Source organism: Mustela erminea, chromosome 7, assembly GCF_009829155.1.
Source record: "Mustela erminea isolate mMusErm1 chromosome 7, mMusErm1.Pri, whole genome shotgun sequence".
NCBI lineage: Eukaryota > Metazoa > Chordata > Mammalia > Carnivora > Mustelidae > Mustela > Mustela erminea.
Window position 1 is genome coordinate 103,849,372 of NC_045620.1, and position 144,179 is coordinate 103,993,550.

General features: G+C 43.6%; 1 long non-coding RNA gene and 3 gene segments (V, D, J or C); 1 reads left to right on the plus strand and 3 right to left on the minus strand.

Moving 5' to 3' along the window:
- Positions 1-20,402: 20,402 nt before the first annotated feature.
- LOC116596398 lies at positions 20,403-77,442 on the minus strand (the record flags this gene model as incomplete). The annotated part of the segment is given in 7 exon segments: positions 20,403-20,415; positions 21,229-21,233; positions 32,089-32,197; positions 43,746-43,953; positions 57,719-58,128; positions 60,625-60,848; positions 77,354-77,442. Coding segments are annotated over 5 exon segments (384 nt in total), but the record flags the coding sequence as incomplete, so codon positions are not given.
- On the minus strand, positions 66,249-78,045 carry LOC116596442. The segment is given in 3 exon segments: positions 66,249-66,745; positions 77,226-77,529; positions 77,932-78,045. Coding segments are annotated over 3 exon segments (375 nt in total).
- Positions 75,126-97,794, minus strand: LOC116596441. The segment is given in 5 exon segments: positions 75,126-75,295; positions 84,657-84,659; positions 90,443-90,522; positions 96,951-97,158; positions 97,553-97,794. Coding segments are annotated over 5 exon segments (495 nt in total).
- On the plus strand, positions 93,225-99,251 carry LOC116596459. The gene is made up of 3 exons (XR_004288120.1): positions 93,225-93,815; positions 98,297-98,581; positions 98,832-99,251. It is a non-coding gene; the product is annotated as an uncharacterized LOC116596459 (long non-coding RNA).
- The last annotated feature ends 44,928 nt before the right edge of the window (positions 99,252-144,179 follow it).

Sequence of the window (144,179 nt, forward strand, 5' to 3'; positions counted from 1 at the left end):
AGGTTTCCCACATGGGAATTATTTGAAGAGAAAAAAGTCACGATGTGATTTTTTATTTGGTCTTGAGAGATGTCCCTTCTGCCCAGTTTTCCATGCTGGATGCAGCTACTGGTCTAAATCTAACCAAAGCGCCTGTTTCATCAGTCACCCTGTTGGTCACTGAGGGACTGTGTGCATAGTTCTGAAGTGTGGGGAAACCAGACTACACCAGTTCTCTCTCTGACACCAATGGTGACTACAGATGTGGGCAAGTGAGTCCGGTCTGGTCGAAAGGTCCCCAAAGCCATGGCCATGGGCCCGTGAGAAGCTGCAGGCTTCCCACTGTCTCAGACCTGGGTGAGGAGCACCTTGCATGGTGTCCTGATAGCCCATCAGTGACTACTCCATGCTCCTTTCCTTTGCCAGAGGGACCTCTCACCACAAGTCTTTCTCACATGTGTTTCCTATGTGGGTCATTTCCCCAGAAATGCCCGGAACAGTATTTGATGGAGGGAACTTGTTTTCTGCGGACTCAAATATGTCATTTTGGAACCTTCAGTAAGTGCTATTTAACCTGTCTCCATGGAATCTGATGGAAACATGGGCGGCAGGAGGAGATGTGACATTAACCCTGGGTGAAAAGGGGAATCTCTGAGATGTAATCTTAAGTGGTAACAAGAAATAATCTAATGACATCTAAAACCAGTCTGGGCTCTTGGCTATAATAGCCAGACACAGCCAGAGCCCCCTCCTGGGATCTTCGTGGTACCTGTGCGCCCTCTTGTGGCCATGTCAAGGGAGACACCTGAGGGTGTTCTTTCTCCGTCTTTCTGATACCTTTTTCAGTTAAAGCCAACCTTCTTGTACATTGTCAAACACGATTTCTTTCTGATGCCTGCGCAAATCACAATTACTTTCCAGGTTCTTTGGCAGAGTGTGACCACTGAAAGCAGTTCAAAAGTGTTTGGTGTCTCCTAACTGTTGAAGAATGGTAGATCCAAGTGCTAACCCCTTTGAATTCAACTCCCTACAGCACTCAGTTCCAAAGAAGGTGACCAGGAGAGAAAATTAAATCTCTCTATTTGTTTTAGAAAGCTGATAGTTCTGTTTAAGATGAGAGGAAAGTCAAAAGAATTTTATGGCTCTAGCAGTAAATATGATAGAACAAAATGAAAGAGAAATAGTTTTCAATTATTTTTTCTGAATAATTGTAGAAAAATCCTTCCCCCCCGCCCATCTACTCTTTCTTCTCATGTGTCATAAGCAACCACAGCCCTTAGCACCCAACTTGAAAAGAGAGTCTGTGTGTTAGAATAAGAGAAACGGGATTTACTCCTTTTCTCTTCAGGGTCTCATGTATGCTTTCCTGGGCTTTTAGCACAGATGGTCACTGTGGAATTGGGTGCTGAGTCAGAGATGCTCAGGAACATTTCTGTCAGGTTTCCTGCCTCCACACTGTTAGACAACACATGTGTTGTGTTTGGCCACCAAATTTGGGGTACTTTGTTAAGGGGAAACTCATCACCCAAAATGGAGACTTGAATTGTGAGAAAAAAGAGTAACAGTGAGAAACATGTGATGTTTTCTTTTCTAACCAATCAGTTCTTTAAAACGGCTACTTTCACACAGCAGCCTTTAAGATATTTCAGTTTCAGAGAGTTTTGCTATTTTTCATGAAATTAATGTAAAATCTTTAAGAGTCTCCCACTCTGGCTGGTAGTTTATCTATCTCTTCACCTGTTGCCCTGAAATATATACCACATGTAAAATCACACATGTAAAATCTTATAGAAACGGTCAAACAGGCTTTGTGTTTTTCCGATACGACCTACAGACAGAAAGGGTAATACTCCCAGCTCTAACAACCTGGTCTGGGCTCTGGATGACAAAATTGCCCATTAGCCTAATTAGTCCCTCCTCCCTAGACACAAATAAAATGATCTAGTCTTGTCTCTGTTTTCAGAGGATATTAGTTTGGATTCAGTGAACCTGGAAGCCAGTGCGAAGTCTGTGTGATGGGGAGATAATCTTTTTTTTTCCCCTAAGATTTTATTTATTTATTTATTTGACAGAGATCACAAGTAGATGGGGAGGCAGGCAGAGAGAGAGAGGAGGGAACAGGTTCCCTGCTGAGCAGAGAGCCCAATGTGGGGCTCAGTCCCAGGACCCTGAGATCATGACCTGAGCTGAAGGCAGAGGCTTTAACCCACTGAGCCACCCAAGCACCCCATTCTTGAGGATGGAACTTTGGTGTCTGTTCTGTAGTCAGAGTGTGCCAAGTGAAGAATGTGATACTCTTACACACTCTGGGCACTGTGTTCTGTAGACTTTGTGAGTCCAAACAGTCCAAACTCACACTGTTTTGTACAAGCTCAGACACACAAAACATCCTGTTCCCTTAATGGACATGTTGCGGAAAATCTGAGGTGACCGAGGAAACCCAAACAGCACACGGAGAGATGGGAGAACACAGCTTTATTAATGCCAGTGGGCTCAGTGGGATCCTACCCAAAGACTGAGCTCCCAGCACGGTTAGGAGTGAGTTTTTATGGTTACAGGCAATGGGGGATGGTAGCGGGGTGTTTTCATGGTCTCTTAAGGCCTGGACACTTTCCCAGTTCCCCAAGGCCAAAGGGCCCTTTCATGTGGAAGTATAATCTATGTGGAGGTACCTCAGGAGAGTGCTAAATCACCTAGGGGCCTGTTTCTCTTTGCCTAGAGCAATATATACTTTTAATGCCATTCCGATCAAAATTCCACCGGTATTCTTCAAAGAGCTGGAGCAAATAATCCTAAAATTTGTATGGAATCAGAAGAGACCCCGAATTGCTAAGGAAATGTTGAAAAACAAAAATAAAGCTGGGGGCATCACGTTACCTGATTTCAAGCTTTATTACAAAGCTGTGATCACCAAGACAGAATGGTACTGGCATAAAAACAGACACATAGACCAGTGGAACAGAGTAGAGAGCCCAGATATGGACCTTCAACTCTATGGTCAATTAATCTTCGACAAAACAGGAAAAAATATACAGTGGAAAAAAGACAGTCTCTTCAATAAATGGTGCTGGGAAAACTGGACAGCTATAAGTAGAGGAATGAAACTCGGCCATTCTCTTACACCGTACACAAAGATAAACTCAAAATGGGTAAAAGACCTCAACATGAGACAGGAATCCATCAGAATCCTAGAGGGGAACAGAGGCAGTAACCTCTTCGATATCAGCCACAGCAACTTCTTTTCTTATTCAAAGAGGACCCGGCATCCGGTCTTTTTCTTCTGCCTCAGGAGGAGCAATGACTTATTATCTTATCTTAGTCAAATGGGATGCTTATTTGGTCTTTTCTTGGCCTTCGCAGGAGCAAAAGGAGCCACAGACAGAAAGAGGCTGCAGCCCAGAGTCTCCATCCGCCTCAGAAAGGAATGGAGTTTCTTTGTGATTAAAGATCCCATTACATCTTTGTCAGAGAACTGAGATTGACCCACCCAACAGAGGAGCTGCCACAAGTGGGTGAGCCAGAGGGGATTCCTGTGTCCGAGGCCCCTGGGACTAAATTTGTCTGTCTTTTCAGAATAACTACAATTGTTTACTCATTAGAGGACAACTCCTAGAGTCCAGGGAGGTCTAGGAAAGGTCAATAAATGTGCAAAATTTTCCCCAGAGTGTCTAGATTGTCTCAAAGCATAGGGAGAAACAGGTGTGTTTACATCCCTGCCTTTTCTGAATTTTCAAGACTTTCATCTGCTTCATATAAATCTTCATTCTTATTTGACTTATTTTGTTTCCCTTTTTTGGAAGTAAATGTAAAAATTTTATAGAGCTATACAACTCACCCATTAGATGAGAGAATTATGTGCTGGAAACAAAGGCATTTGTCTCTAAATGTTAGTTCTGCTGTGTACAGACTACCTGGACATAATAAGATAATAATTCCATTGCCTGCCTGGGCGTTATCTGCCTGATAAGTTTTTTACCTCCTCTAAGACCCTGTTCCATGCTCGCCTTTGCAGAAAGGGGAGTCCCTACTCTAAAGGTCTCCTAGAAGCCCCAGCTTCTATAAATTTAGTGATTTTTTTCACAGTCTGTTTGATCGCATAAGAAAGTCTGGTTCCATTATCATTGAAAGGGCCTATTTAGCCAGAACAACTCCATCTTGGTTAAAAGACATTTTGTTGTTTGTGCAGTAAAGCTTAAACTGACCCTGCCCCCCTCCCCGAGAAACTTACTTAGAAGCAAGTCTGGGAAACCAGTAAAATATGGTCGGCTAGTTCCTAATGACAGAGCCCAGAATACAAGGCCAGGTCAGCCAGTTCCTGATAACAGAGCCCAGAATACGAGGACGAGTCAGGCCAGATGGAGACATCCAATTAGTAAAAGGCACACATATTGTCTCCCTAACCACCAAAAAATGTAAACCCCACCTTTTGGGCCCCAAACTTGAGCGCCAGTTCTGACCAGAGTGATTGGTTAGTTCAAACAGCTACTATAGGGAAAATTGTAATTCAATTGGCCAACTGCGTGTGACCCAACATGACTATGCAATGTTGCAATCTCATTGGCTACCTATGTGTGGCCAGGCTTTTGCTCTATAAAAGTTAGTCTTTGAAGCTGGGAGGGATCACTGTCTTCGAAGGTGGCCTTGACCAGTCAGTCAGTCAATTCTTGAGCCTGTAAGCTGGGGGTGGTCACTCTCTTTGGAGACGGCCCTGGCCAGTCAGTCTGACTTCTAATGCTTGGCATAGAATAGAGCTTTACATAACTTTAACTTTGTTTCAGTCTCAGTCCCCTGGCCAATCAGTCTGACTTCTAATACTTGGTATAAAATACAGTTTTAAATAACTTCTACTTTGTCTCAGTCTCATTTCATTTAATAATGGACCTAACAATCATATGATCTCACTGATGTGTGGAATTTGAGAACCAAGGCCGAAGTTCATAGGGGAAGAGGGGAAAAAATCTAGAGCAGGAGACAAACCATAAAGGACTCTTGATCTTGGAAAACTAACTGAGGGTTGCTGGGATGATGGGGTGGTTGGGTGATGGACACTGGGAAGGATATGTGTTGTGGTAAGTGCTGTGTATTGTGTAGGACTGAAGAATCACAGATCTGTACTTCTGAAACAAGTAATACATTATATGTTAATAAGAAAAACAAAAAAAGAAAGCCTGGTTCATGTGAGACATGAGGATCCCAACTTTTAAATTTTACTTGAAGTTGCCTTTGAAAAGAGAATTTGAGGATTGAAAGAGAAAAATTGAAAAGAGAATTAGTATACTAGGAGAAAAAAGAAAATAATTGTCTTTGGATTTTTTAAGAAAGATTTTATCTACTTATTTGAGAGAGAGGTAGTGAGAAAACATGAGCAGTGGAGGGGCAGAAGAAGCAGATTTCCCTCTGAGCAGGGAATCTTATGTGGGGCTGGATCGCAGGACCGAGGGATCATGACCTGGGCCAAAGACAGGTGCTTAATGGACTGAGCCATCCAGGCACTGCTCTTTGGATTATTCTTAATTTAGAAAAGATAGTCTACTTGCAGAAAAATGGAGAGTACAAGCTAAGAATCCCCAACTCTATGCTTTTTCCACATTCAGGGTTTTTTTTTTTTTTGCCTTTAATCTTTTTTTTTAAAATAAATTAATTTATTTATTTTCAGAAAAACAGTATTCATTATTTTTTCACCACACCCAGTGCTCCATGCAATCCGTGCCCTCCATAATACCCACCATCCGGTACCCCAACCTCCCACCCACCCACCCCCCTGCCACTTCAAACCCCTCAGATTGTTTTTCGGAGTCCATAGCCTCTCATGGTTCACCTCCCTTTCCAATTTCTCCCAACTCCATTTTCCTCTCTAACACCCCTTGTCCTCCATGCTATTTGTTATGCTCCACAAATAAGTGAGACCATATGATAATCGACTCTCTCTGCTTGACTTATTTCACTCAGCATAATCTCTTCCAGTCCCATCCATGTTGCTACAAAAGTTGGGTATTCGTCCTTTCTGATGGAGGCATAATCACCTTACACCAGTTAGAATGGCAAAAATTAACAAAACAGGAAACAACATGTGTTGGAGAGGATGTGGAGAAAGGGGAACCCTCTTACACTGTTGGTGGGAATGCAAGTTGGTGCAGCCTCTTTGGAGAACAGTGTAGAGATTCCTCAAGAAATTAAAAATAGAACTTCCCTATGACCCTGCAATTGCACTCCTTGGTATTTACCCCAAAGATACAGATGTTGTGAAAAGAAGGGCCATCTGTACCCCAATGTTTATAGCAGCAATGGCCACAGTCGCCAAACTATGGAAAGAACCAAGATGCCCTTCAACAGATGAATGGATAAGGAAGATGTGGTCCATATACACATTCAGGTATTTAAAAAAAAAAAAAAAAAAAAAAAAAAAAACCTTGAAAATGCTTATACAAAATTTGAATAAGAGAATTTTACATCTCTGGAATAAATAAAATCAGATTAAATCATATAAGCTGAGTTTTTAAATCAGCTGAAATTATTTTTGACCACCTCTTTTTATTTAATTTGTTACCACAAATTGAAAGTTCAGAACAAGAAAGAGATGAGACCTGGATGAAGTACTTAGGGTCCATTCCCTGACTTCCAATAAACATACTGTAGACATGTATGGAAATGAAAATGACACGTCTGGAAATGAAATGGTGACTCTCTGACCTATGGGAGCAGCAGCCTCACAGGAGTGAACTTCAAACCCATTGGGTGTTTCCTGAGCAGCCAAGGATAATCCAAAATGCAAGCTCTGTTTGAAGTTTCAACTGCCCTCACTGTATAGTGCTTCCAGAAATCTGCCTACTGACTCTTCCAAGCACCTACGAGCCATGCAGGGAATAAGGATCAGATGTAAAATAAAATAATAATATAAAATAAATGAAATTTAAAAAATGCAAACAAAATAAATGAATTTTGAGTTCCCTAGAGCAGTCACATGCTGAATTTATAAAGTTTAACAAAAAACTACAGGCTTTGGGTGGCTCCGTGGGTTAAGCATCTGCACACGGACCAGGTCGTGATCTCAGGGTCTTGGGATCCAGCTCCCTGCTCAGTGGGGAGTCTGCTTCTCCCTTTTCCTCTGCACCCCCCCCCCAACTCTTGAACTCTCTCTCTCAATCAAATAAAGAAATAAAATCTTTTTAAAAAACCCACATGCTACAATAATTTTTTTAGACACTTCTTCGGACACATTTCCTCCATATTTCATATTCTTACCCTTGAAAATGGGGACCAACCCCAACCCATTGAGTGCTCTCTTACATTCTAGAATTCTAGCAGCCCTAGGTGAAATTTGAAACTGATTATTTGCACAAAACATTTTCTCCCAATGGTGAGAGAGGACTAGTGAGGGACCTCATGGAAAGATTAGAGGGTACATCCCTTCCATTGCGTTAATGTCTGTCTTTTTCTTTAAAGGAAGGAATCAGGTCACAGGCATCACTGACTTCTGGGACCAGACAATCCATCTCTAGGAGTGCTGGGAGGACCTGGGACCAGGTGGCAGTAGAGTCAGGAGCTGTGAGTGGGGCCCCGGACAGCAGAGAGTGCTACAGCAGGTTCTGCTACAGTCCAGGTGGTCATGCCCTTGGGGCCAGTGAGGACACAGAGGACTGGAATGATGATATTAGCCCTCAGGACATATGACACTTGGAGGTCACTCTGGTTAATAATCATAAAATACACATTCCCTCTGAAACATTTCTGTGATAGACCATCTTGTGGGCCGCAAGTTATGTCAATACCATTAAATTGATACAAGTCATAAAAAACTGTATTCCACAGAAACAGAGGAATATATTCAAAATCAGTAACAGAAAGGTATCACAAAAAGTCAAAAATGTCTGGACACTAAGGAAGAGAACCCTAAATAAAAGTAGGCTCAAGGAAGGAACAAAAAGAAGACTTGCAAGTATTCTGAGGTGAAAGAAAATACCGCATTCCAAAATTTATGGGGGTCAAGAAAGCAGTGGATTTTTAGCTCTGAATTGATAACAATAACCATGCATATTGGCCAAGAAGGTTCAGATCAATTACCCAAACTGCCAGACTGACATATAAGTAACGGAGGAGAAAATTAGCCTAAAACACAAGAGCCTTTCATGAAGAGATGTGGGACAATGCAAGGAACACGAGCTTGGGCTGTGATACTGGAATGGGATCACTGTCGGAAAAATGCACATGAGCAGCTTTCCAGGAGAGGTCAGAGTGCATGGGATATTGAGTAGCTGCTCAGCGTGACTTCAATGACAGGGAGGTCCACTAGGACCTGGAAGTCATATGATTATGGTGGTGGACAGAAGAGACACTCCAATGAGCTTTCATTTACTCAAAACCAGGAACATACATTGCAGGCAGCCTTCCCCTCTCTGATGGTCAGTGAGGGTGATCATCCTGGTGAGGTGATGATCCCTTCAGTGTCCTAAAGGGATTAAGTGTCAGTGGTGAGGTGAGGACACTCTAGGGTCTCCTCCCAGTGAAAGGACTTGGGCTTCCGAGAAGCCATGGTCTACAGGACACAGAATGGATGCTCTGGGAAAGTCATGGCGGTCATTCTCTGCAGGTCTGTGGGGTGTGAGCACCCTCAGTGGGAAGGGAGAAAGAGGCTCTGGGAGGCTGTCCTGCTGATGTCCTGAATCTGTTTACACAGAAGAGGGTCCAGGGGCTGTGATGAAAAGCTCCATGGCCTCTTCCTCAAAGACTCCACAGCCATTTATACTGAATTTGGGCTAGGCTTGGCCTCTGGTCACTGCTGCTGATCCTGCAGCCCTGAGAGGCTGACCCTCCTTGGGAGGTTTTGTTTGGGCTATTACACTGTAGACTCCCAGGGTGTCCAATTCACAGAGGATGTGCAGCTTCCCCAGACTCCACACCAGTGACTGTGGGATAGAGCCAATAGAATTTGAGAGGGATGTGTGTCTCCACTGAGAATATGTGTAGGAGGACTTGTCACTGTTCCTATGTGTTATAGACTCCTTAATGTAAGCCATTGTAATGTGCCATTTCCTACTTTCCATTTTTTGACTTTCCAATTAAGAATACATTTTGATTGTATTCATTATGGAATTGAAAACCTTGGAATAGGATAACATGTCTAACAGTTCAGTTAGTTAAGCACAAAAAGGATTTTTTGTCCTTGAAATCCGTATACCACTTTACTTCTTTATACCAAGTGATGATATGTAAGTGACATGTCATTATTTGTTCAGACATAATTTTAGAGCATTTTTGAAACAGGATATAGTCAAAGGATATATGTTTTACAGTTATTATTACATTATTGGTATCATCTTCATTTCTAGGTAATGGCCATGACATGTGAAAACAGTACATTGCTAAAAATAATTTTGTTTTCTTTTTATGGCAAAATAGTACCACAGTTGTCCTCTCAAAAATAATGTGTAGATAAGAAGAATGAAAGTAATCTCCTTCCTGGGAGAATGCTGGACACTTTGGGCAGTCAACCTCTGCAAAAGAAACCAAAACAAACAAGTAAAATGTGGAAGTCATACTATCCTGAGATCAGAGAACTGTGGGAAAAATGAGCATTCAGTGAACTAATTATATTTCAGACTCAGACAATCTCTTCCTAGTGGAAACCACATTTTCTGACTGTCAGAGACCTGCTCTGAGGGTGCTGGAGAGGAGATGGGGGAGGGAAGCCTGAGAGCAAGAGGCTCCCAGGATCCCCATAGTCCCACAGGGCTGTGGGGCTTCTAACCTAAGAAGGGGACTGGAACCCTAGGTGAGAAATCAGAACTTTTGAGGAGAGAATTTTCTATCCCTCACAAGGACTAGACACACAATAGACCTCCTGCTGAAGGAAAAGGAAGGACCCAGCTCTCCATGACATTTTTCTTGCTGCCTGCCTTGACCCACTCCAGATGCTGGACCTCCACAGCTTCAGAGGAGAACATCTATCAGTAAGTGGGGGCCTCAAGTTTATAGGCCATTGGTCCAATTATGAGAAGCTTCTTTTCTATTTCAAGAACCCATCTGCCTTCTGAATAGGGATCATGGTGTCTCACTTACAGGCTCCCTCATGCACATTCCAGGATGATGCCTGCTTCTTCCAGTGGGGTCCATCTCACCTCCACGGACAGCCCTTGCTTTTGTGGGCTTTGAGGAGACATCACTGAAGATGGGTCCCTACCTGTATGCCAGGTGGAGGTGGCCACGATAAACTCTGGGCAACCTGATGAGAACCAACTCAGGGGACTATGGCTCTCTGATGAGAGGTCCCAACTCTCAGGCTCCAAGGCTATGACCTTCAGTCTCAGGTCAATTTTTTTTTTGCTTCCCACATACACAGCCTCTCAGGACTCCCTCTTACCTTCTCCATGCTGGTGGTCCAGAGCCATTGTCCTGCTTTCCACTGCAGAAATACAGCATTAACTGCTTAGAAGGCTTTCTTTGTAAATCCTCAAAATGTACCCTGAAGATAACCCAACTGGATGAGTCAGAACCTCCCCTCAAAAATATCCAAGAAGGAGAAAAACCTACAAACTGGGGTGAGGAGACCCAAGTCTCATTCTCTATACTGTATCTGACTTTTCTTGACCAACATTTGATTTTAAGAAAACTAGGAGGTTAATAATATATAGAAGGATATGAGGCTGCTTTGGTGCTTAGGATATGAAAAAAGAAGTGAAGACAGGAAGAGAGTAGAATTCTTGACTCTTCCAACTCTTTAGCTTTCTCTGGCCATGGACACGTGTGGCTAACATGCTGGGAGCATCACTTACTATGGTTTCCCATCTTTATGCCTCCAACTCCCACAAACACACACAAACTTAAACTTATAACTTAGATAAGGAACTGGTCTGGGATAAGGTTTTACATGGATTCTGGATTTCTGATTAATCAAGGGTCTGGGTGGAGAAAATTGCAAGATCACCAATTATGAGATCTGGAAAAAGTACTGTAGATGTACAGAAGGAAGGGCATTTTGTCAGCAGAACTCAATGTTTTGTCAAATTTCAGCAGGGCATCCACCACAGGTAAGACACCAAAAAACAAAAACAGAAACAAAATACAAGAAACCCCCACACACATATACACACACACACACACACAAACTTATACCTACACACTTGTCTCAAGTTCCATGAAATTTGCTCATTATGTTGATGAGTGACACAGCCATAGTGACATGGGTGGAGGTCATGTGTATGCCCAATGGCATGAGCCCACTTCCACCATCTCCATTGGGGTAGACGTAATTATGAAAACCTCTGGGTATCTGAGCTCCCAGAAACAGGGACTAATACCACCATGCACTTATTCCATGAGGATTTCTGCAGTGGGAATTAGTGAACTAATTTTGTACCTCTTTTCCATTCCTCTGGAGAGGGTGTGATGCATCAGTCCTGAGATTAGTAATGTTCCAGATACAGTTAAGCCTTCCTGACCCAATGAGGCTTAGCTGCCATCATCATCCAACAGTTCACAGAGTTTCTGGTTTACCCATGAGAAAATTGGTTGGGAAAAGAAACCTACTTTGTAACAAAGATTCATGTAACAATAGACTAGTGACTACAGCATCCATTATTCCTACCATATATGACATCACACAAAGGGGTGAAATCCTGTAGACTCACACTCTCCTTCAGACATGTTAATGTATTTTGTTAAAGTAACCATGAGTGAAAGAATTAATAGGTTGGGGCACCTTGCTGGCTCAGTCAGTAGAGTATGTGACTCTTATTCTTTGGGTTGTGAGTTAGCCCATGCTGGGCGTGGACATTATTTATAAATAAACAAAAAAAATCTGTTAAAAACAAAACAAAACAAAAACACACAAAAAAACACAAAGAATGAATAGGTTTTGAAACCAAGGGGTGGAATTAAGAGCAGGATCTCTATTCATCACAACCAGTGACCAGCTGGGGAAACCCTGAGTGACCTAAAGCAGTAGAGACACTTCCCTTACCAAGGGAGCCTGCCCACCTTTGGTCTGTTACCTTAGAGACAAAGAAATCTTATCATATTTAATCGACTCTATTTTGAGATTTGTGTGTAACAGCCACTTAGATTCTCATTGGATTCTCCTTGGTGTCCCTCTCAGTTCTTTGGGATATTTTGTTTTGAGTGCAGCATCTTTGGGAAACAAGCATCACGTAGGATTCCTCTACCTATCTCAACATGCTGAGGAAGTTTAGCTTTCTCTCCTGTCTGACATCAAAGCAGAAATTCTAAATCACAGAGTTCTGTCAATCATCATGTCAAGATGACCATGGCCCTGCTGAACCTCGGGTCTTCTTACTCTCACTATTTCCTCCCAGTGCTTCTATAATCTCTATCCAACTCATCATATACTTATCAATATTTTAAATTACTTGGACTCCAGGATGCTGGATTTGTAGATGCTTTTTCACATACTGTCAAAGCTTCCAGAACTGACACATTGCATTTAATAGCCCTCGCCGTGATATTCATTATCTTGGAAGAAACAATCATTATCAATACACTTTATTTTCTTAACTAGAAATAAGACCAGTTTTCTCTCAATATAATCACTCTTCCTTCTATAATATGTGGGATGACATAATGATATGAACAATTATTAGGTCAGAAGTCTCTATGCAGCATTCTTTTCTTTTGATAAGTCTGGCCAGGTGTTTATCAATCTTATTAATTCTTTCAAGGAATGAGCTACCAATTTTGTTGCTCTGTTCTACTGTTCTTTTGGCTTCTATTTCATTGATTTCTATTTTAATCTTTATTATTTTTCTTCTCTTGCTGGATTTAAGCTTTATTTGTTGTTCTTTCTCCAGCTCCTTTAGGTATAAGTTTAGGTTGTGTATTTGAAATCTTTCTTATTTCTTGAGAAAGGCTTGTAGTGCTATATACTTCCCTCTTAGAACCACCTTTGTGGCATCCCAAAGATTTTGAACAGCAGTGTTTTTACTTCCATTTGTTTACATGAATTTTTTAAAATTCTTCTTTAATTTCCTGGTTGGCCCATTCATTCTTTAGTAGGATATTCTTTAGCATCCATGTATTTGAGTTCTTTTCAAGTTTCCTCTTGTGGTTGAGTTCTGCTTTTGAAGCACTGTGGTCCAAAAATATTCAGGGAATGCTGATACCAATGCTGATACCAATCTTTTGGTATCAGTTGAGGTCTGACTTGTGACCCAGGATGTGATCTGGAGAATGTTCAGTGTGCACTACAGAAGAATGTGTATTCTGTTGCTTTAGGATGGAATATTCTGAATATATCTGTAAAGTCCATCTGGGCCAGTATGTCATTTAAAGACCTTATTTCCTTATTGATCTTCTGCTTAGATGATCTGTCCATTGCAGTGGGGAGGTGATAAATTCCCCTACTATTATTGCCTTATTATTGATGTGTTTCTTTGGCTTTGTTATTAATTGGCTTATATAATTGGTTTCTCCATGGTAGGAGTATAAATATTTACAATTGTTAGATTTTCTTGTTGGATAGACCCTTTAATTATGATACAGTGTCCTTCCTCACCTCTTACTATAGCCTTTGGTTTAAAATCCAATTTGATATAAAGATTGCCACTCCAGCTTTCTTTTGATGTTCATTAGCATGATAAGTGGTTTTATACCCCTTCACTTTCAATCAGGTGGTGTCTTTGAGTCTAAAATGAGTCTCTTGCAGATAGCATGTTGATGGGTCTTCCTTTTTTTTTTTTTTTTAACCTAATCTGATACCCTGTATCTTTTATTTGGGGCATTTAGTCCATTTACATTCACAGTAATCACTGAAAGATATGAAATTAGTTCCACTGTATTACCTATGAAGTCACTCTTCCTGTATATTATCTCTGTTACTTTTGGGCTCTCTCTTTGCTTAGAGTATCCCTTTCAATATTTCTTGTAGGGCTGGCTTGGTGATCACAAATTCTTTTAATTTCTGTTTTTCCTGGAAACTTTTTATCACTCCTTCTATTTCGAGTGACATCCATTCTTGGTTGCATATTTTCTCATTTAGCACCCTGACTATATCATGCCAGTCCTTTCTGGCCCTGCCAGGTCTCTGTAGATAGGTCTGCTGCCATTCTAATGTTTCTTCTCTTGTAGGTTAAAGACCTCTTGTCCAGAGCTTCTTTCAGAATTTTCTCTTTGTCTCTGTGATTTGCAAGTTTCACTATTATGTGTCAGGGTGTTGACCTATTTTTATTGACTTTGAGGGGTGTTCTCAGGGCCTCTTGGATTTTGATGCCTGTTTCCTTTCCCAGATTAGGGAAATTCTCTGCTATAACTTGCTCCAATATACCTTCTGCCCCCTCTCTCTTTCCTGTTCTTCTGGGATCCCAATTATTTTAATATTGTTTCACTTTATGGTATCACTTATCTCTCAGATTCTCCCCTCATGATCCAGTAGTTGTTTATCTCTCTTTTTCTCAGCTTCTTGATTCTCCATCATTTGGTCTTCTATATCATTAATTCTTCTTCTGCCTCATTTATCCTAGCAGTAGAGCCTCCATTTTTTATTGCATCTCATTAATAGCCTTTTTTCTTACAACTTGGTTAGATTTTAGTTCTTTTTTTTTTCCTCCAGAAAGGGATTCTCCAGTGTCTTCTATGCTTTTTTTCAAGGCCAGATCATTATAATCATTATTCTGAAGTCACTTCCAACATGTTACTTGTGTCCATACTGATTATGTACCTGGCAGTCAGTACTATCTCTTGTTCTCTTTTTTTGAGTTAAATTTTTCCATCTTCTCATTCTGTCCAGAGAAGAATAGATGAACTAGAGAAATGGCAACAACAGCCCCAGAGAAATATACACTAAAATCATAAGAGACCTGAAACCAGGGGAGAAAAAAGAACAAAAGAAAGAGAGAAAGCAAAGAAAAAAAGAGTATAATCAGACAGGTGAGCAGAGCAGAGTGATACACTGGATTCTCTGTGCATTTTGGTCTGTTCTTTAGAAAACTAGATTCCAAATGTGTTCAATGTATAAATTTTCTATACGTTTCAAAAAAAAATACATTAGTCAGGCTCATTTCAGTTAATGACAAAATCATGTGAAAATAATATCTTTAGTGTTCAAAATATTTTCTTACAACAAAGGAGCACCAAATTCATCATGTCTACTGCAGTGTTTCAGTTCAATATACTGAACATCCTTACCATTTATGAGAAAAAAAAATTCCTGTATACTCTGGCTTTCCTGTGATATACAAAGTTAACATTTGTCTCTATCATTACTTTTTGATGTTTACTTTCAAAGTCCACTCTTGAAATTGCAAGAATCCCCTTTTCACTCAGGAAAATGTAATTGAGAGACATCAAAGACACTTGGCATCAGAATCTTAAAATTACTAAGCATTTGAAAATGTTTATTTTTATTTTATCAGAATTAGACATTTTTACTGATTTTTCTCACCCATACTCCCACTGAGGACAGCTTGTATAGAGCTCCCTCTGGAACATATTAATGGAAAGAATAATGTAACTAGTAAAGAATAAGAAATGAGAAAGTAAGAAAATATCAATATTAGCAAATATGATCCTGTGAAAAATACAGCCCACACTATTCATTCCAATAGGCATTCACATTTTCACCACAGATCTATGTCACTTGTCTCATTATTAGAGCAGCTACATTTATTGGAGAAACATGGGCATGGCACAGAAGATTAGGAGGAGCCCTCAGGAGCTCCTCCTTTCACCATAACTAGTTCCTCATGGGACAGGACCCCCTAAATTCCCTGGCAGGGTGGCTGTTGGGACCTCAAAGTGTGGAACCTGATCCCCAGCTGCAAGCTGCTCCCCTGGGGCCTCCAGCTCCTTCCTCTCACACAGACTCAGAGAACGTCCTGTGAATTCCCCAGGGAAGCTACTCACTGGGGCAGCCAGGACCCCAGGCAGGAGGTTTGTGTTCGAGCCTGAACCATTGTGGGAGGATTCTATAGATTTTGCCCACAGTAATAAACTCCCACATTGTCAGCCTCCACTCTGCAGATTGTCATGGTGAAATCTGTCCCTGACCCACTGCCACTGAACCATCTGGAACCCCAGAGACATGATTGGAAACTCTATATATCAGGCCCTGTGGAGACTGGCCTGGCCTTTGCCGGAACCAACTCAAATAGGTGTATCCATCACTGTGAAGGAGGCTCTGACTGGCCTTTGAAGGAGATGGAGGCCTGCTCTCCAGGGGTGATGGGACAGTGACAGGGGGTCTAGATCATCACAATATCCCCACTGGATCCCAGATAGGGAAAGAGAAGTGCCTGATCAATCCAAATATAGTTCAGTTGTTGTTGTTGTTGTTTCTGTTTTGTTATTTATTTTAACTAAAATACTGCTTTTTTTTTAAACTCTATTTGAGGCTTAAAACATGAACCAGCTCTGCACATTCAATAATGAACCTGAGATTCTTAAAATAGAGAGAAGCCTCTAAACATTGCCCCCCCCCCACTGTCACCTTCTCTATCACAGTCTTCACTAGAGCACAGGTCCTTCACTCTCCCAGATCTACACATCACCTGCCTCAGGCTGGAAGTCAAGTCGCACACCTCCTATAGGCACACAGAGTATGCCTGGAGAGCAGCTGTGCCCCCAAACTCACTATCCTCACCTCAACCTCTTTCTCATTATCCCTCTGTCCTTACCAGGGATCCAAAGCATTAGCAACCCAAGGAGCTGAGCAGGGAACCTCATTCTGAGAAGCTGAACTGAGGGGTCCTGGTAAATCAAAGCAAGATTCAAGCTGGTCTTTTATGTCAGACTTACAAGCAGAGGTCTTCCCTAGGAGACACTATGCAAATCCCCTTCTGGGTACAGCAGTGGGGAAGGGACAGGGAGGAGGACGGAAGGGCCTACCCTTCAGCAAAGTGAAATAAAAGTTCTTCTGTGTTTGGGGAAAACCCAGTAAAGTCAAGTCCATGCTACATGCAGCAGTGGGAAGAACAATCCCTCTGTGTAATGTATGGATCTCAGCCAGGACTCCGTGTGTATTGTTCCTCTGCTCTGAGGAAGTGTCCGGGATCTGATCAGATGTGTGTGTCCGGGGTCCATCTCTGGACAGTGAATGCCATGTTGTCCACATTTTTCCACCTAATCTGGGTACAGAGACAGCTCCCGCCCCACTAGTTCTGGTCAGTAGCATTTCCCCCATAACAGTTTGGAATTGAGCTAGTTCAAGAGTTTTCTCATAGTCTCTGTCATCAGGTCAAGTGTTAAGAATGATAGATTTGGGTGTTAGAAATGATCTTTTCCTGAAAATTAATGAATTAAATTTCCTAAATTCACTCAAATCAAAGGAACTTGACAATGAGGAAATGGTGTGTCTATTGCACAGAGACCCACTAGCCTAGTGTGGGATAAGAGAAAAAGTAAAAGAATATTATAACTCAGTCTGTGAATATGAGAACATGATATTCTGGGAAACCAACTGTTACAATATGGTGCATGGTCTGCCATGCTTATCTCTCTCCATATAAACATCTAGATACAGAGATAAAATTAATCCAAAAAGTTTTCTCAGAGAAATAATCCCCTTGGGGTGATGAGAAATAAGGAAGAGACTAAGGAAGAATAACTGATTTTATATTAATTGTATTTGAGTGGTGCTTTGAAGAACTCTGCCCATACTGACTCTTTGTTATCAAATAGAACCAGGGCCTGTGAGGATATCCCCAGTTCTTGTTAGCACTGTGTGAGGCTCTCACTTGGCCTGTAGGTTGGGTATTCACTACCACGAGTCTGCAATTCAAATGGAGATTGCATTTGTGAGAAGAGCAAAGACTACATCCATTATTTAATACCTCAGGGAACATGGACCCATCTCTGACAAATTCCTGAAATTTGTTTCAATAAGGTCACTATGGAATGGGTTGCTGGGTCAGAGCTGCTCTGGGGTGTCTGTCTACCATACCAGCTTTTATTAAGTAGGGAAATAACCTGATTTTATTTCTGATGTAAGCATATTGCATGATGCAGGTCAGGTTGAACAGAACCCTCCAGAACATTACTACTCATGTCAAATTAGCTGCTTTTGTCCTGAAAAATCAAATTTGGGAGCAATTCAAAAAACACATTTTTTCCATCCTATTATATGCTAGTGTCCACCCCAATGTCAGACTTCATTTGTGAAGAACACAAATGGACATATCTTGTCAGGGTTCAACCAGAATTCAACCAACTCAATAAGAATGTATAGAAACAATCCTTAATACATTTAAAATAGTTTTACAGAACTCATAAATTCAATTTATAAGAGATTTCTTTTCTCTTCTTTTCTTTCAGGCATTCATTTTCTGATTTCTACCATCAGTGTATTTTATTAGGAAGGCTGGAACTGGAAAGACACAGACTCCTACATGCTAATAGAAGTATGCATTTGAGATGGAGAGGAGAAGTGAATTGGGGGAAATTGGAGGGGGAGAGAAACCATGAGAGACTGTGGACTCTGGGAAACAAACTGAGAGTTTTGAAGGGGAAGGGTGGGGGGTTGGGTGAGCATGGTGTTGGGTATTAAGGAGGGCATGTATTGCATGCAGCACTGGGTGTGGTGCATAAACAATGAATCTTGGAACACTGGGAAAAAAAAATAAAAGAAAAGATGCATGTAAATTTGACCCTAAAGAAAGAAAAGAAAAGAAAAGAAAAAAGAAAAGAAAAGAAAAGAAACACATATTTGTATAGATGTCATCAGAAGCTAGAAGGGAGACCTAGAACCACTCTCCTTATAATGATAAGAAATGATTAGGGCGGGGTGCCTGGGTGGCTCAGTGGGTTAAGGGCTCTGCCTTTGGCTCAGATCATGATCCCAGGGTCCTGGGATCAAGCTCCACATCAGGGTCTCTGCTCAGTGGAGAGGCTTCCCCCCACCACCTCTCTGCCTACTTGTGATCTCCGTCTGTCCAATAGATAAATAAACTCTTTAAAAAAAAAAAGAAAAAAAGAAATGATGAAGGCAAGGAAACCAAAAACCTAAACTACTATAGCAGAATGAAGGGGTAAGGCATACTAATGAAATAATGTCACTAATGAAATGTAGGACCATCCACCCCACACCACAGCTTCTCCCAATGACCAGGATTCTTGCCCCAGAGTTCAGAGTCAAAAACTCAACAAAATTCTTGCTCAAATAAGTTCTCAACATCGTTTTAAAATGTTATCCTTAAGGACTTCCCAGCAGACATTCAATCAAAACAGTCCTGAAGAATCTTACGTATTCCTGTAATTGTTCATAACTGGAACTTTATATCCATTGCTTTGAAAAAGTTTTGTTCATACTGGGTGTTATACATATAAGGTATAGCATCATCACGATAAACCCATGGATCCTAGGATAAGGAGAGAGAAGTACAAAGTTCAAACATTCTGAGCCATTTTCATGTTGCCCTTCTGTCATTTATTTGATGTGAGATCATTGTGTGTGTGTGTGTGTGTGTGTGTGTGTATTTGAGAATATCCCCACAACTATTCAATTTTATGAAGGAACAGATTTTGTAAGGTGCAAAAGGGCCTCTAGGAATCGCCTAGACCATCCTCTCATTTCTTCACTGTGGTGGTCACCAGAGCAAGCTTCTTGCTCCTTTCAGATTCTTTCTTATGTTGACACATCTCAATACTATATGCCCCATCCTTGAGGGAAAGACATCATATCTAACAAGCAGTACTTTCCATCTAAACATGGAGAACAATGGAGCTCCCAGAGCTCATCCTTCCCACCCCATTCTCCTTTCTCATCTCTCTTCTGCTCTGACCTGGGACCCAGAGCATGTGCAGTCCCAGGAGCTGAGCAGGAAACCTCATTCTGAGCAGTTGAACAGATGAGGCTTGGTAAGTCCAAGCAATATTTGAGCTGACTTTTTAACTCAGACCTGCAATGAAGGATCCTCTGTAAGGGACAATATGCAAATTCCCAGGTGGGTGGAGCCATGTGGACAGAGCCATGAGAAAGACAAGACTCTCCTGTGAGCACTGTGAAATAAAATATCTTCTTTTGGTAGTATGTTGAGAGAACAAGATGGCGGGGAAGCAGGAGGAGGCACCGTTTCAACCTGTACCCTAAAGTCAGCTGATTACCTACCAAAGAACTCAGATCACCCATGAAATCAGCCTGAGATCAGAATTATACACGTCTGGATCTCTACAGGTGTAGAAGATGCCAGTGAGCAGGTAAAGTGGAGTGGGAACATCGGACTAATATTGAAAGATAAACAAAAGGGGGACGGAGCCACCAGAGGCCACTGATTGGAAAGTAATATCCCTAATACAAGAGTGCCCTGCATCTGAGGACCAGCATTAACCTGGAGACTGGTTGAAAGCACTCAGAATGAGCAAAGGATCATGGTGGTGGTGGGGAATTGTGGGAATCGGGGTGCTTAGGGACAGGGGTTTAAGTCCCCGGACCTAGGACAGCCTCCCCTGGCACTGAGCCAGAGAGTGCAGCGGAGAAACCAGGTCTTGGTCCCTGAGCTGCCAGCATGGCGGAGAATATGTGGGGTCTGGCTCCTTTGGGGGGCTGGAAGCCTCACTAGATGGCAGAATGCCCAGCTGTGGTAACAGAGCCTGAGACGCACATGCCTCTCACCCTCCCCTGAGAGAGGTGTGTGCAAGCCCGGCACTCTTAGACCCAGAAAGACCAGGCACCCCCAGCCCGGGCCAGCAGGAAAATCTCAGTGTGCAATTGCTGCTTGGAACCTCTCTGGCGGTCTGGAGCTGCCCAGACAGCCGCTGCTGCCATGGTTTGGGGTACAAGCAGAAGATCCTGTGTCCCCAGGGACCCCGACTTGGAACCTGCTCTGCCAGTGGCCAAGGGGGAATTTATATGGGCTCTACAGCACCCACAGGAGACCAGACTGAGGCTTCTCTCTGAGAGAGAGGTCAGAGTGCAGTTTGCTTTCCTTTAAACCTACAAAAACGATCAAAAGCCGTCAAGGCGAGAGAAAAAAAAAAAAGTGAACAAAGATAAAAACTTCCAGAAAACAAAAGCCTGAAAAAAACAGTTTCCTCAGAGCCCACCCCCTTGAGCGGGGGCGGGAGGACTTAACTCAGGGAACATCATTGACTGAAAACCCTCGTGGCAGGACCATCCCCCAGAAAACCAACCAGGAAAGAAAAAAAAAAAAAAAAGACTACAAGAGAACAACCACCACTACACCATAGGACAACTTTTATTTTTAACTCTTTCCCACTATTCTGGTTTATTTTTTTATATAGATAATTTTTAACCTATTTACCATCCCAGTGAGATGTCCAGTACATCAAATTCCATAATAACCTTCTAACCTGAACTTTTTGATACATACATCTGTGTTTTGCTTTTGCATTTCTATTTTTTTTTATTTTTTTTTTTTACTTTTAGTTTAGTTTAGTCTAGTTTATTCCTTTTTTATTTTTACTTTCTAATATTCATATAGAGTTAAACTTCAAGGTAATCCCCTTTCCCCAATCAATGCTACCCCTATAGGTAAACCAATTTGTAATCCCCCTTTATCTTAGGAAAGTTGAGTCCTTTAACAAAGATATCAAGATACATCCAGGAAGAATCAAAACAACCTTCCTCGCCCACACTGAGAATTTATAACCACACTCTCATCTTTTTCTTCCACCAGTGTTTCTGTGTTTTTCTGATAGTATATAAATCTTACCCTTGGGGTTCTTTTTGACGAAGTTCTTACTTTATTTGCATATATATATTTTTTTCTCTCTTGTCATATACTTTTATCAGTCTTTTTGTTTGTTTTTGTTTGTATACTTTATAAATCTTACCTTGGGGCCCATTTGGGCTGAACTTTCTCTTTTATCTTCCCTTTTTTTCCTCTCTCTCTCTCTCTCTCTCTCTCTTTTATTTTCTTTTTCTTTTCTTTTTTCTCTTATTTGGATGGGGAATCCTGATTGCTCAGAAGCGTTCCAGGGTGCACCTTGACTGCACCATGGTCAATACATCCAGCTACATCCATTCAGTCATCTCTCACCAAAATGACTAGGAGAAGGAAGGCCCAACAGAAGGAAAATACAGAGGATGGACCTTCTGCAACAGAGCTAATGGCTATCAACATAGACAATATGTTGGAAAGAGAATTCAGGCTAACAATTATCCAGGCAATAGCTACGTTGGAGAAAGCCATGGATGACCAAACAGAATTGATTAGGGCTGAACTGAAAGAGACCAGGGATGATGTTCACAATGTTAGGGCAGAACTGAAAGCTACCAGGGATGAGGTTCACAATGCTCTCAATGAGTTCCAATCTAATCTAAATTCTCTCAAAGCTAGGGTAACTGAGACAGAAGGTAGAATTAGTGATCTGGAGGACAAACAGATAGAGAGAAAAGATCAGGAGGAAGCCTGGAACAAACAGCTTAGAAGCCACAAAAACAGAATCAGGGAAATAAATGATGCCATGAAATGTTCCAACGTCAGAATTAGTGGAATCCCTGAAGGGGAGGAGAAAGAAAGAAGTCTAGAAGATATAGTGGAACAAGTTCTTCATGAAAATTTTCCCAATCTCACGAATGGAACCAGCGTTCATGTACTAGAGGCCGAATGGTCTCCACCCAAGATTATGGATTCCAAAAAAACAGCAAGGCACCTGATATTCAAATTGAGAAATCATAATTGTAGATACAATCTCTTGAAAGCTGCTAGGACAAAGAGGCTTCTTACTTACAGAGGAAAGCCCATCAGAATAACGTCAGACCTGTCCAGAGATCTGGCAAGCCAGAAAGGGCTGGCAAGATATCTTCAGGGAACTAAATGAGAAGAACATGCAGCCAAGAATACTTTATCCAGCAAGACTGACATTCAAAATGGATGGAGGGATAAAGAGTTTTCAAGACTGGCAAGGCTTAAAAGAATATGTAACCACCAAGCCGACACTGCAGGAAATATTAAGGGGAGTTCTACAAAAGAGGAAAAATCCTAAGAATAGCATTGAACAGAAATATAGAGGCAATCAAAAGAAAGAAAGACTTCAAAGGTAACACGATGTCAATAAAAACGTATCTATCAATAATCACTCTCAATGTGAATGGCCTAAATGCACCCATAAAACGACATAGGGTTGCAGACTGGATAAAATGACAGGACCCATCCATATGTTGTCTAGAAAGAGACCCATTTTGAACCTAAAGATACACCCAGACTGAAAAAGAAGGGATGGAGAAGCATCTTTCATGCCGATGGGCCTCAAAAGAAGGCTGGGGTAGTGATTCTCATATCAGACAAATTAGATTTTAAACTAAAGACTGTAGTCAGAGATACAGAAGACACTACATAATTCTTAAAGGGACTATTTACCAAGATGATCTAACAATTGTAAATATTTATGCCCCCAATATGGGAGCAGCCAATTACATAAGAAAACTGTTAAGATAAAGAGCCATATTGATATGAATAGATTAATAGTAGGAGATCTTAACACACCTCTCTCAGAAATAGATCATCAAAGCAGAAAACAAGAGCATTGAATAACACATTGGACCAGATGGACCTCACAGATATATACAGAACATTCCACCCTAAAACAACAGAATACTCATTCTTCTCAAGTGCACAGGGAACCTTCTCAAGAATAGACCACATACTGGGTCACAAATCAGGACTCAACCGACACCAAAAGACTGAGATTATTCTCTGCCTATTCTCAGACCACAATGCTTTGAAACTGGAGCTCAATCACAAAGAAAAGTTCAGAAGGAACTCAAACACCTGGAGGTTAAAGACCACCTTGCTTAAGAATGCTTGGATCAACCAGGAGATCAAAGAAGAACTGAAACAATTCATTGAAACCAATGAGAATGAAGACACTTCAGTCCAAAACCAATGGGATACAGCAAAGGCGGTCCTATGGGGGAAATATATAGCCATCCAAGCCTCCCTCAAAAAACTTGAAAAATCCAGAACACACCAGCTGTCTCTACACCTTAAAGAACTGGAGAATCAACAACAAATCAAACCAACTCCACACATAAGAAGGGAAATAAGCAAGATTAGAGCAGAGATCAATGAGACATTAACCAGAGATACAGTAGAACATATCAATGAAACTAGAAGCTGGTTTTTTGAAAGAATCAATAAGATCGATAAACCATTGGCCGTACTAATCCAAAAGAAAAGACAGAAATCCCAAATTAATAAAATTATGAATGAAAAGGGAGAGATCACAACAAACACCAAGGAAGTAGAAACAATCATCAGAAGTTATTATCAACAGTTATATGCCAATAAGCTAAGCAACCTAGATGGAATGGATGCATTCCTGGAAAACTATAAACTCCCAAAATTGAACCAGGAAGAAGTTGACAACTTGAATAGACCAATATCTAGTAACGAGACAGAAGCAGTGATCAAAAACCTCCCAAAAAACAAGAGCCCAGGACCTGATGGATTCCCTTGGGAATTCTACCAAACTTTCAAAGAAGAAATAACACCTATTCTGAAGCTGTTTCAAAAAATTGAAGCAGAAGGAAAACTTCCAGACGCTTTCTATGAAGTCAGCATTACCCTGATCCCCAAACCATGCAAAGACCCTACCAAAAAGGAGAATTTCAGACCAATATCACTGATGGATATGGATGCTAAGATTCTCAACAAGATCCTAGCAAACAGGATCCAACAGCACATTAAAAAGATTATCCACCATGACCAGGTGGGATTCATCCCTGGGCTGCAAGCATGGTTCAACATTCACAAATCGATCAATGTGATAGAACAAATTAATAAGAGAAAAGAGAAGAACCACATGGTCCTCTCAATCAATGCAGAAAAAGCATTTGACAAAATACAGCATCCATTCCTGATTAAAATGCTTCAAAGTATAGGGATAGAGGGAACATTCCTGAACTTCATCAAATCTATCTATGAAAGACCCACAGCAAATATCATCCTCAATGGGAAAAAGCTTGCAGCCTTCCCATTTAGAATATCTCTTCTTGGGGCGCCTGGGTGGCTCAGTGGGTTAAGCCGCTGCCTTTGGCTCAGGTCATGATCTCAGGGTCCTGGGATCGAGTCCTGCATCGGGCTCTCTGCTCAGCAGGGAGCCTGCTTCCTCCTCTCTCTCTGCCTGCCTCTCTGCCTACTTGTGATCTCTGTCTGTCAAATAAATAAATAAAATCTTTAAAAAAAAAAGAATATCTCTTCTTTTACAGAATCATTTTGGACATGTATAATGGGGTCTTGTATTACTTTTTCCTATGAAACACATTAGAACTTCAGAAGTCTCCATTGTGCTTAGCTGTGTATCTCATCATCTCTTGCCCTGAAATGTCCAGGAAATGAAAAGTCTCACAGAAATTATTTTATGGTCAGAGAAGGACTTTGAAATTTTCCTATACCAACTGTACACTGAAGGCTTCCAAATGCTTTGTTGGAATCCCTGTCTCCCTCATGTCTCCAAAGCACACTGCATCCTGGACAACAAAACTGACCCCATCAAAGCTGGTCACTGCACACAACACAAATAAGTAACAAGCATTTATCACGGGGGTAGAGAAACACCTACCCTGAGGTCCAGGAGGGGAGCAGACTTAGGGAAAGCCTGCATCGCACTGTAGCCATTCTACTTTTCCTATCAGGAACAAAATGCTTCTGCATTACTACTGTGACTCTGCAAACATCAAGCTGCTTGAGTGAGGTCAGAGAATGGATACTGAGGTGTGCATATTGGAAGCAGTGGAGGCCCGTCCTATAGTGGCAATGTGAGGGAGTTCAAGTGCAAGGCAAGAAAGCAGCTGGAGGATTGCAGGTCATGTCAGCATACTCACAGCTCACTCGTGGGATGGACAGATAATGGTCCATGCCTTGCTGACTCCCACAGAGAAATTGTGTTCATGCTACTCAGTATGTCTTTCATGATGAAGTGCTATTTGAGCGAGATGCTAGGTGGGAATGGGATGCAGAGGAAGGCCTGGGGCAACAGGCAGAAGCGTTCAGTCCTCAGGGAGTGGCTAAGGCTTAGGGAACTCGTGGATCCATAGATTTAGTTAGTTGTCATGTGTTTATCATGGTGAAGGCAGACACAATGTACCACACATGTTCCATGGGATCTAGTATCTGGAAGCAGGCAACCATCTCCAATGTTGTTCACTTCCTTAAACAGACAAGGGATTGTTTTATTTTGTGAATTCCAACCTTCATTTAATTCCCCCATAACTCTATAACTAATATACCATTTAATCAAAATATTATCAGAGCACTATTGTCAATGGGGCATCTGTAAGGCATATATACCTAGGCAATGTGCCTGGAATTTGGAAATAAATTAGTCATCAATTGTCATTTTGATGATGGCAGGACCAACATTTCTTCAGGGATTTCCTTTCCCTTTCCTTAAAGCATTTGTGTGATCATGCCATGTGCATTAATGGATTAATCTAGCCTCAGTGTTTTGTAATGTACTACCAAAGTTTTACCCACATATTATACCTGAATTTGAAATAAAAGGCATTTCCAGGTTCAGGTAGGATGGAGTAGATCTTACAGGAACTACACTACCATTACAACAAATGCAGAGGAGAACAAAAAAAAAAAGTTAAAGTCATGTTTATGATGACATCCGAGAGCCAAAGAAGAAATGAGGACCAGATGATCTACAATTCCAGAGAGAGAAAGTGTGTTGTAGGTGGTGAGATGTTCTCCTGTCATTTTATACACTCGTGGAATTTGCAAAATCTGAAGGTGGGCATATCCTGTGGCTTGGCCCAGGCAGGGGGCTCTGCTGGGGAAGAGAACAGAGCTGAGCTTGGGCAGCTGCAGAAAGCTGCTTTAATAGATAAGCCAGGAGCTGAGACTTGACCCCCAGGGTCAGTTTCTCCTGGGAATATCTGCTGGAGTCTGAGATGAGAAATGTGGCTGGGCCGCCAGGCCAGAAAGACAGAGTAAACCTTCCACAGTTCCCTACATTTTCCCCCTATAATGCTGCACTGATTGTCCCTATGTCTCAGACATGAACCTTAACCCCTACCACGGCATCCCCTGCCAACCTTCCCACCCCTTGCTCTGTCTCTGTTCACCGTCCTCTTTGTCTATATGGTTTGTCAATGATCATTTTTATCAAATAATACCAGGTATACACTGGGGGTAGAATCAAATTTTGGAATCTCACCCATGCTCTCCTGGCTTGAATAAGAATTTATGATAAATTCTAAATTTCAAAAGACCATAAAATTCATTAAAAAACACATATGTAAAAACTCTTAACACAGTCTAGGAAATAGTTTTTTTAATATGATGCCAAAAGAATCCAATGGAAAAATCAACAGGTGGGTTCTGTTAGTCTAAAATCTTCTGCACAGCAAAAGAAACACTCAACAAAATGAAAAGGCAATCCACAGAATGAGAGAAAACATTTGCAAAGCATATATTAGGTAAGATGTGAATACCCAAAATATATTTAAAAAATCATACAATAAATAGCAACAATAATAACAAAATTCTCAATAGCAAATACTCAAAAACAAAAAACTCAATAGTAACAATAAAAACAAAACTATTTGATTTAAAAAATGGGCTGAGGAACTGAACATATATTTTTCAAAAAAGAACTACAATGGTCAGCAAGTACCTGAAAAGATTATTACTAATCATCAAGAAAATATAAGTGAATAGCACAATGAAATACCACCTACCCCTGTTGGAATGGTTATCATCAAGAGACAAAAGATAACAAGTGTTGGAGAGGATGTGGAGAAAAGGGAACACTTGTACATTGTTGGTAGGAATGTACATTGGTGAAGCTACCATAGGAAAGCATATAAGGTTACTCAAGAAACTGAAAAGAGAACTACCATATGATCTAACAATTAATTACAAGCCTGCCTGTATCTCCAAAGATAAGAAATCAGATTACCAGAGATATCTTTACTCCCATGTTTATTGCAACATTTTTCACATTACCAAAAATATGGAAATGAAACAACGTGATTGTCCTTCAGTGGATGAATGGATCAGGAGGTTGTGGTATATGTACACAGTACTTATCAGCCATGAGAAAGAATGATGTTCTGCCATTTCAAGAAATTGGATGGACCTTGAGGTCATATGATGAGTGAGAGAAGTCAGAGAAAGACTTCAATGGTATCACCTATGTGTAGAATCTAAAGGAGCTAAACTAAAAAAATTTAAAAAAGGGGGGGTAAGGTGGGAAACTTGGGGAAATGTGGCTTAGGAGTATGGCAAACTTAAAAGTAGAACTGCCAATTATTTTATCAACATAATGAGATTATTCAGGAATAGGAGAGGACAAGAAATCTATGACAAATCCTAGGCAAGTGCAAAGAGACAAAGAGAAGGTCACTTTAAATTATGGTTTAAGAGGATATTGAGAGGCCAAAAGTACTATGGGGAAGAACAAGAGTCCCACTGGCAGCAAGCTGTGGTTCATGTGTTGTTGCCTGCCTGGAGAAGGAGGGATCTTTCTTCGTTTTTTTAAAAGCAGGGGATAAAATTCCTGTGTGAGAATATCCTCTCATCAAATTTTTTTTCCTTTCAGCTCTATTAGATTTTATGTTTTTTAAAAGTTTTTCTCTGAATTCCAGTTAACATACAGTGTAATATTAGTTTCAGGTGTACAATATAGTGATTTAACACATCCATACAATAGCAGGTGCTCATCACAGCAAGTGTACTCCTTGCTCCCCATCACTATGTCACCCATTCCTCCACCCCTCTGCCCGTTGATAACCATCATATTGTCCTTTATAATTTCAAGTCTGTTTCTTCTTTCACCTTTCTCTCTTTTTCCCCCTTTGTTCATTTGTTTTGTTTCTTCAGTTACACATATGAGTGAAATCAAATGGTATTTGTCTTTCTCTGACTGACTTATTTTGCAATAGCTTCAATCCTGTTGTTGCAATGGCACAATTTTATTTTTCTTTATAGCTGAATAATATTCCATTATATATACATAGATTATATATGTATATATTCCAATATATATTTTTATATATATAAATATCCATTGTATATAAATATATACCACCACCACTTCTTTATCCATTCATCAGTTGATGGACACTTTGGCTATTTCCATAATTTAGCTATTATAAATAATGCTGCTATAAAAATTGGGTTGCATGTATCCCTTTGAATTAGTATTTTTGTATTCTTTGATTAAATACCTAGTAGTACAATTGCTGGATTATATGATAGTTTGTTTTTAACTTTTGAGGAACCTCTCATTAATGCTCAATAAACAGGATGAAGGAAGACTGTCCATTGCATTCCCCTGTGTTTAAAAGGTGTCTTTTTCTTGAAAGGAAGGAACACTGACAGGTTCATTCAACTTCTGGAGGCAACAGTTTCTAAGACATAGTCAAGGAATACTGATGTAGTCCTCAGGCCAGGTGACAGGCAGCTTTGAGTGGCCCAGAGAAGCCCTGGGCTGGGCTCTGCAGTAGGTCAAGCCTGCAGTACAAATAGCCAGGACACCTGGACCATGAGGATACAGAAGACTTGAACAACACTATCCACCATTTTCATATCTTTACCATTTAAGATAAACTCCACCAAGCAATAAGAGAATACATACTCTTTTCAAAACATTTGCTGAGATAAATCATACTTGGGGCACCAGGTAACTCAATAAGCTTAAATAAATTCAAATCATACAAAGTATATTCTCTAAATCCAAGGGATTTGTACTAAAAATTAGTAATAGGAAGCTACAGAAAAATCTTCAAATACATGGAAACTAAAATAACACCCTACTAAATAAAACCTGGGTCAAAGCAGAAATGAAAATGGTAATCAGATAGTATTTTAAAATAAAGAAAGCATAGCAGATCAAAATTGGTGAGTACAAGAGTGAGAATTTGTCCTGAATTTATAATGCTAACTATGTTATCTACAAAACTTATTTATTGTTCACCTCTGTTTCTACCTTGACACAAGTCAAAGAAGCAGAAATGAAAACAACAACAACAAAGAGACCTTTGCTCTAGGAAATTTACATTATAGAAATGTGGGATTTAATGTGTACATGTCTGGGTTAACAGTAGTGAACTCCTATCAATCTGGAAGTAAAGTCATTCATTAGAGACTTCAAAAGTAAGAAGGCTGAGTCAACAGGTAAACTGTAAAACTGCTCAGAGACAATTCAGTGATAGGGAAGTCATGATAGGGTTATCACAGAATATCCTTATGGCACTGTACATATGTGAGTCTCCTGTGAGCTCTGACTTGCTCAAAAGCCAAAACTGACACAGTGCAGACAGCTTTCCATTCTCTGATGATTAGTGAGGATGATGATCATGGGACAAAGGCACTAAACAGTGCCTCAAAATGAGTAAGTGGAAGTAGGTGATGTGCAGACATACTAGGGTCTCCTCCAAGTGACATGACTGGGCTTCTGAGCAGCATAAGGTCACAGGGAACCAGAGTGGATGCTCCAGGAAGGTCATTGTGGTCAGTACCTTCAAGGTCTTTGGGGCCTAATTGCCCTCAGTGGGGAGGGAGGAAGAGGCTCTGGGAGGCTCTCCTGCCATTGTCCTGGCCCCTGTTTACCAAAAGGAGACCCACTAGTCGTGACAGATGCCTGCATGACCACTACCTCAAAGGCTCCACAGCCATTTCCACCTGACCCTGCCTTCAGATAGATGGTCCATCAATTCTCCTGCCAACCTAAGAGGCTGAACCTCCTTGGGAGCTTTGTGTTCAAGGCTCTAACACTGCAGGGTACTTTGGTGTCTTACTCACAGAGTATGTGTGGAGTATTTCAAGCTTCCATTCCAGTGAGTATGAGGAAGAAACTGTCCCAAACCCATAATCACTGAAATGGGCTGGACCCCAAGAGTCCAGGTTGCAATTTCATGGAAGAAGAGTTGAGGAGGTTGCTCTGGTTGCTGCTGGAGTCACCTGTGGTTGTGTGTTCATTGCAGTATGGAAGGGTGTCCCTCACCTAACACAGCATGATGACATTTTCTCTTGAAGGTGCAGAGATGAAAGCTGGGGACAGAGTTATCAGAATGTGGGCACTGGTTTCTAAAGGAAGGAAGGAAGCCGAAAGGTTCACAACTGTTTTCTAACTGAAAATATCTTATGAAAACCCTAAAAGGAGTTGACTATTCTCTAGTAAATATATAATGAATTCAATTTTTGAAATTTCTTTATAATATAAGATCAACCATGTAGTTGTATACTATAAGGAATTAAAGAAGAGCAAACTAAACCCAACGTTAGCAGATGGAGGAGATTACAGACATTAGAAAATATATTAATAAAATAAAATTAAAATATTGAGAAAATATACTACAGTTTGGTTCTTTAAAAACAATAAGATGGGGGCACCTGGGTGGCTCAGTGGGTTAAGCCTCTGCCTTCAGCTCAGGTCATGGTCTCAGGGTCCTGGGATCAAGCCTCGCATCGGGCTCTCTGCTCAGGAGGGAGCCTGCTTTCCCCTCTCTCTTTGCCTGCCTCTCTGCCTACTTGTGACCTCTCTCTCTGTGAAATAAATAAATAAATAAATTTTTAAAAAAACAATAAGATTGGCAAATATTTAGCTTGCTGAAGAAAAAAGAGGGAAGACTCAAATTACTGAAATCAAATTTGAAAGTGCAGACATTACTACATTTTACAGAAATAAATGGACAGTAAGGGATATTACGAAACATTGTACATCCACACATGGAATTTTCCATATGAAATGAACGAATTCCTAGAAATATACAAGCTGACAAGAACTGACAATGAAGAAATAGAAGAAAGGCAAAGACCTATAACTGGCTGGAGAATGACTCAGTAATCAAATATGAAAATTGTCAAATACCAACAGAATTCCATTTTCATTTCCAGGAATGGCCTCTCTTCTCTGGCTTTCCCGCTGAGTTTGACTTCCAGCCTTATACAAGGCAGGGAGGATCAGATGAATTTTCATTCAGCTCCTCCCTCTGTCCTGGCTGGTGGCTTAGAGCTCACCTATTCTCCCTGACAAGCATGTCATGTCAAGGTTGTTTCAGGTGACACCCATAAAGGATGGTGCTGCAGTGCAGCCTTATTCATGGTCCAGAGCCTACAACCTCAACCCAGTCCCTTGGGGTCTCCAATGTCTTCTTATACTGACTGAGAGAATCTGCTGTGCCTGCTCCACAGACAACACATGTGGGTAGCTGGGCCACAACAAGCAGGGAGTTTGTGTTTGGGGCTGAATCACTGTGGGAGGATCATGTGTACCTTGCATGCAGTAATAAACTCCCATATCGTCAGCCTCCACCCTGCTGATTCTCAGGGTGAAATCTGTCCCTGACCCACTGCCACTGAACCTGCCCGGAACCCGAAGGAAACGGTAGGAAACCCCATAGATCAGAAGCTGTGGAGACTGGCCTGGCTTTTGCAGGTACCAATACAAATAAGTGTTTCCATCACTGTGTAGTAGGCTCTGACTGGCCCTGCAGGAAATGGAGGCTGGTTCTCCGGGGGTGACGGGCAGGAAGAGTGGGGTCTGTGTCATCACAACCTCCCCACTGGACCCTAAAGTAAGAAGAGAGAAGTGCAAGGTTAAGTTCAAATATTGTGGGTAATTTCCATAATTTCCCTTTTGCTCTTTATTTCAGACTAACAGGCCTTTTAAGAGATTTTGATTCAGAACTCAAAACTTTCCAATTTCAAAAAAGAACTAGAGATTGGCAAGACATAGCAGGAGCTTAGAAGTCACCTAAGCCCTCCCCATCTTCAGTGCCATGAAGTCACCAGAGTACATACAGGTCCTTTTCCCTAGGATTCTTCCTCTCCCACAGATCTAAAAGTCACAAGCCCCATCCCAGTAGGAAGATACCCATCTCACATGGAAACAGAATTAATGTGGGAAAGAGCGGTGCCCTCAGGGTTCATCCTGCCCTCCCATTTTCCTTCCTCCTTGGGCACCTGTCCTTACCTGGAAACCAGAGCATGAGGAACCCCAGGAGCTGAGCAGGGAATCTCATTTTGGCAAGTTAAAGGGATGAGTCCTGGTAGGTCAAGACAAGTTGAGAATTGACCTTTTATCTCAGGCTGGCAAGGGAGGGTCCTCCCTAGGGGACAACATCCCCTGTGGGTGCAGCCAAATGGAAAGAGCCTCCCAGAGAAGGGTATGACCTCTCATGTGAGCAAAGTGACATAAAAGATTGTCTTTGCTTGGAACAAAACTAATAGAGATGTAATCTATGCTACCTAAGCAGTAGAAGGGACATATTTAAATGTTTCTTTCTGTTTCCCTGTTACATTTCTAGTTCTTCAGCTTTTTCCAGGCCCATTTTACATTTCATTTTAAAAGGCCAACCCTGAGTAGCCACAGCAATCTTGAGAAAGAAGAACAAAGCTGGAGATATCACAATCTTAGCCTGCAAACAATACTACAAAGCTATAGTAAACAAATCAGTATAGTATTGGCATTAAAATAGTAATAAAGGTCAATAGAACAGAATAGAGAGCCCATAAATAAACCTGTGCTTATATAGTGACTTAATTTATGACAATGGAGGCAAGAGTACACAATGGGGACATCTGTTCAATAAATGGTGTTGGGAAAACATGACAGCTACATGCGAAGGAATGAAATTGGATCACTTTCTTACACCACAGTCCAAAATAAACTTAAAATGGATTGAAGACCGAAGTGTAAAATTTGAAACCATGAAATTCCTTCAAGAAAACATAGGCAGTAATCTCTTTACCATTAGCCTTAGTAACGTTTTTCTAAATACATATTTTTAGACAAAGAGAATAAAAGCAAAAATAAAATATTGGGACTTCACCAAATGAAAAACTTTTGCACAGCAGAGGGAGCCATCAACAAAACAAAAAGGCAACTTACTAAATGGGAAAGGATATTTGCAAATAATACGTCCAATAAGGTACAATATCCAAAATATATAAAGTTCTTTTACTACTCACTACCAAAAATCCCCAAAGAATCTGATTAAAAATCAACAAAGAATCTGAATATACATTTTTCCAATGAAGATTGGGGTTGGCCAACAGACACATAAAAAGATCCTCAACATCACATCGGGGAAATGCAAATCAAAACCACAATGCAATATCTTCTTACACCTGTCAGAATGGCTAGTATCAAAAAGAAAAGAATTAACAAGTGTTGGTGGGGATGTGGAGAAAAAAGAACCCTGTGCAATGCTGGTGGGAATGTACATCGGTGAAGCCACTGTGGAAAACAGTATGGAGTTTAAACAGTAAAGAGTTTCCTCCAAAACCAGAAATTAAAATTCTCCGTAAATTAAAAATAGGAATACCATACTATCCAGTAACTCCACTACTTGCTATTTGTCCAGAGACAATGAAAACACCAGTTTGAAAAGATAATATGCAACTATATGTTTATTGTGGTATTATTTATAATAGCTTAATATGGAAGCAACATAAGTGTCCATCAATAAGTGAATGGATAAAAAGAGGTGGTATACACATACAATGAAATATTACTTAGTCATAAGGGACAATGAAATCGTGCCATCTGTGACCACATAGATGGACCTAGAGGATAGTGTGCAAAGTGAAATAAGTCAGACAGAGAAATCCAAATGCCATATGATTTATTTGTATGTCAAATCTAGAAAGAAAATGGTAAAATAACAAAATGTAGAGCCCAGACTGATACATACAGAGAACAAACTAATGGCTGCCAGAGAGGCAGGAGGTGGGGAGACAGGAAAGATGAATAAGGGGTGAGGGAGGTACAAGCTTCCAGCAATGGAAAGAATAAGTCACGGGGAAGAAAGTACAGCCCAGGCAATAGGGGCAATGGTATTAAAATAGTGTCCTCTGGTGACATATGGGAACTGCACTGCGGTGATCAGAGTGTAATGTACAGGTTCTTGAATGACTGTGGTGTGCCCCTGATGGTGATGTCACATTGTATGTCAACTAGACTTCAAAACATAAGTAAATAAAAGAAAATAAAGAGGAATCATAAATAAGTAAAGGAGAGAAAAGAGACTGACGCCATGGACTAGTGGAATAAGAACTAGTACTCTTATGTAAATACTTTTTATTACATATTTCCATTTATTTTGACATCATTTTACACTTAAAAGAAATTTCAAAATTATTAAGATTGCTTCCATCCACTCTCTCTCCAGCTTTCCCTAATGGGAACAGCTTACATAACCTTACTATAATTATCTTAGCCAGGAAATTAACATTGATACAATGCTATTGATTAACTAATTAATAATCTTTCTTTGGTTTCACTAACTTTTCCACTAAAGCCCTTTTTATGTCCTAGGATAAAATCCAAGAACCACACTGCATGTAGTTCCATGTCTCCTTACTTTCCTCCAATCTGTGATGATTATCTCCTTTTTGTGTATTCATGACCTTGAAACCTTTGCAGTGTACTGGACAGTTCTTTTTGGTTTGTCCTGCTCATCGGGTTTGTGTGATGTTTTCTATTGGTTGGAATAAGATTTTCAGTTTTGCAAGAATATTGCAGAAGGAATATAGCATCAGTGCATCATACTAGGAGTTACCTGTGCCAACATTTCTGATTACCTGGATAATAAATGAAGATGGCTATTGAAAACCTTTTTGTAAAGAAGCCCTGGACAAACACATTCAAAGGAGCTACATTAAACATTCTCCTTATTTGGTCATATGTTGAACTTATTGGGAAGAGCGTATTTCTGTCTGAGTCTACCTGTGTTTTTGTTTTTCAGATGTAGTTATGTTTATACATGCAACCCAATCGACAATATTGAAGAAATAAATTACGTTAACTCTTAAATGTCAAATGTTTCTCTGATGGTCAATGACAACTTGGATGTTAATAGCTTGGAGAAAGGAAAAGAGGAATAGGATGGATGAAAACATGGGACTTATGAAAAGGGGATTTATTAAAATGCCCACCAATGCTTGACTGTTATTGTGTTGTTCATATAAGTGAAAAGAGTTTTCTACCACCTAATGTGCTGCAGAAATAAAAAATCTAGTTACATAATTCACTGAGCTGCTCCCTACTAGGGAGATAGAGACACAAATTTCATGGTAGGATTGGTGCCTTACCAGGATTCACAGAGTTAGGACCGTGTTCTGACAATCTCCCCTGAAGACTATGTAATCCTACCTCTAGCACTTTTTTCAATAAAGAGATGATCTTCCACCTGTTATTTCTGATCTGATCAATGAGATTGTGTCTTTTGATGATTGCGCAAGGTAGAAATGAGGGGAGGGAGCAGACGTTGTGTACAGCAGGGAGGATGGCAGAGCAGGGCCGATCAGACTTACTGGATATAGTGAGTCTGACTTGGGATTTTGGGAAAAAATACTCTCCCTGAGGCCCCAGCACTGCCTATAACACAGTGAACGTGCACTGAGGCTGGGAGTGTGGCAGTGAGATCAGGGCCGAGCAGACCTGTGCTCCTGGTGCCAAGGAGAGCAGGGGTCATTCCTTCAGGGATCAGCATTGCCTGATCCGAGGAGAAGAGAGCCAGCATGGAACCGTCTGTGAGCAGCCTCAGCCACACTGTCCTAAACACTGGTTGTCTAAAGAGAATGTACAGATGCCTGGGATGGTCCAACTGTGGGGTCAGTTGGCCAGACCCATTTTGGGGGTGAATAATGTGTCTCCCTTCTCACTCTGAGGGTTCCCACATGTCATGGAGGATCAATATTAAAAGAGAAAAAGTCACAAAGTGACTTTTGATTTGGTCTTGAGAGATGTCCCTTCTGTCCAGTTTTCCATGCTGGATGCAGCTACTGGTCTAAATCTAACCAAAGCCCCTGTTTCACCAGTCACCCTGTTGTTCACTGAGAGGCTGCGTGCATAGTTGTGAAGTGTGGGGAAACCAGTCTACACCAGTTCTCTGGTGACTGCGGATACAAGCAAGTGTGAGTCTCGTCAATGGGCTCTCAAAGCCATGGTCATGGGCCTGTGAGAGCCTGCAGGCTTCCCACTTTCTCAGACCTGGGTGAGGAGCACCTTGCATGGTGTCCTGATGGCCCGTCAGGGACTACTCCACACTCCTTTCCTTTGCCAGAGGGACCTCTCACTACAAGTCTTTCTCACGTGTGCTCTCTGGGTGGGCCATTTCCCCAGAGTTACACTCTGTCCAGGACAGTGTTTGATGGAAGGAACTTGTTTTCTGCTGAATCAAATGTGATATTTTGGAACCTTCACTAAGTGCTATTTTCCTTGTCGCCATGGAATCTAATGGAAACATGGGCGGCAGGAGGAGATGTGACATTATCCCTGGGTGAAAAGGGGAATCTCTGAGATGTAATAATAAGTGGTAACAAGAAATAATAATAACATTATAACATCAGACTGTGCTCTTGGTTAATGCCAGACACAGCCAGAGTCATCCCGGGATTCCCGTGGTACCCGTGCGCCCTCTTGTGGCCACGTGGAGGGAGTAATTCTGAGGGGTTTTTTTCCTGTTCCTGGAAAGTATCATTTCTAGGATAAAGTGAACTTCTTTCTTGTGTATTTTCAAACATATATTATTTATGAGGCCTGTAACAAATAATAATTGCTTTCCAGGTTCTTTGGAAGAGCGTGGAAACATGAGGTAGTGATGCATAGTTTTAAGTTCTGAATTGTGATTTCCCCATCATGTTTGGGATCCAAAGACCTCTGAGGCCATCCAAGATTTGGCTGTTCCACAGCTTAGGAAAAGAGTGACTGCAGAGTCACAAGAATCGGAGTCCAGAGCGATTCAGTCCCTCTGTGCATATATTGCATTTCATTTTGATCTCTCAGTGTGCTGTCTGGGGCTGACTCCAGACTCTCCCACTGGCTGTCCCACTCCCCTGGGAAGGACTGTGAGCAGAGTGATGGCTGGTCTTCAAGTTCTCGGTCTGAGTGGAACTCACCTTCACTCCTTTCAGCGGTCTTAGTGGGGCAGGGTGGTGACTGCCCGATGAATATGGAGGGAGGGGACACCCTCTTCTGTGTCTTACACTGATCATATCTGGCAATTTTAAGGAGGTTTAAACCAATATATGCTGAAATCACAACCTGTTTTCCCAAATCTATATTGAATAGAGTCTGAATGGCAAGAGTAGCCCCTTTCTTTGCTGCTTTGCTCCCCAGTTCCACAAAGGTTATGGGCCTGCCATGTTTAGGGCTTTGTGGGTGTCCTCTGCATGTGTCCCTTCACCTCTCAGCTGGTCCCCATCCCCGTGCTGTCCCAGTACTCCAGCTAGTCCAGCAGGTCTCCCAGTGTTTGGTCTGAAACTGAATGAGTGCTCTGCTCAACCTGTAATGGAGGACCTTACAGTTTATGAAACTATAATTCAGATAATTCAATGAAACCACTGTTTTGAATTTTTTTTTATTATGATATATTAGTCGCCATACAGGACTTCACTAGTTTTCAATGTAGGGTTCCATGATTTATTGCTTATAACACCCTAGTGCTCATTGCAATACGTGCCCTCTCTAATCCCCATCACAGGTTAACCCACTCTCTTCTCCTCTAAAAACCTCAGATTTTTTCCCAGTGTCCATAGTCTCTCTTACTTCATCTCCTCCTCCAATTTTCCCACTTCATTATCCCTTCTTTCTCCTAATGTCTTCCATTCTATTCCTCATGTTCTACATATGATTGAAACCACATGATAATTATCTTTCTCTGCTTGGCTTACTTCACTTAACATAATCCCCTCCAGTTCCATCCAAGTCAATGTAAATGTTGGGTATTCATCCTTTCTGATGCCTGAATAATATTCCACTGTAAATTATGAACTGCATCTTCTATATCCATTAGTCTATTGAAGGGCATCTCAGTTCTTTCCACAGTTGGGCTATCATGGGTATTGCTGCTATGAAAATTGGTGTACATGTGTTCCTTCTTTTCACTACATCTATATCTTAGCAGTAGTATAATTGCTGGGTCATGGGGTAGCTCTATTTTTAACTTTTTGAGGAAACTCTATCACGTTTTCCAAAGTGCCTGTACAATTTGCATTTCCACCAACAGTGTAAGACGGTTCCCCTTTCTCCACAACTTCTCCCAACATTTGCTGTTTCTTGCCTTGAGGATTTTTGCCATTCCAACCATTGTAAAGTGGTATTCAATGTGGTTTTGATTTGAATTTCCCTAATGGCTAATGATGCTGAACACTTTTTCATGTGTCTGTCAGCCATTCGCATATGTTCTTTGGAGAAGTGTCTGTTCATGTCTTCTGCCCATTCTTTGACTTGATTCCTTTTTTTGGGGGGGAGGGTGGGGGTATTGAGTTTGAGAAATTCTTCATAGATCTTGGATAGCAGTCCTTTATCTGTAGGCTCATTTTCAAATATCTTCTCCCTTTTCATGGGCTGCCTCATATTTTGTGGACTGTTCCCTTTGCTAAAAGAAACCACTTTCCCCATTTTGCAGGAAGATTGTCCATTTGATTATTTATAGGAGATTACCACACACTTTAACAAAGACCTTTGGGAAACTGGTGAACATTCTGTCTAGGTTTTCTCTGTTCCCTGAGTTTCTTTCTGAAAGAAGGAACAGAATTTCATTTTTGAACATTTGTTGTAGATGCATTATGTGGTAAATCCAGATGGAAGTATTGTAGTAATTAATTTACTCTTCAGGCAATCCTATGATTAGGATGATTAATGTCCTCCTGTATGGATGAGAAAATGGACACAGTTGTCTGAGGGCATACTGTTAGCACCCAGGAGCATTCAGAGTCAGAGTTTATACTCGGGCATTCCAGCTCCAGAGCTCACACTGCCCCCTGGATGCTGCTTTCATTTATCCTTAGAGCACCATTTGAAAGTGCAAAAAATGTAACCTGCTAGTAGGGCTCATTTCCATGTTCACAGATAGGAAGCCAGAGAAGATACAGCTCCTTGTGGTACCAAGGTGCCTGCTGTTCCTTGTACCCTGGGCACAACTTGAGTGTTTCTATTGTGTGTATTGTGACCACTGTTAGGTCGGCAGCCCCAGGAATGCAGGAGGAACAATAAAAATGGCCCTAGGCCGTCATATTCCAGGCCGTCCTCTTCCTATACCCATGACTCTCCTGCCAGAAGGACATATGCCAAGGACATGTCACCATAAGTAAACCAATACCTATGCAGGAAAAAGGAACATCAGTACTCCCCCCTACCCTCCAATTACCAAAAACCTTACCTTATATGGCTGTAAACCTATGCCCTGTCTTAATCCAAATAAAAGACCCACTCGACCCCCTCCCAGGCGTGACTTCTCCAACTCACCTCTCTTGAGTCACAGAACCTCGCCCGAGGGAGCCTTTAATAAACCTTGCCTTGTGTCTATCTTGCCTGGTGTCCTGTGTATCTCACCTGTAAAACCTTACAGCTGCTGTTACAGAGGAGCTTGTTTGGGTGTAGAGCTTTGCTTAGAGCCAAAATCTTCTAGCAGTCTCTGTCACTGCATGTTAAAACCAAAGGAGAGTTTTCTGACTTCCAAACCTGGATTTTAAAAATAAAGAAGCAAGTCCAGAAGAACGAGAGCACTTAAAATTATATACCATATTCCAGAATACATGAATAGATATTTCTCCATACAGACCCCAAGAAATGCAGGAAAGATGCTCCACATCATCCATCATCAGGGAAATACAAATCAAGACAATGATGAGATAACATCTCACACCTGGCAGGATGGCTAGTATCAGAATGACAAGGAATCCCAAATGTTGGCAAGTATGTGGAGAAAAGTGACCCTGTGCCCTGTTGGTAGGAGTGAAAATTGGTGCAGCCACTGTGGAAACATTGTGGAGGTTCTTCAACAACCTAAACATAGAAGGACCATAAGATCCAGTAATTCCACTGCTGGGTATTTACACGAAGAACACAAAAACACTAATTCAAAAAGATACATGTGGCCCTGTGTGTATTGCTTCATTATTTGCAAGCCAAGATATGCAAGCCACACAAGTATACAATCACAGAGGAATGGATGTAGATGTGGTATATGTAAACCATGGTATCATCCTCCATCATAAGAGAGAATGAGATCTTGCCATCTGTAGTAACAGAGATAGAGCTAGAGAGTATTATGCTCAGTGAAATAAGACAGAACCAAATACTACAGGATTTCACTTATTGTGGAACCTAGAAACAAAGCAAATCAATAAGCAAAGAAGCAGAAACACACTCATGACTCCAGAGAACCCACTGATGGTTGCCAGGGGGAGAGTGGTGAGGGGAAGGGTGAAAGAGGTGAAGGGAGTCACGAGGTACACGGTTTCACTTATAAAATAAAAAGTCAGAGATATGAAAAGTACAGCGTAGGAAATATAATCAGTAATAATGGAATAACACTGGCCCCCGGGGACTACACTTATGTGGTCAGCATTGAATAATGTGTAGAATTGTTGAATGACTATGTTGTACTCCTGCAAAATGTGACAAATTTCATGTCGACTATGCAAACAAGGAGAAAATGAATAGTATTCCTGGACGATTCCACTGAGGACAGCTCAAGTCTGCCCCAGAAGGACAGATATAAATTGTGTTCCAGATAAGTTAAGCCTTCCTGACCAGAAGGCTCGGCTGCCATCACCACCCAAGACTTCACAGAGTTTTGATGGGAGTACTGGTTGGGACAAGGAGTCTACACTGAGAAGAAGATCATGTAATAATAGACTCGTGATTATGGCAACCATTAATGCTACCATATATGACATCACTCAAGGGAGTCTGCTGGGGTATGAAATCCTGTAGCTTCTGGAGACTCTCCTGCAAATGTGCTATGCATTTTGATACAGTGACCATAAGCACAAGATAAATGGGTTTGGGGGCACTTGTAGGCTCAGTGAGGAGAGCATATGACTCTTGATCTTGGGGTTGTAAATTTGATGGGTGTGGAGAAAATGTTTAAATATCTGTCAAAATAAAAGAAGGAATGAGTTCTTAAACCAAGGGCAAAAATTAAGAGCAGGGTCTCTAATCTCTACACAAGGTGACCAGCTGGGGAAAACCCGAAAGACCTGATGCAGCAAAACCACTTCCCTAACCAAGGGAGCCTTCCCACCCCAGGACAGTTACCTTAGAGACAGAGAAATCTTGTTCTATTCAGTCAACCCTATTTTAAGATTTTTGTGTTTCAGTCAATTTGATTGTGTTCTCATTCTCCTTGGTGTCCTCTCTCACTTTTGTGACATCATTTATGTCATTTATAACATCACTTTTTACTATTTTATTTTGAGTACATCACCTTTGAGATACGAGCATCATGTAGGATTCCTTTATCTACGTCAGCACGCTGAGGGAGCTGGACTTTCTCTCCTGCCTGACATTGAAGCAGAAATTCCAGATCACAAGGTTCCATCAATCATGTGGGAGCAAGAAGACTATGACCCTGCTGAGCATCAGGTCTTCCTGCTTTACTGTGTTTGCTCCCAGTGCTGCCATAATCTCTTTCCATCTCATCATGCATTTATCAATATTCTAAATAACATTTTGTTTTCTAATTTAATTTCATATAATTTTTTATCAGTGATCTAAAATTCATTGTCTACTTTATTAAGTGTCATAAACTCCAAGGTCCGTGGGCTCCAGGATGCTGTATTTGTAGATGCATTTTTCCACACACCGTCAAAGCTTCCAGAATTGACCCATTGCATTTAGTTGTCCTTGCCATGATATTCATTATCTTGGAAGGAATGATCATCTCTAATACACTTTATTTTCTCAACTAGAACTAGGATCCATTGTTCTCTCAATTTCATCACTTTACTTCCATCATACGTGTGATGACATAACGACATGACCAATTGTGGGGTCAGGGCTGATGTTGCTGCACTCTTGAATGGAATCTATACCATGCATAAATTTTCTATAGATTTATAAAACATTTATCATTCAGGGTAATTTTTGGTTAGTGGTCACATCATTTGAAAATAATTCATTTATTTTTTGTTCAAAATCTTCTCTTACTGTACTAGAGAATCAGATTCATCATATCTACAGCAGCGTTCAACTTCAATGTATTTAACACCCTTACTTACCATTTAGGAGAGAAGGAAAAATCCCATATACTCTGGCCTTTCCTGTGATGTAGAAAGGTAATATTTGTCTCTATTATAACTGTTCACTGTTTATTTTCAAAGCCTGATTTTGAAATTGCAAGAACCCCCTTTTCACTCAGACAAATGTAATTGAAGGAAATCAAAGACAATTGGCATTAGAATGTTATAATAACCAATGATTTGAGATGCTTATTTTGATTTTATCAGAATTAGATATTTCTACTGAGTTTTCCCACCCAGACTCTCCTGAGGGCAGCTTGTGCAGATTGTTCTCTGAACATATTAAAAGACAGATAGTGCAAGTAGTAGAGAAGTAGGAAAGGAGATGGTGAGAAAATACTAATATTACCAATATTAGCAAATTGTCCTGTGGTAAGTAGAGCCTAAGCTGTTTGTCCCATAGGTGTTCACTTTTCTGTCCCAAATCAATGTCACCTGTCTGGTTACTGGAGTGGCTACATTTATTTGAGACACACGGGCACAGCACAGAGTATTAGAGGAGCCCACAGGAGCTCCTCCTTTCACTATAACCAGTTCCTCATGGGAGAGGACCCCCTTAGTTCCCTGCAGCTTCTACCATGCCAGGCGGGAGGCTGTTGGGGCCTCAACATGAGGAGCCTGACGCCCAGCTGCGAGCTGCTCCCCCAGGGCCTCCAGCTTCTTCCTGTCACACAGACTCAGAGAACGTCCTGTGAGTTCCCCAGAGAAGCTGCTCACTGGGGCAGCCAGGACCCCAGGCAGGAGGTTTGTGTTCGGGCCTGTACCACTGTGAGAGGAGACTGTATACTTTGTCCGCAGTAATAAATTCCCACATCATCAGCTTCCACCCTGCTGATGGTCAAAGTGAAATCTGTCCCTGACCCACTGCCACTGAACCTGTCTGAGACCCCAGAGAAACGTTTGGAAAGCAAGTAGATCAGGCCCTGTGGAGACTGGCCTGGCTTCTGCCGGAACCAAGTCAAATAGGTTTTTCCATCACTGTGCAGGAGGTTCTGACTGGCCTTGCAGGAGATGGAGGCCGGCTCTCCAGGGGAGATGGACAGGGACAGTGGGGTCTGTGTCATCACGATTTCCCCGCTGGATCCTAAAATGAAGAGACACAAGTGCCAAGTTACATACAAACATTTTTAATGATTTCCATTGTTTCTATCTCTTATAGTTTAGCTAAAACACTACTTTGTTTTATTCCCATTACTTGGGGCTCCGAGCGTGCACCAAAAATGCACAATCACAATAATCAACCTGAGATTGGAGAGAGGCCTCTCATCATTGCTAACAGCATCCACCCCTTCTCTGTCACAGTCCCCACCAGAACACATGCCCTTGTTCCTTCTCGAATCTTCCTCATTCTCCCAGATCTACACATGCCCTGCCCAAACCTGAAGGACTAGTCACACACCTGCTACAGGCACAGGGAATACACTTGGAAGCATCTGTGCCCTCACAGCTCCCTCTCCACCTCCACTAATTCTCTTCCTCACCCCATTCTGTCCTTACCAGGGAACCAAACCATTAGCAGTGCAAAGAGTTGAGCAGGGATCCTCATTTTGAGAAGTTGAACTGAGGAGTCTTGGTAAGTCCAAGCAAGATTCAAGTTGGTCTTTTATGTCACACTTGCAGGGGAAGGTCCTCCCTAGGGTACACTATGCAAATCCCCTACTGGGTGCAGCAGTGGGGAAGGGGAAGGGAGGAGGTAGGAGGGGCTTAGCTTTCAGCAAAGTGACATAAAAGGTCTTCTGTGTTGGGAAGAAAATCACAAAACTCATCTCCATGCTAAGTGCAGCAGTGGGAAGAGGAATCCCAATGTCTGGTCCTTTAAGCTTGCCTTAGCTGTAAAGAAACAAGTGAGGATCCTCTCCCACAGGGTTCTGAGAGGGCAGGATCTGGCAACACCTTGATTTCAGACTTCAAGCCTCCAGACCTGGGAGAGAGTACACTTCTGTTGTTTGAGGCCACCAGGTTTGCAGTACTTTGTTAGGACAGCCCTAGGTAATGATGTGCCCACTATCCAACATGAAAATGTAGATTACAGGAAGTAGATTAATAGTGAGAATCCTGTTAGGTTGGATTTTACGACAGCCCCAGTTTTCAGAAACTCCTTTTTGCAAAAGTCTTTAAAATGTGTGAGTTAGGAAGTATTGCCTATTTTGGTGAAATTAGCATAAAACCTCTCAAGTTCTCCAAATTCTTTTTTTTACTTTCAGTTTTAATGAGATAGAAATGATATCCAGTACTCTATAGGTTGAAGGTGTATAACACAGTGACTTGACTTACTTTTTCTGCTACTGCAATTGATGCAATTTTGGAATGTTGGTGAGGTCCCCGGTTGATGGCCAAGAAAGAATTCTTGAGACATCTCTGGTGTAAAAGGGTGATTTTATTAAAGCCTGGGCACAGGAACCCTGGGCAGATAGACCTGCTGCCCTGAGGTGTGAGGAGCAACTGATTATATACACTGGGGTTGGGGTGAGAAAATATAAGAGAAGTTTCAAAAGGACATTTACATGCTTAAAAGAGGACTCACAGGAATCTGGAGGCCTTGCTTTTTCAAACCAAGTTTGTTTTTGCCTCTAGCAAGGTGTTAGGGTCCATGATCAAAGGAAGGAGACTGATACAAAGTGAAAGTCAAGCAAAGATTTATTTAGCACCCAACATCAAAAATCAAACCGACCAGTCAGGGCCATCTCTTACAAAGAAGCGATGACGACAAGGACACTGACCCTGACTACTTCCCTTACCCGATGATTCCCCCTATCCGACGACTCCCCCACCTGACATGGAAGCTCCTGGCAGTGCCACTCCCCAGCGAGGCCGCTCCCTGGCGAGGCTCATGATGCTCCAGATGACTACCCCAATGATCCCCACACTCCCAATGATGCTGCTCCTAACGACACTGACGCTCCCACTCCCAACGGCCCCAACGCTATCACCACTACTTCCCTGCCTCACAGACTAACCTTTATAGAGGTGATTGAGCCGGCCCATACTACAGGTGGCCAATGAAATTGCAATACACAGGGAAAACTGCACAGTCATGCTAGGTCGGCAGTACGGGTGACCAATTGAATTTCAATTTACCATAGTAAATATATGCACACCCCACTGATTGGATGTCTCCATCTGCCCTGGACTGCCCCTATATCTGTTGTTTGCAAGCAAGTTCCTCCAGGAGGGGCAGGATCAACCCAAGCCCACAATGAAATGGCTCCTTCTGGTCAACCAGGCTCCTACACAAGGCATTAACATGAAGACTGTTGGGAACTTCCTGGAAGAGCATTGTGCTCTGCCTCCCTTAGGTATTGGTCAGTGGACTGCAGGTTATGTTACTGTTATTCACGTTTCCCTCTGCCTTTCTTTCCCACATCATATATATAATAGAATATTATTCAGCCATAAAAAGATGGAACCAAGCACTTGTGACAACTTAAATGGACCTGCAGGACATTATGCTAACAGAAATAAATCAGACAGAGAAAGACAAAGAGTGTATAATCTCACTTATAAGTGGATTCTAAATGAAAGAAATAAACAAAAACAAAATTGACTCCAAAAAATCAGATTTATGGTTACTGGAGATATGGGCCTGAGGATGGGGAAGCAGATGAAGGTGTTGAAGAGGTCCAGACTTCCAGGCATAAAAGTATCTAATTCTTATTGGCTGTTTCATGTCATAATCTGTTAACCTAAGATATGCAAAAAAATGCAAAATATTTTAAGATTCTCTGTCAGAAAAAGGCTATGAAATGTTTCTGTACTATTTATAGACAGAAAGTACAACATTTGTAATTCTAAAAAGAAACTCTGTCACTCACAGACTTACAAAGTATACTTTGGCCTGGATAACAAAACCAACCCCCATCCAACACCAGTTACTCCACAGCACCTAGCAATAATGAGACTTTGTACAGGTTGAAAGAACAAGGAACATGAGGTCCAGCTCAGCACCAGTCTCAGAATCTCCAATCTCAACCATTGTCCACTGAATGAGGAAGGACATAGGCAGGTAGTTCTCTTTGTACTTTGTCTCTATTGTCAGATGCTGTTGGTCTGAGCTCCATAAAGCTGGAAGCCAGTGTGTGACTGTGTGTGACTTGGAAAGACTGTCTCTGGGCACTGTGTTCTCTAGAATTTGTCAACCCGTGCAGCCAGGCCCACACTGCTTTGGGTGAGATTGCAGACATGGAGGCCTAGTCACATCCTGGAAGCAATGGGAAGATCCTCTCTCTGACAAAGGGGAGTTGGTTTGTCCTTGAGGGAGATCAACAGACCCAGCAGGGAGCTTCCTGGGCAGCAGTGGGGCTGGAGTGCACTGCAGAGCCCTGAGTCACCTCTGACTGAGGCTGGTTGCTTTGGACAAATAACTGAGAATGGTCAACCACAAAAAGTGAACTTCATGGACAGCTTCTGGTGGCAGGGAACTCAGGAGAGACTCCATGAACATGTTTACCCGCTGAGTGTGCATGGTCTCTGGAAACACTGGGAGAAACAGGTGTCCTTACCTGTCTGACTGCTCTGGACCCTCGAGGCCACATTCCCCCTCTGCTTCACATGAATCAGCATCCAAATGTCTAACTCACTTTTCTTTCCTTTCTTGGGATAAGTTTAAATATCGGATAGCGATCACACCTGGTCCATAAAGATACATGTGGTGATCATGTGCTAGATGGAGGCTTCTTATCTGTGAACAAGAAACTCCATGTTGATCTGAGTCACTCACAGACTAACCAGACAGAGTAACGCAACAAGTCCATTGTCTGCCTGAGTATCCTCTGCCTCGTGAGTCCTTCATTTCTAGCATTCTGCTTAAGGATTAATTCTGAAGGAATGGGCATCTGTCCTCAAAAGAAGTTTTTCCTTCAAAACCACAGCCTGTGTGGAAGTTAATAATATTTTCCATCTCTTTGCGGGTGAGGTTTGTCTTTTGAACTTGTATGAAGTTCTGGCTGACTCAGAAATGGGGATGGGAAAAGACAGGAACATTCTCAAGCCAAATCAGGGATTCTAGCTAGTTAAGTTTTAGTTGAAGCTGCCTGTGGTAGGAGAATTTGCACCAATTTTTCACCAAGACCCCAGAAAAGAATTACTTTTATTTTTCATTATAAGAGACAGTCTACCTGAATAAAAATGGAGATTATAAGCTGAGAACTCTCAAGTTTTATGCTGCTTTTTCCTTATTCATCAGCTTCAGGAACCTATGCAATTCTTCTTGGAATTTCCACGAGGGAAATGTTAAGACCCTCTGCGAATCTGTATCAAACTCAATGGCTTCGACCGATTCCTGAAATCCACGGAAAGGCTCCTTCACCACTTCTTTTCATTGTCTTTTAACAAAGATGGAATATTTAAAACATCAGCAAGACAAGCACCAAATGATGGAGTTAGTGGCCATTCCTGATCTTGTAATAAAAATACAGTTTCCGCATCTGTAAAGGAAATGGTGATTTTCTGCCTTAGGAGAGCAGGAGCCACATGATGGTGAGTGTCCCATCTCCTCAGTCTCTGTTGACCAGGAACCAAGGATAACCCAAAGGTCAAATGTTCTTGGAAGCATTCCCTGCCAAGGCTTTCTATGCTTCCAGAAATGTGTATGTTGACCTTTCTAGAGCTCTTACTAGGCCAAGTAGGGAACAAGGATCATTAATAAATTAAAATAATCTGGAAAAACTGAATTCTAACCTAAGTGGAATGGACACGGGAGGAAATCACAAAACTGAACAAGAAGCTCTAGGTTATGACAACTTGTTAGAAACTCCCTTGGGCACAGCTCCCTCCTATCTCCCATGTTTCACCTAGGAAATTGGGAACATCCTCAACCTAGAGAGTGGCTCCCTCATATGCTGGATATTCAGCAACCCTGGGGGAGATGTCCAAGCAATTATGAAAATATATATTAATCTATTGTAATGGGGAATCTGCACCAAAATCACTTATTTAACACTTAAAAACAAGAGAGGCCTATTGATTTTATGTAAAAAGTTAAAGCAAATATTTGCTAGTCACTGACAATCCCAAGGATGGGAAATGGTTAATGGAAGTAACAACTTCTGTCTTTGGCTTAATGCTCGGGTTTCAAGATTTCCATCATTTGCCTTGGTTTCAAACTATATTGCAGTGTTGGTCCCAACAGCAGTTCGTCTCTACTCAGGATATGAAGAAGAGAAGGATCATGAACAACAACGTGTTACCAGATTTGTGTCAGTGATGACATTTACAGAGAGAGAGATGGACACCTAGGGAAAGAGAGCATGAGAGACAATGAGGAGACGAGGAACATAATTTGAATAAACATCCTCATAGCAATAGAACCTTCCAGGTGATAGGCAAATGAGGAACAACTTTGACCAGGACCTGCCCCAAGAAAGCAGCAGGAATTCAACACTTGACTTGGCTGCCCCCTAGTGTTCCATTGGTGTAAAGACCAGGCAAAAGCCAGATTTTAAGGACAGATAGTAACTGCACATTTCACACCCTCCTGAGTAGAGCCACAATGCAGAAATTGTGTCAAGACAAACAGAATTCCTTACAAATGTTATGGTATCTAGTTCTGCAGGTGCTGATGACATTCTGGATGTGGTCTTGTTGCTAATTTCCTCCAATCAGTATTGAGGCATGAGATGGTGGCATCTTTAGACTCTGGGCTGTTGCTGGAGCACAGGATGGGGCAGAGTTTCACAGCTGTAGGAGATTACTGTACACCTTGTCCGAAGAAATAAACCCCAGCATTCTCAGCATACACTCTGCTCATTTTCAGAGTGAAATCGATCCCTAACCTGCTGCCACTGAAACTGTCCAGGACCCCAAAGTCCAGGATGGAAGCCTAATAGATCCAGCTCAGTGGAGACTGGCCTGGATTCTGCATGCACCAAGACAAGTGTTTTCATTACTATGGAGGAGGCTCTGACTGGCCCTATAGGAGATGGAGGCTGGCTCTCCAGGGGTGATGGGCAGTGAGAGTGGGGTTTGCTTCATCATGATATCCCCCCCAGATCCTAAAATAATGGAAGGAAATGCAAGATGCACACAAACATCTTGAGCCATTTACATAATTTTACCTTAATAATTATTTCATGCTGAAATGTTTGACTGATTTCTCCTCATGTGCCAAAAATATCCAATTTCAAAAAAATTACAGACATTTTCAGGCACAAAGGGGTCTCCAGAATTCTCCTGCATCGGTGCTTTCTTTCTGTGGCACAGTCGTCACTACATCACAGGTTTGTTTGTTTTTTTTTTTTTTTTTTTGTCCTTTTCATTCTCATGATTTAATCTTTGTTAATTATTTCAGGTTAATCATTTTTTTAAAAAATTGATCTTTACCATAATTTTAAAAATAACCATTTCTACAAGGCACAAGAGTGATTCTTTCTTTTTCAAGGTCTTCATCAGACCTCTGGTCATTGTTCTTTTTAGGTGGTTCCTAACTTCGCAGGCTAAAGGTCAAATTCTGTTCCTTGGAGCATGAACAATATGCCTTTAATGCATGGTCAGAATACACAAGCCGAGCAGCGGTGTCCCTGTAGCTCATCCTCCCCACCCCATTCCTCTCTCTCATTGTCCCTCTGTACTTGCCAGGGACCCAGAGCACAAGAAGCCCCAGGCACTGAGCAGGAAACCTCATTTTGAGAAACTGAATGGATGAGCCCTGGTAAGTGAAGGCAAGTTTAGAGGTGACATTTTCTCTCAGATATTTAAGTGAAGGTCCTCCTTAGGAAACAATATGCAGATCTTTTGTGGGGAACAGCAGTGTGTAGAAAGAGACAACAGAAAGGTAAGAGGATGATCTTGACAGCAAATTCACATAAAGGATGTTCTGCGTTTGGAGGAAAAGCAATAAAGATACAGTACTTGTTGCCTAAAGAAGTTTGAAGACAGATCTGACTGTGGAAGTCTTGATCTGTGCTGATGACCCAGCACACTGGCCCTGACACCATAAGAGAGCACAGACACACTGATGATGGAGACATGTGTGTCTCGCTAGGTTCAACCACTGGGAAGTGAAGGGCTATCTTCTTGGTTTCCTGCAAGCTCAGCTGTAGAAGCACATAGGTCCCAACAAGTCTAGTATTGATCAAGAGAGGGTCTCTAAAAATGAGATAGTGCTCTGCTAGTGCAAGTCTTGTCCAGTATAGGTTATTACCAGGATAACTGTTGAAGAATGTGAAAGGCAAGCATTAGAACTGCCATTCCAATCATATAAAAAATGGGCAGAAGATATGAACAAACACTTCTCCAATAAAGACACACAAATGGCTATCAGACACATGAAAAAATGTTCATCATCACTAGCCGTCAGGGAGATTCAAATTAAAACCACATTGAGATACCACCTTACACCAGTTAGAATGGCTAAAATTAGCAAGACAGGAAACAACATGTGTTGGAGAGGATGTGGAGAAAGGGGAAGCCTCTTACACTGTTGGTGGGAATGCAAGTTGGTGCAGCCACTTTGGAAAACAGTGTGGAGATTCCTCAAGAAATTAAAAATAGAGCTTCCCTATTACTCTGCCATTGCACTCCTGGGTATTTACCCCAAAGATACAGATGTTGTGAAAAGAAGGGCCATCTGTACCCCAATGTTTATAGCAGCAATGGGCACAGTCGCCAAACTATGGAAAGAACCAAGATGCCCTTCAAGGGATGAATGGTTAAGGAAGATGTGGTCCATACACACTATGGAGTATTATGTCTCCATTCAGAAAGGATGAATACCCAACTTTTGTAGCAACATGGACAGGACTGGAAGAGATTATACTGTGTGAAATAAGTCAAGCAGAGAGATTCAATTATCATATGGTTTCACTTATTTGTGGAGCATAACAAATAGCGTGGAGGACATGGGGAGTTAGAGAGGAGAAGGGAGTTGGGGTAAATTGGAAGGGGAGGTGAACCATGAGAGATTATGGACTCTGAAAAACAATCTGAGGGTTTTGAAGGGGCGGGGGGTGGGAGGTTGGGGGATCCAGGTGGTAGGTATCGGAGAGCGCACGGGTTGCATGGAGCACTGGGTGTGGTGCAAAAATAATGAATACTGTTACGCTGAAAAAATATAAAAAAATTAATTAAAAAATGTAAAAAAAAAAAAAAAACCTGCCATTCCTAGTCACCTAGGGAGTTCAACACCAAGAAAGGACTCTGTCAAAGGACTCAACAGGGAAAACAGGTTATCTCCTACATAGAGAGCTATAAGTCCAATTTAAGTAAGAGGAAAATAGGAAAGATTTAGTATCATGCATGTATATAAAATTCCTGGTCATCAGTGGATGAGCGCATAACCCATCATCTTACCTCACACACATCAGATTCATCAAAGCAATTTCTTAATGGAAAGACATCTGAAGATAATGGTATAACATAAACAAGGACTATTTTTATATCTTTTCAATTTTTTTCTGGTTTCTGTTCAGGAAACTTCTCTTGTACATTCATACAGTCTTTCTCATCATGTAGAATAGGTCTTTTCATGGTTTCCAAGTTCTTGTTCCCTCTCTGGTAAAACCAAAGTCTCACCCCCTGACTAGTATGTGTCCCAGCCATGGCAGCGAATCTAGAGCTCCATAGAGATTTCATGTGACAAGAGCAAGAAGTGGAGCCGTGGTTTTATATGTCCTGGGGTCACACTTCCCTAGGACAGATGTTTTCCTGAGATTTCCTTCAAAGATAGCCACTTCTCAGGGGCATCAGATTACCATACAGTTGGTGATTGAAATAGGGTAGCCAACTGAATATTCTTCTCTTGTCATGATGCAGGTCATGATTAATTGAACAGCTCGTGAGAAATGGAGCTTATTTTAAATTGCTTCTCAAGGATAGTCGCTGTCCTAATAAAAGGGAAAGAAAAAAGGAAAGCAAAAAACAAAACAAAGAAAGAACCCTAGAGCAGTTGAGAAGTAGAGTGTGTAGCTCTATGTAAACTTGGGTATCTTAACCCAAAGTCATACAAGATTGCCACGGAACACAAGCAAATAAATAGAGTTCTAGATAGGCTTCTCAAAAAAAGCTTGCTTTGATTATCTTCTGGGAAATCCTCAGAAATTAGAATTTTTTACAAAAGATTTTATTTCTTAAGTAAGAGAGAGAGAGAGCACAAAGTAGAGGGAGTGGCAGACAGCAAGAGAGGTAGACGCCCTGCTGAGCAAGGTCCCAAGCTGGAGTGGATCCCAGAACCCTGGGATCATGACCTGAGCCCAAGGCAGACACTTAACCAACTGAGCCACCCAGGCACCCTGAAAATAAGAATTTTTAACAAGGTTGGAAAATACAGTTGAGTAAAAATGACACAAACTTTTAACTATTGACCTCTATGGTCAGAATCTGGGTAGCCAGTAAGAAATTAACAGTGAGGGGACAGGGCTCTAATGAGTGTCACATATTTCATTACTTACAGTTTTATTTACTTTTTCCTTTCATTACCTTTTGGAAATTTTGTGTCTCTGGATTTTTTTATTATGCTAACTAATTCAATTTAGGGTCTTCTGAAAAGTTTAGACTCCTAGTGAATCATGCTGGAGAATGGAGTCAAAAACATATGCAGCTTGAAAAGAAGAAAAATTGAACACCAGAACAAACATGAAAACAAAAAGAGAATAATATCACAGGTCTTTTTTTTAAGATTATTAATTAATTTATCTATTTGACAAACAGATCACTAGTAGGCAGAGAAACAGGCAGAGACAGAGGGGGAAGCAGGCTCCCCACTGAGCAGAGATCATGATGTAGGCTGGATCCCAGGACCCTAGTTCAGGACCTGAGCTGAAGGCAGATGCTTTAACCCACTGAGCCACCCAGGTGCCCCAATATCACAGGTCTTAAACCTAGTATTAAAGAATTATTCTGGAAGGGTGTAATTAATCACTTTTACCCACTCTCCAGTATGAAATACTGATTTATGGGAAAATGAGTAGCAGCAAAAAAGCTGCCATGCTTTTTTTCTATTATAAATGAATTTTTAAAATGTCCTTTATACAAATATTTTTAAGATGATTGAATTTCAGAAAGTATTGCTACTTCCTGTGAAAATTAATAAATACCTGTCTTAAAAGTTTGACATTTTAATTGGTTGTTTTATCTCAAAATCTGTAGCCCTTAAGAATACAGAAATGCAAAATCTTGAAAGAATATTTCTTTATTCTTTCTTTCTTTCTTTCTTTCTTTCTTTCTTTCTTTCTTTCTTTCTCTTCTTATTAACATATAATGTATTATTTATTCAATTGAAAAAAGGCTTTGAACTTTTCTCTGACTATCTGACAGACCAAATGTTCCCAATTCTAGACAGAGGTCTCTCCTATAAGTCAACACATCATGCCAGTGTCTGAGAGTGGGTTGGAACTGAGTTATTGCTGTGAGAGAATTCAGTCACAGGGAAGGTAAAAACTTTACCATAGCATATTCACATGGAAGGTGTATCTAGGTGGAACTCTTACAAACTTTGACTTGCTCAAAAGCCCAAAATCCCTCCAGTGCAGGCAACTTTCTGCTCTTCTGATGATTAGGGAAAGGGATGTTTTACTTGATGTATTAGGCAGCTCAGGCTGCTGTAACAAAATGCCACAGACTGGGTGCTTTCACAAGAGGAAGTTATTTCTCACAGTCCTGGAGGCTGGAGACTTTAAGATGAAAGGGTCAGTCTCTTCAGTTCCTGGTGATAGAACTCTTCATGACTTGTGGCCCATTGCCTCAGGGGCTCTGGTGGTGGGCCCCACCCTCTGAAGCTGAAGAAGCAACATCATTGACCTGGGGGGCCTTTGTTGGGAGTGGCTGTCTTGACCTTGTCTTATTCTATCTGGAGTCCCCTCCCTTTTCTTGAAGGATAGCACATGTGGGCACCCAATAGCTCTATGGTTGCATCCTGTAAAAGCCCTGAAGCCCAACAGTCCATCCCACCTCTTTCCCATGTGGTGTAAGCAGGCAATGTCTCTACAGGTATAATCCTATTTGATTCCAGCTTCTGCTGAGATGACTGATTATATCCTGGAGTCACACCCATGTTTCTTCCTCCCATGGAGACTCTCAGTTCACCCTGTGTGTTCTCTTTGGAAACTCTCTCATTTTTTTGCAGTATGAATTAGAAAAGATTTTTCCAAATCTCCAAGCCCCTGGGTTTGCTCTTTATATTTCCTTTTCTAATTTATTTCTCTGTGCCCATAGTTTACTATAAACAACAATGGGGACAGACCTAAGTTATACCTTCAATACTTTCTGTAGAAACAACCTCTGCTGAATATCCAATTTCATTGTTTGCAAGATCCACCTGCCATATCTCTGCTATTATTAGCTACTGTCAAAGAAGGATCACTATTCGGAGTTCTTTACTGACTCAGTTGAAGAACATGCAACTCTTAATCATTTGGAGTGTGCTGAACTAGAAAGGCAGAAATCTAGTTAGGGTGTTTCCTCACCCCCTCCATGTCCCAGGGCTCTGTGCACGCTCCTTAACATATATCCAGATCAGGGATACTGATCCACACCTCCACTGCTGATTGAGGCTCTGCTGGGCCTCCAGGTTCATGTGCGATGTCGCGTTGCATCTCCTTCAAGGCCTCTAGTGATCTCTACTGTGCGACCTCTTGAGAGCCCAGCAAGTTTTCAGAAGCTGTCCTCTGCTGTTGGGGTTGATGGTGAGGCATGACTTCAGGTCCACTTGCACTGAAATGTCACTTGGCCTTGATCATTACATATAAGAAGCCCTCCCATCCATCATTTTGCTGTGAAGCTGTGGTGGCTCAAGGCTCAGACTAGGAAGCCAGGTAGCTGGCTCTTCAGTTCTATGGTTCCTCCTAAGGACCACAGTAGGTTCCTTTCTAGGTTGCTATCACCAGCCCTCACCCCTGATGAGCATAAGCTAAGAGCAGAGGAATGTCCAGAAGTGAATGTCTGTTATGTCCCCGTTTCCTGAAGCCCACTCATTGATTTAAAGTTTTATTCTTCTGGGAAAGGAAAACAAAAATTCATTCTATTCTTTTTCCTCCAAAGGGAAATTCTATGCTCTACACCTTCCAGTTCATGATTTTTATCTTTATTTATTCATTTATTTGAGGATATTTGGCACATAATATTCCATTTATGCTATTTGTTGTTGTTGTTGTTGTTTAGGAAAAAACACAAGTTCTGGAATGTCAAGAACTGGCTTTTACCCTCAGCAACAGATAATGGAAGCAAGTCAGACTTTTAGCATTAGGATATTTGACTGCTCTGTACAAGTCTGTTTAGATGTCCAAACACCACAGCATTTACCATTTGTTCTCAGCCAGTTCCTCCAGAGGGGACTTTGGGTCGAATACCTACCTCAACCATCATCTTGGGATGAGAAGAAAAGGAATAAAAAGGAGTATAAAATTGGAAGGAAGGGAAACAGTAATTTCTGAATATAATTAAATATTACATTTTTAAAAGTTTCTTGAAAATAGCTAAATCCCAAAACTTGCTCAACTTTGATTACCAAGACTCTCCCTCAGTTGGGGGATTTATAAATTATTTCTTTCTTTATTTATTTACACTTTTAACTTATTTTTTTAAACAATTTTTATTTAAATTCAATTATTTAATATATGATGTATTACTGGTTTCAGAGGTAGAGGCCTGTGATTCTTCAGTCTTATATAATACCCAGATTTCATTACATCACCCACCTTCCTTATTGTCCAGTGCCACGTTAGACCATCCCCTCCCCCCCCCTCCCCTCCCACAATCTTCAGTTTGTTTCCTAGGATTAAAAGTCTCTGATGGTTTCTCTCTCTGTCTGATTTCATCTTGTTTTTAAGGTATTTTATTTTCATGCGACTAAATATAAATATATTATATTTATTTGTGACTAAATATAAATTGTAGGCAGGACAGGAGGAAATAGCATGAGCTTTCCCTCAGTTCTCCCAAGGGTCATGACTGGTTGTTCAGGAGGCAGGTGGACCCCCCACACCATGGCTGGTTCTTCCAAGCAAGACCATTGCCATGGATGGGGCCTTAACCCATTACACCTGATGTGAAGGTGAAGTGCTCATCCTATACACATACACCTGCTCTCCTGAGTCTCCAACATGGTTCTCTTGCACAGACTCAGAGAATCTGCTGTGGCTGCCCTTTAGACCAACAACACATGTGGGCAGCTGGGCCACCCCAGGCAGGAGGTTTGTGTTTGGGCCTGAACCACTGTGGGAAGAAATTCTAAGCTTTGCAGGCAGTAATAAACTCCCACATCCTCAGCCTCTACCCGGCTAATTGTCAGGGTGAAATCTTTCCCTGACCCGCTGCCACTGAACCTGTCTGGGACCCCAGGGTAACGGCTGGAGGCCAAGTAGATCAGAATCTATGGAGACTGGCCTGGCTTCTGCAGGTACCAATACAAATAGTTCTTTCCATTACTGTACAGGAGGCTTTAACTGGCCCCGTAGGAGATGGAGGCCGGCTCTCCAGGGGTGACGGACAGCGAGAGTGGGGTCTGTGTCAGCACTATCTCCCCGCTGGATCCTAAGGGAAAGAGAGTGAAATACAAAGTTCAAACATTATTAGCATTTTCATGTTTCCCTTCCATTATTTATGGTATGTGAGATTATTTCTTTTCTGTGTTATTTTGATGCATATTCCCCACATATTCAATTTTAAGAAGGAACAGATTTTCTAAGGTACAAAGGGTCCCTGGTAGTCACCTATACTACCCTCCCACTTCTATGCTGCGCGGGTCACCAGAACAGACTTTTCTCCTTTCCCAATCTTCCTTACCCTGACAGATCTCAGTATGTCACGCCCCACGTTGAGGGAAAAACATACACATCTAACTAGCAGATACCTTCCATCTAAACATGGAGAGCTCACCTTCCCCACCCTATTCTCCTTTCTCATGTCCCCTCTGCTCTTACCTGGGACCCAGAGCATCAGCAGCCCCAGGATCTGAGCAGGAAACCTCATTCTGAGCAGTTGAACAGATGAAGCTTGGTAAGTCCAAGCAATGTTTGAGCTGACCTTTTATGTCAGACCTGCTAAAAAGGATCCTCCCTAGGAGACAATATGCAAATTCCCAGGTGGGTGAAGCCATGTGGACAGAGCCATGAGAAGGGCAAGAGTCTCCTGTGAGCAGAGTGAAATAAAGTATCTTCTTTGTTTGGGGGAAAACCAAGAAAACCGTCATCAGGTTGCCAAATGGCATCAGGATCAGATTCTGAATATCCAGATCAGTATGTGGGAGATGAATGACCATCTTGCTTAGCTCCTTCCAGGCTCATATTGGGAAAGAGATGGCTTCTACCATGTTGGTATTGATGGGCAGAGTCTGCAAACACAAGAAGGACATGAAATGGTTGCAAAGTAGTTTGGTATCTCTTCTTACCAGGTTAACAGTTAAAGAATGTTGAACGGTTAGGCACAGTCTTTCCTTCAGATGTAGTGAATTAAACTGCGTGGAAGCATTCAACTTAAAAGAGTAAGACAAGGAGAAAAAAAAAATCTTCCAATAGAGACAGAGAGCAAAGGATCTGTTTAAGACAAGAGGAAAAACAGAATTTTATGTGTCAGGCAGTGAATCTGAAATTCCTGGTAACCAGTTGTTATCATCTGGTGAATATCCCATGATACTTACCTCACTCTATATGTACCAGGTGAATTTAAAAGAATTTTTAAGGGAAGAACTTCCTTGGGAGCACAGAGCAGAATAAACAGGGATAATTTTTTAGTATTTTTGTCTGGGGTTTAGAATATCTCTTCTTTTACAGAATCACTTTGGACATGTATAATGGGGTCTTGTATTATTGTTTCCTATGAAATACAACATAAGAACTTCAGAAGTTTCCATTGTGCTTGTTGTGTATCTCATCATCTATTGCCCTGAAATGTCCAGGAAATGAAAAGTCTCACAGAAATTATTTTATGTTCAGAAAAGGGCTTTGAAATTTTCCTATACCACCTGTACACTGAAGGATCAAGAATGCTTTGCTGAAATCCCTGTTTCCCTCATGTCTCCAAAGCGCACTGCATCCTGGACAACAAAACTGACCCCATCAAAGCTGGTCACCGCACACAACATAAATAAGTATGAAGCATTTGTCAGGAGTGGACAAACACCTACCCTGAGGTCCAGAAGGGGAGCAGGTTTAGGGAAAGCCTGAATCATGCTGTAGACACCCTCCTTATCCTATCAGGAACAAAATGCTTCTGCATTACTCCTGTGACTCTGCAAACATCAAGCTGCTTGCATCAAGAGAAGGAATACTGAGTCAAGTGTATTAGAAGCAGTGCAGGCCTGTGCTATACTGGCAATGTGAGAGAGTTCAAGTACAAGGTAGCAAAAGCAGCTGTAAGATTGCAGGTCGTGTCAGCATACTCACAGCTCACTTGTGGGATGTACAGATAATGGTCCGTGCCCTGCTGACTCCCATAGGGAAATCGTGTTCATGCTACTCAGTATGTCTTTCATGATGAACTGCTGTTTGAGCCAGATGCTGGGTGGAACTGGGATGCAGAAGAAGGCCTAGGGCAACAGGCAGAAGCGTTCAGTCCTCAGGGAGTGACTGAGGCCCAAGGAACTGGTGGATCCACAGATTTAGTTAGGTGTCACATGTTTATCGTGGTGAAGACAGACACAGTGTCCCACACATGTTCCATGGGATCTAGTATCTGGAAGCAGGCAACCATCTCCAATGTCGTTTACTTCCTTAAGCAGACAAGACATTGTTTTATTTTGTGAATCCAAATCTTCACTTACTTACCCCATAACTCCATAAATAATATGCCCCTTCATTTAGTCAAAATATTACTAGAGCACTATTGTCAATGGGGCATCTGTAAGGCATGTATATCTTAGGCAATGTGCCTGGAATTTGGAAATACACTAATAATCAACTGCCATTTTGATGATGGCAGGACCAACATCTTTTCAGGGATTTCTTTTTCCTTTCCTTGAGGTATTGGTGTGCTCATACCATGTGCATAAATGGATTGATCTAGACCACCAGTTTTACAACGTACTACCTAAGTCCTATCCACATATTACACCTGAATTTGAAATAAACGGCATTTCCAGGTTCAGGTAGGATGGAGTAGACCTCACAGGAACAACATAACATTGCAACAAATACAGAGGAGAACAAAAAAAATGTAAAAATCATGTTTATGATGAAATCAGAGAGCCATGGAAGAAGTGAGGACCAGAAGATCAACAATTCCAGAGACAGAAAGTATGTTGTAGGTGATGAGATGTTCTTCTGTTTTTTATATCCTCATGGAAATGCAAAATCTGAATGTGGGCATATCCTCTGGCTTGGTCCAGACAGAGGGTTCTGCTGGGGAAGAGAACACAGCTGAGCTTGGGCAGCTGCAGGAAGCTGCTTTAATAGACAAGCCAGGACCTGAGACTTTATCCCAGGGTGGATTTCTCCTGGGAACATCTGCTGAAGTCTGAGATGTGGCTGGGCCTCCAGGCCAGAAATACAGAGTAAACCTCCCACATTGTCCTGCATTTTCCCCCTCTAATGCTGCACTGATTGTCCCTATGTCTCAGACATGAGCCTTGGCCCCTACCACTGCATCCCTGGCCAAGCTTCCCAGCCCTGGCTCTGCCTCTGGTCACTGTCCTCTTTGTCTACATGGTTTCTCAATGATCATTTTTCTCAAATTATTTCAGACATACCCTGGAGTAGAATGCAATTTTGGACGTTGACCCATGCTCTCCTGGCTTACATAAGAATGTATGATAGATCTAGGTTAGGAATGAGGTAGGAACTTCACTAAACTTGGAGTCAGGAAAGATACACAGTGTCACTACAAGACCCACCATTTTCCATGTCACTGGCAGTATCAGCAGGGCATGGCCTGGGAGCCCAGGCAGTGGTCCCTTCACTCTGTCATCTCCCAGGAAGTACATCTGACTTTCCGTGTGGATTCAAATCTGGACCTCAACCCCATCAGCATCCCCTCCCCAACACACACGAGCCCCGGAGCTGGGTCTTGCTGAAAGAGCTGACCTCCATCACGTGTCTTCATAGTCGTGTTATGCCCCTGCGTGAAAACACAAGATTCTGATTACAAGAGGCACAACCTTAGCTTTTGTATTTTCTTGTATTCATCCAAATTCTGCTGACTAAGGCATACATTTTATGCTCATTCGTTGTTCCAAATTGTTCTTTATATATAAAATCCAGCTTTGGAATTCAGAAATCTCAGTTGACTTCAACTTGCTGAGATTTTTCAATGACTCTGGTGTTTGGTCTTTGTTTATGAAGTGTTTATTAAGATTATCTAGTTCAAAAATACAGAGTAGAACAATTTTTCTCAGTTCCTCCAATGAGGACAGTAATACACATCATTGACTGTCCCAGCAGGACAGAGATAGGTGCTAGGACAGAGTATATATAGGTGAGAAGGTGAAGGAAGAGAAGACAACTGTGTCTTATTATCACCAAATACCCTCCTGCTGCTGGATTCTGGCAACTATCAAACCTAACAAAACCAAAAATGTGTATTTTTTTGTGTGTAGCTCCCACCAATATCAGACACAATGTTGGGGCTGAATGAAATTAATTGATGAGTGTATGCTTGCAGCAAGGACTAGCATGAACTTTTACTCGGCTCTCCCTTCTGATGCCGCCAGTTGCTCAGAGGGAAATCGGGCCCCTCCACTCTGCCATGCCAAGGCTGCTGCCATGGAGGAGAAGTAACCTGTGGTGCCTAAGGGGTACCGAGCACAGGCAGGGTCCAGAATCCGCAGCTGCACACAACTCCCCAGAGCTCTCCAAAGCCTTCCTCTTAGATTATGAAAGTCTGTTTTGCTTAGTCCCCAGAGACATAATACATGTGAGCAGCTGGTCCCTCCCCCAAGCAGAGACATGTGTGTGGAAGGCTGACCCAGGGTGGGAGGATACTGTGTACCTTGCTGGAAGTGATAAACCCCCACTTCCTCAGCCTCAAAACTGCTGATCCTCTGAGTGAAATCTGTGCCTGCCCGCTGCCACTGCACCTGCCTGGGACCCTGGAGTAAGAGTAGGAAACCAAATAAATGAGGTCCTGTGGAGACTGGCCTGAAGGCTGCAGGAACTAGTGCATTTCCTTCACTGCAGGAATCTCTCTGCCTGTCTCTGCAGGAGATGGAGGCCGGCTCTCCAGGGGCGACTGACAAGGAGAGTAGGGTCCCTGTCATCACAATACCCCCATTTTAGTCCTAAAATAATGAGAAACATGCAAGATGACATACAAATATTATAAGCCATTTTCATCATTTTTTTAAAATTTTATTTATTTATTTGACAGAAAGAGATCACAAGTAAGCAGAGAGGCAGGCAGAGAGAGAGAGAGGAGGAAGCAGGCTCCCCACTGAGCAGAAAGCCCGATGCGGGGCTCGATCCCAGGACCCTGAGACCATGACCTGAGCCGAAAGCAGAGGCTTTAACCCACTGAGCCACCCAGGCGCCCCCATTTCCATCATTTTTTAAAGGATTTTATTTACTTATATGTCAGAGAGAGAGAGAGCACAAGCAGGGGAGTAGCAGGAAGAGCAGACAGAGGGAAAAGAAAGCTCCCTGATTTGCAAGGAGCCCAATGTGGGATACAATCATGACCCAAGCAGAAAACAGATGATTAACCGACTAAGCCACCCAGGCATCCCCCACTTTTATCATTTTATTTGCTAAATATTTCAGACTAATTTACTTTTTTGTGAATTTGACTTACATATTAAAAATACCCCATTCCAAGTAATTAAAAAATTTTTCAGACACAAGGGGGTCTCTAGAATTCTCCTTTTTCAGTGGCACAGGCTTCACCACAGCACAGGCCCTTCATCTTTTAGGTTCTTCTCATTCTCATACATTCAAACATCTCATGCCCCTTCCCAGACACCAAGAAATATGTATTCAAAAGTGTGCAGAGTAAACATGGAGAAAGCACTCAAACATGGTGCACCCCGAGCTCACCTTCCCCACCCATTCTGCTTTCACAGCTCCCCCTCTGTTCTTATTTGGGATCCAAGGCATTAGTAGCACAAGGAGAAGAAGAGGGAACCTCCTTTTGAGAATTTGAACTGATGCCTTCTGGTAATTCAAAGCAAGGTTCAAACTGTCCTTTTATCTCAGACTTGCAAGAGAGTCCTGCCCAGGGAACAATTATGCAAACCTTCCTCTGCTTGCTTCCATGTGCTTGTGGAGAGAGCCACCAGTGGATGAGAGGACCACTGATGTAAGCCAAGTAAAGTACAATAGTTTCCTCTTGGAAGAAATCCAGTGGAGATACAGTCTTTGCTGCCAGCAGTAGTGGGGAAAGAATCTTGCTGTCAAAGTCTAATTCTCAGCAAGGACAAAGTGCATATTTCCCCGAAATATGAAAGCATCAGAAACAATGACAATGTACATATGTGTGTGCGTGTCGGTCTCCTGGAAGTCTTTGGATACTGAGATGCCTAAATTATAACCATAACCGCTATTTCTGATTCTGTACCTTTGCTTGCTAACCCATGAGGAGATGGAAAATTACCAGCAAACTTTCTATAGGCACTCTGTAACCACACAACCCCCGCCCAGAATCGAACCTAGTAGAGTGGCCGCTCCCGGACCCCCACCAGGCTCTGGGCCGAGAGATAACAGCCATCTGGGGCCAGAGAAACCCCCACCCAGAATTGGACATAACAAAGTGACTGCTCCCGGACCCCCAACCCAGCTTTGGGTACGGGAGATAATAACCATCTGGCACCCCACGGCTTGACAGGGAGACCCCGGCCAATCCTGAGGTGACACATACCCAGCGGTGCCAACCAAGCAGTTTGAAGAATGGCAGCCCTTTGAGCTAACCAATAATCTGTTCCTAGCCTTTTCCAGCTCTGTAGTGCACCAGTCATATTATGGAGTTGCTGTTCAATTTTCCCACAGTATGTAGTGATTTGTTAGGAGATACTATGATGTATGCTAAGTCCCTGCCTCCCCAAATAGTGTATAAAAAGTGCTGTGATCCTGAGCTCAGGACCTCTTAGTGTAACCGGCAACGAGTGCACAGAGGTCCGGGTTTGAACTCGTAATAAATGACCCTTGCTGTTTGGCTTTGACTCTGGACTCTGGTGGTCATCTTTGCGGGGGGGTCTCGAAATTTGGGCACAGCAATACCTTGCTTGGCTTCTTCCAAACTAATCATAAGAAGAAAGCAGCTCCCACGTCCACTGTAAAGAACTGACAGTGGCTTTCCCATTACTGTAATGCTACTGTTTGACTTTCCATCAGTCTGACAGTGTTTCTTTCTCTGTCTACCAATGAGCTTGCTCTGTGGCCCAAGGTACAACCACTTCCTCAAGGAACTTTGAGTAATAAACCTTATCATTCCAAACTCCCTGAAGGAAATCAGATTACCAGAGATAGCTCCACTCCCATCTTTGTTGCAACATTATTCACAATAGCAAAGATATACAGACAACCTAAGTGTCCCTCTGTGAATGAATGGATGAGGAAGTTGTGGTATTGGCACACAATGGAATACTATTCAGGCATAAATAAAATAACATTCTGCCATTTGCAACCAATTGGATGGACCTTGAAGTCATTACATTAAGTGAGAGAAGTCAGAGAAAGACAAATATTCTATGGCATCACTTATATGTCGAATCTAAAAGAACTAAATTCAGAAAACAGAGTAGAATGGTGTGTCCAGGCACTGGAGATGTAGGGTAGGAAACCTGGGGAGATGTTGTTTAGGCGTATGATGAACTTAAAAGTAAAATGGCCAGTATTTGATCAATAAAATGAGTTTATTAGGAATAGGAGAGGACAAGAAACCTATGACAAATCCTAGGCAAGTCTGAAGAGACCAAGAGAAGGTATTTTTAATTGGGGTATAGGAGGAAACTGGGGAGGGTTATTTGGACCAGATGTCACTGGGGAATAACAAGAGTCCCATTGGCAACAAGCAGTGGTTTGTGTAGAATTGCCCACCTTGGGGAGAGGAGGGATTTTTTTTTCATTTTTTTTAAAATCAGGGAATAAAGTCCTTATTTGAAATTGTCCTCTCTTGTCAAAATAATTCTTTTTATTCCTTTTAGCAATATTAAGTTTTATTCTATTCTTAAGGTTTTTATTGAAATTGCAGTCACCATTCTGTGTGGTATTGGTTTCACATGTACAAAATGACAACTCCACACTTCCATACAATACCAGGTGCTCAACACTGTCAAACACCAACATGGATTCCATTTGTTTTTCCAAGAATGGCTTCAGTTGTCTGGATTTCCTGCTATATTTAATTTCTAACTGTACACAAGGTGGGGCGGTTCAGATGAACTTTTATTCAGCTCTTGCCTCTGTCCTCACTGGTGGCTCAGAGCTCACCCATTCTCCCTGACAGGCATGTCATACCCAGGATTTTTCAACTGACAAGTGCATAAAGGATGGTGCTGGGGTACAGCTGAGTGCCTTGGGGTATAGACCTCACAGCACCAAGTATTGCTTGAGTTCCCCATTATCTTCCTCTTATAATGACAGGGAGTCCTGTGCCTGCTCCCCAGATAAGCAACATGTGTGGGCAGCTGGGCTACCCCAGCTGGAGGTTTCTGTTCTAGGCTGAACCACTGTGTGAGGAACATGTAAACTTTGCCCACAGTAATAAACCCCCACATCGTCAGCCTCCACCCTGCTGATTCTCAGGGTGAAATCTGTCCCTGACCCGCTGCCACTGAACCTGTCTGGGACCCCAGTGAAACGGTTAGTGGCCAAGTAGATCAGAAGCTGTGGAGACTGGCCTGGCTTCTGCCGGTACCAATGCAAGTAATTGTATCTATTACTGTGCAGGAGGCTCTGACTGGCCCGGCAAGAGATGGAAGCTGGCTCTCCCGGACTGACGGACAGGGACAGTGGGGTCTGTGTCAATACAACTTCCCCACTGGATCCTAAAGGAAGAAGAGAAATTGCAAGGTTAAGTGCAAATATTGTGGGTAATTCCCATAGTTTTCATTTGCTCTTTATTTCAAACTAAACGGCCTTTTAAGAGACCTTGATTCAGAACTCAAACCTTTCCCATTTCAAAACAGAACTAGAAATTGGCAAGACATAACAGAATTCTCTAGAAATCACCTAAGCCCTCGCAGTCTTCAGTGCCATGAAGTCACCAGAGTCCATACAGGTCATTTTCCCTCAGGACTCTTCCTCTCTCACAGATAAAAGTCATATACCCCATCCCAGTGGGAAGACACCCATCTCACATGGAAACAAAATTTATGTGAGAAAATGGTGCCCTCAGGGTTCATCCTGCCCTTCCATTTCCCTTCCCCTTTGGGCACCCTGTATACCTGGAAACCAGAGCATGAAGAGCCCCAGGAGCTGAGCAGGGAACCTCATTTTGACAAGTTGAAGGGATGAGTTCTGGTAGGTCAAGACAAGTTGAGAGTTGATCTTTTATCTCAGGCTGGCAAGGGAGGGTCCTCCCTGGGGGACAACATGCAAATCCCCTGTAGGTGCAACCAAATGGAAAGAGCCAGCTGGAGAAGCATATGACCTCTCATGTGAGCAGAGTGACATTACAGACTGTCTTTGCTTGAAGCAAAACTAAATGAGATGCAATCTATGCTGCCTGAGTGGTTAGAGGGACATATTTAAGTGTTCCTTCCATTTTCCTGCTAGATTTCTAAATCTTCAGCTGTTTCTAGGCACATTTTACACTTGTATTTTAAAAGGTAGACCCTGAGTAACCACAGCAGACTTGAGAAAGAAGAGCAAAGCTGGAAGTATCACAATCTTAGACTGAAAACTGTACTATGAAGTTAGAGTAACCCAAACAATATGGTATTGGCATTGAAATAGACATAAAGGTCAGTAGAACAGAACAGAGAGTCCAGAAATAAACCTATGTTTATATAATCAATTAATCTATGACAAAGGACACAAGAGTACACAATGGGGGCCTCTCTTCAACAAACACTGTTCGGAAAACTGGACAGGTGCATGTGAAAGAATGAAATTACATCACAGACAAAAATAAACTCAAAATGGATTAAAGACCTAAGCTGAAGACCAGAAGTTCCAAAATTCCTTGCAGAAAACAGGCAGTAATCTCATTGACATTAGCCTTAGAAACATTTTTCTAGATATGTCTTCTTAGGCAAGTGTGGAAAAAGCAAAAATGAACTCTTGGGACTATACCAACTGAAAAACTTTTGCACAACAGAGGGAACCATCAACAAAATGAAAAGGTAACCTAGTAAGCAGGAGAAGATATTTGCTAATGATTCATCCAATAAGGGGCTAAAATCCCAAATACATAAAATACGTTTAAAACTAATCACTGAAAAACAAATAATCTGATTAAAAATGGACAGAAAATCTGAATAGACATTTTTCCAAAGAAGATCTGGGATGGCCAACAGACACATGAAAAGATGCTCAACATCATAAATCATCAAGGAAATGCAATTCAAAACCACAATGAGATAACCCTTACACCTGACAGGATAGCAAGTATAAAAAGGAAGAGAAAGAAGAGGGTGGTGAGGATGTGGAGAAAAAGGAGGCCATGCACTGTTGGTGGGAATGTACATTGGTGCAACCACTTTGGAAAACGGTATGGTGTTTAAACAGCATGGAGTTTTCTCAAAAAATTAAAAATAAGAATGCCACACAATTCAGTAATTCCACTGCTGGGCATCTATCCAAAAGAAAACAAAAACTCCAGTTTCAAAAGATAATATGCAACCCTAAGTTTGCTGCAGCTGTATAGTCAAATATGGAAGCAACCCAAGTGTCCATCAATAAATGAATGGATAAAGGAGAGGTCCTATATATGTACAATGGAGTATTACTCAACCGTAACAAACAATAAAATTTTGTCCTTTGTGACCTCATGAATGGACCTAGACGACATTCTTTTTTTTTTTTTAAGATTTTTATTAATTTATTTATTTGACAGACAGAGATCACAAGTAGGCAGAGAGGCAGGCAGAGAGAGTGGAGGAAGCAGGCTCCCAGAGGAGCAGAGAGCCTGAAGAGGGACTCTATCCCAGGACCCTGAGATCAGGATCTGAGCTGAAGGCAGAGGCTTTAACCCATTGAGCCACCCAGGTACCCCTAGAGGACACTCTGCCAAGTGAAATAAGTCAGACAGAGAAAGCCAAAGCCATATGGTTTTATTTGTAATTCGAATCTAGAAAGGAAAACAAACAGACAAACAACAAAATGTAGAACTCAGACTATAAATACAGAGAACAAACAAGTGTCTGCCAGATAAGAAGGAGGTGGGGAGACAGGAAATATGGGTGAGGGGACGGGGAAATACAGGCTTCCAGTTGTGGAATGAATAAGTCACAGGGTTGAAAGTACAGCCCAGGCAACAGGGTCAATGGTATCAGAACAGTGTCCTATGGTGACAGATGGGAGAAATACTGCAGTGAGTAGAGCGTAACAGACAAGTTCCTGAGTCACTCTGTTGAGTACGTGAAGCTGATGGAACACTGCATGTCCACTAGAGAGACTTCAAGGTGTGGGTAAGGAAAAGAAAAGAAAAGGGAATTCCAAAGAGGTAAAGGTAGGAAGAAAGATTCACACCATAGAGCAGTACCATAAGAACTCATACTGTTTTCTTATTTTACATATTTCAATGTATTTTGAAATCATTGGAGACTTACAAGAAATTTCAAAAGCATCAAGATCATTTCCATACAATCTCTCCAGCTTTCCTTAATGTGTACAGCTCACATAACCTTACTATAATTAACCTTAGCCAGGAAATTAACATGGATACAATGCTATTAATTAATTAATAATCCATATTTAGATTCACTAAGTTTTCCATTAAAGCACTGTGTCCTAGGATAAAAGATTGGGGTCTGGAGATAAAATCCAAGAAACTATACTGCATTTCTTTTTCTTTTTTTTTTTTTTTAAGATTTTATTTATTTATTTGACAGACAGAGATCACAAGTAGGCAGAGAAGCAGGCAGAGGGAGAGGAGGAAGCAGACTCCCTGCTGAGCAGATAGCCCGATGTGGGGCTCGATCCCAGGACCCTGGGATCATGACCTGAGCGGAAGGCAGAGGCTTTAACCCACTGAGCCACCCAGGCGCCCCACTATACTGCATTTCATTGGCATATCTCGTTAGTTCTCTAATCTGTGATGATTACCCCTTTTTGTCTCTTTCATGGCCTTGAAACGTTTGCAGTGTAATGCACAGTTGTTTGGAAGAATGTCCCTTTAAACAGATTTGTTTGATGTTTCTATTGATTGGAAGAAGATTTTCAGTATTGGCAAGAAATGGCAGAAGGAATATATCCTCAGTGCATGATACCAGAGGTTATCTATGCCAACATTTCTGATTACAAGGATCAATAAATGACTATGACTATGACTGTTGAAACCCTGTTGCACAGATGTACTGAACATATATAATCAAAGGAGCTACTTCAAACACTCTCCTTATTTGGAGAATAGTCAGTCTACTTCTCTCTGAGAGTACCTGTGTTTGTGGTTGATTTTCATATTTTAGTGATTTTTATAACTTGCAACCCAATAGAGAATATTGAAAAAATGAATTACTTTCACTCTTAGATGACAAATGTTTCTCTGAGTCTGGAGGCAGGAAAAGAGGACTAAGATTGATGAAAACATGGGACTGATGGAAAATGTGATTTAATAAAACACTCACAAATGCATGACTGTTACTGTGTCAATTATTTGGATAAATGAATAGAATTTGGTACCATGTAACATGCTGGAGAAATAAAACATAATAAATTCAGTTACATAATGCAGGGAGCTACTCCGTACTAGGGAGACTGAGACACCAATCATGTATTAGGATTGATGCACTATGAGGATTCACAGAGTTAGGACACTGTTCTGACAACCTCCCCTGGAGACTATGTAATCACACCTCTTCTACACTTTTTTCAATAAAGGGATGATTTTCCAACCTTTTATTTCTGATCCAATCGATGAGATTGTGTCTTTTGATGATTGTGCAAGGTAAAAATGAGGGGAGGGTGCAGACGTTGTGTACAGCAGGGAGGATGGCAGAGCAGGGCCAATCAGACTTACTGGATGTAGTGGGTCTGACTTGGGCTTTTGGGAAAAAATACTCCTCCTGGGGCCCCAGCACTGCCTATAATGCACTGAACATGCGCTGAGGCTGGGAGTGTGGCACTGAGATCAGGGCAGAGCAGAACTGTGCTCTTGATGCTGAGGAGAGCAGGGGTCATTCCTTCAGAGATCAGCATTACCCAGAGCTGAGGGGAAGAGCGTCAGCATGGAACCATCTATGAGCAGCCTCAGCCATGCTGGCCAAGACACGTTTTATCTAAGGAGGATATACACATGGCTGGGATGGTCCAACTGGGAGATCAGCTGGGCAGGCCAACTTTTGGGATGAATAATGAGGTTTCCCACGTGTCATGGAGGATCAGTATTGAAAGAGAAAAAAGTCACAAGGTGATTTTTTATTTGATCTTGAGAAATGTCCCTTCTGCCCAGTTTTCCATGCTGGCTGTAGCTACTGGTATCAATCTAACCAAAGTCTCTGTTTCATCAGTCACCCTGTTGGTCACTGAGAGGCTGTGTGCATAGTTCTGAAGTGTGGACAAAACAATCTACACTGGTTCTCTCTCTGACACCAATAGTGACTGCAGATGTGGGCAACTTGAGTCTGGTTTGGTCAAAAGGTCCCCAAAGCCATGGCCATGGGCCCGTGAGAGCCTATAGCTTTCCTACTTTCTGAGACCTGGGTGAGGAGCACCTTGCATGGTGTCCTGATGGCCAGTCAGGGACTACTCCACGCTCCTTTCCTTTGCCAGAGGGACCTCTCATCACAAGTCTCTCTCACATGTGCTCTCTGGGTGGGTCATTTCCCCAGAGTTACACTCTGTCCAGGACAGTGTTTGATGGAGAGAACTTGTTTTCTGCTGACTCAAATATGTCATTTTAGAACCTTCACTAAGTGCTATCTTCCCTGTCTCTGTGGATCCTGAAACATGGGTGGCAGGAGGAGATGTGACATTACCCCTGGGTGAAAAAGGGAATCTCTGAGATGTAATCATAAGTGCCAACAGGAAATCTAACTTCTAAGATGGGTCTGGGCTCTTGGCCATTAATGCCAGACACAGCCAGAGTCATCCAGGGATCCCTGTGGTACCTGTGCGCCCTCTTGTGGCCATGTGGAGGGAATCATCCCAAGGGTTTTTTCCTTGTTCTTGGACAATACCATTTGTAGGATAAAGTGAACTTCTTTCTTGTACATTTTCAAACATGTCTTATTTCTGAGGCCTGTAACAAATGATAATGGCTTTCCAGGTTCTGTAGCAGAGTGTGGCAACATGAGGTAGTGATGCATAGTTATAAGTTCTGAATTGTGATTTCCCCATCATATCTGGGATCTAAAGACCTCTGAGGCCACCCCAGATTTGGCTGCTATACAGCTTAGGAAAGGAGTGACTGCAGAGTCAGGAGAATTGGGTGCCAGAGCGATTCAGTACCTCTGTGCGTATATTGCATTTCATTTTGATCTCTCAGTGTGCTGTCTGGGGCTGACTCCAGACTCTCCTGCCGGCTGTCCCACTCCCCTGGGAAGGACTGGGAGCTCAGAGTGATGGCTGCACAGGAAAACTGGTCTTCAAGTTCTCAGTCTGAGTGAATCTCACCTCACTGCTTTTAGTGGTCTTAGTGGGGCAGGGTGCTGACCGCCCAATGATTGTGGAGGGAGGGGACACCCTCTTTTTTGTCTTACACTGATCATAACTGCCAATTTCAAGGAGGTTTAAACCAATATATGCTGAAATCACTACCTGTTTTCCCAAACCTATATTGAATAGAGTCTGAGGCCGAGAGTAGCCCCTTTCTTAGCTGCTTTGCTCCCCAGTTCCACAAAGGTGATGGGCCTGCCATGTTTAGGGCTTTGTGGGTGTCCTCTGCATGTGTCCCTTCACCTCTCTGCTGGTCCCCATCCCCGTGCTGTCCCAGTACTCCAGCTAGTCCAGCAGGTCTCCCAGTGTCTGGTCTGAAATTGAATGAGTGCTCTGCTCAACCTGTAATGGAGGACCTTACAGTTTATGAAACTATAATTCAGACAATTCAATGAAACCACTTTTTAAAAATTTTTTCTTTGTTATGATATGTTAATCCCCATACAGTACTTCATCAGTTTTCAATGTAGTGTTCCATGATTCATTGCGTATAACCCAAGTGCTCATTGCAAGTACTCATTGCAATATGTGCCCTCCGTAATTCCCATCACCGGCTAACCCATTCCCCCACTCCCTTCCCCTTCAAAACCTCAGATGGTTTCCCAGAGTCCATAGTCTCTCTTACTTCATCTCCTCCTCCAATTTCCCCCCTTCATTCTCCCTTCCCTCTCTTAATGTCTACCATGGTATTCCTTAGGAACTACATATGACTGAAACCATATGATAATTATCTTTCTCTTAAAGATATTTCACTTAACATAATCCCCTCCAGTTCCATCCAAGTCAATGTAAATGATGGGTATTCATCCTTTCTGATGGCTGAATAATATTCCACTCTAAATTATGAACTGCCTCTTCTATATCCATTTGTCCATTGAAGGGCATCTCAGTTCCTTCCACAGTTGGGCTATCATGGGTATTGCTGCTATGAACATTGGGATATATGTGCCACTTCTTTTCACTACATCTATATCTTAGCAGTAGTATAATTGCTGGGCCATAGGGTAGCTCTATTTTTAACTTTTTGAGGAAGTTCTATTATGTTTTCCAAAGTGGCTGTACCAAGTTGCATTCCCATCAACAGTGTAAAACGGTTTCCCTTTCTCCACAACTTCTCCAACATTTGCTCTTTCTTGCCTTGAGGATTTTTTCCATTCTAACTGGTGTAAAGTGGTATTCAATGTGGTTTTGGTTTGAATTTCCCTGATGGCTAATGATGCTGAACATTTTTTCATGTGTCTGTTAGCCATTAGTTTATATTCTTTTGGAGAATTGTCTGTTCATGTCTTCTGTTCATTTTTTACTTGATTACTTGTATTCTTGGGGTGTTGAGTTTGAGAAATTCTTCATAGATCGTGGATAGCAGCTCTTTATCTGTAGTGTCATTTGCAAATATCATCTCCCATTCTATGGGCTGCTTCTTTCTTTTGTGTACTATTTCCTTTGCTAAAAGAAACTATGTTCCCCTTCTTTGCAGGAAGCTTTTCCATTTTATTGTTTATAGGAGATTACCAAACACCTAACCAAAGGCCTTTGGGAAACTGGATAACTTCCTGTCTAGGGTCTCTCTGTTCCTTGAGTTTCTCTCTGAAAGAGAGAACAGTTTTTCATTTTTGAACATTTGTCGTAGATGCATTATGTGACAAATCCACATGTAAGTATTGTAGTAATTAATTTACTCTTCAGGCAATCCTATGATTAGGATGATTAATGTCCTCCTGTATGGATGAGAAAATGGACTCACTTGTCTGAGATCATACTGCTAGCTCCCAGGAGCATTCAGAGTCAGAGTTTATACTTGGGCATTCCAGCTCTAGAGCTCATACAGTTATCTCCTGGATGCTGCGCTCATTTATCGTTAGAGTGGCATCTGAAAGTGGAAAAAATGTAACCTGCTCGTAGGGCCCATTTCCAGGTTCACAGATAGGATGCTAGAGAAGATACAGCTCCTTGTGACACCAAGGGACTTGTTGTCCCTTGTACCCTGGGCACAACTTGAGTGTTTCAATTGTGCACATTGTGGCTGCTGTTACAGAGGAGTCATGTGATAAACTGGTTTGAGTGCAGAGCTTTGCCTAGAGTCCAAATCTTCTAGCAGTCTCTGTCACTGCACGTTAAAACCAAAGGAAAGTTTTCTGAGTTCCAAACCTTGATTTTAAAAATATTTGTGGAGCATAACAAATAGCATGGAGGACATGGGGAGTTAGAGAGGAGAAGGGAGGTGTGGGAAATTGGAAGGGGAGGTGAACCATGAGAGACCATGGACTCTGAAAAACAATCTGAGGGTTTTGAAGTGGGGGGGGGGTGAGAGGTCAGGGTACCAGGTGGTGGGTATTATAGAGGGCACGGATTGCATAGAGCACTGGGTGTGGTGCAAAAATAATGAATACTGCTATGCTGAAAAAAAAAACTCAAATCCAAAAAAAAGATTAAAAAAAATAAAATAAAGAAGCGAGTCCAAAAGAATGAGAGCACCTAAAATTATATACCATATTCCAGAAGACATGAACAGATATTACTCCATACAGATCCCCAGAAACACAGGAATGATGCTCCACATCATTCACCATCAGGGAAATACAAATCAAGACGATGATGAGATAACATCTCACACCTGGCAGGATGGCTAGTATCAGAACAACAAGGAATCCCATATATGTTGGTGCGGATGTGGAGAAAAGTGATCCTGTGCCCTGTTGGTAGGAGTGAAAATTGGTGCAGCTACTGTGGAAAAGTTGTGGAGGTTCTTCAACAACCTAAACATAGAAGGACCATAGGATCCAGTAATTCCACTGCTGGGTATTTACACGAAGAACACAAAAACACTACTTCAAAAGATACATGTGGTCCTGTGTGTATTTCTGCATTATTGACAATAGCCAAGATGTGCAAGCCACCCATGTGTTCATCCATACAGGAATGGATGAAATGTGCTATATGTACACCATGGAATCATCCTCGGTCATAAGAGAGAATGAGTTCTTGCCATCTGTAGCAACAGGGATGGAGCTAGAGAGTGTTACGCTAAGTGAAATAAGACATAACCAAATACTACAGGGTTTCACTTCTTGTGGAATCTAGAAGCAAAGCAAATCAATAAGCAAAAAGCAGAAACACACTCATGACTACAGAGAACCCACTGATGGCTGTCAAGGGGGAAGGGTCAGGAGATGGGTGAAAGAGGTGACGGGGGTCACGAGGTACAAGGTTTCACTTATAAAATGAAAAGTCAGAGATACAAAAAGTACGGCGCAGGGAATATAATCAGTAATGATGGAATAACGTTGGCCCCCAGGGACTACACTTATGTGGTCAGCATTGAATAGTGTGTAGAATTGTTGAGTGACTATGTTGTACTCCTGAAACATGTGACACATTGTATGTCAACTATGCAAACATGGAGAAAATGAAAGGTTTCCTGGAGGATTCCACTGAGGACAGCTCGCGTCGTACTCAGAAGGACAGAGATACGTTGTGTTCCGGATACAGTTAAGCCTCCCTGACCAGTGAGGCTCAGCTGCCATCACCATCCAAGAGTTCACAGAGTTTTGGTTTACTGATAGGAGTACTGGCTGGGACAAGGAAACTACTTTGTGAAAAAGATCATGTAACAACAATAGACTTATGACTATGGCAACCATTAATCCTACCATATATGACATCACTCAAGGGAATCTGCTAGGGTATCAAATGCTGTAGCTTCTGGAGACTCTCCTGCAAACGTGCTATGCATTTTGTTATAGTGATCATGAGCACAAGAATAATTGGGTTTAGGGGCACTTGCAGGCTCGGTCAGGAGAGCATGTGACTCTTGATCTTAGGATTATATATTCAGTGGGTGTGGAGAATATTTTTAAATATCTGTCAAAATAAAAGAAGGAATGGGTTTTTTAACCAAGGGCAGAAATTAAGGGCATGGACCCTATTCCTACACACAGTGACCAGCTGGGGAAAACCCAAGGGACCTGATACAACAGAACCACTTCCCTTCCAAGGAAGACTGCCCACCTCAGAAATGTTACCTTAGAGACAGAGAAATCTTGTCCTATTCAGACAACTCTATTTTAAGATTTTGAGATTTCTGTGTCACAGCCAATTTGATTGTCTTCTCATTCTCCTTGGTGTCCTCTCCCATCATTTATTTTTTAGTATTTTGTTTGAGTGCAGCACTTTTGAGATATGAGCATCATGTAGGATTCCTTTATCTACCTCAGCACGCTGAGGGAGCTGGACTTTGTCTCCTGTCTGACATCGAAGCAGAAATTCCAGATCACAAGATTCCATCACTCATGTGGGAGCAAGATGACTATGGCCCTGCTGAGCCTCGGGTCTCCCTGCTCTCACTGTGTTTGCTCCCAGTATTTCCATAATCTCTCTCCATCTCATCATGTATTTATCAATATTCTAAATAACTTGTGTTTTCTAATTTAATTTCATTTAATTTTTTTTCAGTAATCCAAAATTCTTTCTCTACTTTATTAAGTGTCATAAACTCCAAGATCTATGGGCTCCAGGCAGCTGAATTTGTAGATGCATTTTTCCACACACCGTCAAAGCTTCCAGAATTCACCCATTGCATTCAGTTGTCCTTGACATGATATTCATTATCTTGGAAAAGATGATCATCTCTAATACACTTTCTTTTCTAAACACTAGGATGCATTGTTCTCTCAATTTCATGACTTTCCGTCCATCATATGTGTGATGAGATAATGACATGACCAATTGTGAGGTCAGGGGTCATGTTGCTGCACTCTTGAATGGAATCTATTCCATGCATAAATTCTATAGATTTCTAAAACATATATCATTTGGGGTAATTTTTGGTTAGTGACCACATCACATGAAAATAATTCATTTATTTTTCGTTCAAAACCTTCTCTTTCTGCACTAGAGAATCAGATTCATTGTCTCTACAGCAGTGTTTAACTTCAATATAGTAAACACCCTTACCATTTAGGAGAGAAGGAACAATCCTATATACTCTGGCTTTTCCTGTGATGTAGAAAGGTAACTATTGTCTCTATTATAACTGTTTGCTGTTTATTTTCAAAGCCCAATTTTGAAATTGCAAGAACCCCCTTTTCACTTGGACAAATGTAATTGAAGGAAATCAAACACAATTGGCATTGAAATCTTATAATAACCAATGATTTGAAATGCTTATTTTGATTTTATCAGAATTCGATATTTCTACTGATTTTTTTCACCCAGACGCTCCCTGAGGGCAGCTTGTGCAGATCGCTTTCTGGACATGTTAAAAGACAGACAGTGCAAGTAGTAGAGAAGTAGGAAAGGAGATGGTGAGAAAATACCAATGTTAGCAAATGATCCTGCGGTAAATAAAGCCCACGCTGTTTGTTCCAATAGGTATTCATTTTCTGCCACAGATCTATGTCACCTGTCTGGTTACTAGAGAGGCTACATTAACTTGAGACACTCGGGCAAAGCACGGAGGATTAGGGGAACCCTCAGGAGCTCTCCCTTCACCATAACCAGCTCCTCACGGGACAGGACCCCCTAAATTCCCTGCGGCTTCTACCATGCCAGGCTGAGCGGCTGTCGGGACCTCAACATGAGGAGCCTGACGCCCAGCTGTGAGCAGCTCCCCCGGGGCCTCCAACTCCTTCCTCTCACACAAACTCAGAGAACATCCTGTGAGTTCCCCAGAGAAGCTGCTCATTGGGACAGCCAGGACCCCAGGCAGGAGGTTTGTGTTCGGGCCTGAACTACTGTGGGAGGATACTCTGTACTTTGCCCACAGTAATAAACTCCCACATCGTCAGCCTCCACCCTGCTGATTCTCAGGCTGAAATCTGTCCCTGACCCACTGTCACTGAACCTGTCTGAGACCCCAGAGAAATGGTTGGAAACCTCGTAGATCAGGAGCTGTGGGGACTGGCCTGGCTTCTGCAGGTACCAATGCAAATAGGTTTTTCCATTACTGTACAGGAGGGTCTGACTGGCCTTGCAGGAGATGGAGGCCGGCTCTCCAGGGGTGATGGGCAGGGACAGTGGGGTCTGTGTCATCACAATTTCCCCGCTGGATCCTAAAGTGAAGAGACACAAAGTGCCAAGTTACATAAAATATTGTTAGTGATTTCCATTGTTTCTGTCTCCTTTATTTTAGCTAAAATACAATTTTGTTTTATTCCCATTAAGAGATTTTGGGAATGTACCAAAAACGCACAATCACAATAATCAACCTGAGATTTGTCAAGTGGAGAGAGGCCTCTCATCATTGCTAAAACCATCTCCCCATCCTCTGTCACAGTCCCCACCAGAGCACAGGTGCTAGTTCCTTCTGGAATCTTTCTTACTCTCCCAGATCTAAATTTCACCTTTCCCACCCTGGAGAACAAGGCACACAGAATATACTTGGAGAGAAGTGTGCCCTCACAGCTCACCCTCCACCCCCACTAATTCTCTTCCTCACCCCCCTCTGTCCTTACCAGGAAACCAAAGCATTAGCAGTACAAAGAGCTGAGCAGGGAACCTCATTTTGAGAAGTGAACTGAGGAGTCTTGGTAAGTCCAAGCAAGATTCAAGTTGGTCTTTTATGTCACTCTTGCAAGGAAAGGTCCTCCCTAGGGGACACTATGCAAATCCCCTGCTGAGTGCAACCCTGGGGAAGGGGCAGGAAGGAGGTGGGAGGGGCTTAGCTTTCAGCAAAGTGACATAAGAGGTCTTCTGTGTTGGGAAGAAAATCACAAAACTCATGTCCTTGATAAGTGCAGCAGTGGGAAGAGGAACCCCACTGTGAAAGCGTGGATCTGCTCTGAGGACAGAGCGCATGTGCTTCGGCCCCTCTCTGAAGGAATCTGAGACCCTGACATGTAGACTTCTGTGGCCAGGGTCAGTCTTCCTCAGACGAATGGCCAGCTTGCTCACATTCTTCCACCTCTTCTACACAAGGAAACGGCTCCCACTCCACAAGTTCTGGTCATCAGAATTTTCTCCTAGTAACAGCATAGAGTTGAGCTATTTCAAGAATTTTTCTGGTATCCACTGTTATGGGTTAATTGTTTAAGAATGTTAGAATCATGAGGTGTAAACAGTCTTTTCCTCAGGTCATGGAATTAAATTTTATAGAGCAACCAAGCCAAAAGAAGTTGACACGGAAAAAATAATGTGTCTCTAGAGAGAGCCTAGAGACAAGCATAGACCATAATAAGGGTGAACAATTCCATGCTTCTGGCTGCGAATATGAAAGTCCTAGAGACGACTATAGTTGTTATACTCCGGGGTACACACACACATATATAGGTACACAACAAGTCAATCAAAGGGTTTTGAAGGGAATAATTCCCTTGGGATGATTGGACTATTTAAGAAAGGAATGATTTTATGTATAATTTTTCTCTAAGTGTGTTTGAAAAACTCCATACTGCCTCTTTGACATCAAATAGAGCTAAGTTCTATCAGGATATTCTGGGTTCTTATTAGCATTGTGTGAGAACCTGAAGCTCCTGCCTGGCCTGTCTGTGGGGAAGCCATAGCTATGATCCTATAATCCATGAGCAGAGTCCATGTGTGAGAAGAGCAATGACTGCATCCATTATTTTAGTACTCAAGGCATCCTGGGCCCATCACTGATATAGTCCTGGGTTTTCACTAAATATGGGCACTGTGGGATAAGGCCCTGAGTCAGAGCTGCCCTGGGGTGACCACCTATCTCACCAGCCTTCACTAAAGAGGGAACTCACCTAATTTCTCCTCATGTGCCAGCCTGATGCAGGTCATGTTGAATGGAACACCTCCTGACAAACACTGCCTGTGTCAAATTGCTTCTGTCAGACAAACAAAATTCTGGAGCCATTGAGAAAGCATATTTGGCCTTCTTATTATATTTGAGGTAATTTAAATTCAGAGTCAGGCTGAAGGACCAAGGAAACAAATTAACAAATACAAGTCCAGGTAAGATTCCACAAGAATATGTGGTCAGAATATTGTGAAAGGATCTCCATTTAAAATGGAACCAGTAAATACGAAATGGAAAATCTCACATGTGGACCCTTGCAAGAATGGAAATTGAGAACTGGAGACTGATTTCCATTAAATGCCTGATTTATGGAAGATGGAGATTTCTGTCCTGACCAATGAATATCTTCCACGAATAACTTCCCATCCTTAAGCCAGTGAATTCACTGCTTGGAATGTGGCTGGATTTTCCCTTCCTTGCATTCCTTGCCCATAAGTACAGCTTGCCCCAAACCCTCAACGGACGCACCTGTGGCTTGCTACAGCATGCACTTCTATTCAGTGTCCGGTCCTTTAAGCTTTCCTCAGTTTCCCTCATGGTTTAAGTTGACACTGTCTTCTGGGAAATCCACAAAATAGGTATTAAACACATGCTGAAAAAGATAATGAAGCAACAATTATGTTGACTTTTAAACCGTCAACTCTGTGGTACCAATCTCATTTGCTGAAATAAATCCTGGTTGAAGAGTTAGATGTAAAATTCTACATGTCCCATATTCTGCCAGTTAAAAAGATTATTATAGGTTTTTTTTTTTTAATTTCCATTATAAACATTTTTGGTTTCTTTGTCCTGGTCATTTCTTGATGTTCAACAAGGCAATTCTGGGACGTACTTTTGGTTTCTTTGTCCTGGTCATTTCTTATGATGTTCAACAAGGCAATTCTGGGACGTACTCCTGCCTTGGGAAGGTACCGATATTAATAAGTCTCTCTATTACAATTATCAGTAACATTTTGCTGTCCTAAAAATTCCAGATCTCTTAATTAATTGTGCCATGAAAGAACTCAGAAAGATAAGCACCTGAAGAGGAAAATAAAGTAACAAACAAAAAGCAGTTTCTATCAAAAATGTTAAAGGAAGTTTTATAGGACTCTTTTAAAATGTATTAAATTAAAAATTATATTTATATACTGTTATTGGTTGAACTGTGTCCCCTCAAAAACCATGTTGAAGGGTTACCCCTAGTATTCCAGAATGTGGCATAATTTGGAAAAAAAAGTCCTTGCAAGTATAATTAATTTCGATGCATCATACTATAGTATGCTGGGCCTCCATGAATATGATTGATAGCAGAAGGGAAGAAGAAATTTTCCTCTGCCCAAGGTTTTTCTAGCTGAACTAAGAAATTTACCTGACGAAGGCATGGATTGCATGGAGCACTGAATGTTATATGTAAACAATAAACTTTAGAACACTCATCAAAAACTAATGATCTGCTATATGATGACTAACATGCCATAATAAAAAAATTTTTTTAAAGAAATTTACATGACATAGATTAACAGGAGGAAAAAAAAGTAACAACAAAAACAGGAAAAAGCAGGAGAAAATATTTTGCATGTGTGTGAGGTACCCAGTAATGAAACTCACACCCTAAGAGATGACCAAGGCAGACAGTTTTCAAACCTTTCAGATAAAGGAAAGAAATCTATGAGGAATTGAAAGGCCAAAGAAAAGTTAACTTTGAGAACTTCAGTTAGTAAAGAATTCTAAGCAAGATTTGGACTATAGTAGTGACTTAGTGAAAAGTAACAAGGGTTGTTTCTACAGCCCTCTGGATTCTACATTCCCTATATATGACAATAAGGATGTCTTTTTAGCTCCTGGTCCAGGGAAGAATCCTTCCATATGGGAGATTTATCTCCTGCTTTCAGAGAAACACAGTGTGTCCTCCTTGCACAGGCTGCCCCTCAATGAATGATTATTTAAAATACTAATATACCAAAGTGGCACATTTTCAGTAGCCTGCACATAGCTCCTAGGTTGCCTTATCAAAAGAGGAGGAGAAAGAACACAGAGGCACACAACTACAGAGAAAGCAGACCGCCTGAAGCCAGAGGCAGACATCAGACTTATGCTGCCCCAAGTCAAAGAATGCCTGTGGCCACTAGGGCTGTAAAGAAACAAGTGAGGATCCTCTCCCACAGGGCTCAGAGAAGGCAGGGTCTGGCCAACACCTTGATTTCAGATTTAAAGCTACCAGACCTGTGAGAGAATACACTTCTGTTGTTTGAGGCCACCAGGTTTGCAGTACTTCGTTAAGGAAGCCCTAGGAAATGATGTGCCCACTATCTGACATGAAAATGTAGATTAGGGGAAATTGAGTAATAGTGAGAATCCTGTTGGGTTGGATTTTATGACAGGTCCAGTTTTCAGAAACTCCTTTTTACAAAAGTCTTAAAGATGCATGAGTTAGGAAGTATTGCCTATTTTGGTGAAATTAGCACAAAACCTTTCAAGTTCTCCAAATTCTTTTTCTTTTTTTTACTTTCAGTTTTAATGAGATAGAAATGACATCCAGCACTCTACAAGTTGAAGGTGTACAACACAGTGACTTAACTTACCGCTATTGTGAAATTGTTGTAGTTTTGGAATGTTGGTGAGGTCCCCAGTTGATGGCCAAGAAAGAATTCTTGAGACATCTTTGGTGAAAAAAGATGATTTTATTTTTTTTTTTAAGATTTTATTTATTTATCAGAGGGGTGGGGGGAGAGCGAGCACAGGCAGACAGAATGGCAGGCAGAGGCAGAGGGAGAAGCAGGCTCCCTGCTGAGCAAGGAGCCCGATGCGGGACTCGATCCCAGGACACTGGGATCATGACCTGAGCCGCAGGCAGCTGCTTAACCAACTGAGCCACCCAGGCGTCCCAAAAAAAAGATGATTTTATTAAAGCCTGGGGACAAGACCTGTGGGGAGAAAGACCTGCTGTCCTCGGGTTGTGAGGAGCAACTGATTACATACTTTAGTACGGGGGGAAGTAAAGATAAGAGAAGTTTCAAAATGATATTTATATGCTAAAGAAGACACCTAGGAAACAGGAGGCCTGGTTTTTTGCCTCTAGCAAAGCATTAACATGAAGACAGTTGGGAACATCCCGGAAGAATATTGTACTCTGCCTCCCTCAAGTATTTGTCAGTGGGCTGCAGGTTATATTAATGTTATCTACATTTCCTTCTGCCTTTCTTTCCCACATCATATATATAATGGAATATTATTTAGCCATAAAAAAGAAAGGAAAACCTACCATTTGTGACAACTTAAATGGACCTCCATAACATTATGCTAAGAGAAATAAATCAGAGAGAGGAAGACAAATAGTGTATTATTTCACTTACAAGTGGATTCTAAAATAAAGAAAGAAACAAAAACAAAATTAACTCCAAAAAAATCAGTTTTGTGGTTACTGGAGATAGGGACCAGAAGGTAGGGGAATTAGACCAATGTGGTCAAGACATCCAGGCTTCCAGGCATAAAGGTCTCCAATTTTTATTGGTTGTTCATGTCATAATTTGTTATCCTAAAATATGTAGAAAATATAAAATATTTTAAAATTCTCTCTTTGTCAGAAAAAGGCTATGGAATGTTCTGATACTATTCATAAACAGAAAGTACAATACTCCTAATTCTAAAAAGAACGTCTGTCTTTCATAGACTTATTAAGTGCACTATGGCCTGGGCAACAAGACCAACCAGCATCCAACACCAGTCACTCCACTGCACCTAGAAATAATAAGACTCTGTACAGGTTGAAAGAACAAGGAATATGAGGTCCAGCTCAGCACCAGTCTCTGGGAGTCTCCAATCTCAACCACTGTCCACTGAATGAGGAAGGACTTGGACAGGTGGGTCTCACTGTACTTTGTCTCTGTTGTCAGATGCTGTTAATTTGAGCTGCATAAAGCTGAAGCCAGCATATGACTGTGTGACCTGGGAAGACTGTCTTGTTGGGTCTGAGTCTGGTATCTTCTGGTATCTTTTGGTGGCATGGATACTACACACTGTGTTCTCTCAGCTTTGTCAACCCACATAGCCAGGCCCACACTGCTTTGGATGAGATTAAAGACATGGATGCCAGGTCAATTCCTTGAACCAAAAGGAGGTCCTTCTCTCTGATTAAAAGGGAGTTTGTTCTTGAGTGAGATCAACTGCCCAGTAGGGAAGCTCCCCCAGCTGCAGGTGGGCTGAAGTGGATCACTGAGCCCCAAGTCACCTGTGACTGAAGCTGGTTGCTTTGAACAAATAACTGCAAATAGTCACCCACAAACGGTGAACTACATGGACAAGCTTTCTTTCTGGTTGCTGGGAACTCAGGAAAGACTCCATGAACACATTTACCTTCTGAGTGTGCAGGGTCTCTGGAAAAACTGGGGTAAACATGGGCTTACCTGTCTGACTGCTCTGGACCCTCAAGGCCACATTCCCCTTCTGCTTCACATGAATCAGCATCCAAATATTTGACTCACTTTTGTTTCCTTTCTTGCTATAACTATAAATATCTTATATAGATCATACCTGATCCATAAAGATATGTGTGGGGATCATGTGCTGGATGAAGGGTCTTTGTCTATAAACATGAAACTCTCTGTTGATATGAAGTCACCCACAGACTAACTAGGCAAAATGACACACAACAATTCCATTGCCTAGGAAGGGAAACCTACAAACTCAAACCTACAAGCTGGGATGAGGAGACCCAAGTCCCATCTTCTATGTTGTATCTCAATTTTCTTGGCCAACTTCTATTTTAAGGAAACTTGGAGGTTAACCATATCTAGGAGAACATGAAGCTGCTTTGGTGTTAAGACATGAAAAGAGAAGTGAAGACAGGAAGAGAATAGAATTCATGACTCTTCCAACTCTTCGGCTTTCTCTAGCTAAGGGCACAGTGTGACTAAGACAACGAGGGAATCACTTACTATGGGTTCCCATCTTTATGCCTCTGACTCCTACAAACATAGAGCTTAGAACTCAGATAGAAAAAAAAAAAAAAAAAAGAACTCAGATAGGGAACTGGCCTGAGAAAAGGTTGACATGGATGTCTGAATAATCAAGGGCATGCAAGGAAAAAATTACAAGATCATCCATTTTAAGATATGGAAAAAGGGCTGTGGATATATAAGATGCAGTAGACTTGTCAGAGGAACTCAGAATTTTGTCAAAATTCAGCAGAGCACCCACCACAGGTAAGACACTAAACAAACAAGCTTGTACCTCTGAGAAGATGAGCTGTCCTCAACCTTTGTCTCAAGTTCCATGGGACTGGCTCACTATGTTCATGAGAAACAAATTCACAGAGACATGGGTGAAGGCCATGCATATCCAATGGCATGAGTCCACCATTTCCACTGGGGTAGAGATAATTATTGTCACCTCTGGGCATCTTAGCTGCCACCAGCAGGGACTAACTCCCCCAACAACCTAGTACTAATTTTGTACATCTTATCAGTTCCCCTGGAGAGGATGTGATACATCAGTCCCAGGATTAGGTGTGTTCTAGATACAGTTAAACCTTCCTGAACCAGTGAGGCTCAGCTGCTGTCACCATCCAACAGTTCACAGAGTCTCTGGTTTACCAATGGGAGTATTGGTTGGGACAAGGAAACTACTTTGTCATAAAACTCATGTAACAATAGACTCATGACTACAGCATCCATTAATCCTATCATACATGACACCAAACAAAGTGGTCTTGTTGGGTATAAAATCCTATAGACTTGAGAGACTCTCCTTCAGACATACTACATATTTTGGTATCATGACTATGAACACAAGAAAGAATAGGTTTGGGGACACCTTGCTGGCTTTTTCACTAGAGCATGTGACTCTTGATCTTTGGGTTATAATTTAAGTCCCACAATAGGTGTGGACATTTCTAAAAACAAACAAAAAAAAAATCTGCAAAGAAGGAAAGAAAGAAAGAGAGAGAGAAAGAGATAAAGAGGGAGGGAGGGAGGATAGAAGGGAGGGGGGGACAAAGGGGATTTGAAACCAACTGCTGAAGTTAGGAGCAAGGACTCTAATTACTTCAGACAGTGGCAAACTAGGGAAAATTCAAAGGACCTAATGCAGCAGAACCACTTCCCTTACCAAGGGAGCCTGCCCACCTCAGGACTGTTACCTTAGAGACAGAGAAATCTCATTATATATGTTCAACTTTTTAAGTATTTTGAGAATTCTGTGTCACAGCCAATTAGATTGTCTTCTGATTCTCCTTGGTGTCTACTCTAAATTTTATGACATCACTTGTTTTTTACTATTTTGTTTTGAGTGCAGTATACCTTGGGATAAAAGCATCATGGAAGATTCCTCTGCCTATCTCAACATGATGAGGGAGTTTGGCTTTCTCTCCTGTCTGACATCAAAGCAGAATTTCCTGATCACAGAGCACTATCAATCATGTGGGAGCAAGATGACTATGGCCCTGCTGAGCCTCAGGTCTTCCTGCTCTCATTGCATTTCCTTCCACCACTTTCATAATCTCTTTCCATCTCAACATGCATTTATTCTAAAATAATTGATAAGTGTCATAAGTCCCATAATTGGTGGGCTTCAGTCTGCTGGATTTCTGGATACATTTTTCCACACACTATCAAAGCTGCTGACATAATAGACTTAGCTGTACTTGCCATTCTGTTCATCTCCTTGGAACAGGCACTCATCCACAATACATTTTATTTGGCTGTCTACAAAGTTGGACATTTGGTGAATTCATTCCCTCTTATTTGTATCATATGTGTGATGATGTAATGCATGAGCAATTTCTAGGTCAAGGGTCACTCTGAAGCATTCTTTTCAATGGAATCTAGTCAATATGTAAATGTTCTAACATTTCTGAAAGACATGCTATTCAGAGTCATTTTCAGTTAACGACCACATCCTGTGAAAATAATGCTTCGACTTACTGTTCAAAACCTTTCTAACAGCAGTAGAGCACCAAATTCATCACATCTAAAGCAGTGTTCGGGTTCCATATGCTTAACATCCTTCCCATTTCAGAGAGAAAGGAAAACCTCATATATTTAGGATTTTCCTGTCACCTAGAAAGGTAACTTTTGTCTTGATCTTTATTTTTGGCTGTTTACATTCAAGCCACTTTTGAAGTTCCAAGAACCCCCTTTCACTCAGGAAGATATAATTGGGGGAAATCAAAAAGGAAATCAAAGACACTTGGCATTGGATCTTATAATTATTAAAAACTGGTAAATGTTTCTTTTATTGATCAGAATTAAAATCTCTACCGATTTTTCTCACCCAGACAAGAGGGCAGCTCATGTAAATCACTCTCTTGAACATGTTACAGGAGAGGATAGTGTAAGTAGCAGAGAAGTAGAAAAAGGTAAAGTGAGGAAATACCAATATTACCGATTTAGCAAATATGATCCTGTGGAAGATACAGCCCACATTGTTCATTCTAATAGGCATTCAATTTCTGCCACAGATCAGTGTCTCTTGTCTAGTTACTAGAGTGACTACTTTTATTTGAGACAAACAGGCTCAGCAAGGAGGATTAAGGGGAGCCCTCAGGAGCTCTTCCATTCACCTTAACCCATTCCTCATAGGACAGGACTCCCTAAATTCCTTGCTGCTTCTTTTTTGAAATTAATTTTTATTTTTTATTTTTTATTAATTATTTTTATTAACATATAATGCATTATTTGCCCCAGGGTACAGGTTTGTGAACCGTCAGGCTTACACACTTCACAGCACTCACCATATCACATACCCTCCCCAATGTCCATAACCCAACCACCCTCTCCACACACTCCCTCCCACCAGTATCCCTCAGTTTGTTTTGTAAGACTGAGAGTCTCTTATGGTTTGTCTCCCTCCCAATCCCATCTTTTTTCTTTTTTTTTCTTCCCTACCCTCCCAAACCCCCCGTCTGCCTCTCAAATTCCTCTTATCAGGAAGATCATATATGATAATTGTCTTTCTCTGATTGACTTATTTCACTCAGCATAATACCCTCTAGTTCCATTCACATTGTTGCAAGTGGCAAGATTTCATTTCTTTTAAGGCTGCATAGCATTCCATATATACATACCACATATTCTTTATGCATTCATTTGTTGATGGACATCTAGGTTCTTTTCATAGTTTGAATATTGTGGACATTGATGTTATAAACATTCAGGTGCACATGACCCTTCAGATCATTACATTTGTATCATTAGGTTAAATACCCAGTAGTGTGATTTCTGGGTCATAGGGTAGCTCTATTTTCATCTTTTTGAGGACCCTCTGTGCTGTTTTCCAGAGTGGCTGCAAGAGCTTGCATTCCCACCAACAGTGTAAGAGAGTTCCTCTTTCTCCGCATCCTCTCCAACATTTGTCGTTTCCTGACTTGTTAATTTTAGCCATTCTGACTAGTGTGAGGTGGTATCTCACTGTGGTTTTGATTTGTATTTCCATGATGCCGAGTGATGTGGAGCACTTTTTCATGTATCTGTTGGCCATCTAGATGTCTTCTTTGCAGAAATGTCTGGTCATGTCCTCTGCCCATTTCTTGATTGGATTATTTGTCCTTTGGGTGTTGAGTTTGTTAAGTTCTTTATAGATTTTGGTTATTAGCCCTTTATCTGATATGTCATTTGTGAATATCTTCTCCCATTCTGTCAGTTGTCTTTGGTTTTGTTGATTGTTTCCTTTGCTGTGCAAAAGCTTTTGATCTTGACGAAATCTCAATGGTTCATTTTTGCCCTTGCTTGCCTTGCCTTTGGCAATGTTTCTAGGAAGAAGTTGCTGTGGCTGAGGTGGAGGAGGTCACTGCCTGTGTTCTCAAGAAATTTGATGGATTCCTGTCCCACATTGAGGTCTTTCCTCCATTTTGAGTCTTCTTCTGCCCCTCTATCTGTTTCTTCTTCTTCTGGAATCACAATTATTCTAATATTGTTTCATCTTATGGTATCACCTATCTCTTCAATTCTCCCCTTGTTGTCCAGTAGTTGTATGTCTCTCTTTAGCTAAGCTTCTCTATCCTCCATCATTTGGTCTTCTATATCCCTAATTCTCTCTTCTTTCTCATTTACCCTAGCAGTAAGAGCCTCCATTTTTTATTGCACCTCTTTAATAGCTTTTTTAATTTCAACTTGGTTAGATTTTAGTTCTTTTATTTCTCCAGAAAGGGATTTTATTTCTCAGAAAGGCTTTCTCTAATATCTTCCTTGCCTTTTTTGAGCCCAGCTAGCACCTTGAGAATTGTTGTTCTGAACTCTAGTTCTGACACATTACCAATGTCCATATTGATTAGATCCCTAGCCATCAGTACTGCCTCTTGTTCTTTTTTTGTGGTTTTTCCACCTTGTCATTTTATCCAGATAAGAATATATGAACGAGAGAATAAAATACTAAAAGTGTGGCAAAGACCCTAGAAAAATGTATTCTAACCAATCAGAAGAGATCCAAAACTAGGGGGGAAGCAGAAAGGGGGAAAAAAGAAATTAAAATTAAAATTAAAATTTAAAAAAATATATATATATACAACTATGTATATATGTATGTGTGTGTGTGTGTGTGTGTGTGTATATATATATATATATATATATATATATATATATATATATATATATATATTAGACTGGTAAATAGAACAGAGCCACCCCACTTGATTTTGGTGTATTTTGGTCTCTATGTCCCAAAATTTTAAAGAAAGAAAAACTTATATATATATACAAAATTAAGGGTAAACATGATGAAGGGATGGAATATGACTGTAAAGATGAAAAAAATTTTAAAAATCTAAAAAAGAAATTGATAAGTTGGTTGGAAAAAGAAAAAAAACAGAGGTTGGTTGGAAAAAGAAAAAAATGTGCTCAGGCTAGAGAATAGAACAAAGCCACATGCTAGATTAGGTTATATTTTCATCTATTAGAAGAAATCCTATCCCAAAATTTTTTAGAAAAAAAAAAACCTACATGTATACAAAAAATAAGGTTAAATACTGTGATGGGATAAAATATGACTATAACAATGAAGGCTTAAAAAGATTTTTTTAGAAAGGTATTGCTAAGTTAAACTAGTTTAAAAAACTTAGAAGAGGAAAGAGGAAAACTTTAAAAAAATAGAATAAGAAAAAAATAAAATTTAAAAAATTTTAACTTTGCAAGACTAAAGGATCATGGGGGAAAAGCCATGAATTCTATGCATTGCTTTCCCTGAGCTCTGGAGCTCTGCTGTTCTCCTTGATCGCTGAGCTTGGTCTTAGCTAGATGTTCTTGCTGATCTTCTTTGGGAGGAGCCTGCTGCTGTGATTCTCAAATGTCTTTGCCCAAGGTGGAATTGCACTGCTCTTGCCAGGGACCAACCTAAGTAATCTGCTTGGATTCACTCTCAGGACCTTTTGTTCTCTGAACACTTTCTATACCAGTTTGGAGGATGGGAATGAAAATGGCAGCTTCCCAATCTCCAGCCCAGAGTAGCTGAGAGCTCGGGGTCCCACTCCTCAGTGTGCCCTTGGAGATAAGTAGTTAATCCTTCCCGTCTCCCTGGTCTCTGGACATGCTCTGAGCTCACCCAGCCTGTCACCAAGAGTTTCTATCTCTGAGGCACGGCCCTGTTTGGAATCTTCAAACCCAGATGATTCCTGCCATGCGCTCCCATGCCACTCCTCCCAGGGGAAGAAGGTGAATCTCTCTGGACTTTCTACTTGTGGGGTCCCTGCTCGAAGAGCAGTGGCCCAACTGTGCCTTGGATCACAGTTTAAGGTAACCCCAATCTAAAACCGCTTGCTGGGAGCCGGTCCTACCCCTGGCGGTCTATCTTCCAGTTGCTTCAGATCCACTTCTCAGCACATCCTACCTTCCAGAAAGTGGTCAATTTTCTGTTCCTAGAATTGCTGCTCTTCTTCTATTCTATGTCCTGTTGAGTTTGTAGGTGTTTGGAATGGTTTGATAACCATCGAGCTGAAATCCTGGGATCTGATGTTATTTCAGTCTGCTACTCCTCTGCTATCTGGTCTCTCACTCTTCCCTGCAGCTTCTGCCACACCAGGCTGGGCAGCTGTCAGGACCTCAACATGTGGAGCCTGACACCCAGCTGCAAGCTGCGTACCAGGCACCTCCAGCTCTTTTCTGTCACACAGACTCAGAGAATATCCTGTCAGTTCCCCAGAGAAACTGCCCACTGGGGCAGCCGGGAACCCAGGCAGGAGGTTTGTGTTCGGGCCTGAACCACTGTGGGAGGATACTGTAGATTTTGTCCACAGTAATAAACTCCCACATCATCAGCCTCCACCCTGCTGATTCTCAGGGTAAAATCTGTCCCTGACCCGCTGCCACTGAACCTGTCTGGGACCCAGGAATACCGGTTCGAAACCTTATAGATCAGGTCCTGTGGGGACTGGCCAGGCTTCTGCCGGAACCAATACAAATAGGTGTTTCCATTACTATGCAGGAGGCTCTGACTGGCCCTGCAGGAGATGGAAGCTGACTCTCCAGGGGTGATTGGCAGGGACAGTGGGGTCTGTGTCATCACGATTTCCCCACTGGATCCTAGGTAAGGAGAAAAAAGTGCCATGATCAATACAAATATATTTAGATATTTCCATTGTTTCCATTTTGTTACTTTTTTTAACTAAAATACTGCCTTTTAAAAATTACTGTCATTATTTCAGACTTCAAAAAGGCTCAAATATGCATATTGAGGAATGAAGCAGACATTCCTGAAGTAATGAGACCCCTCTGAATATTGCCCACACCATCTCCATCTTCTCTGTCACAGTCCCCACTAAAGCACAGGTCCTTGTTCCTTCTGGAATCTTCCTCATTCTCCCAGATCTACACATCCCCTGCCCCACCCTGGAGAATAAGTCACATACCTCTTACAGGCACACAGAATACACTTGGAAGGCAGCTGTGCCCCAGCTTACCCCACACTCAAACTAGTTTTCTTTCTTCACCCCTCTGTTCTTACCAGGGATCCAAAGCATTAGCAGCCCAAGGAGCTGAGCAGGGAACCTCATTCTGAGAAGCTGAACTGAGGGGTCCTGGCAAGTCAAAGCAAGATTCAAGCTGGCCTTTTATGTCAGACTTGCAAGGGAAGGTCCTCCCTTGGGGACACTATGCAAATCCCCTGCTGGGTGCAGCAGTGCAGAAAGGGCAGGGAGGAGGTGGGAGGGCCTAGCTTTGAGCAAAGTGACATAAAAGGTCTTCTGTGTTTGGGAGAAACTGAATGAAGTCAAGTCCATGCTACCTGCAGCAGTGGGAAGAGCAATCCCCCTGTGAACGTGTGATCTCAGCCAGGACTCGGTGTGTGTTCCTCCGTTCTGAGCAAGTGTCAGAGAGCTGTTCAGGCGTGTGTGTCCCGGGTCCATCGCTGGATGGGGAATGCCATGTTGCTCACATTCTTCCCCCTATTTGAATTGGTTCCAGCAGAAGCCAGGCCAGTCTCCACAGGGCCTGATCTATAAGGTTTCCAGCTCTTACTCTGGGGTCCCAGACAGGTACATCACTGACAAATTCCTGGGGTTTTGTTTAAATACAGTCATTGTGGAGTAGGGTGTTGGGTCAGAGATGCTCTGGGGTGTTGGTTGCCCACACCAGCCTTTATCAAATAAGGAAATAATCTGATTTTCTCCTAGTGCAGATCCTGTTGAATTGAACAGCTCCTGAAAAATGGTACTTACGTCAAATTGCTTTTATCTGCAAGTCATATTTGGAAGCAAATGAAAAAATAGATTTTATCATCTGACAGTAATATGTAAGAATCTTCAAGACTGTTTTCCCTGAATATATTCTGGGAAACCCTTAAGAATAACATTTTCAAACAATGCTGAGAACTTACTTGAGCAGAATTTTGTTGAGCTTTCAATTCTGAACTCTGGGGCAAGAATCCTTGTTGCTGAGAGAGACTGTGGTGTGGGGTGGATTGGAATACATATGTTCTACATTGCACTAGTGACAGTATGCTTTCTTAGTTCTGCTACATTAGTTTAGGTTTTCAGTTTCCTTGGCCTGATCCTTTCTTAGGATTCTAAGGAGACTGACTCTAGGTCTTACTTCTGGCTTCTGACGACATCTATACAAATATGTGTTTCTATTAGCAGGTAGCTGTTTGTGTCCGGAGAGTTCCAGTGCTTCTAATTAAATATGTCAAGATAAGATGTCAGAAAATTAAGCAGCGAAAGAAAGAAAGAAAGAAAGAAAGAAAGAAAGAAAGAAAGAAAGAAAGAAAGAAAGGAAGGAAGAAAGAAAGAAAGAAAGAAAAGAGAGAGGGAAGGAAGGAGGAAGGAAAGAAAAGGGGAAGAAAGGGAGAAGGAGGGGACTCTACAAATTGTAAAGCTCATTGTGTAAGACTATTTTCAAATGTACTAAGAATTGTTTCTATTCAGTATTATTGGTTGAATCGTGTCCCACAAAAATGATGTTAAGTTCATTCCCTAGTACTTCAGAATGTGACATTTTTAAAAGAGTCATTGGAGATACCTATAGCTAATTTTGATGTGTGGACCTTTCACAAATATGATCTCAGGAAGGGAGAAAGGACACAGATTCCTAATTTTAAAGAAGAATTTGTCTCTTACAGATAAACAGAGGGTACTGGGGCCTGGAGAACAAAAATGACCAACAAGCTACCACTGCTCCTAGAAATAAGACTTTGTACAGGTTGGAAGAACAAGGAACATGAAGTCCAGCTGAACATCAGCTGCTGGCAGTCTCCAACCTTGACCATCATCCAGTGAATGAGGAAGGACTTAGGCAAGTGGTCTCATTGTACTTTGTCTCTATTGTCAGATGATGTTGGTTTGAGCTCCATAAAGCTGGAAGCCACTGTGTGACTGTGTGACTTGGAATGATTGTCTCCTTGGATCTGAGTCTGGTATCCTGCAACCCCTTTATGGGGGACAGAAACTGTGCTCTATCCCCCCATTCTGGGCACTGTGTTCTCTAGACTTTGTCAACCCACACAGCCAGGCCCACACTGCTTTGGATGAGATTAGACACATGGAGGACTGCTCACCTCCTGGCTCCAAACAGAGGTTCACCTCCTGGCTCCAAACAGAGGTTCCTCTCTGATTAAAGGAGAGTTAGTTCTTGAGTGAGATCAACCAGCTCAGCAGAGAAGCTCCCCCAGCTGCAGGAGGGCTGGAGTGGATTACAGAGTCCTGAATCACCTATGACTGAGGCTGGTTGCTTTGGACACATAACTGAGAACTGTCACGCACAAAAGGTGAACTTCATGGACAAGCTTTCTGGTTGCAGGGAGCTCGGGAAAGACTCCATGAACACGTTTACCCTCTGAGTGTGCATGGTCTCTGGAAACACTGGGAGAAACAGGTGTGCTTACCTGTCTGACTGCTCTGGACCTTCAAGGCCACATTCCCCTTCTGCTTCACATGAATCAGCATCCAAATGTCTGACCCCTTTTTGTTTCCTTTCTTGGTATAAATATAAATATTGGATACAGATCACACCTGATCCATAAAAATAAGTGGGGAATCATGCTAGATGAAGGTTGGCTCTCTGGCAACATGAAACTTTCTGCTGCTTTGAAATCACCATATAGACTAACTAGACAAAGTGACACACAATAATTCCGTTGCCTGAGAAGGAGGGAATTCTGCAAACTCACATTGGGGTGAGGAGACCCAAGTCCCATCCTCTATGTTGTATCTGACTTTTCTTGACCACAATTCTATTTGGGGGAAACTTGGAGGTTAACCGTATCTAGGAGAACATGAGGCTTCTTTGATGCTTAGGATATGAAAAGAGACATGAAGACAGGAAGAAAGTAGAATTTGTGACTCTTCCAAATCTTTGGCTTTCTGTAGCCAAGGGCACAGCATGACTAATATGCCGGGGACATCACTTACTGTGGGTTCCCATCTTTATGCCTCTGACTCACACAAACACACACAAACATAGAACTTAGAACTCAGATAGGGAACTGGCCTGAAATAAGGGTTGGCATGGATTCCAGATGTCTGATTAATCAAGGGCACAGGAGGAGAAAATTGCAACAACACCAATTATGAGATCTGGAGAAAGGACTGAGGATGTATAGCAGAAAATAGTCTTTGCCAGTGGAACTCAGAGTTTTGTCAAGATTCAACAGAGCATCACCTCAGATGAGATGCTGAAGAAACAAGCTTATACCTCTGAGCAGATGAGCTGTCCTCAGCCCTTGTCTGAAATTCTGTGGGATTTGCTCACTATGTTCATGAGGGACACAGCCATGGAGACATGAGAGAAGGCCATGCATATCCAGTGGCATGAGCCCACCTCTGGGGTAGACATATTTATTATCTTCACTGGGTATCTGAGCTCCTACCAGCAGGGACTAATACCATCCACTTATTCCTAATTTTGTATATCTCATCAGTTCCCCTGGAGAAGGTGTGATACATCAAACCTGGGTTTAGTTGTGTTCCAGATACAGTTGAGCCTTCCTGACCCAGTGTGGCTCAGCTGCCATCACCATCCAAGAGTTCACAGAGTTTTAGTTTATCAATAAAAGCATTGGTCGGGACAAGGAACCTGTTTTGTCATGAAGCTCGTATAACAATAAACTCATGACTATGACATTCATCAGTCCTACGATATATAACATTCCACAAAATAATCTGATTAGGTATGAAATCCTGTAGCTTTTGGAGAATCTCCTTCAGACATGCTATGTATTTTGATATCATGACCATGAGCACAAGAAGGAAAAGGTTTTGGGGCACCTTTCTGGCTCAATCAGTAGAGTATGTGACTCTTGATCTTGGGGTTGTAGCTTAAGTCCCCCAATAGGTGTGGATAGTACTTAAAAACAAAAAAATCCGTAAATACATAAATACATAAGTAAATAAATAGGATTTGAAAGCAACTGCTGAAATTAGGAGCAAGGTCGCTAATCTCTACCCACAGTGACCAGCTGGGGAGAACCTGAGTGACCTGATGCAGCAGAACCACTTCCCTTACCAGGGGAGCCTACCGACCTCAGGACTGTTACCTTAGAGACAGAGAAATCTTGTCATATTCAATCAACTATATTTTGATATTTCTGTGTACAGCCAATTTGATTATCTTCTCATTCTCCTTGGTGTCCTCTCAGTTTTATGACATCATTTTTATTTTTTACTATTTTGTGTTGAGTACAACATCTTTGGGATAGAAACATCATGTAGGATTCTACTACCTATCTCAACATGATGAGGGAGTTTGGCTTTCTCTCCTGTCTGACATCAAAGCAGAATTTCCTGATCACAGAGCACTGTCAATCATGTGGGAGCAAGATGACTATGGCCCTGCTGAGCCTCGGGTCTTCCTGCTCTCATTGAATTTCCTTCCACTGCTTTCATAATCTCTTTCCATCTCATCATACATTTAATTATTAATTATATAAAATAATTATATAGAATAATTGATTAGTGTCATAAGTTCCATGATTGGTGGGCTTCAGTCTGCTGGATTTCTGGATACAATTTTCCACACGCTATCAAAGCTACTGATATAATAGACTTAGCTGTACTTGCCATTCTATTCATCTCCTTGGAACATGCACTCATCCACAATACATTTTATTTTGCTGTCTACAAACAAAGTCGGGCATTTGGTGAATTCATTCCCTCTTATTTGTATCATATGTGTGATGACCTAAGACATGAGTAATGTCTAGGTCAAGAGTCACTCTGAAGCATTCTTTTCAATGGAATCTAGTCAATACGTAAATTCTCTAACATTTCCGAAAGATATCCTATTCAGTCATTTTCAGTTAACGACCACATCCTGTGAAAATAATGCTTCGACTTACTGCTCAAAACCTTTCTAACAGCAGTAGAGCACCAAATTCATCACATCTAAAGCAGTGTTCGGGTTCCATATGCTTAACATCCTTCCCATTTCGGAGAGAAAGGAAAACCTCATATATTTAGGATTTTCCTGTCACCTAGAAAGGTAACTTTTGTCTTGATCTTTATTTTTGGCTGTTTACATTCAAGCCACTTTTGAAGTTCCAAGAACCCCCTTTCACTCAGGAAGATATAATTGAGGGAAATCAAAGACACTTGGCATTGGATCTTATAATTATTAAAAACTGGTAAATATTTCTTTTATTGATCAGAATTAAAATTTCTACTGATTTTTTCTCACCCAGACTCTCCCTGAGGACAGCTTGTATGACTTGCTCTCTTGGACATGTTACTGGGGAGGACAGTGTAAGTAGTAGAGAAGTAGAAAAAGATGAAGTGAGAAAACACCAATATTACCCATATTAGCAAATATGATCCTGTGGAAGATACAGCCCACATTGTTCATTCCAATAGGCATTCAGTTTCTGCCACAGATCCATGTTGCCTGTCTGGTTACTAGAGTGACTACGCTTATGGGAGAAACACAAGCACAGCCTGAGGAAAAGGTGGAGGAGGCCTCATTAGCTCTTCCTTTCACCTCATGGGACAGGACCCCCTAAATTCCCTGCTGCTTCTGCCATGCCAGGCTGGGAGGCTGTCAGGGCCTCCACATGTGGAGCCTGATGCCCAACTGTGAGCCCCTCCCCCGTGGCCTCCAGCTCCTTCCTCTCACACAAACTCAGAAAATGTCCTGTCAGTTCCCCAGAGAAGCTCCTCCCTGGGGCAGCTGGGACCCCAGGCAGGAGGTTTGTGTTCCGGCCTGAACCACTGTGGGAGGAGACTGTAGATTTTGCCCGCAGTAATAAACTCCCATATCGTCAGCCTCCACCCTGCTGATCCTCAGCGTGAAATCTGTCCCTGACCCGCTGCCACTGAACCTGTCTGGGACCCCAGTGAAACGGTTGGAAACCAAGTAGATGAGGAGCTGTGGGGACTGGCCTGGCTTCTGCCGGTACCAATGTAAATAGGTGTTTCCATCACTATGTAGGAGGCTCTGACTAGCCCTGCAGGAGATGGAGGCCGACTCTCCGGGGGTGACGGACAGTGACAGCGGGGTCTGTGTCATCACGATTTCCCCACTGGATCCTAAAGCAAGGGGAGAGAAATGCAAGATTATATACAAACTTTATGAGCCATTTCAGAATTTTTCTCTTGTTATTTCTTTCAGGCTAAATCATTTCAAAATGTTGATTTCTACCCTAAAATATCCAATTTCAAAAAAGAATCCACAGTTTGCAACAAATTAAGGGGCCTCAAGAAGTCACCTACACCTTCCCTCTCCTTCTGTATCACAGTCTTCATCAGAGCAAAGAACCTTCCTGGTTCCTTCTCGAATTTTCCTCAGGCTCATGGAACTAAACATGCCTTATCCTAGAAAGCAAGCTGTGTACCTCTGACATGTGGTCATCATAACCAGTTGTGTCCCCAGCACTCACAGTCCCCACTCCCCATTCCTTTCTCAACCCCCCTCTGTCCTTACCAGTGATCCAGAGAATCAGCAGCCCCAGGAGCTGAGCAGGGGAAGTCATTTTGGGAGGTTGAACTGATGAGCCCTGATAAGCAAAATGAGAACTGACCTTTTATCTCAGACTTGCAAGGGAAGGGCCTCCCTGGAGAACAACATGCAAATCCCCTGTGTGGAGAGAACCAGTGCAAAGGGCTTGGGGAGGCTCTCCTGGAGCAAAGTAAGCGCAAATGTCTCTACATTTGAAGGAAAACCAACAGAGATAAAATCTATGCTGCCTAAAGGGTAGATGTTCACAGTTACGTGCCCCCTTTTATTTTCCATCCCAGTTTTCTGGGTTTCCAGAAATTTCCTAGTCATATTTACATTTTAGTGTGGTTGAGTTGCCACAAATATTTGGTGATTTTTGTTTCTTTCTTATGTTTGTTCAAAAGGCTCTGGGTTTTGTCCTTTTTAATTTCAACTGAGATAAAATGCATACAGAATAAAGGGCACATATTTTCAGGGCACAAGTGAACAGTGACAAATGGTCACTATTGCGATGAAAATACCGAATATTTCAAATCCTCCAGAAGCCTCTCGCATGTACTTTTCTGTCCATCTCTATTCCCGACCACCCTAATTGTCCTTCTGACTTCCTTCATAGTTGTTTGGGTTTTTCTGCCCTTGGATTTTCATATAAATTGAAGAAATTATTCTGTTTCTAGCTTATTGCTAGTCTCTTTACTTGCAAAGACTGCCTTTACTTATTTTTTTCAGATGTTGGTTCTGTTTCAAGCTGCTGTGTCATAAAGGAGTTTTTGAAAGGAATTTACTTCAGCCTACATGAAAAGGAATCCTGAGATGGCCATTTTCCACACAATGGAGTGGATTGTGTTTCTTTTCCAATAAACAGTGAGGAGCCACTGGAGATGGAAATGCAATGAAATGGGTGGTGGAAAGAAAAACCCTGAAGAACTCCTAGAGGATTACAGTCTACATGTGAGAGCTAAAATAATGAAGCTTCTAGAACAAAGCCCAAGAGGATAACTTCAGGCTCTAAAGGTAAGGCAAATATTTATTACATGGAACACACAAATACACACACTAAGTTAAGGGAGAAAAAAATGGATAAATTGGACCCCCTTGAGACTGGAAGCTTATTTTCAAATATATCATCAAGAAAGTTAATAGACATTCCTAAACATGAGGGAAGATTTTCCAATGCATGTTTTTGACAAAAGATTCCATTTCAGAATATATAACAAAAGATAATCCCTCTCTCTCTCACACCGCTGTATCTATCTATCTATAGCTGTTCCAAACAGATATTGCCCAAGATATCCAGATAATTAATGAAAAACATATGAGAAGTTACTCAACATCATTACTCATCAAGGAAATCTTCATTTTAACCACAATACCACCTCAAGATCGACTAATCAAGCGTGACAACACCAAGTATTGCCAGGATTTGCAGCCACTGGAACTTGAACTCCCAGCTGCTGGAGTGGAAATAGAAAGGGGCAGTGTTTACTGAAACCAAACCTGGGGATTCAGCACTTGCATTCTGAGAAAGGTACCCAAGGAAAGGAAGTGCGTAAGTCCACAAATGATCTTGCAAAAATGTTCTTAAAATCTTTACCAATAACAGTCTCCAATCTAGAAGGAACTCATAGATTGAAAAGGGAATTGTGATAGATTCATATACTAGAGAACTTTACTGAGGTAAAAAGGAATAGGGCGCCTGGGTGGCTCAGTGGGTTGAGCCTCTGCCTTCGGCTCAGGTCATGATCTCAGGGTCCTGGGATCAAGTCCCGCCTCGGGCTCTCTGCTCAGCGGGAGCCTGCTTCCTCCTCTCTCTCTCTCTCTCTGCCTGCCTCTCTGCCTACTTGTGATCTCTGTCTGTCAAATAAATAAATAAAATCTTAAAAAAAAAAAAAAGGAATAAATTTTGGCCACACCAACAACACAAGTGAAGTTCAAAAGCCATGTTGTCAAAGGAAACCAAAAAGTACATACTGCATGATGTCATTTATGTGATGTTTAAGACAAGGAAACAGAGTCCTGGTGGCTGCTGGTTCTGGGGGAACATGGAGTGTGGCTGTGACTGTAAGGAGTGTGAGGAAGCTTTTGGTATGTTGGAAACAGTGGCTCTCTGGGCTCAGTAGCATTTAGAGGAAGATACGTGTAGGTATATGTTGATCTAGGTGCATATTTAAATTCACTTTATATACAGGAAATTCACCTTGCTGCATTTAATGTTATCTACTTTTTAAATGAATGAATTAATTAATGAATAGGACTTACAGAGTCTGAAAATCAGAACCCCCCCATCTTCTTCCCTGAAGCACTGGTGCCTTGAGTAACCTGAGCTCTGAGAACCCCTGATTTCTCATCTCTAGAGGATGATTGTGTGACTCTGCTCTGGCTGAGTAAAGCCCTGGTGCAGCACTGAACACAGAGCATGTCTCCAAGACTTCAGCAAATGGCAACCCGCAGGGTCATTACTATTTTGTTTACTGTCATCAGTAGTATTATTGTTATTATTTCTATTATTATTGTTGTTATTAATAGTATTAGTAGGAATATTTTCTTGGATATAGGCTCCTTTTTCTGCCTAGTGCTCTGTTTTAAAATAAAACAAAAACTTCGCGGAGTGTTTCTCAGAGAAGGGATTCAAAGACGATACTGCAGACAAATTCCTTTGCAGGCCTGACCTAGAAGCCTCCTTCGTAGGATTCACTAAAGGTTTGGTTGTTTTATGTTGTTCAGAAAGGAAGATTTCAAAGGACGAAGTCCCTTTCAGGTCGTGGCGCTTGAGCCCTCCAAGCTCTTCCCCAAAGCGGCCCTTGCCCGGTGAACAGACCACAGCGCAGAACACAGCGGCTGGACCCACCATGAGCCCGGTCCTCCGCCCCACGGCACCCCCTTCACCCTCGACCCCTACCCCCGTACCCGCTACCCCAGCCCAGGACGGTTTCTGCTCGGGGCTTCAGCACCATGGAAGGATAGAACCCCGCTGACAGTAATAACTGGCAGCATCCTCAGCCTCTACTGCGCTGATCTTGAGGATAAATTCTCTGTCCGATTGAATCGCAGAGAACTGGTCTGGGACTCCAGACTTGAGGTTATCAGCATCATAGATGAGAAGCTGAGGAGCCTGACCTGGTTTCTGCTGATACCAGCTCAAGTAATCGCTGACGCTTTCCTTGACCCTGCAGGTGATGGACATGCCCTCTCTCAGGGACACCTAGAGGAAGGCCAGAGACTGGGTCAGCCCCACGTGCCCGTGGGCAGTTCGATAGAAACAAAACACAAAGTCACCATTGTTTACCAGGTCCCACTCCACATTCCTCCCAGAAGATTCTGGCGGCCCTGGTCCCAGAATCCGAGAGCACCTGGGTTTCCAAGGGGAGGGGAGACCCCGGGTCAGGGATCCACAGGCAGGATCCCTGGGGAGATCTCACAGTCAAGAGGAGAGGACTCCCACCGTCTCCGGGATGTCCCCTGCACTCCCCTCCTCACCTGGGAGGCAGGCCAGCAGAAGGCAGAGGAGTTGGGTCGGGACTCCCATGTTCAATCCAAGGCCCAGCCTGAGGCTCTTTTGCCCTGAATGTCTGAGCAGCCTCTTTATGAGGATGCTGAAGACCAGAAATGGGCTCTGGGGAAAATCTTTTTAGTTGAAGTAAATATTCTCTAAACCTTGTAACTTGCTGAAATGCAGAGCCCCATCTGAAGGTCTAAGGTGACCGGCATTTCTGTGTTTATAAGCAGTTCTCAGTGATGCAGATGATGCCGCACGCTTGCAGGAAAATATTGAGGGGCAAATCATTTTCATATTAAGGAAAAAGAATATGGCATTAATGTTTAGTGTTTCTGTGTGTCAAAAACACTTTTTCATTTATTTGTCAAAGGATTACTATATATTTAATGTATTTCCTCCTTTTCTGTTTACCATATAACTCAATAAAATTTGAGGCTATGATCCCAGACTTGCTGATAATACATGGAAGCACATTCAAGTGTATTGTGGGTCCATCCTCTAGCCAGAAGGGCTCTGAGAGTCGTGAAGTCCTGACCATCCTGAGCTGCCTGCTGTCAGCTACCCATCATTGCCATCTCTTCTGGAAGCACCTCTTTCCTTTTTTTTCTCTATAGCTTCTTTCGAGGTATTCAACAAGGCAGCTTCACTGGAATTTGGAGGTCAGAAGAGGAGGATTTGATACTCCTGGTCAGCAGCTACAGGCAAAGTGGACAAGGTGAGGACAGGAGAACCACCGGGTGAGGGCTGCAGAGGCTAGAGCATTCTCGGGCTTTCCAGACAGGCCCAAGGACCACATGGTTAGGCAGCTTGCACTCTCAGTGGCGATGTGCTCTGGCTGCTGGGAAAGCACCAGGGAGTCACCTATTTCTATCATCTGTTTTCCTTATTGTCATACTCCCTAGACTTTGAAGCTTTTTGAAAGGTTATGGTTCAGGATGGAATTCTATGAATTTGAAACATTCCTGCTTGGAATACCTAGAGAGGCTTCTCTTTTGCTCTGAGGACCCTGGCTGATGCCATCACCCACACTCCTCAGGTGCAATGCTCTAGGGGAAAGGGAGTCAGTCAGGGGGCCAAGGAGCATCTTTGCCCTTCTCCCAAAGCCTCCAGTGACCTCCGAAGGGGGGCTGCCTCTGAGAAACTGTCTGAGCAGGTGCAGGCATCAGAGGAGCAGGGGGGCAGCCCAGCCCCTCACATCTGCTTCTCTGGTGGTTTATGTTCTGACCTGTAACGCTGTGGGTGGGTAGCTGTTGTGCTGTTGGCAGTAGTAGGTCCCAGCATCTTCAGGCTCTAGGCTGCTGATAGTGAGGGTGAAGTCTGTCCCAGACCCACTGCCGCTGAACTGAGATGGGACCCCAGTTTCCAACTTGGATTCTTCATAGATCAGGAGCTTAGGAGCTCTCCCTGGCTTCTGCTGATACCAGACTAACCACTTGTTAGCATTCTGACTGGCCTGGCAGGTGATGGTGACTCTGTCTCCTGGAGATGCAGACAGTGAGGATGGGGTCTGGGTCATCTGGATTTCAGAACTGGCTCCTGAGATTGGAAACATAGAAACAAATAGCCACACTATGAATCATGTTATGAGAGGTCTTCTCTGGAGGGCCAAGCAGTATGACCACACTGGCTGAGCAGATTCCCAGGGTTCTCCTTCTCCGCTGGGAGCCAGAGCAGCAGGAGACCCAGGAGCTGAGTGGGAGCCTTCATGTCCACACTATCTCCTGACTGGGACTGTGTCCTGCATGCAGTGCTACCAGTCTGTTAATCAGCGTTCAGGGAAGTGGGCTGTGCTCCGGTGATATGCAAATCAGCAGGGGATGGAGCATAACTGGGCACAGCCATAGGGTCGAGTTATCTCAATAATGGTATAGATGCAATAACCCTTCTGCTCTGGGCAGCAGAGACATTTTAACAATGTTTATTCTTGCAATTCATAGGCATGGAATGGTTATCCTTTTGTGTCCTCCTCAATTTCTTTCGTCAGTGTTCTGTAGTTTCTAGAGTACATCCTTTACCTCTTTGGTTAGGTTTATTCCTAGGTATCTTATGGTTTTGCTTGCAGTTGTAAATGGGATCAATTCCTTAATTTCTCTTACTCCTGTCTCACTGTCAGTGTATAGAAACGCAACTGATTTCTGTGCATTGATTTTCTATCCTGCCACTTTGCTGAATTCCGTTTTGAGTTCTAGTAATTTGGGGGTGGAGAGTTTTGGGTTTTCCACATAGACTATCCTGTCATCTGCAAAGAGTGAGAGCTCAACTTCGTCTTTGCTGATTCAGATGCCTTGTATTTCTTTTTGTTGTCTGATTGCTGAGGCTACGGTTTCTAGTATTATGTGGAATAGCAGTGGTGACAGTGGACAGCCCTGTCATGTTCCTGACCTTAGAGGAAAAGCTCTCAGTTTCTCCCCATTGAGAATGATATTCACTGTGGGCTTTTCAAAGATGGCTTTTATGATATTGAGGTTTGTTCCCTCCATCCTTGTGAAGAATTTTAATCAAGAAAGGGTACAATGTCAAAAGCTTTTTCTGCATCTATTGAGAGGATCATATGGTTCTTGTTCTTTCTTTTGTTTATTAAGTGTATTACATTGATTGATTTGCAATGTTAAATCATTCTTGCAGCCCAGGAATAAATCCCACTTGGTTGTAGTGAATAATCCTTTCAAGGTACTGTTGGATCCTATTGGCTAGTATTTTGGTGAGAATTTTTGCATTCATGTTCATCAGGGATACTGGTCTGCAATTCTGCTTTTGGGGGGGGGCTTCTTTATCTGGTTTGGGGATCATGATAACCCTGGCCTCATAGAAGGAGTTTGGAAGTTCCCTCCCATTTCTGTTTTTGGAAACAGCTTCAGAAGAATAGATATTAATTCTTCTTTAAATATTTGGTAGAATTCCCCCCGGGAAGCCATCCCACCCTGAACTCTTGTTTGTTGGGAGATTTTTTATTACTACTTCAGTTTCCTTGCTGGTTATGGGTTGGTATTAGAAGTTTTAGCACACTCAGGAAGCTTTTCGCTTGTGTTGCCTAGTGGGACAGAGCACTCAGAATGGAGCAGGACAGGTGGCTTAGCTGGAGACAACGGATTAACAATGGCAGATTCTCAGTATCTTGGCACTTACTTACACACCATGACACCCACACTTCTTTATCACCATTCCACCTCATTGCATCTCTGGATGGGAGTGATGATGATTTATTATGCCAAGAATAGCAGGAAATTATAACGAAGAGGAATCTCTGTGGCCTTACTAATATTCACAAGTTCCAAATAAAAGGAACCTGTACAAGATCTTAGATTGTCTGGGATTGTATAATATCTTATGGATACTGTCTTAGAGACACAGTAAGAAAAGTGTGTCATGAAACCTGCATGTAGAGAGTCCAAAAGAACTCTCTATCCACAGAACAACAGACAGGTTCTGTCGCATGACCTCCAGGGAGAAACACCTTCTCTGTAGGCAAATTCGTGCTGCTCTGATCAAAGCTGGACACTGGGGGATTATTACATTTTTTAAAATGGAAGAAAGAAATAAAACAACTTGTAACACCAGTTTTGGCAGCCAAAGGTTGTTGCCTACATAAATATTTTTATTCTAGAAATCAAGAATTGGTAGAATTCTGAGTACTTACCCCAAGATAAATATTGATATAATCTTCTTTGCTCCTGCCAAGACTGGGCTTCTCTGCAGGACTAGCTTTTTACAATAGCAGCACCCAAGTGCAGTGTCCTCCAGGAGTCCCAGGCCAGACCTGCACAAAACTGTCTGCAGAGAACATGTCTACCTGTGATGGCCACAGGACACAATCAGAATGAAAAAGGCCCAGAAATCCAAAGAAATTCTACAAGGTCCTTGCATTTGGTGCTTATATATCTTTTAAGACAGAGAATCTTCTTCATTGCTCTGATGTACTGATGCCCTTGATGTGATAAATTATCAGCATAGAGAGAGAACCCAGGATGTCTACAGATTGTTCTTCTCAATATTCAAGAGTGTACTGATCAACACATGCATGCCAAGAATGTACTGAGGCTGAGGAAAATAACTGCATGAGAGTCTTACAGGGAAATTTTGCCAGAGCTCACACAGGGCCAGAAAGAGTTACTGTGTGCACCACTGAGAATAGAAAACCTCATGGTTCACAGGGCATCCAGTTGAGAACTCAAGAAGTTTGGAAGGGGGGCAAATTACCACTGGATAAAATGTTATCCCAGTCCCACCTAACAAAGCTTAAAGGTAAGACCCAAGTCCCAGTCCCACCTAACAAAGCTTGAAAGCAAGACCCGAGTCCATCAGATAGATTCAAGTAGCAAGATTTGATATTTCAGAAAAAAAAGATAAGCAGCTTTAGCTTTAGAAATTGTCTAAAATGTAGTATTGTGATAAAAAAAATACTTAAAAAACATGAACAGAGAGTGAATCAGTGAACTGTGTGACAACTTTAAGCAGTCAGTTATGTGAGTAATTGGAGTCTTGAGATGAGAAAGTGAGGAAGTATAAGAAACATTTGGAAAAAATATTGTCTCATTTTTTTTCAGTTCAGGACCTGCACGATTAAAAATCCAGAATCTGCTTGAAGCCAGGTACTTGATGGTTAAATATAGAAGTGCAAGGCAGATCACACAGAACTTCCTCCATGGTGATGATGCAGTTGCAAAGAAGTTTCTAGAAGTTGAGTTGTCTGGGGAATGTAAAAAAAAAAAAAATTGTCTCCAAAATGAAAACACATTTTCAGGGCGTCTGGCTGGCTCAGTTAGAAAAGCATACGACTCTTGATTTTGGAGTTGTGAGTTTGAGGTCAATGTTGGGTGTAGAAGTTACTAATATAAATAAATAAACTTAAAAAAATAAAACCACATTTTCTGTAACTGAGAAAAAGACTCCACACCATGAAGCCCTCTTTAGATTTGAAACCAATATATATATGCATTTATTTAGTAATCTGTAAGGTTGTCTACTTTGAGTGAGACCCAGAAAAGAACAACACTCTGCAGCAAGGACAACCTATAAAGGACTTTATGATCCAGCAGGGCAGTGATGCTTAAAGTGTCTGGGACACATAGGGAGAGCATTTGGAGGCTCCAGAAAGCCCCAACAGGAGAAGCACAGTATGGACATCTAAAGTATTAGAATAGTACTGTGATCTCTTCACAAAGAACAATTCTCTTTTTGAGATAAGGTCCTGGCTTGCTGTTAAGTCCTAGAGACTCCATGTTGTATACAGATCCTCAAGTAGCCATGTGATCGAATCTGTATGAATTGAGTAGTAACATCCAACAAGCCATAACATATGCACACACAGCAGTATCCTGCCATCACATAGAAGAGGGATATACAATCTAGGCCTTAATGTAGTCCCCAAGGCACACAGGTAAGTTGTTCATACTCTCACGGCACCTACACTTGCTGAAGTATGCCCTTTCCTTCATCCTAATCCTAATGTGGGTTCTCTGTAGACAGTTGACCATGAAAAATAATAACCATTCAGATGCAGTGTATGCAAGATATGCATACATTAAAATCCAAAGTAGAGTTTTATAGGGCTTAAAGACCACAGTAGGAATAGTCAGAGAAGCAAATGGAGAGAGAAATTCATCTAGTGGGCAGAACTCAGAGTTGGGTTCTCCAGTCCACTTTACCTCTCATAGAGATAACCTGAATCAGTCTTCACTCATTCAGGGGCAGCGATTAACAGTGTGATCACATGATCAGAAGACTGGATTAAACAAAACTGGGAGATTGATGATGAGCTCAAAAGTAGAGTTTATGAATAGATCTCTGGCTTGGGCACATGCTGTCAGAATATTTGTGTCCTATGCAAATGTTCATTTCAACACATGACTTGCGCAAGGAGCACTCAGTCATCAGGCAGAGTAGTTGACCAACTCTGGATATATTAGGTAACCTCTTACCCAGACTCTCCAGTTCCTGCTAATTGAGCTCAGGCATAAAGTGGCCATGGTGTCAAGGATGGAGTCTATGCATGGGCTTTGCAAAATGGACTTCCCCTAACCAAGACTTATCCAGCTTTTTTTCATTAGGTAATTGCCCAACAAGACAAAGGAAGAGATCAATACTGTTACCTGAACTCTCATTATGGCTTCAGGGCCTGGGGGTTCTAGCTAGTCACCTGGTGGCTATATCCCCTTCTTTTTCCCTTACTTTTTAAATAAGGGATATTTATAGTGATCAACCTGGTAATTAATTCTTTAAAGTGCCTAATATAAAAGTGACTGTGGCTGACCTAGAAAATAAAAAAGCATCCCTTCCAAGGAAGAAGGAGAACATGTCTTGAGTTTTACTGGAATCAGGGCATCATATTAGCTAGATGCATGGTGGCAGTGGACTTTAATTGGAAACACAAACACAGGTAAACAAGTGTTCTGGACGTTGGAGGACAAGGAACTGGACCAGATTACCTATATGTCTGCTTAGCATCACTGCTTTGCCCTTCTACAGTCCCATCTGTATTACTTCCCACAATCTCTTTCCCCTATGACTCAAGATTTTGTCTGGTTAATAGAAGGTCCTTCTGTAAGATCTAAAAATTGGAATAGTATGGGAAAAATTTACTCTCCAGTGGTATCATGGACGAAAGCATATGCAGGTCACAGGTGGGTTTCTTGAAACTTGAGGTTTATCATGCCTTCTGAGATATCTTCGGGGACTCATCTTCTTTGGAGCTGCTACTGAATTATTTGTAGCAGATTTTCCATGATGCAGGAATTTCTTGATTTGAGGAACTCTGGAAGTGGTTTCCTTGACCTTTACTCCTCAGACTCCCCAGTGTTCAACCCTATAATACCCTGGACTAAAACCAAATTATTTGGAAATTCTAAGAGGGCATCTGTTTTCCTGAGAAAAGCCCAACTCCATCTCTATTATAATACAGATTTTTTAATCTATGAAATAAGTTCTCTTATTTAAAGTCTTAAGATGCCCATTAACTGGGGCACCTGGGTGGCTCAGTGGGTTGAAGCCTCTGCCTTCGGCTCAGGTCATGATCCCAGGGTCCTGGGATCCAGCCCCGCATTGGGCTGTCTGCTCGGCGGGGAGCCTACTTCCCCTCCTCTCTCTCTGCCTGCCTCTCTGCCTACTTGTGATCTCTGTCTGTTAAATAAATAAATTTTTAAACAAAAAAAAGATGCCCATTAACCACTCCCTTCATCCCATCACATTCCTTCTGACCATGGCAGGTATTCAAGGCACAAAGTATTTTTTTCCTCATTCTAGTCCCATAGGAAAAAAAGGAGTCCTTAACTCCCATGCTTATCTACTATTACTCGGAAATCCTTGTGTAAATTTATAATGTATAATGTTCTTAATTTAAAAATAGAGTCTGTATGTTTAATAAACATAAAACATGCTTTTGGTTTAATAGAAATTAAATGGCTCAAAAATTCACATAAAAATTAATTGATGCATCTAAGGATACCATTTCTAATTATAAACTTAGCAAAATTGTACATGAAATTGGATACATAAATTATAAAATATCATAATTCAACTTGTTCTGAAAGGCTCTAAACATTCAAAATAATGTTATCAAAATAGATGTACAAAGGGGGAAAAAAACAAAAGAATGAAAAAAATAAATAAGGCAGGAAGGAAGCCACAAGCCTACCATCTTGTACACTAACTACTCTTGAAGGTTGTAGATTATTATTTTATCAGGGAAAGAGCGATCACCTTTACTATGAGCTCAGCAACCCCTTCTGCTCATCAGCTATTGAGACACCAAGAAGTCCCCTTGCCTAATAGGAAACAGCCAGAACCACAAGGCCTCCCTGGGTGACTAGCGTGAGCGCATTAAGTTTGTGTTCACAGATGTCAAGTTGTGAAAGCAAGTTGTGTATTTGACAAAATCTCCAGTATCACAAAGGCATCAAGTTGCTGTTTTTACACAGAATCTATGACTTTTACAGAACTAGCCTAGGGTTCCAGAACATTGATCAATCACTTCATAAATGAAAAACATAGGAGCCTCTCCTCATTTTCTGTGGTTTGTAAACTCAAGTCACTGGCTGGCTGTGATGGTGAGTATGTCTCCTGGAGTCATGGACTCAGAGGCTGGGTGCTTGGTCAGCTTGATACCCCCTCTAGCCCCAGAGAGTAAACATGACTCAGGTGTCTCCAGTGTTCTCCATACTGAAGCCACTGCATTCCCCGCAGAGTGAATCTGGTTCTTCAGGCTGTAGTGTGGATACTGTGCTGTCTGTCTTGGGCCCTCAAGGATTCTTCCTCCCAGTGATTACTCCACCTGTGGCCACAGCCCTTTGCAGCTCCATCCATCAGGAGGTAAAGGCTATATGCTCAGCCTTTGATTCTGGGCTAGCCTGTGACTTTCATTGGTCAATAGAATGTGGCAGATAGGATGTTGTTCTAGCTCCAAGGCTAGGCTCAAGAGATCTTGCATAATTCCTCCTTACTTTCTTAGCCTGACAGGGCTGCTGGGAGATTAAAGACCATGTGGACTAGAGTCCAGCCACCAAAGATAAAGCTATTTAAGAGCAGCCTACAGCCAGCCAGCCCTCAACAGTCCATAGAACTATGAGCCGAATAATGGCTGAACATTCTCCAAAGCAGATGAAAAAGTCATCCCACAGATCCCAGAAGTTCAACAACCCACGAACAGGATGAACACAGAGAAAATCACACTTAGGCACATCCTAGTCAAACTGATGAAAACTGAGCATAAGGAGAAAACCTTAAAAGAATCTGGATGGGGGGTGGGGAAAGGTATCGGGGAACAAGAAAAAGGACTGCCCACCTCAGGCATAGCTGACCACAGGACAACATCTTGAAGCCCTGAAGGAAAACTATGTTAATTTAGAATTCTATTTCTGGTTAATATAACCTTCAGAAATAAAGGTGAAATAAAGCCATATAAAGATGAAAGAGAAACAGATAATTTGTCACCATCAGATCTGCTCCACAGAAACACAAAGGGAAGTTCTGGCAGAAGACAAATTTCACCAGATGGAAACACAAAAGAAATGAAGAACACCAGAACTGGTAAATGATAAGTCCATATAAAAGACTTGTCTTCTGATCTGCAGTTTCCTGAAAGACAATCGGCTTTTTTTTTTTTAAGATTTTATTTATTTATTTGACAGACAGAGATCACAAGTTTACAGAGAGGCAGGCAGAGAGAGAGGGGGAAGCAGGCTCCCCGCAGAGCAGAAAGCCCGATGCGGGGCTCGATTCCAGGACCCTAGGATCATGACCTGAGCTGAAGGCAGAGGCTTTAGCCCACTGAGCCACCCAGGTGCCCTGACAATCGACTCTTGAAAGCAATATGAATAAGAATTTATCATGTGTTTGGGGTGCCTAGGTGGTTCAGTAGTTAAGCGTCTGCCGTCAGCTCAGGTCATGAAGCCAGGGTCCTAGGATCAAGCCCGACATTGGGCTTGCTGCATGGCCAGAAGCCTGCTTCTCCCTCTCCCACTCCCCCTGCTTGTATTCCCTCTCTGGCTGTGTCTCTCTCTATTAAATAAATAAATAAATAAATAAAATCTTTTAAAAAAAGAAAGAATATTTTGTGCATTTTAAAACATATGTAAAAATAAAATGCATGACAAAAAATAACACCAAGATGGGCTCTGGGTAATGACAGTACATAGCTGTCTATTGTAAACATGAAAGTTCTTTATCGTGGGGAGCTGGCCAGAGCATTCAGTGGTGTGACAGGGGATGCGAGGTGGGGAGAAGTATTCACAATTGCCAGAGGAGGATGATAATAAAACTTGCATTATTATTACTTTATAAATTTCTACGGTCCATTCAGCCCTTGAGAGCCTGCATCTGGGGGTGGAGGTCTCTAACCACCCCTTCCCTTGTTGTGACTCAGAGGAGACCTGAGGCTCCCGGCCCACCGCACCAGCTGGCAGACATGGGGCGAGACAAATTGAGGTCTTTCAGTCTAGCTGATCTTCCAACGGACAGCAGCTGCATGAGTGAGGGCCCGCAAACTAGCAGAGAAATCACCCTGCCAACCCACAGCATCATGAGAAATAATGAGTTGTTGTTCTTTGAACTTCTTGACTTTTGGGGTGCTCTTTTAGGCTGTAATAGATAGCAGGACAGCAATAAATGAATCCATCTGAAGCTTCCGTCTAGGTCGTCTCTTGGCTCTCTCAACCTGCACATTTTCCTCTATGTAGATGTGGTTTAAATGGGAGACAGTAACTCTCCAACCTGCCCCTGCTGCACCAGGTCAGAAGACATAGACTCTGAGAGGCTAATCTAAAACCTGGATATATCATTCCTCTCGCGCTGTGGCCACCTGCAGGGAGCAGGTGTCTTGGTTCAACAACTGGCATCCACAGCCCAGAGGGTATTTTTGTCTGGGGACCTATCACTGGAAGAGGCCAGAGAAGTGCTGCTGGCAATAATACCCTCCCACATCTTCAGCCTCCACTCCGTGGATGTCGAGGGAGAAGTCAGAGCCAGAGCCACTTCCCCGGAACCAGGACGGGGTTCCAGCTGCCCGGGCAGAAGCTCCAAAGATGAGCAGCCTAGGAGCCTCTTTGGGTTTCTGTTGGTACCAGGCCATGGAGGTTCCTACCTCCACGCTACTTCTCCAGGTGATTGAGATGAAGCTGTCCTGAGCTGCAGCCAAGGTCTCTGGGGTCTGAGTCAGGAGGAGCCGCCCCCTGTAGCCTGCAAAGACACCCCATTTGGGCAACCCAGTGTATTACTTCAGTCAAAGGCTTCAAGGAAACATCATTCCTCAGAAGAACCATGCCAGGCTTAAACCTGATAGAAATTAAAAGTCAAGTGCCCCTGGGCCTCCCCACTTTTGCCTGTGTCCAAGAATTCACCCAGTTCTCTGTCAATGTGTCCTCTGGGCCAAGGCAACCTGTGAAAAGAGACCCAACAGGTCACAGCCCCTCCCCTCCATAAGGGGCAGATGGATGTTCCTCTCTTATAGCCTAAACTGGTCCACAGTGAGCCTCCAATGGCAGGGTGGACATGGGGTGGGAACATGGACAGAGTGCTCCTTGGTCCTCAGGGGACCAAGGGCAGATTCAAGGCTGTTTATGCCCCTTCCTCATTGTCAGCCTTGGGCTCTGTGCCTGGATTTCCCACTAAGAGTTAAGTCAAAACCACACTAAATAACCCACTATAATTGCCAAAGCCCCTTTTGAGCACATGGTCTCTGTGTCAAAGTCTAAAGGTCCAGTTCCCCCTCTGCAGTGGGAAACATGCTTACCCTGAAAGCCCATCACCAGGAGACAGAGGAGCTGGGCCTGGAGGCTCATCTTGGAAAATGCCCTGAATCTGCTGCTTCTGGACCAAATGGCAAGAAGGATGGGGCTGGGCAGGTAGATAGTGGTTGGGGCTGCTCTGGATTGGCCCCCGCCTCAGGGTTAAAGAAGCACAGGTGTGCATGGAGTCAATTTGCATGTCTGAAGGCTTGACAGGGCTCTTCTGTCCTGCCTCTCTGGGCTGGCAGGCTCACTTCTCCTGCAGCTGCAGGAAGTGGTAGAGGTGATGGAGGGGTCTCTGGTCCATTGAGAGCAGAGGCTGGACTGAGGGGGACCAGGGAGGCTGGCCCATTCATAGGGTTCCTCTCTGGAGACAGCCAGCTGCCTACAGAGTGACCACTCCAGGATCTACTGTTACAGACATGGGGGCTTGTTCTCCTAATTAGATGCCAAGTTAACCATTGATTGAAAAACAGACCTGACACATAACACAAAATAGTCAAGCCAAATTGCTTTATCACCAAGAGTATGTTTCTGAATAGACACCACAACAAAGACTGGTACTTAAAATTAAAGGTGAGTTGGGATTGAAGAAAATAGTTAATATGAGAAGCCAGATGCCCACAGAGAGAATTTGGGTACACGTTGCTGACCCAACAATGCAGCACTGTGTCTAACCCATGTGTCAGGAGAAGGTATGGTGTCTCCTGTCCCTGGAGACCGCACCAGTGGCCTTTGCCTTCTCTCCTGTGTGTTGGAAGCTGGAGCAGCCCTGGGATCTCAGGTTGGATCTTCTGGACACTTCTTCAGCCTGCCAAGGAAAGGTTGTAACTCCAAGGTCTCATGAATAGGACCCAGAAAGGACAACGGGGATGAAGTTTTCGGGGGACCTCCTGAGATGTTGGGAAGATATTTTCAGTGTCCTCCTAGCCACCTCCCCAGACCATGCTTGTATGGTTCAACCTGGTCCTTTTCTTGTTGTCTGTCTATCTGGTTGTCTCTTTGTCATTAGCCTCCCTAAGGGAGACCTGGTTAGCTAAAGACAACAAAACACAGGGAAATGAGGTAATAGGCAAGTCCCCTGTGGTCACCTTGACTGTTTTGCTTCTAGAACCTACCACTGTTTAGAGAATTTGAGTTCTGGGAAAACAAAAGGAATGAACAATCTGGCTACTGGCATTTAGAATCCCTCAGGAATTTAAGGAGACATTCAGGAATAGCTTATTGTCTCCTCACTGGAAGACTTTTGTTGGCTCTACAAAAGAATCTTTCATGACCAAGGAGGAATCTACATGTTGAGGAGTGTTGAATGCAAACAAGGAAATTGATGTGGTTAGAGATGAAGATGGGGCTCTGTGACCACTGGATATCCCCCTGGTTTCTAGATGACAGCTCTGTGTAGGCACCAAAGAGTCAGAATGGAGAGGGACATCAACAAACTGCCCACAGGGAGAGCGTGTACCTTTACCTACTGCAGACCCACTAGCAGGCAGCAAAAGAACAGCTCCAGACCCAAACCTGCTGACATGGGCTGGTGGGACCTGGGTGTGGGTGTTGTGCTAGCATGTGATAAGTCTAAGCTCACTGCTCTAAGAGCATTGGCCCCACAGGCAAGTGGGACAGCCTCTGAGGGAGACAGGAGAGGAAGGTGAAGGATGGATTTTCACAGAGTGTCCCTGGCCTGTTGAAAGCTCTTCAATAATCATCCTATTTGTGGTGCCTGGGTGGCTTAGTCAGTAAGCGTCCAACTCTTGATCTCAGTTCAGGTCTTGATCTCAGGATCATGAGTTTAAGCCCCATGTTGAACTCCATGCTGGGTGTGGAGCATACTTAAATAAAGTAAAAGGAAGGAAAAGAAAAGAAAAGTCATCCTCTTCATGGGAGATACCCTATCCACTGGAAACAGATTCTCAGCCATCAAAATATAGAAACTCCTCAGCATCCAAAGAAGAGTGAGTCTTTCCCCATAGTTGGGCAAAGTCTAAAAAAGTCAGGCATTCAGAAAGGATCTCGGTCTGATGTTTGGAGAGCACCATGGTTCTTGGGAGGGAAAAGAAAGTCTCCCTCACCCCTGGCTTTTGGGGGAGGGGGAGAAAGGTCCCATGATGCTCTAAGGAATAAAGCAGTGAGTGTTGCCTCAACCTATGCCTGGAGAAGATAATCTTCTCCTCCCATCTTTGTCTCCCTGAAAATCCCTTTTCCACTTTGAAATCTCTCCTCTCTGTGCAGTTTCCCTGACTCCCCCAGTCAGCACCCCTCTTTCCTCCATACCCTCATCTCATCTTCACTATAACCACGGCACATCTCAGTTAAGCTGTAACATGTATGTATTCATGAGTACGTAATTATTTATGTATCTAGGGGTCCATCTTCCCTAATAGACAGTGGCTTCCTTGAAAGTAGGAACAAATGATTTCAATATTCATCTCTAGGGCCAAGGGCCGATAGCCCTGCCCTGCATAAGGAAGTCCCCACCAGAAGCTCCTATCTTTCTCCAATGCCTCTCTTCCCCGGTCCTGGAGCAGGAGTGAGGGTGAGGAAGACACTCAGGTGGAGGAGGTTCTTCCAACTCTTCCATAAGTGTGTGGGCTGCACTCTCATGGCAATGTGATCCCAGGGCATCAGCTGATTTGGAGATGATTTGGAGATGATGTTTCACAAGGAGCCCTGAGTTCTTGGCTAAGCACTTGAGAGGTTGGGTCATATGGAGCTTCCCTGGGCCACCACTGGCCTGATTCATCACTGTAATATAATAACAAGACATTTCCCCGAATCCCTGCAGCCTGTCCTGGAGGGGAGAGATGTATGAATTTGGTGGGAAAGCGGATCATTCTAACTAATAGCTTTCATCGGTAGCTGAGATCAGGTAAGGGGCAGGTAGGTAAGAACTTGATTTATGTGTCACAAATCAGAGGAACAGTAAGATATTATATTCTTAATTGAGGGCTTTCTCCCATCTCTTGAGCCAAGATATGTCCAGAAAAATGATTCGTACCCCAGACTTTGCAAAAGGTTTCAAAATGTCTCATAAGCTTAAGAAAAATATAGCCAGATTATAGTCATCTCTATACTTTGGGTGATTTAGGTGTGTCCCTCAGCCAATATCAAGTACACTGCTCCCAGTAAGTAAAAAAAGATTAAAAAGGGAGACAAACATGGATCATATTTGAGACCATTGCTGCAAATACCCTCCATGAGAGCTGAGGTCTCCAGCATCTACATACAATCAGATGTCCAAAGGGTAATAGCCCATGACCTTCTCTGTAGAGACAGCTTCTCCCCAGATGGTTAAAGACTGTCTCTGGCAATGTCTTTTTTCTGCAAGATAATGGAAGACACAGCAGGTCATTTTAAAAAATCCTGAGAAAGGTCTTCTTTTGTGTGCCCCTCTGAGCCTGGACATACTTGGTGCTGGATATACTTAGAGAAATGCCTTGTGAACATGAGAGAGAGATGGAGAGAGAGAGAGGTGTGTGTTCACAGAGAATTGATACAACAACAGTAGAACAAGCTACAGTCTTGGCCCCCAAAGGTATCAGATCCTAATCCTGCAATCCAAAACATTACCTGATATGAAAAAGCTTAATTAACCTAAGTGCAATTACAAGCGACCTATTAAGAGAGAGGCAGAGGGAGTTGAACACAGCAGAGGAGAGGGCTAGTGAAGCTGGGGTGGGGATCGGGGGATACCAGCAGCCACAAGAACCTACAAGAGGTAAGGCATGGATTCTCCCCTACAACTGCTGACTTCAGCGTGACTCTGCCATACCCTGACCTTGGCCCAGAATTCTGGCCTGCATAGCAGTGAAAAAATACATTACTGTTATTTTAAGCCATCCCATTTAGATAACTTGTTACAGTAGTCATAAGAAATGAATACAAATGGGGCTCAAAGAAGCTCCATACTAAAGGCATTGTTGTTTGTAACCTCCCTGGCTAACTTTCTAAAGCTGTCCCTAAATGAATTGGAGAACTATTTTTATGATGGAATGTGATATTAGCAAGATGGTAGATGAGGAGGTCCCACCCTTTGTCCTCTTGCATAAACAATGATCTAATGGCCACTTAGGGACAAAATTTGCTCTGAGAGAGGTCCACAATGCAATTAAGAAGCTGGAAGAAGCCGGGGAGCACAAACATGGAGGATGGCTGCTTAGAAGGTATGGGAAGCATTTTACCTGTGTCACCCCACCCTCCAGACCATCACAACTTAGCACCAAGAGGAACCCCTTTGAGTATGACGTCTCCCCTTGGAGGAAAAGGAGAGAGGACACTAGCAACGTTCCCCAGTGGCGGGAGGCCATCAGCACCACTGTGGATGTCACAGCCTTCATAGCTGAGGACTCCCACAACCTTTCTCAGTACAGATGGCATCTGATGGAGCTGCCCAGAGCCTGCCTCAGAGCCTGCACCCCAGCCAGAGCCTCCATACCACACCCTGGGCCCCAGCCCCCCAGGAATGAAAGGAAACTAACGGAAATATGAATCATATGAAAACATACATCTCACTGGAAAATGGCCAATATATAGGCAAAAACATAACAGTGTACTGGTGGTATGTAAAATATCCTGAACCCTAATAGAAAAATGAACCTTAAAAAAGATTTTTTAAAATTTTCAATAGTTTAAACTTCATATTAAAAAAGTAAACTCAGAGTAAGTGAATAAAATATGGGGGTAGTACAAGGGAAGGTTTTTATATGTGATTGTAGTTATCATCAATGTAATAGTTATAACTGCAAGTATTTCATATAAACCTTGATACAAGCACAAAGAAAAACTTGTGATAGAGATCCAAAAGATAAAAGAGGAAAGAATCAAAGGAAATCACTACCAAAAAAAAAAAAAATCAAGTAACAAAGGAAGACAGAAAAGTAACAAAGCAACTACAAAACCAACAGAACAATTAACAGGATGGCGATAGTAAGCTCTCATCTATCAGTAATTACTATACATGCAAATGGATTAAACTCCCCCACTCAAAAGGCATAGAGTAGCCAAATGGAATTTTAAAAACAAGATTCAGAGATATGCTGTCTATAAAAACTCACTTTACACTTGAAGACACACACAGGCTGAAAGCAAAGAGATGGGAAGAGGTATTCCATACAAAAGGTGACCCAAAGAAAACAGGGATGACTGTGCTTATAGGGGACAATATAGATTGTAAGTCAAAGACTGTCTCTAGAGGAAAAGAAGGTAATTGTTATGATGAAAGATCAATTCAACAGGAAGATAACAGTAATGCCTTTATATGCACATAACATCAGAGACATAAACACAAAAAGCAAATATTGACAGATACGAAGGGAAAAACTGAGTGAAACAAAAAGAATAGAAGAGACTTCCACACCCCCACTTTCCATAGTAGATAAAACGTCCATACAGAAAATTAATAAACAGTTAAAAAAAAAAGAAAGAAAGAAAATTGGGACGTCTGGGTGGCTCAGTTGGTTAAGCAGCTGCCTTCGGCTCAGGTCATGATCCCCGCGTCCTGGGATCGAGGCCCACATCGGGCTCCTTGCTCAGCAGGGAGCCTGCTTCTCCCTCTGCCTCTGCCTCTGCCTCTGCCTGCCATTCTGTCTGCCTGTGCTCACTCGCTCTCCCTCTCTCTCTCTGATAAATAAATAAAATCTTTAAAAAAAAAAAAGAAAAGAAAAGAAAAGAAAATCAATACAGCTGATTTGAACAACACTATAGACCAAATGGACCTAACAGACATATACAGAACCTTCTCTATGATGCTCAGGCATCCTGGGCAGACAGCATCTTACAGAGGTACAGGAGATGCTGGAAGGGAAAGGGGAGTAAGACAGGGAGAAGATGCATAGTAAACTGTCCATCAGCACGGCAGCTGTGAGTGAGGGTGCCTGGATCTCAACCCCACATGGAGACAAGGGGAAAATGTGTCTGTGTAATTCCAGCCGGGAGGTAGGGAGTTTGGGTGTTTAATCCACTTGCTCCCAACAGTCACAATTAAGGGCTGTCCTAGGGGGTGCTCATTCCAGGCCACTGGCAGCTCATGCAGGCAGGCAGAGCTGCCTTCCCCAGCTGCAGGGAGAGCAGAGAGGCCCAGAAGGGGCCTCTGGAAGTCAGCAGAGGTGCATTGAAGTAGAAAGCTGCCAGTATCCACAGAGGAAAAAAAAAAATGTCTTTTCAGTCAGGGGCTCCACATGTCCTGCATCTCTCTGGAACACGATCCTGGCTACCTGGCGGCCAGCAGCTTCCCTAGAAACCCAGTGGGCAGTGCACACCCTGGTTCTGGGCTGATGCTGAAGGTTTAGTCCGTTCCACATCTCCTGCTGCTGTGCCAGGCTGGGATGGTGGGGGCCAATGTAGGGGTGTCAGATAGAAGGAGTTCAAGGCTTTGTCCAGGTTTTATCCAGATCCAAGGTGTTTCTCCATGCCCATTGGCTGTGGCTTGATAGGAAGTGGTGACTCTTTCCTGGAGTCACAGACAGGGAGGCTGGCTTCTGGGTCAGGATGATGGCTCCACTCCCTGCTCAAGACTAAAAGAGGAAAGTGACATTGATGGAGCACGACAGGGGTCTTGCATGCATGGCAGCCACCCCCACTTGGGAGAGAGGATTTACTAACTGGTGTCTCCGCTGACCTGCTCTCCAGAAAGCCAGGCTCCAGGGGTCCTGCCCCTGAGTCCCCAGGAACATGCTGCCAGGGAATGTTCAGAGTACAGGGAGTGAGAGAGGCCTCAGCCTTTATAGAGGTGGGGGTGGGGACATGGGGGTGGTGTGGTGGAGATGAGAGAGGGTTGGGGGAGAATGCAAAAAACAGGCTCTGGGGAAGTAATCTGGGTAGTCTTATGGGCGTAAAGGTTTTCTGACCGGAGATGAGGCAGACATCCTTGTTAAGAAATCAGAAATATGAAGAAGGGGACTCTTCTACCCTTGACAGTGAACAAAAGAAAAAGATCCTGCCTTGAGTCAAAGCAAGAAACAGCTCTCCATGAAACTCTTCTTGATGGCCTGCCTCGACCCACTCCAGATGCTAGACTTCCACAGCTGCAGAGGAGAGCATCTGTCAGTAAGTGGGAGGGGCCTCAAGTTTTAGGAGAAGCTTCTTTCCCACCTCCAGGGACTATCTGCCTTCTGAATGGGGACTAGGGTGTCTCTGCTGTAGGCTCCCCGCAACATGTCCCAGGATGACATGTCCCAGCCTGCTTCTTCCAGTGGGGTCCATCTCACTTCCACTGAGGGAACTGACAGCCCTTGCTTTGGGGGGCCTTGTGGAGGCATCAGAGAAGGTGGGTCCCTACCTGCATGCCAGGAGGGGGTAAACTCAGGCATCCTGATGAGAACCCCAGTCAGGTGCCTGTGGCTCTTTGGTAAGAGGTCCCCACCCTCAGGCTCCTAGGCTGTGGTCCTAGATGTGCGGGTCAAATTCTAGCTTCCCACATGCACAGCCTCTCAGGACACCCTCTGGCCTCGTCCATGCTTGTGGTCTAGAACCACGGTCCTGCTTTGCAACGCAAGAATCCAGCACTAACTGCCTGGAATGATTTCTTCGTAAATATTCAAAATGCACACTCTGAGGAAAGGCCCGCTGGCTGAGTGAGCCCCTCCCCTTCAAAAACACCTGACGAAGGAAGGAAATCTGCAAACACACACCCATGGGATCCCACTCTCTGTGTTGTATCGGACTTTTCTTGACCACAATTCTATTTTAAGAACCCTTGGGTCAGTGAAATCAAGGACATGAGGCTACTTTGGTGCTTAAAATATGAAAAGAGACTCGTAGACAGGTACAGAGTAGAATTCGTGAACTCTTCTAAGTGTTTGGGTTTTCCTAGCCATGAGCACAGTGTGACTGAGACACCAGGGAGGGCATCACTATTTACGGCTTCCTGTCTTTATGCCTCTGACTCCCTCAAACACACACACAAAAGGAGGATTGAAAGGCAAGTGGAAGGCCTCGCCAAGCCCTTCCCCTTACCTGTCATTTCTGCATAGGTCAGAATGACTGTAAAAGCAAATGAAAGAGACGTTAGCAGTAAATCAAGCAATAACAAGAAGTCCGAAGTTTGGAGTTATTAGAATTGATGTGCTGAACCAAGCTGAGAGCCCAGCAACCGGGGTGACAGTGAGGGACCTGGACCACAGAGCCAGGCCTGGCATGTGTGGGGTTCGCCGTTCTCAGAGAGCAGCTCCTCAGTGGCTCTGACCCCTCTGGAGCCCAAAGAGGGAGGCCAGCAAATGTCCCCACCCTCAAGTCTTTATTCAGCCAGATTCTGTTGTGGTTAGAAATATATGTTATGTTATATGTTAGAAATATATGTTAGGAATATATGTTAAATAAACAAACAATTGTATCATTTATATGATATATGCAAATACTATGTTTAAACTTTATATCTGAAATTAAATGTTTTATGTAAGTCATATTTAAATGTAATATTTATCCATACTATAAAAATTATGTGAATATTTATGTATTAATAGATACAACTTTAATTGCTGGTATAATGTATGATTTTAAACTTGGATGTGAGCATGAACATTTACAATCAGCCATGAGTTCTCAGCCCCATGGCCCCTTCTCCACTACAGAGCAGGAGCACTATGAAGCCCAGGACCCCACCTTCATGACCTGCTAGGCTCAGCACGAACCTGTCCATTGCTGAGGGCTCTGAGTGACCTGGGAAGTGGGGGTCTGGGGACCCCATGACGCAGCAGGTGCTGGGGGAGACTTGCAGTGAGTCTGGGCCTTAAGAAGAAGAGGTTATTTTTCCCCCAGAGTCCAGTAGGTGGCAGTGTGTCTGTGTTTCCCCACCACACCCACGCTCCACCCACGCTCCCATCAGTAGAAACAGCACAGGTGGTATCAGGGGCAGGTGTGCTCATAGAGAAAACCACTCCACGGCCCAGTTGCAGCCTCACGTCTGCCCTCTGCCTCACCTCGGGATGTGACTCACCTGCTCAACTCTCACTGCCTCTTGTGGTCTCCAGGTTGGGTTCCCAGTTCTGGGGATCTGTACCCGCAGGCAAGCTTCTGAGCATTTATAGTTTCCTCTCCGGTTTCCAAGAACCACCACTCACCAACAGCAGCCCTTCCAAAGGATCCAGAAGCGGAGTCAGAACCACAGCTTAACAAGGGCCAGAAGAGGGAAAAAGGCTCGCCCTCTGAAGGCACCGAGGGCCTGCGTGTGAATTCAGGGAGAATCGGTCAGTTTATTCTGTGCAAACATGCGGCAGGCTCCCAGAAAAGGGACAGCAGCAGGGTGAGGTTTGTGTCCCAAGAGGTAGCAGGAGGAGGGGGCCTGTGCTCCTGAAAGCATCTTGGTGCTGGATGGTGAGGGTGTCATCTGTCCAGATCCGCTGCCACTGACCAGGTGGGCGTGTCATGTCTGGGGGCGTGTGCATGAGCAGGAGCCTGGGAGCTTGTCCTGCTTTCTGCTGACTTCAGGTTACAGGGATGTTAATGCTCCGGCTGGTCCCACAAGGGATGGTGACCCTCTCTCTCTCCAGGGACACAGGGATATTGCCCACACAGTGTCCCCGCTGGCACCTAAGTGGGAAAGCCACCATGGACATCTCCAAACATTAGTAGCAAGCCGGTAGCTCATTGAGCTTGATATATTTCTGCTCAGAAACCAAGCTAACAGCTTCACCTTCAGGGAAATGAATGACTTCAATACAAACAACGGAGGATGAAGCCTGAGCCTTCCTTTCTTACCAGAGTCAGAACAGCAGGAGGAAAAGGAACAGAGCTCCCCATGTTTGTGAAGTGCCTCCTGATTGTCCCCCACCAAAGAGAGGGCCAGGATGGGATACTAGTCTGCTCAGGCTGCCCCACCCAAATCCCAGAGGTTGGTTGGCTTATCCGGCTCAAGAGGCTTGAAAGTCCAAGATCAAGGTCCAGTAAGATTTACTTTCTGGTGACCATCTTCTTCCTGTTGAGCAAAAGGCCACCTTCTCAACAGGTCCCCGCATGGCCTTTTTTGGTACTTGCAGAGGAAGAAAGTGAGCACTATTGTGTTTCTCCTTACAAGGACACTAACCCTACCAACACGGGGACCCACCCTGTGACCTACTCTAACCTTCAGTCTAGGCCCTGTCTCCACGAACAGCCTCAATGGAAATTAGGCAACTTCAACACAGAAAGTTGAGGGGGAAACAGTTCAGTCCCCAGGCAATGGGCAGGACCAGGCTTCCAGTCACACAGCAAAACAAGTCAGCACACAGGGGGCTCCTTCCAGGTGTTTCCACTCACACCTGGAGAATTCGTTCAAGCCTTCGGGGCTTCCCTATGGATAATGGGCCACAGTCCTTCAGTGACGGTCCCCGTGTTTTGAAGCTCCTGGCACTCTCTTCATGGAGTTTGTTTGCCATCTAGTGGCTGTTTTGTGATATAGCAACTTATAGGAATTCAGAGGTTGAATTCCTGCGAAACTTGCGGAGACTTTTCTCTCACACTCATGAAGCTGGCACTCTTCCATCCGTCCCTAGGCCAGACTCAGTAGGGAACACAAAATGATGCTTCTCCTCCATGAACCATCCGAAGGGATGGGAGCATAAGACTAACAGGTAACCAGGAATTGAGAGAAGACACCGGTTCCCAGACAGTTAAGGACTAGGTCCTGTGATCCACACAAGATCTCAGAGATGGGGTTTTGGAAAAGACAGGTGGGTGCGGAGGAAACCTGCAGGCAGAATTGCAGGGGGTGGGGTGGGACGCAGAGGGCTTCTGGTCTAGCTCAGTCACCCCAGCCTCCTTCCTCCTATCCAGATGCCCCACCAGAGCAGCTCTGAGGACCACAAGAGGTGCACCAGCAAGGACGTTGTGACACCATGAGTGACCTTGACTAACCAACAGCACTTCTGATGATGCTGAAATTGTGTGTGTTTGTACCATCCAAAGGGGTGGCCATCAACCACATGTGGCTACTGAGCCCTTGAAATCTTTTCGTACAGTAAGTAACTAAGTTTTCATTTGAATTAATTCTAACTTAAGTTTATATAGCTGTGTATAGCTGACATTTGCCATGGGAACAGTGTCATTTTTGACAGGAATAACCAGCACCATCAGCAGGACACCCAACTTATCACTGTTGAGCATGGAGCCTGCCCCCGTGGCCCCTGCGCCAAGCTAGGGGTTGGGGTGCGGTTGGGACCCAGATGGATGAAACACACAGTGGATCTTTGGAAGCTTCCCTGGTTTCCGCTGCTTCCCGGCAGATGGTGGAAACTATCTCTCCCGGAGACACAAAGAAGAAGGTTGCCCACCGGTGTCACCACTAGAATAGGAGATGGAAACAAAACACAAACATGTTCCACTATCAACAATGTCCCACCCCATGGTCTTGCCCGCAAAGTGGCGCTGGTGATCAAAGGGGGCTGGGAGGGCCTCGCCCGCTGACCAGCGGTCTCTATCCCAGTCCCACAGAACGTGTGCACCCTTCACACCATGGCTCCTCGTTCCCTTTCTCAGCTCAAGCCTGAACACTCGACCCAGAAGGCTAGAGCCCTGTGTCCATGGGCTGCCCCTGCCTGACATGGATCCTGTCCTCACCAACCACTGATAAGGGCTTGAGTGGCGTGGGCTAGGGGGTGCGTGCTTGGGGAACATGCAAAGCAATGATGAGTGCAGATCTGGGCTTCCAGCTTCTGAACAGAGGATGCATCCTGTCTCATGGGCGTGACCCAGGCCAAGGGACTTGATGAAAAATGTTGTAATAAATTTTACCTTTCCAGTGAGAAAACCCTCAACAGTCTCATTCTTTTTTTTTTTAATCTTTTGTTTCTTTTCAGCATAACAGTATTCGCACCCAGTGCTCCATGCAATCCGTGCCCTCTCTAATACCCACCACCTGGTTCCCGCAACCTCCCACCCCCCCGCCCCTTCAAAACCCTCCGATTGTTTTTCAGAGTCCATAGCCTCTCATGGTTCACCTCTCCTTCCAATTTCCTTCAACTCCCTTCTCCAGTCTCATTCTTACGGGATTGGTTGGGTTTGTACTAGAGAGAGAAAAAAAATGTTCCTTTTAAATCAATACTTAATGGTTTGTTGGGAATCTCCTGATTAGATAATGATGTTAAACACTATCAGCCCCTCTAATAGATTCGAGGTGCGTAGCCGACAGAGAGTCTTTGATCTGCAAATACTGTTCCTGTGTTCCCTAGGGACTAAGAGATAGGACTTACAAAAGTTATTGAAATGCTCCCTCTTTTCCATGACCACCTTCTAGCTTCCACTCCCCAGATATCTTCTTTCCCCTACACGTGTCTAAACTTCACATCAGATTCAAATGGTTTTGAATAAAAAGGCTCATTGACCTCTGTCGAGAAAAAGACTTTCGTAGCTTGGACCCAAAAACCTCTTGTGCCTCCCAGCCCAGGGAACAGAGCCAGCTAAGCTTCTCTAAACTCTGCAGTCTGCAAGTCCTGGAATGAGGAAGTTTCTCTCTCTGACTCAGCTTCTAGAAGTTTCCATGGCAGTCAAGGAGATGCATTTTGTGAATCTCCCTGTAGGAAAGAACTGTTCAGTTGGGAGATATACTTTAGGCTGCCAGTCTCCAGGGGTCGCCCCTCAGGACCTGCCACAGCATGGAATCAAATCCACGTTCCTCCCAGCCAGTGACTGAGCATGGCAGAGGGGCTAAGGTCTGGCCAATTCTGTGCAATGGTGGTGAAGAGGCCCTTCTCTTGCGGGGGGGGGGGGGGCGTTCCCATGGGGTTGACTAAGACTGTCCAAACTCTGTCACAGCCCAGGGTTCTCCTTATCCAGCTCTCCTTCCTCCTCCCGTATCTTTCACACATACGCCCATTTAATGGACCTCCTACCCTCTCAACTGCATCTCACCACGTGCTTCCTGAAGGATCCAAATGGATATAGTTCGTACCAGGGAGGAGCTGGGAAAGCAGGCAGTAAAGATGGGGTTTGGGGATAGGATCACTCAGTCCCCAGAAGGTAATGAGGACCCCTATCCATGGCCATGGGGGCGCAGTTGCTAAAAGTGTGCTGAGGGTTACTTGGCGGAAGACGCCAGGGGAGGGGAGACGCTGGTGGGAGCAGTGATTCAGGGATCTGGGGAGGAAAGGTAAGGCATTCAAGGGCAGTGACATCAGCATCTGGCTGGCAAGCTGCATTGGCCCCAAAGGGGCCTGAGGACAGTTAAATAATTGAAAAGCAGGTGTGAAGGGGCACCTGGGTGGCTCAATCGGTTAAGCATCTGCCTTCGGCTCAGGTCATGATCCCACGGTCCTGGGGTCAAGGCTCGCGTTGGGCTCTCTGCTTGTCCCCCTCCCCCAGCTCATGTTCTCTCTCTCACTCACTCTCTTTCAAATAAATTAATTAGGAAAAATAATAATAAAAGCAGGCATGAAGGCCCAAGGACATCCTTAGCAGTTCAGAAAAAGACCTTTTTTCCCTTTGTGGGAAAGCAGAAAAAGCTGCCAAAGACCAAACTCAGAAATTAAAATCCTATAAAGACTGAATGCTCAGCGGAGACAGGGCTGCTATGCTACAGTCAGAGGCCAGTTGGGAAAACCTGGGACCCTGGCACGTGGATGGTAGAGGGACACAGTGTTGTACACTGGAAACTAATAAAACAGGGTATGTCGATTACACCTCAATTTTTAAAAAAAGAGAAAGTGGTCTACTTACTCCCTATTCCTCAGAAACACTCCACGCATGTTCAGTTTCCACTTGTTTGCTCACACACCTTCTCTGAGGTGTGTGTGAGGATCTGAGAACAGAAAAGTTACCTGGACGGTCCCTGCCAGGAGGCCAAGTCTGCACCATTGACCAGTAATGGAACAAGAGCCCAGACATGTGCTACCCTTGGACTGAATTCTCTACAGGTCAAACAATACCGGTTTTATACAGCCTCCTCCTGGGGTGCTTGGGTGGATCTTGGTTTTGGCTCAGGTCATGAGATCATGCCCCAAGTTGGGCTCCAAGCTCCTCTCAGCAGAGAGTCTGCTGTAGATTCTCTCCCTCTGCTCCTCCCCCTGCTCACAGGTGCTCTCTCTTGTAAATACATAAATAAATATTTAAAATATATATATATATATATATATACATAGATATACTCTCTCCTCTAACATCTCCTATTGTATTATTAAAAACCCTCACCACAACATGTTACTTTTTTTTTCAAAGAAATTAATTATGGGCACCTGGGTGGCTCAGTGGGTTAAGCCGCTGCCTTCGGCTCAGGTCATGATCTCAGGGTCCTGGGATCGAGTCCCGCATCGGGCTCTCTGCTCAGCAGGGAGCCTGCTTCTCCCTCTCTCTCTCTGCCTGCCTCTCTGCCTGCTTGTGATCTCTCTCTCTCTCTCTCTCTCTCTCTGTCAAATAAATAAATAAAATCTTAAAAAAAAAAAAAGATTTTATTTGAGGGAGAGAGAACAAGCAGGGGGAGCAGCTGGCAGAGGAAGAGGGAGAGCAAACTCCCGCTGAGCAGGGAACCCGACACTGGGTTCTATGCTAGGACCCTGGGATCATGACCTGAGCCAAAGCCAGATGCTCAACCGACTAAGCCACCCAGCTGCCCCAGCCTGTTACTTTAAAGATAATGGGGGAAATGGCACTTATAGAAAATATATATGGAGAGTCACTGTACCCTCTTGTTAGTACAACTGCCTCCTGCCTGTGCATCCATCTGAAACCCCAACTGTTTACATTTTCCCTTAAATTCTACAAAGTTTTTGGGGCACCTGTGTGGCTCAGTGGGTTAAGCCTCTGCATTCGGCTCAGGTCATGATCTCAGGGTCCTGGGATCGAGTCCCGCATCGGGCTCTCTGCTCAGCAGGGAGCCTGCTTCCCTCTCTCTCTCTCTATCTGCCTGCCTCTCTGCTTACTTGTAATCTCTCTCTGTCAAATAAATAAATAAAATCTTCAAAAATATAAATTCTACAAACTTTTCATCATATCCTAAAACTGGGTCTAAGACCCTGCCTAACTGTTCCGTCCTTCACAAGTCCTTCGTTGATTTCTCTCGCCAGTATCTTCCTAGAACTTCCGAGGAACTTGTGTTCTGACTGCTACCTTGACTTACATTTGCATGGTCGTTGTTTGCATACACGTTTTACACCCTCATCAATACTGTGAACTGCCAGAAACCGGGGATCCTAGACGCTACAACCACAATCCCTCCTCCCCAAGCTGAGGATAGTGGACTTCATGTGTTTCCTGCTGTTCTTATATTCGATTGGAGAAGAAAATGGAGTCATCCTGTCTACTCTTGGGCAAAGGAATCCATATCCATGAAAGGATCAATAAGCAAAGGGTCAGTGAACAAGTCACTTGTGTTTTTAAGCTCTGTTTTAAGTTCACTAATGAACATAGTGTGGAAGGGTCAGGGGGATGGACAACCGGTGTGTGAACACCCCTTGAACACAAACTGGTTAGGACAAATGGTGACTAAGCAGCCACCCTTCAGGGACAGCTTGGAAAACTTCAGCGTGGTACTGGGGAGTGGAGAACACGAGGAGAATAAGAACAAGGACAATGCCTGGGGGGTTCCGGGTGGTTAGAATAAGAGGACAGTGTTGGCACAGCATTTGGGTAGGTGGGAGGGAGTGTGGGTGAACGTCAGGGAGCACTGCGTGTGAGGAGTCGAGCCTTCAGAAGCCCAGAGAAGAGCACAGATGGAAACTAATGCTGTGGGAATGGTGTCACCACTGCCCTACCCTCCAGAGATGTCCCCTGGCCAGTCGTGGGTCTTAGCCCAGCAGTGGTTAGACAGGAGAGCCAGGGATCTACAGCGCCCTCTGTGGCAGGGGAGGGCATGGCAGTGATGGGGGTAGTTAGCCCCGCCCCCACCAGGCGCTGCTGTCCCTTGTTCCTCCTGGGATCTGAGTTGAGACCTCAGATGACCCTGAGGACCTGAGCTCTAGATTTTCCGACGGTTCATATTCTCAGGCAGTGTAATTCTATTTGCATAGTAGTTCACAGCAGTTACAGTTACATGAACTGATATATCACATTAGGGAAAAATACGATTTTTCTAGGATGATAATTTCCTTTTTAAATGATGATAATTGCCTTTTTAAAACGAGTTAATATTCTCATAATATTCCTTCTCTTCTTTGTTGGCTGGTCAAGCCAGACTATTCTAGTCGTACTCTTAAATAAAGAATCAAATCTTGGTTTCCATTCTTGGGTTAATAGTACTTTCAGTTTCATTTTTTTTTTTTTCTGATTTTTTTTCACTGTTACAATTAGTTTTTCGTAAGGGCTGACTGATTTGTTGATTTCTAACTATTTTAATTACTTGCTGAGGTGTTCTAAGAAGGATTTTTTTAAGGTCTGAGTTATTGCTACATATTTTACACTTGCTACTGTTTTCCCTATGTGCTGTATGGTCACTGGTTTTATCTCTGCTACATTCATCATCCCCAGATGGTTGTTTAGTGTCTCATTCTTTTTGGTTTGTGACTATGGAGTTATGGAGTGTGCATTTTCCTTGTTTGTCTGCCTATTTTTTGTCCTGAAAACTGATACTTCACTCTGCCCACATCTGAGACCTACAAGCAGACCAGCAAAAACACTGCCCCAGGCTGCTGCTGGCAGGAATTCTCAGCGGAGACTCTCAATAGGTGGTAAGGGGGCTGTTCCTTGACCCATCTCTGGAGGTGGGGCCAGCTCCCATCTTGCTGTCCCTTGCAACCCAGGAGGCCTGGGAGCCACCTGGCCAGGCTCTCCAAAGTTGGCTCAGGAGTCATAACTGCAGGGGGGATCTTTCCTGACACCTGGGGCTGAGGGGCAGGCACAGTTGGTGCCAGTGGCAGGAGAGCAGGAAGATGCAGCCCCAGAGGACCCACTGGATGACCCAGAAGAGTGGTATGGGGAGGCTTCCAACCAAGCACTGGTATCCATCTGTCCCGCTGCTGGGGCTCTGCACGATCAGACTCCTCTGCCACATGGAACAAACTGGCTAGGACAAATGGTTTTACAAATCTGATTATCTCGAAAAACGTATTGGCTTTTTGTATCAAGAACAAAATAACTTTGTTGTCCTTTCCCTTTTCCTTTTCTTTAGGAGTTCTTGCAACGTGAGGGTTATTTCTCCTTGATGGACTTTCAAGGCTGTCAATAGGGTTGTTAAATTGCGCTGCTGTCTGAATTATGGAAATTAAGTTATCTGCTTTCTGCTTGGTCTCTTTCCCTAATTCTGTAAGTCTGTTCCATGTTACCTTTATTCAGCCGTTAATGACTTTCAGTTTGTGTCTGATGTTCTAATTGGATCACGTCCTTCACAACCAAGAAAGTAATTCTTTAGAGCTTCTAGGCAAAAGAGGTGAGATCGCAAATGCCCTGAGCTAGCTAGGGATGAGATGCCCCCTCCCTGTGCATCTCGTCCTTCCCCAGGCAGGCAGGCGGATAGGAGGCTTGACCCTAAGCGGGCATGGGACAGTGAGGATGTGGGTCCTCCAAGCTTCCTTCTGAGCCCTCCTACCTTCTTTTACTGTGAATCGTGACACTTCTCTTTCTTGTTTGCTTGATTTCCCCCACCCTCCTTTCATTCTCTTTTTCTCCCTCCCTCTCTGTCTTTTTTTTTTTTTTTAACTCTGTCTATTACACTCAGCTGGAAAACTATGAGTTTTCCAACCTGTGCAATTCAGCTGCTCCTTTGGGCCATCGCAAGGTCCAAGTGGAAATCTTTCAGTGTTAATTTCTTTCTTGATCTCGAATCACAGTTCTGGATGCATAGATAGCCGCAGGAGAAATTTAGGCACTTCCCTCCCAATCTGGTCAGGACCAAGAGCATTTCAGAGGGATTCCAGGAATAAGAAATGTGTCAGTACTGAAGGCTTGAGCACTGACTGCGTGTTAACCTCTATGTCTATAGTTCTTGCCTTCTTAACTCAGACCCCGCCCAGCGGGGACCCCACTGCTGCCACTTGCACATAGCCCTGTGCTAGCTCTTTCGGTCTGATGAGTCCAGTTGCTGATATTGAACCGATCCTTGCTTCCTCTGATTATCTGATTATCACCACCACCATCACCCAGTCCTGGCTCTGAGATCTCAGGCTGGGCTGATCCGGCATGTCTGCAGCATCTACCCACTACCAATTACAAATAGGCATTAGTTGGATGACATAACAAGTGCCAGTAAATGACCTGGCCACCCTGGGGGAGGGGAGTCCCTTTTCTCCTTCTCCTTGTCACCGTGGATAGGCATACCTTTCCTCCAAGAAGTTACCCTATCTGAGGCTTGGATGGGAAAAAGCAAGCAAGACAGCCGTCATTCTTCAGTACCCACTGGGTCTGTTATTGGAGAATAATGAAATCATCTGCCACATTCAATGACAAGTACACTTCACCATGCTTCAACCATCCTCATGTAACCTCATGTCACCATGAGGTTACATCCTCAGGACTTCTCAAAATCTTCAAGCTCAGCCCACAGTTACCCAAGCTGATCAACGGGATAAGGCAGATTATCAACTCCACTTTCTTCCCCCATCCTGTGGACCTCTGCAGGGAACATGGGCTGGTTTAGTGCATGCGAGCATCTGTTGCCTGGTGTGACAGCTCCTGATGGTTTTCTACTACTGGATGGTTCTCTCCTGACTCCCAGCCCTTTTCTTCAGATGATGGTAGTGAGTCCACCCCTGCTCCCAGGATGGGACCATGACCCACACCAGATCAATCAGAGCCTTTCACTTCCCTGGCCGTGGATTGGCAAAGCTACATTTGAAATTCTATCCTTAAACTCTCTGCCACCTGAACCTATAAATTTGCACTTTGCTTTAGCGACTCTGGATTGGGTTTGCTGTCACTTGCCACCAAAAGAGCACTGATGATTCATCCATCGGAGCCTGGTGCCCGAGAGAGTACACCCGGGTGAGGCCAGCTGCCAAGAATGTGGGAGTCTGGTCCCCAGCCTCAGCTCTGGGAGCAGCTGCTCTGCCTGGAAGTCTCCAGGGAGAGGAGGGGCATATGGGAGACAGGGCAGGGTGGGATATCTGAGGACAGGAGGGGGTCTACAAGTGGCAGCCGGAGTGTGCCTCCAAACATGCCAAGGGTCCCCATGCCCAGGCCTTGGCTCTGACCGCCCTCCAATCCGTGCTTTTTTGTGCTTCTTCTTCTCCCACTGTAATAAATTCAGTCCCACAGCCATGACTCACTCCAGTTCATTCTCATCAATACCTAAGCCTCTGCCATCTGTTTTCTTTCCCCTTTCCTTGTCTTTTCACAGCCCATGAGAGTGATAGTCAGCCCACAGCCAAGTGCAGGGTCTCTGGACTCCCACAGACCCTCCTGAGCCCTCACTTTAAGGGCTCCTCCTTCAGCAAGGTTCCCCAACACATGACAGTTGTTAACTCCAGTGATGCACAGGAGCCCTGGGAAGGACTGGGTGAGAACCCAGCCTGGACCCATCCTCAACTCCTCCAATTGGATTACCCCTGTGTTGTACCCAGGCATCAGGAATTCATAAAATTCTGCAGATGGCTTAAAGGTGCAGCCCTATAGTATGGGTCTGCTCACAGTTTCTGGCAAGACTCCCAGCATGGCTCTTTTTACCAGCTTCTTCGGTTTAATGCCTGGTTCAGACGCAAACACAAAGAGACTCACATGGCATCACAGACCACATCACTCCTTTTCTAGAAGCCTTTGGTGGTTCCCATTGCACATGGAATGGTCTAGAAAGCTCTGTGAGATTTGACCCCTGCTTGCCTCTTGACCTCATCGGGGAGGACTTCTCTCACACACTTGCCAGTCGGCCCACTGACGTCATCCTGCTCTCTCTGTCTTGAGAATGTCCCTTCTCGTGCCTGACTCCCGCTCATCCTTCAGCTCTGGAAATAAACATCGCTTCTTCCCAGGGGCCTTTCCTGCCCCCCAACCCAGGGAAGTAGGTCCCCTCTGCAGTCATGTCATCACATTGCCTTGTTTTCGAGCATAGCACTTAGCACCATCTAACGTTGTCTGGTTTTTCTCTGTATTTATTGCCCATCTCCCCCTAGACACAAACACACCCCAGAACGTAAGCCCCAAGAAGACCATAATTCCTTCTTTTCTTTCCCCTCCATATCTCCTTGCGCCCGTGGTACCTACCCAGTGGAAGGTAGCATTTCCCCCCAGCGGGAGGCGCACATGGAAGAGCAGCAGCTATCAAGTGCCACCACACGGTGGCAGCACTTGCCCGGGCAACTGAAGGTTCTACTTACCCGCGGGGACTACGCAGAGTGTGGGGAAATTGTCAGCCCCTAAGCACTTCTGACTTTCCATCCTTCTCTCTCCGTCTAAAGAACCTACAGGCAGTGAAGACCAGCTGTCAAATCGTTGAAAAGGAGTTTGGGACTTTAAACTGTCTGCACTTAGCCTCAATTGTTCTGTCTTTATAATGGACATATTAATAATATTCTTCTAAAATGTGTAACATTATTTAAAAACTGGCTGCAAATTAACTTAAAAGGAAGGATTCCAAACGTTTCAGAAATAAAATGCTGGGAAGACTTTTGGAGTTGAGAATGGAGACCAGTGTTTGAGGAGAACATAAGCTAAGGTTGGAGTTTAGGACCTTCTAGTTTACTCATATTTGTGGAGAAACTCCTACGTGCCTGTCTTGACGAGCATAACTGGGGATATAAAACAAACTGGCACATTCCTCGCCACAAACAGGTTTTAATAGTTATTATTCTTTGCAATTCTAAGTTCCTTTATTTTGTTTTTTGATAAAACGTTCCCCTGTTTGGAAAAACAAAATGAATGCATGTTTCATGTGCTAAAGTGTTAAACTTTAGTAATTCACGGAGCTAAAAATTAACACAGTGGCATAGAAGGGGGGAAGAGGACATGGCTTGGGGAAGAATGTCCTGAGTTCAGATCCTGTTTGGGTTTGTGTCAATCACTTAATCTCAGGGTGTAGGGTTTCATTGCTCAGCACAGGGCCCCACACATGACTGGTGCCCCACGTGGGCTTGCTGAATAAATTAATGCATCTGTAAAGTGGGGACGATAAAATAATGCTAGTCTCTGTGACAGCAAGGATTAAATGAGACCACGAATTCAAATAGGCTTTGTAATTTATAAAATGCCATGACATATTGTGTATTGTTATTAAAAGCTAAATGTATGGCCGAACAATGAGACAGGCTAAAGCAGGGATGGAGGGGTCCCTGTACACCTTGGATCCCAGGGAAGGCTGGTCCCAGATAGGGAGGTGAGATGAACTTCCAAAGCAGCTTCTCCACCACTTCCAGCAACTGGGCATCCAGGAGGTGCTCACCAGGGAGCAGGGCAGATTTTGCCCTTACTAAGAGGGAACATGTGTCCTAATTCAGGAACAGAAACCGGAAACACGCCCCTCGTGACTAGGTCTTCCCCACGCTGCGGAGAGTTGTTTTCTACCAAATTGGATCCAATCATATTTCTGGTAGGACCCTCGCTGCCCCCCCTCACACACATTAGCATCCTCAGAAGAAAGACTCTCCATCCATTCAGAATCATATTATTGCCTCTATAATTATTATAGTTATGACTATGACAATCATTATAAAGAAAATCATCCAAATGCAGAAAAGCAGAGGCAGGAGGGGACCTTTGGCTCTGAGCACAGTCACAAGGCCAGCAAACACAGAGAAGTAGCAAGGGCTTTCCTCCCACGCTCCCTTCAGGCTCCCGGGGAAGCAGGGTGCATGGAGCAGAGGTAGAGGGTAACCATACCATGGTCCGAGAAATCCCTCCCTTCCTCCTCCCTGCCCAAGCTTAGTGCATTCACCTTTCCCCACCATGGCCTCTGTAACGGCCCTTGCTCAGATCCTCACTGCCTTGTACCTGGATTATTCCAACGCCCCCAGTCTCTCTCGAGCACCCCCAAAAGGGTCTTCCCCAGGGAGGGGCTATTATGTCATGCCCTTGTTCGAAGGCTGCAGGAGCTTCTCCTTTCATACAGAGTATATGTGGAGGTCTTCATCACAGCTGGAAAACCTGCGTAGACTGGCCACTGCTTTACCCTCCTCAACCCTCGGACAGAAAGATACACTCGCTGTGCCTGCACACATACCACGCGTCCGTGCCTCGTGTCCCCGCTGCTGTCTGTACTTAGTCTCTCAGCCGGTCGGGAATCACCTACCATCCTTCCATCTGACTCAAAGAACCTCAGAGCCCTGGCTCAAACCACGTCCTCCAAATATTTCTCACTGTTGAAATTCTTTCCTCGTCCTCCTCTCCAAAGGATTTTGTTTGCATGCAGGATATCCCACCTTGGGTTTGAGCTCCTAAGTTCACGCTATTAGTTCCCTCGACTCTACAATCCTTGAAGGTCGGGGTCTATACCTGCGACCCTTCCACTCAAGCAGCAGGAAATAGTTGGAGCTGAGTAAAATGTCTAGTGAGTTGCAGGTGTATTTCATCGCCTGCCTCTGATGTGTCTTCGCCTTTGCCCTGCGAGATGAGTGCCTCATTATAAACACCGTGGCACCACACATGGGCAAAGGGAGGGTCTGCTCCAGACCAACCAAGTGGTGGAACCGTAGGTAGTCAAGTTCAATGCAAAAGCAGCAAGGATGGGTCCATTCTGTGGAGGGGAACCGCCTGAGGTGAGTCTGAGTCAAAATAAGGTTACACAGTGATTAAGGAATCCAGACCCTGTATCTGGGTCCTGGTTTCATGATTTCTGCTTGTACGATCCTGGGGAAGTTTCTTGACATCTCTGAATCAGTTTCTTCACTTAAAACCTCGTAGAACTGCAGAGGATAAATTAGCATCAAATACCTCGCATCGAACGGGGCACATGCGGATATACAGATAGAGCTTGGTTATTATGAAAGGAGCACCGAGAGCATGGGGAAAACAGAAGACTCCGATTTCTCTTTGGGGCCTGGGAATTGTGGCGAGGAGTCCAAAGTACCATCCCAAGAATGGGGAGGAGAGGGAGAGGCAGCAAAAGCAGCCCCTGATCATCCGAGCACATTCCCAGGATACCAGGCCACCCATCAGCATTTCCCAAGCAACAAGTCACTGTCATTTCCTCCCCCGTGCCCTGGGAAAGTGCACAAATTGAGTTCATTTCATGAGCCTCTGTCTCCTGTTCTCAGGCCCAGCCATGACCCTCACTAGCTATTTGATACTCCAAACGGCAGGTATCGGCCATGTTGCACGCGAGCCCAGGGGTGTCTGGGGGCCCCGGGAGATGAAAGCAGGTTGCTGAGAAAGGGTGAGCGTCAGGGCGTGGAAGAGACGCCTCCCCGCTCCTCTTCCTCCCTGGAAGTATTAACCAGAGGGGAATGCAGTCAATCAAATGGAAGGGGGGAAAACGGTGAGAGAAAAAGAGAAGGTTCAGGGCGACTGGGAGTCAGCAGAGAGACCTTGAAAAAGGTAGAGACTCAAGAGTTCAGGGGCGGAGAGCCTGGCGTGTGTTCAATTTTCTGCCCCTTCACTCCCAGCTGCGTGGCTTTGGGCAAGTTACTTAACCGTTTTGTAATTCATTTCCTCACCTGTAAAGTCAAAGTCCCGCTGGCTGCGAGCTCACATCTGTCCACGAATGGTGGCGAGGAGTGAAGGAGATGGGGCAGAGAAAGGGGCTCCCACGCACGCCATGTCGCACGCCACGTTGCACACCACGTCGCACACTGTAGGAGCTCACTTGGGTAAGAGGCTTGGTGAGGATGGTAATTTGGTCCCGACACAGACTCAGTGAATATTTTTATTCCTGTTTCCCAGTTGAATAAACTCGGGCTCGAGGAGTTAAGTGTCTTGCTCAAGGTCACATGGTCAGTACACAGTGTATCCTCTTAATCAAGTTCGGCTCCTCTTTTGCCCAGGATCCCAGCGAGTGATCCAGATGTCCTGAGGAGGAGGAGGACCTGGGACCAGAATGGACACTCCTCTTGGGAAATCAGAGGATGAAGGAAAACCAAACCCAGAACTGGCTGAGCCTAACAGCTAGGTAAACGTTAAAACACTCCGAGTCATTACCTTGAACGAGGTAGGAACGTGTCTGCCAAGGTCTCTCTCCTCCGTTTGCCTCAAGGTGCCAACTTGTGCAAGATTTAAACATGTCCCCCTGCTGGATTTGTACTTCTGGGGTCATCTAAATTTTGGGAAGTCTTATTACATGGGGGCAGAGGTGCAGTTTCTTCTAGAAGGAGCCCAGAGTCTGTGGGTGTCAGCAGCAAAGGCAGGGGGGCCCCCAGGACTTGGCCCCAGGACCATCTCAGGAGGGTCTGAGCTTCAGAAAAAGACCACCTCCTTGGGACTCCCACCCACAGGCCTCTTTTCAACCCCTCGTGAGATCTGCTCACTGAGAGCGTCGAGGATGTATTTATCAAGAAACTTCCTCAGGGGCCGGGGGTCAGGAACTGCAGCTGGGCCTTAGACTAAGAGGAGCGGGTGACTGCTTGAGTAAAAATGTCCCTAAGAAGCCATGAGCTACGGCACTCGCCACTCTTTGGTTCTTGTAATGTCACTGGGGGCTTGCCTCTGACTTGTCTTTGCCCTGACCCCTGCTCCCATACGACGGCATGACAGGTACCTCATGAATATCTGTCCAGTGAGCCAGTGGAAGTTGCCGTCACCAGAATTGACCTTGGCCACACCCTCTGGCGGCCCCTCTCTCCTTTGGTCCTCACAGCAGCTTGAGACGGTCCCTCGGCACACACGGGTTCACACATTGGGCTCATCTGGAGACCTATAGCGAGTAAGCAGCAGCACGAGGTCTTCTGAGCACAAATTCTGGAGCCTTCCATGATGCCAGGGGGTGGAGGGATGCAGGAGAAGGGGGAAGACTGCTGCCTGGTGCATCCCGGGGCAAGCGTCAGGCCTTTGCTCCTTTCTCCTCCCTCCTGCGCGGGCTTCAGGGAAATCAGAAATGTGGGCCCTCATGGGCACCCTGCCTAAGGTTGCTCTGTCCCTCTCACGAGTTTCTCTGAGCAGAAGAGCCAGGTGACACCCCATCAGAGAGCTGTGGCTGTTCAGTGGGAAGACCCCCAGGTCTAAGAACAGCCCAGCTCTCTGCTAGCTGTGGGTGGCTGGCAAGTCACGAGGTATTTCTGTGCCTGGGTCTCCACGCCCAGCTCCTGGGGTGGATGAGATGGGGCGAATGCCAGTAGGAACACGGAAGGAGGTACGGCAGCACCTGGTGCATGACAGGTGCCAAAAAATGGCCATGAAGCCTTCATGCGAAAATTCATGCCAAGGCATTACCACGGCCCCTGGAGTCTGTGCACATTGCTGCTGCACTTCTTGTCTCTTATTGGACTGTGCATTCCAACTCTGTCCCTGGAATGACATCTGTCCAATGTCCTCACACCAGGACCTCCCCATCTCTGGCCACCTTGCCTTCCTCCTCCCCTGCTCACTGATGACACCCCACTGCTTCTCCACCGTCCCCAGTCCCTCTGCCTGCTCTGGGCCTCCCGTCTCCTAGCCCTCTGGGCCTGAGTCATATCCTCGGACCCCAGCCTGGCCCCACCACAGCTGTCCTCACTGACCTGCCAGAGCCTCTCGCCTCACAGACAGACATCAAGTCCATCTGGCAGAACTCTGGGTTATGCTGAAGGGTCCCATCATGGCCTTTATGTCTCTGTCCTGAGTTGGGCAAAGTTTTAATCATCTCGTGTCCATTCTGAGCACATTCCCCACCTGAGCCGTCAAAAAATTCCTCCAGCCTTCTGGAGTGCCTGATTCTAACCCGGCCTTCCTTCTCGGGTAGTCTGGCAAGTCAAGTGCCCTGAGATGAGCGCCTTTCTCTGTGCCAAGGAGGAGAAGTCATGGGCCACATGGGCCAGCTGCAGAGCAATGGAGGGGGAGGGGGAAGACACAGGGAGAGGGAGGCGAGGAGGGCTGTGAGGCACAGTGCAGGTAGAAGGGGGCCTCGGTGCCCACCTGCTGACTGACCAGGAGGCCTGAGGGGGGCAGCAAGGCCTAGCGTCAGTAAATTCACTGGGGCTCTGTGTTGACATTTAATAAATATTTTGTATTGCTTTCAAAACCACCCAGAATGCTGGTGTCCAGAACCTACATGCCTACCTCTCTGCCATCTTTTGGACGCTGTGTCTGGGCAGGAATGGAAGAGGAGACACCGACCTATACAACCCCCATAATAATGTGCCAGTGACAGCGGGAGCCTCCGGGAGGAGTGCACGGGATTCTGGTCAGGTTCAGTCCCCAGGATTTATGGTGAAGAAAAAAGATCGGGGGAGGGACAGGCAGGTGGGAGGGTACATTCTGAGGGTCAGCGATCAGGTGTCCTCAGAGCTTGGGACCCCTCGAGTCGTGCTGTCCAGGACAATTGGGTTGCAGGCTGAGATCCTGGCCACAAGCATGAATGTCTGTTGTCCTGGGTCCTCTGGCACCAGCCTGGCTCCCCTTCTGTGCCCTCTGAGGCAGGGTGAAAAGCAGGCTGGCAGAACTGCTCATGGAGGTGGTGACCCAGGGGTCAACAGAGGGTGTGGGGGGCAGGAGAAGGTGTGGAGCACCACACCTGGGAAGTGGCTTCTCATTTAGGCTCCCCAGGTGACAGCCTTCGAGACAGGGAACAGGACCTTCCGCCCACAGGGCCTTGGTGTGAAACTTAGAAGTTGGCCCCAATCAGCAGCCTCCAACTTGGAATTGTCACTCAGAGGGCTTGTTAAACAGACGGCTAGTGCCCCCTATGTGCTCACATGCACACACACACAAACACACACTCCAAGTTTGGGGTTCAGCAGGTCAAAGGTGGGGCCTGAGTCCGCATGTCTAACAGGTGACCTCCGAGGGGTTGATGCTGCCGAACCAGGGCCACACCTGGAGGACCAATGGCCTACATGAGGTTTACTAGTTTCTCCTCCAGACCCGAGATCTTAGGATTTGGTTTCCAGGAAGGAAGTACACGGTAAGAAATGATTTTAAAATAATGGAGCATTTCAGAAGAAGGAAGCGGAGAAGTTTCCAGACACCTGGCCTGGCCGTGACCGGGGGCCAGCGCCACGTTCTCCCCAGGCCCAGCTGGGATGGGGCAGCGGCCCGATGGAGCCTGCGGTCTCCTTCCTTCTGCTCTCGGGTTTCCTTCATTTGCTTTTCACTGAATTCTACATCTGACACCATATTTTATGACGCCAGCTGCTTGAGTCTGTAATGAAATAGTTTATGGGAAAGCATTTTGAAAATAGGAAGTCTAAGGTGGAGGGGGGGGGTATTTTTAACGTATGTTCGTATTTTCTGCTTTATCTCCTTCAAAACAGCAAATTACGGTGGCGATAAAAGAGTGCGGTTTATGGGAGAGGGTTGAATGGGGTGGAATTGAACTGATCTGAATTAAATAAGAGTTGCATTATTTCCACTCAGAGTAACCAAACACCCACTGAATGCCCGAGGGAAGCCTGGGCGGCTCTAGAGCCGAGGGCCTCCCTCTCCCCAGGACTGCCAAGTAGATAGGTGGTGGGCATGCCCAGCGTGGAGGGGCTCAGAGGCCTCGGAGAGTGGACCTGGGGCCACATGGACACTTGGTTTCCCGTACCTGCGACCCTGACCTCTAGCTGACCAAAATGGGGCCTGTGGTCCACACATTCAGCGGCCAGGGCCCAGAAAGAGCTCAGGCTCCCTGACCCCCTGCCAAGGTCTCCCCCACCATCTCTACTGGTTCCGCATTCTGGAAGTTTCTTTCTTACGAATACAGCAGACCACCTTAGATGCGGATCCAAGCTCTTCTCATTTTGGTTTCCTTCTACACGTGGTCAGCAGCTCCTTCCAGCCATCCCCCACCCCAGCGCCCCTCCATGCACCGAAGCACAGAGATCCATGGGGACTGCAAGGCTGACTGAACTAGGTTTGCCCAGGAGCAATAGCACCTGAGACCTTGGACAGCCAAAGTCCCTGCCCGAGGCTGCATGTTGCCAAAGGCCTTGCCCTGGGCTCCTAATCCTTGAGAGGAGGAGTCTGAGGGCCTAGGCTGGCATGATAACCATGATCTGGGGCCCATGCTAAAGCCTGGGGGGCCTGCTGTGGGAGGGCTGTAATGGCACCCAAATGCCCACACATCTGTGAGCCATGTCCCTCGAGGTTCAGGTCAAAGCCAGGGCTGGGAAGCAGGGCAGGCCTCCGACTCACCTATGAACTGAGTTAAGTTCTGTCTTCACAAAGGAATTACATCCTATTTGTGTTGGGAAAGAGCCTGGAAAGAGCAAGGCAGGTTCAGGTCCTGGTGAAGTCTCAGGGCCTGCCCCTGGGTCTGGCCAGAGGTGCCCAGCCCAGTGGGTACATGGCTTGCAGAGTCCTGTGGCCCCTGAGGAGGCCCCTCGCCTGCTGGTGGAATTGTCCAGCGTCACTCAAGAGCCCTTCTCAGAGGGGCCAGCCACACTCTCCACCAGAGTTGTTTCAAGCCAAGATCCCAGTTACTCTTGAGAACTCTTGTAAGTGGCCTGCCGGCCAAGACGGCGCCAGGCAGCCCAAGCCTCAACAACCTCATGACCTTCTGGTGACCTCTGCATGAGGACAGGCCAGACAGACGCCCCCGAGTGAGCCCACTAGGCAATATGGTATGGAAACATGCCTGAGGCACCAAGGACCTGTCTTCTGTGGGCACCACTAGAACGTAAAAAGCTGGGACACTGAACTACTACGGATCCAATATACGTGTCAGATTTGGGTTCAAAAAATCAGCTGAACAAGTGTCAGTTGGGAGAGATCCCGACGAACCAGATCATTGAGACCTCAGATGGTCAGCGTGCCACAAAATGAAATGGGCCAAGAGACAGCTAAAACAAAAATAGAAAACTACTGCGATCTGAGATTGTGTTAACAGAAGTTTAGGACCCAAAAAAAAAGAGGCAGGAATGAGTCCGGCCATATTTGGTGTATTGTGTTCCATTTTTGGTAGCACATGTTTAAGACTGAAATTCCAAATTAGAATATTCTCGAAGGAGTAGAATGCTATGGCGAGGAGCTTGGAAGGTAGTCTTGGAAGAGTTTTTACAGAAATGGCTCTTTGGCCAAAAGGAGGCAGGAATGCAGAGTTGCACCGAGGGATTGTCTGTGAGAACACTTGCTCTCACCTGGGGGTCACATCGGCATGCTGAGAAACACAAGGACCCACAGAAATCGAGGCAGCCTTTCTGGGGGACACCATGTTCTTCCACATCAAGGCCTTTAAAACTCCTCACCCTGTGGATTTGGTCCAGGACTTCTACTGCTGGGCATTTACGTCAAAGAAGTCTTCGGAATGTGGTAAAGATTTCCCTAGTTGATGTCGACCATTGTGTTATTTACAATACAGAAGAGTGAGAGGCAACCTAAGTGTCCAAAAGTAAGGGTATGGTTCCGCACATGATACAGCACTATGGAAAATACGGCAACCATTAAAAATATGGCTTCAAAGGCTATTTAGTGATATGAGAAATGTTCATGATGTCAGTGAAAAGAACGATCCGGGCTCAACACTTATCGTCAACAGAATTCTAATTTTGTAAAACACGCACATGGCCACATGTACAGAAACCGGAAGAAATGCTTCTAAAATGCTGACAGCATTCCTCACCACTTGCCTATATTTATCAGTGATTTATCTTATGTTCACTTTTGCATGTTTTTCAAATTTTCTGCAATACCTAGGTATCCTTTTTATAATCAGAAAAGAAACATTAAAATTATTTGAAGAGCAGTTGAGTGTGGGATAGCTGATAGATTCTGGGATGAACCCACAGAGGGACCTGCTCAGTGATAGCTTCCCAGTGAGGCAGAGGGCCCGGACACTGGGGCTCCAGCTTGCATCAGGGGGGAGGTTGAACAAGAAGGCCACTGCAGGGCACCTGGGTGGCTCAGTTGGTTAAGTCCCAGAATCAAGTCCCACATCAGGCTCCCTACTTGGCAAGGAGTCTGCTTCTCCCTATAACCCTCCCCCTTCTCAAGCTTTCTCTCTCTCTCAAATAAATTTTAAAAATCTTTAAAAAAAATAAAAAAGGCCACTGCATATGAGAATCAGTAGAACAAAGGGGAAGTAACATTTACCAAAGACCTGCTCTAGTTCAGTCTTTGTGCTCCAGATCTGAGACTTGGAGTCAACATAACTCCTGTAATGACCTAGGGTTGCTAAGTCAGAGCTGGGACCTGAAGTCAGGACTTTCGGCCTCTTCACCCCATGTTTGGAAGAACCTTCTCCCTTGGCAGGAGCCAGGCCCTCTTTGGGCCCCTATTCAACTATCCAGCCTGTGTCACTTCTTGGGATCAAGGAACAAGAAAGAAAGTTTGCATTTTGTTACAGAGACTTGTCTCCTGACAGATTTGTGAAGAATTAGGGTGGAGAGCTCTCCAGAAGAGGAGGTTCCCAAGGAGTGGCTAGAACACAGCTGTGTTTCTCAGACTCCAGTGTCCCCTCATCACCAAACATGTTAGGGAGCCACTTATTTCATGGATCAAAAATCCTGCTGATAGACTCCTTTTCTCAGTCTGTAGAACAGAGTCCCTTTCTTTCCCTGAAGCTGATGCTACCCTCAGAAGCAAACTAGCCATCCAAGTATAAAATATCCTGTTTTCTCCCCCTCGCTCCTGCCATCTTGCTCATCTGATGCCGTTTTGCTAAGGTGTCAAACAGTATCTAACCCTAACAGCTCCCTTTCCCATAGGGACAATTTTGAGTCTGCCAGGGGACTGAGAGGCCCGTGATGAACTGTGACACCATCAAGAAGCCCAGACACCAAACCTGGAACTGTCATAGGCTCATCTCCCACCACTAAATCTTCGGACTTACAGAAGTTTACTTGAGCAAGTGAGATCTTATTTTCCTAAAGGAACTTCATTGGGTCTCACAAACAAAAAAGCCACAATGGTAATAGTTCTTAGACCTTTTTGAGGACGGAAGCATTCCTGATTTACCCGGAGTTACCCTCCTTGCAACAGCTACACACATGAACACACACACACACACACACACACACACACACACTCACATACATGCATCCTCCCCATAAAGTCTTTGAGTGCCAAGTAATTTGGGCGGTTCCTGGCTCTAGCCAACAGAGTATAGAAAACGGATTATTTTCAGGAAAGTCTTGCCTGAAAATGATTAGTGAATCCCCTCAGGGCCCAGGCCCCACTGAGAGCACCCCTGTTGACCCAAGGGAGGAAGAAGTACAATCTCCTTCTGCAGACACCAATCTGTCAAGAGATTCAGCTCTGAGGGTCTATGTCACTTGCACAGTCTACCAAGAAATAAAATGTTCTCCCATTTCAGAACTGGGGGTGGGCAGGGAGCATAGACAGAGCAGTACATTCCTTGTTTTCTGATCTCTGGGAATTGAAAAGTAGGCTTTAGTTTTCTTAAAGTAGTTGTATTTCCAAATCCTCCTGCACCAGAAACATTTTCTAAGAAAAGGCCGACTTTGACCATCAGTTCATATTTATGTGAGTCAGAAATGCTAAGTTGGACCATTTGCTCTAACAGGAGAATATGTCATTGCCAATTTCCATCATGTCACCTCCAGAGGGTGGAACTATTCCCCCCAGAACGGCCAAACAACCCTAATACATTGCCCACTTTAGGGCTTCATCTGTATGGTCTTGAGGATTCATTTGGCATCTCTGGGTCTCTCCCTTCCTGCTTTATAGGGTGAGGATATCATCGCCAAATTACCTCCCAGGTTTCAGTTGTGTAATTCAACTTGACAATGAATTGATCTGCACCCATCACTGGCAAACTACAGTGTCCTGGTCAAATTCAGCTTCCTGCCTATCTTTGCAAATTACGACCATCGTCACGCCCGTTTGTATGTCTTATCTAGGGCTGCTTTTGATCTACCATGGCCAAGCCAAATAATTGCGACAGAGTTGTCCACAAAACCAAAAATATTTGCTATCTGCTTTTTTACAGGAAGGGTTTGCCAACTCCTGGTCTAGACCATTAGAAACTGAGGTAGGTTGAGTAAGACAATGAGAAACTGGGGATTCTGTAGGGAGCTCACAGCAATACTTCCATAGGCCAGGAATCTATTTATATTTTCAGGCTGTGCCACCCACT